We start from the raw sequence: 127,099 nt of genomic DNA, 5'->3' as shown, positions 1-127,099 counted from the left end.
CATGGGATGTGTTAGGGTAACTAAGAATAAGAATAGGTGCATGTATACTTGCACCTATTCTTATTGTACACTTGCATGTACACCAATGCTAGAAGTATAGTAAATAAATTTGATGAATTTGAAGTGTTGGTCAAGACATCAAAGGTGGATATTGTTTGGATATTAGAGATGTGGTGTCACACAGATGTTAGGAATGCAGAATTGGAATTTGGGGAATACAATGTCTACAGAAAGGATAGGAAGGGAGCAGGGGTTATGCTGTTAATTAAGAAAAACATAAAATCAAAGGAAGGGCATCCAGTTGACATAGATAGACAGTGCAATGTTGAGTCTGTTTGGTGTGACATAAGCACTGGGAAAGCAAAAATAAGAGTAGGATTGTGTTATAGGCCTAATGACTCGAATGAGTATAATGAACAATTGTACAGAGAAATAGAGTGGGCTAGTAAATCAGAATGTCTTATAATGGTGGATTTTAACTTCCCAGATATTGACTGGAACTTATGGGTTGATCACTCGCACACTAGTAAGACTTTTGTGGATTTATTGGATGATTGTTTTCTGCAGCAGCATATTCGAGACGCAACCAGAGAGGGTAATACTCTTGATCTGGTTATCAGCAGTGATGACACATGCGTTAGAAATTTGCAGACAAAGGAATCACTAGGTGACAGTGATCACAGTGTACTGATGTGGGATTTACTTAAAGATGCAACTACGATCAAGGGTAAAAGGAAGAGTTTCTATTTTCTAAAAGGTGACTACAGAGGTCTCAGACAGTTTTTAAATTCTATACAGTGGGATCAACTGATGATGTTACTAATGGTGAATTCTAAATGGGAAGTCTTCAGGAACTTAATCTTGGAGGCTACTAGGCTTTTCATACCAACTAAGAAATACTGTTCAGGGTTCAGGCCTAAATTGATGTTGGATGAATTAATGAGGCTCGTAGCAGAGAAGAAAAATGCATGGGATGCATATAAATTATCAGGCGACACAGAAGCCTACAACAGATATAAGCTAGTCTGTAATCAAGACACAAAGAAGGTTAGGCAGATTATGAGAAATCTTTGGCAAAGGACGCAAAGAAAAACAGCAAAGAGTTCTTTACTTATGTAAAATCTAGGAGAAAGGGGATGAATCAAATTGGTCCACTTAACATAGATATTTCGACTATTGATGATCCTGCTCAAATAGCTGATAAACTGAATGAGTATTTTGCATCTAAATTCACACATGAGTTGTTCAAGAAGGGGAATGCCAGAAGTTTATCAAACTAACAGGGAGCTAAGTGATTTTGTGATAACTGTGAGCAAAGTGGAGGAGAAATTGTTGAAGTTAAACATAAAAAAGACACCTGGGGCAGATGGAATCTATCCAGTTTTAATGAAGGAAGCAGCAAGGGAAGTAAGCAAACCCTTAGTCATAATTATGAGAGCATCCTTAGAGTCAGGGGAGGTCCCCATGGACTGGAGATGTGCAAATGTATCCTCAATTCACAAAAGGGGTTAAAAAGGTGACAAATAATTATAGACCTGTTAGTTTAACTTCTGTTCCCGTTTAAAATAATGGAGTCACTGGTTAAAGAGGTGATGTAGGATCACCTAGACACGACAACAGTAATAGTTCAGACATAGCATGGATTTGTTAAGGGGAAGTCTTGTCTGATCAATTTGATTGGATACTATGATGGGGCAACAAAGGAACTGGATGCTAAAAATAATTTTGATATATACTTGGATTTCAGGAAAGCTTTTGATACTGTTGCACATGGAAGACTGCTATACAAATTTTAGCGGTGCATTAAGGGCAAGTTCTGCAATGGATAAAGGGATGATTGAGTGGGAGACGGCAGAGAGTGGTAATATATGGACACTGCTCTGCATTGACTAATGTTATTAGCGGAGTCCCTCAGGGTTTGGTGCTGGGTCCATTGTTGTTTTGTGTATTTATTAATGATATCAATGAAGGTATATCAGGCTGAAAATCAAAGTTTGCAGATGATACAGAAGTTTGCAGGGTTGTTAATGACACTAAAGACAGTATGCTACTGCAACAGGATCTAGAAATGTTAGGCAGATGGGCTGAGAAGTGGCAACTAATGTTTAACATTGACAAATGCAAAGTACTGCATATGGGTAGCAGTAACCCAAGAGAAACGTACCAACTCTGTGGTACTACACTCAGGGAGGTAGAGAATGAAAAAGACCTGGGGGTAATTGTGCAGTCAGATATGAAGTTCTCTGAGCAGTGCAGACAGGCTGCCAGAGCAGGTCATGGAGTTTTGTCAATGATATATAATAATTTTGCTAGCAGAGACATGGAGGTGATTATCCTTTTGTATAAGGCAATGGTCAGGCCTTGAGTACTGTATACAGGTCAGGAGGCCTGTATAAAGTACTCAAGGTGGTCTGTATACAGTACTCATTTTAGGAAGGATGTAGAGTTGCTAGAATGAGAACAGAAGGGCAACAAGATTGTTGAGAGGAACAAAGGGGTGTGCTTATGAAGAAAGGCTTAAGTTGTGTAAGTTGCAGTATCTGGAGACTAGGCACCTGCGAGGTGATCTGATTGAGGTTTATAAGGCCTTGAATGGTTTGAGCAGGCTCAATGCTGATGGGATACTTCCGCTTGCTCAGACTAAGAACCTGAGGGGGCATAGTGATTCAAATTGAGGAAAGGCAGTTGTAGAATAGATGTGTGGAAGTTTGCCTTTAGTTTGCCAGCAAACAATGGGCAGTTGATTGCTGGAACAGACTTCCATCTGTTGTTGTGGAAGTTGATAGCTTAAATAAATTTAAGGCTGAACTAGACAGAAATTTGGAGTGACTAGATGGTTGAAATGAAAAGGGTTTTTTGTTTGTTTGTGTGTTTTTTTTTTTTTTTTTTGGCTGATGCTATGTAAGCTTGCTTTCTTGCATCATATTCCTCAACTAATGCTAAATTCATGCTGATTTGTATAAAGATGTATATGTACTGATTTGTATAGATATACATGTACTTGAAATATACTGATATTAATTCATGTCTTCTTAATACTAAGCTGCCTTTAAATTCAAAGGTAAGATTTCATATTCAGCATATAAGTCAACCTTAAAATTTTAGACTACTTTTTTTGTGCTTCAAATGTCAACTTAAACACCAGTGTGTATATATAGTATTTAGTTTTGATATGATGTTTTGTCATGAAGATGAAAAGGCTTTCTTCAACTAAGGATATTAGGAATAGAAAGCTTAATGTGGCAGCGATTGCCGTTGTACTGTTTTGGTGAGGGTAGTGAAGCTTGTGCATGTCCCACTTTAGAATTGACATTGGTTGACACCACAAGAAACCTATATTTCTGAAGCATAGAACATTAGATAAAAGATGTATAGTAACACACTTTTATATCATTGCCTTTTCAATTACATAAAAAAAAAAAAATTGCTGTTTTGCCAACTAGTACATCTCTTGGGATTTTAATAGTAGCTTTGATTTATGGCAAAGCCTTATCTGCATGTCAAAGATAAGGCCCAAGTCCACATATTTTACTGAAAACACTGTTTTCCAGATTCTGAACTGTTACAGACCTATAGGAGTGTGAATTTTAAAAATGACTATAGAGTTTTAAAAATGGTAAAAAATAATAAAATATAAGAATAAGCTGACACATATCTAGTGTGAATAAACATTTTACTAGGTATTTGTGTGCATATTCTTATTTATAATTTTACCACTAAAAACGCTATAGGTTTTTTTTTTTTTTCTTTTTTAATTCAGACACCCATAGCACTATAACTATTCAGAATCAGACACATTTGTACAACTTCTTTGATATTCTGAACCCTTGAATAAGTCCCAGAATTTTTGCACATATGTTTGAAACGCCATGTATATGGCAAATAACAATACTGATTCCTTTCATAATCCCCATGGTGAGAATGGCACCATTCCATAGATATACACTGAGTGATCACTGAATTATGACCACCTACCTAATACTTTGTAGGTCCTCCTTTTCCCTCAGTACAGCAGCTATCTGATGTGGCATTGATTTAACAAGATGTTGGAAGTGTTTGGGAGGTATGGCCAACCAAGCTGTATGCAATGCGGTCAGCAATGCAGGTTTGGAGGTGATTGGTGTATCCAGACCTGATATGCCTTTTCATAGTGTCCCACAAGTGCTCTATGGGATTGATATCAGGGGAGTTCAGAGGCCAATCAATATGCTGGAAGTCAGAACTGTGTTCTTCAAACCATTCCTACACAACAAGTGCCCAATGGCTCAGTGCATTGTCATCTTGAAAGACACCATCACCATTCAGAAAAAAAAGTGTAACATAGCGGCGTGTACACAGTCAGCAAACAGTTGACAATAGCGGAGACCACTGATACGTTGTTCCGCATGCACCAAGGGTTCAAGTTGCTGCCAGTGAAACATGCCCCACACCATACAACCGCCTCCACCAACCTGCACTTTTGATATCATGCATGATGGATCATGAGCCTCATGTTTGTTGATGCCAAATCTGTACACGACCATCCACAGTATGGAGTAAATAACATGACTCATCTGACTGAGCACACAGCCTTCCAGTATACAACTTGCATGCTCTTTGCACCACACCTGCACCAGGTGCGGTGCAAAGAGCATGGCTTTTAGGCTGATGAATCTTGGTTAGAAGAGGATGCCGTAGGGGTCATCTGCTGGTATAGCCCATATGTGTGAGCGTGCGGCGCATAGTCATGCCAGATATTGTTCCGGGTTGGCCCATGTTGTATTGGGTAGTCAACTCTTCAACAGTGCTGTGCCTGTTCGAGTCGTCAGACCCGGTGCTCACCTCTAACATCAACCTTTCACCGACCTTTGAAGTTTTGCCGCTGGGTCATTGACCATTTTGACACCAGTCCTGGTACACTTTAACTACGGTAAAAAAAAGCTCTCAACACCCCACCAGTTCAGCTGTTTGGGAAATCGAGGCACCAGCTCGTCAAGCACCCACAATCTGTCCTTTATCAATATCCAATAAATCCTTCCGTTTACTCATCACGCTCAGAATTTTACTACCTACTGAACCACTGACACCTTATCTATGCTACGTAGGTTGACTAACTCCGCACTCTCATACCTCACGTGAACAGGTCACATTCCGTTTTCATAGGGTTGATCATAATTCAGTGATCACTCAGTGTATATTATTGAGGGTTCTCTGTAATTTCCACATACCATTGTGACATAATTAGGGACATATATAGGGTATGTCAAAATTATGTTGTTAACACTTATATGGAATGAACATTTGAATTTTATTTTATTGTTGTTTATGTTGATTAATGTTGATTACAATAAATGTTTTTTCCATATAAGTGTTAACATAATTTTGACATACCCTGTATAAATCGAATTTTTTTTTCCTGACTCTACTGCCAAAAATTGTTTTGGAATTATTATGTATATGGAAAAATGCAGATATATGCCAAAGACTACTTAAAACATACTCCAGTAGGATGAACCCTTAGCATTTGCACATAATAAAATAATTTACATTATGCAAAGATCCCTGATACATTTTAGTAATATTTCCTCTCTATACATTTCAGTCTCTGTTCTTACAGCAAAAATCATTTTAAGGTCATACCTTTGATTTTAACTGAAATACAGGATAACATATCATTTCATATGGAATGTTTTAAATACAGTGAAGTTTTAGACAGCATTTGTATACCCTTTATCTGACAAAATGAACAGATTAATCCTTTAAAAATATATATTTTATCATTGACTTTAGCTTCTTTGGTCATCTTCAAAGTACTCCTTTCTGACTTTATATACACATCCAAATATCTTTGTCATGCCTATAAACATTGCTGCAAATAATTTTTAGAACATCCTTCAGTAGTGCGATTATACTGCTTTGAATCTCTTCAACTGATTAAAACCGAATGCCTCTTGAAGGTGTTAGAAGTAGTTTGATAATAACGACAAAAAAAAAAAAAAAGTGGGAAGTGCTGCCATGAGAGAAAAGAAGCCACTTATTCATCCAAAGATGTTCTTTTTTTTAATAACTTCATCGCCATAAATATTCTAAAACTTGAGGATAAGCTGCTTGATTGTTATTGAGGAACAAATTCATAATATACAGGTAACTATAATTTTTTTTTTTCCAAACCAATATAATAGTGCTAATAAAAGTATATTGTAAACTGATTCCAAGGCTGGCTTTATGCATGGGGCTCCCCCATGAGAAAGGAGCCTCTGTAGCCAGGAGCAGCAGTGCGTAGCACACACTTCTTGATTAGACTGGAGTTCGAGCCCGTGAGCCACCAAATACAGAGGATGCGGAAAGGTCAGGGAATGACCACCGCATATACCTGGAGCAATATGGCCTTAGTTGCTAATGCTCCTAAAAAAAAAAAAAAAAAAAACCAACCAACCAAACCCCCCATGAGAATCATTCTTTGTTATTAGATTTTCTTCCCCTATAAGGGGGCACCACTAAAGATTATTGAGCTGGTTACTTTATTCTTCATATCCTGTATATGTCAGGAATGTGGTCCTGCATTATTTTTGATGCATTTAGCATGAATAATTGATTCTAAGTTTTGATAGCACTTCTAAACTGTTTTCCAGCAAAACTGGATCAAAGGGTTTTGTTTTGAATGTAAAATTACAGTCTTATTATTAAGGGACATTATTTAGCTGAATTGGGGCACACAGGGGATAACTCTACATGGAAGTTTAGAAAAGGTAAGAATGAAAACATTACATTAGTAATGCAAATGAGAAGGAAAGTTACTGTAGTGTGAAATAATCATTATGTGAAAGTTGTATGTATAATAAGGCTAAGAGCAAGCAAATAAAAGAGAAAAAATTTAATTTAAAACACTTCACAGAGTGCAAGATATTTGCTCAAAAAAGCAATTATAAATATTGGCATTTCACGTTCTCCAAGCCCAGCACCTTTATGCTTTTTCTGATGTAGGGTGTTTGGCCTTTGAGTATATTGAGCTTGAAAAGCAGTAATTTTCAACATTTTTTCACATCATGTTGCTATGTTATTACTTATCCAGTTCAGAAATTCAGATACACGAGTGTAGACACCTGGATAATCTGGCTCGCCGCACCTTAATCCATAAGAGACAATTCCTACAAGATAAAATCTTTGGTTCTGTGGTAATACCAGTGGTCCTCCAGAATCGCCCTAAAATATAAAAATATACAGCTGTAGCAGTGCAATGTAATGCATATTGTATAATATATTCTAAATAGAAATTAATCCTAGAATAAGACGCTTGAAAAAAAAAAAAAATTTTTTTAATCTGCATACAGAATTTTTGGAATTGACACTGCAGTAGTCTTTATTTATTATAATATATAAACCATAGAAGCTACTAGGCTTTTCATACCAACTAAGAAATACTCTTCAAGGTATAGTCTTAAATGGATGTCAGATGAAACTCGTGGCAGGGAAGAAAAGTGCACGAGATGCATATAAATTATCAGACAACACAGAAGCCAACAGTAGATATAAACTAGTCTGTAATCAAATCACAAAGGAGGTTAGGCAAGTGAAGGCACATTACGAGAAATATTTAGCAAAGGATGCAAAAAAAAAAAACAGCAGCAACTTCTTTGGTCACATCTGTAGTACCAACTGTGTCGTACTACACTTAGAGTAGTAGAAAATGAAAAAGACTTGAGAGTAATTGGGCAGTCAGATATGAAGTTTTCTGAGCAATGCAGACAGGCTGCAAGAGCAGGTCATGGGGTTTTGTCAATGTTATACAGGAATTTTGACTAGCAGGGAAAAGGTGATTATCTCTTTGTATAAGGCGATGGCCAGGTCACGCCTTGAGTACTGTGTACAGGTCTGGAGGCCTCATTTTAGGAAGGATGTAGATTTGCTTGAGTGTGTACAGAGAAGGGCAACAAGATTGGATTGTTGAGGGGAACAGCGGGATCCTCTTACCAAGAGAGGCTTAAGTTCTGCAAATTGCAACGGCTGGAGACTAGGCACCTGCGAGGTGATCTGATTGAGGTATATAAGGCCTTGAATGGGTTGAGCACACTGAATTCTGATGGGATTCTTCCACTTGCTCAGATTACGAACCTAAGGGGGCATAAATTCAAATTGTGGAAATTTGAATTTATGTCCCCTTAAATTCAAATTGTGGAAATTTCAATTAACCACCCGCTGGCTAAAGGCAAAAATTTGCCTTTAGCCAGTGGGTGGTTAATTACTGCAACAAACTTCCATCTGTCATTGTGGAAGTTGATAGCTTAAATAAATTCAAGGAGGAACTGAACAAACATTTAGAGGGAATGGTTGTATGAATTTTTTTTTTTTTTTTTTGGTTATGCTACATAAGCTCATACGCTTGCTTTATTGCATCACGTGCCTCTATTATACTAGAAAGAAGGGGATGAATCAGATTAGTTGACTTGTTATCAACGGTTTGACTGGCTACGATCCTGCTCAGGTTACTGACAAACTGAAGTATTTTACATCTACAATCACACATGAGGATGCAAGAAGTTTATCCAACTTAACAGGAAACTAAATGATTTTGTAATAACTGAGAAGAAAGTGGAAGAGAACTTGAAGTTAGAAAGAAAAGCACCTTAAGATAACTGGAATCTATCCAGTTATCTTAAGGAAGGCAGCAAACCCTTAGCCATAATTACAACAGCATCCTTGGATTCAGGAAATCCCTGCAGGCTGGAGATTTGCAAATGTATCCCCAATTTGCAAAGGGGGACCAAAGAGTGACATGAGCAATTACAGACCTGTTAGTTTAATTTCTGTTCCAGGGAAAATAATGGAGTCATTGGTAAAAGAAGTAATGCAGGATCATCTAAAGAAGGCTGTAATTATACTTCAAACACAGCATGAGTTTGTTAAGGGGAAATCTTGTTTGACCAATCTGATTGGTTACTTCAATGTGGTCACAAAGGAAATGGATGCAAAAACAACTTTGATATCATATACTTGGATTTCAGAAAACCTGATATTGTTGAACATAAAAGACTACTGTTCAAATTGGAGCAGTGTGGCATTAAGAGCAAGTTCCTACTATAAATAAAGGGATAGTTGAGTAGGAGAAGACAGAGTGGTAATAAATGGACATGGCTCTTCATGGACTAATGTTATTAATGGAGTCCCCCAAGGACCCGTTGTGTTGGGCCCATTGTTGTTTTCTATATTTATCAATGATATTGATGAAGGCATATCAAGCTTAATGTCCAAGTTTGCAGATGATAAGGGTTGGCAGGATGCTTAATGACAGTATGCTACTGCAACGGGATCTACAAAAGTTGGGCAGTTGGTTTAAGAATGGCAATCGAAGTTTAACATTGATAAATGCAAATAAATACTGCATGTGGGTAGCAGTAATGTACCAACTGTGGTACTACACTAAGGTTGTGAAAACTGAGAAAGACCTGGGGGCAATTGTGCAGTCAGATATGAAGTTCTCTGATCAATGCAGAGGCTGCAAGGACAACTCATGGGGTTTTATCAATGATATACAGGAATTTTGCTAGCAGGGATAAGGAAGCAATGGTTAGGCCACATCTTGAGTACTGATTACAGGTCTGGAGGCCCCAATTTAGGAAAGATATGGAGCTGCTGGAACGAGTACAGAGATTGGCGAGCAGAATAAAGGGGGTGCTCTTACCAAGTAAGGTTTCAGTTCTGCTAATTGCAGCATCTGGAGAGTAGGCACCTGCAAGGTGATCTGATTGAGGTGTTTAAGGCTTTGAATGCTTTGAGCAAGCTCAATGCTGATGGGATTTTTCTTCGTGCTCAGACCACACGCAAGGAGGCACAAATTCAAATTATTACAGGACAGTTATCAAATAGATGTACTTTAGGCAACAGGTGGTTGATTGCTGGAACAAAACTTCCATCTGTTATGAAAATTGATAGTCTATAAAATGTTTAAGGGCAAAGGCCTCATGCTACGAGGTAGAATGACTAACATGTAGGTTAGTGCAAAAGCATCATTTTAACGTAGCCATCTAACCAAAACGATGCCAATTTAATTAATTAATTTAACTACTTTGGTAGATGGCGACGTTAAAATGATGCTTTTGCACTAACCTACATGTTAGTCATTCTACCTCGTAGCATGAGTGGTCTTGGCGCATTATAGCCTTAGTTGCTAATGCGCCAATAAAAATCCAAACCAAACCGTAGCATGAGGCCTTTGCCCTTAAACATTTTATAGTCTGTATCACTGCACACCATCAAGCATCTCTCATATTGTGAAGTTATACTTCATAACTGGGTTGTCACTATTGCAACACCAGGGTACCTGCCCACCCATTGAAGAGAAGCCAACAAGCTTTGAAACGGTGCCGTCTGGGTGGTGGTATCCGCTGAGAATAAATAACAGTAGACTTCTCCACTGGTGAAGTGTTATTTATTTAAGGTAGTACAATACCATGGCAACTCATTGTGAAGGCATTCACAATATGAGATATAACCAAAACAATGCCAATTTAATTAATTAATATAACTACTTTGGTAGATGGCTATGTTAAAATGATGCTTTTCCACTAACGTACATGTTAGAAAATTGATAGTTTAAATAAATTCAAGGAAGAACTAAAACTATTGGAGGGAATGAACAGGTGAAATTGGAGAAATCTATTTCTTTTGGCTGATGCTGTATAAGGTTGCTTTCTTGCATTATTTGCCACTGCTAGTGTTAAATAGTCTGAACTTTTGAGTATTCTATTTCTTAGAACACCTGCTGTACTTTGTGTTTGTAATTATGTTTCAGCATTAGCAGGAAGAATAATTATGAAGTAGGGCAAGTGAAAGGACACTTTCTGCTTTGCAGTATTAGTCTTTTTTTTTTTTGCATCTTAAGTACATGGCAGGTGGGAAGGGAAGTTATGGAGCAAAGGAAGAATTTAAATAGTTTGTGAACCCTGCGGAGAGCATGATTCAAGAAAGATGCATAAAAATAACCATCGTATAACTGAACCCCATTTATTCTTTCAGGTGTCTTTCTTCCTAAACATTATTTGTACCTGTAAAAAATTTTCCAAACAGATATTGGTTAAAACTTCATTTATTTAATATCAAAAGCTCAATGAAAAAAGTATTTAGAGGGTAGCAGAATTTCAATTGCCATAAGTAATGCTATAGTCTAAAAATAGCATAGGCATATGATAGAAGAAAGCAAGCTTATATAGCATCAGCTAAAAAAAAAAAAAAAAAAAAAAAAAAAACACACCACTTCCCATTTCACTAATCCATTCAACCCAAAAGTTTGTCTAGTTCTTCCTTATTTTATTTAATTCTTCTCTCTTCAAAATCAGTCTGAACATGTGAATCTAATGTCAACTCTAAACTCACGAAACTTTAACTTTCCTCTTCTTTATTTATCGTTCTACTAGTATTTTCTGTAATAACCTTCCTTCAAATGTATTTCCTGAAAATTGTAATCTACAGAATTTCTATTCTAATGTCATTAGACTAGAAATTCTTGTCATCTCGACCTACATCATCATATTAGCATCGTGTCGTCTCAACCTACAATTCATACATATTAGCAAGAAAGCAAGCTTATAGAGCATCAGCCAAAAAAAGAAAAAAAAACCTCCCATTTCATCCATCCATTCACTCCTAATGCCTCTCCAGCTCAGCCTTAAATTTATTTAAGCTATCAACTTCCACAACAACAGATGGAAAGTCTCTTCCAGCAATCAACTACCTGCTGGCTAAAGGCAAATTTCCACAGACTATTCTACAACTGTCTTTCCTCAATTTGAATCTATGTCCCTTCAGATTCTTAATCTGAGCAAGAGGAAGAATCCCATCAGCACTCAGCTTGCTCAACCCGTTCAAGGCTTTATACACCTCAATCAGATCACCTCACATATGCCTAGTCTCCAGGCACTGCAATTTGCAGAACTTAAGCCTTTCTTGGTAAGAGCACCTCTGTTCCCTGACCAATCTTGTTGTCCTCCTTTGTACTCTTTCTAGCAACTCTACATCCTTCTGCAAATGAGGTCTCCAGACCTGTACACAGTACTCAACGTGTGACCTGACCATTGCCTTGTATAACAGGATAATCACCTCCTTGTCCCTGCTAGCAAAATTCCTGTATATCATTGGCAAGACCCCATGATCTGCTCTGGCAGCCCCTCTGCACTGCTCAGAAAACTTCATATCTGACTGCACAATTACCCCCACATCTTTTTCATCCTCCACTACCTTGAGTGTAGCATCACACAGTTGGATGTTTCTGTGGAAAATTTCTCTAATATGCAACATGATAAAATAAACTTCTATATTCATCAAGAGTCTTCTTTATTTATCAAGATAAGGAATAATACATGAGACACTGCTAAGACAGCCTGTTTCACACATATCATAATTTTTTTATCCACAACTGGATGCTCCAATGATTTTTTCTTTTCCTCTCATATGCACAGGAGTATTTCCAGGATTTGGGGGGGGGGGGGATTGCCATTCTGGGGAATCAATAATCCTTAATCATCATGCAGCATTAAAATTCTATATTTTGACCATGGGGGGAAGTTACAGCCCTGCCTGAGACCATTCCTGTGGGAGTTACCCTGTTTATAATCTTAAAAACCAGTAAGAAATAATGAAAATTGTTTTGATGCTGCTTTTAATTTACTAAACAATTGCAAAAAATCCATTTTTTTTAATAAAAATAGATATTTTAAATGATTTTTTTTTTTAAATAAAGCACCTCTTCATTGCTTTAGACATGTTTTTTTTTTTTTTATTCTTTCTAATTTAAGTATTATCTCCATTATTATCTTTGACTGATAGCAAATGAAATACCAATAAAAAACCCACACTCTTTTAACAGTTGTACACAAGCAAGACTCTTCTGTGTCACAAAGCCAGATAGTATACTGACTGGATGTGCTATCACAAAGGGATAAGAATGTGCATTTCGATAATTGGATGCAAGAGGTGCTAATTTCAAATTCATATTTTTCAGCAATTGAGACTAGGCTTAACTTTTTCCTACAGTTTTACTTTTTATAAAAGACTTCCAGGATTTTCAATGGTAAAATCAAAGAAAACATCTTCATTGAAGGTGTAATGAGCATTTCACCACTGTGGATCCACTAGATGAAAAGAAAGAAATCACTGAAGATTACATGGTGAGTTCTTATGCTTCTCATGGATAAGAAAGTTTATATCTTAAGTATTAAGGCTATGGCATTATTTGTAGTACTTGGAATTCAGCTGGCTACTAAATACACAGATAGACAGTCCTCAGTATACTAACTTTCCCACATATAATACCATAAGCTACTGAATGCAAGTTGTAACTTGACATCCTCTAGATTTATACCAGTGTCTAGTCTGCAAGTGGAAAAGCAAAAGATTGTCATGTCAATGTTAGATTTGAACTGCCTTCACTCATAATTTTCAGAAATTATATATATAAAAGGTCGTTACAAAGAACTAAAATATAAAGGATAAGTGAAAGGTGAAAAAGGAAGTTTGGAAGAAAGAGGTGCAATCACAGATTCTAATTCAGGAGTGTCCAACAAATAACTATAATAAAAGCATACAACAAAATCTAAACATCTTTCTGATACAGAGAGGAGAGTGTATAAGCAAGCAATCATTAATTAATAACTGCCTTCTTTTAGCATTGGCACATGATGCAAGAAAGCAAGCTTATATAGCACCAGCCAAAAAAAAAAAGAAAAGAAAAAAAAGAAATCTAATTTCACCCATCCACTCACTCCAAATGTTTGCCTTGAATCTATTTTGGATAGGATTAACAAGGCTAAGGCACATTTTGGGGTACAACTCTACATTTGGGAACAGTGTTTCACAGTAGGGCAGATTTATACTGAGCAGCTGATTCAAAAGAATTGATGTCAAAAGAAAAAAGTTTTTTCAGTGCTAAGGAAGTAGTAATTGTGATGTTTAAGCAAAGAAAAGATAGAAATCAAAGATCCCTAGCACTACTAGAGGAATATAATTTCCAGTGTTACCAAAGATGAGCATAGGAACAGTACATGCTTTTATGTGAGAAATAAAACAGGACTATGTTTTAGAAGGATTGAAAGTTAACCAGTTTTTTTTTTTGGTTAAGTTTGAAGAAGAGGAAGCATATACATAGTTTCCTTGTATGAACCTGAAATTGCATCACGTGCACCACATTTAAAAAAAAAAAAAAAAAAAGATCAATCCGAGGGCTAGAATAATAAATACAGTACAGATATTAAAATATTTGGAGAGCCCTACCGTTAGGTTTAACAAGGTTTAGTCCAACTGTAAGCTTTAACAAGCACTTCTAAAATTTTGTAATAAAGGAAAGTCATGTTGCTTATAAAAGTTTTTATTGAAACAGTAGATAAGATACAATTGTTTATAATTATTATTTCATTTTAATGAGAGCTCTGCAGTTGTTCGTTTTCATTTACTAACATAGCTATGTCAATATCAATTCTTGTAGTTGACAATCGCAGTAAATGTGAAAGTGTTTTATCAGTCACTGAACATCTGTATTTGGATCTTATGAATTTCGTCTTCGAAAAAGTGCTTTTGCAAAGATATGTGCTCCTGAGCATATCTTAAGTACCTGAATTTTGGATAACGCTCTCTTGGTAATAATTTAAAAAAGCCTTCTCCTTTTTCGATTCTGCCAGTATAAAAATGGTCGGATTGCAAATTTCACAATTCCAGTTGGAGGTCAGATCTTACGTTTTCAATGCTGACAGTCAATGGTTGAATGAAAACTGAAATGTCTTCTATTTCCTTAATATTGCCGAATCAATTCTCAAAGTCCTCCATGATTGTTTCAATGCACTTTATATAAGCTGAAAATGATGTTCTCTCAAAATTCATTTCTTCATGTTTTTTACAATTAGGAAAAAAAGCAAAAATATTATTGGCCAATGTTGATTTCAAAAGCTTCAATGTACTTTTAAAACCATTCAAATGACGATATAAGTTGGCAATATTCTGTTGTTTGCCCTGCACCTTGAAGTTCAACTCATTCCAATGGTTGGTTATATCTGTTAAAAATACATCACACAGATAAAAAGGTAGGATCTTGCATTTGATTTTCAAGTTCTGTTGTGTCAGCCCTCACTTCATTTTTAAGAAAATGGGTATTTCTTTCCAAATGGTAAAAAAGCACTCCAGACATTTTTCAGCACTTAACCAGCAAATATCAGAGTGAAGGAGCAAATCACCATATGCAGCAACCATTTTGCTCAAGAAATCGCGAAACTTACGATGGGTAAGAGATCTATAACCTCTTCCTATAATATTGGTTACTTTTACAGCTACTTTCATGGCATTGACTTGACAGAGATTTTCCACAGAGTGCTTCTTGATGAATGATGCAATGAATGGTAGGGCAGTTAATATTATTTTGTTTCAATAGTCCACAAAACCCGATTCCAATCCCCGTCATAGCTTTGGCCCCATAAGTGACAATGCAAGAACATTTATCAAATCTTCCATAGTTTATAACAGAGTTTTGAACTGCTTCAAAACTCTGTTAGTAGTCCCATGCAAAGATATAAGGCTGAGCAGTTCTTTATTAATAGTAAAGTCCTCCTGAATAGTTCAAACAAAAATTAAAAGTTGACTTACATCTGCTTGATCAGTGCTTTCATCCAGACAATGAAAAGTACCCACATTTTGCCATTGAATTACACAGCTTTTTTTAAATGTATTGATCGATGTGTTTTACACATCTTGCGACGGTCTGATCAGATAATGCCAGTTTCCAGTTTCGAACTTCTCAGCTAATTTCAGCTCATTAAATTGTTTTGCCATTTCAATTGCACACGTCTTCACAATCACACCGTCACTAAAAGTGTTTTTTGTTTTCACTAACTCCAATGCTACTTTGTACGAGGTGGCAAGGCTAGAACTTTGAGCAGTGCCAAGTTTAGCAAAAAAACTCGTTTGATGCATCAATTTCTTCTTATATTCCACAATAATGGTGCTTCTTGATTCCCCAATATACATCTCAAATCTTTTACTGTGTAATGTTGTTTCACATTATACTCTTTAGGCACTGACAAAACTTGCATGCAACAAGACATTGAATTTTATTCTTGTTTGTAATCAAATAGTCTGATTCCCATTGGCTTTGATACACTCGCTTTTCTTCTTCAATTTTTCTTTTCTGGGAGACATGGTTGTTCGACAATAAGTAGTAATTTATTAAGTAGAAGTGAAGTATATTGAAAATATCACGGAAATCAATCGCAATGCGTATCTAGTAATTTGGTGAGCCTCAGTGACAAAACCTTGGTAAATGGATGGACGACAGGCGACCCACCCTGGAGCATGGACACAATGAAATGCACTTGAAGTTGTGCGTAGAAGCTAGGTTTTCACTTTCAAGTAGTGTTTTGCAACAATAGTTTTATTTTTTCGAGCATGAAAATCAAAAGGCCTTACACAGGAGGGCCGTACAAAATAGTTCCGTGGGCTGTGGTTTGGACAGCCCTGTTATACACCATTAGTTGCAAAATGCAGGACTACTGGAAACATGGTCATATATAGAGGGGCATAGTATACTGTGGTTTTTGCATGCTGATCATATCAAACTAGTGGAAATTTATTGCCAACTAGTGGATGTATCAAACACCACATCACAGAAACAGATTTGGTGCAATGCCTTTGTTAATGCCAGGATACACATTCAAAACATGCAGCAACCCAAAAACAGCCACCACAGATATAGATGGCAATGTTTGTTGCACAGACACCTTGATCAGAAAAGACAGACATTTTAAAATGAGTTACTGCCACAGAGCTTAACATCATACTGGGTAGCATTCATAACATAATTGATGACCTGGACTACAGAATTTTGTGTGCCAAAGCAACTCAAATGATCACAGAGCTCTTCAAAGAAACTCTTCCTGTCATCTGGTCCCTGAAGTTGTCCATAGACATACCTCCAGTGATTCAATGTTTATGGGATTCTTCCTCTTGTTCAGGTTCTGCACCTGAAGGAGCAAAAATTCAAATTGAGGAAAGACAGTTGTAGAATAGATGTGCAGAAATTTGCCTTTAGCCAGCAGGTGGTTGATTGCTGGAACAAACTTCCATCTGCCATTGTGGAAGTTGACAGCTTAAATAAATTCAAGGCTTAACTAGACAAACTTTTAGAATGAATGGATGGGTGAAATAGGAAGGGGTTTTTTTGGCCGCTGCTGTATAAGCTTGCTTTCTTGCATCATATGCCTCTGCTAATGCTAGCTAAGGCTGCAACTTAGGAATCTAAAACACTGATCGAGCTGATATTTAGGTCCCACTTTCAAGAAAATGTATTGAATTTTGGCAGTCCAGTCATTCTATCAAGACCAAATTCTCTGCTTACTCCTTCACACTGATGGGGCTGTTAGTAACGCTAGTTATAATCCCCATACAGGAACTCCCCGACTTACACAAATTTGACTTTACACAAGTTTTTTCCAGCCAGTGCAAACTTTAAAAAAAATCATGGAAACGTATTTTGCATCCCATAGTAAAAAATGGAGGTATCGTGAAAATATTGTAATGTGAACCCAGTAACACAGTGAGGTTTTTTTTTTTTTTTTTTTTGTAATTCGTTCCAAGTCCTTGGAAATTGAAAATTTTGCTATATTACTAAACTATTAATCTCTCTAAAAGGTCATATTTATAATGGAAATTGCACTATCCTTTTATTGTTATCATATGTTCCCATTATAAGAATCAATTTTGAATGCCTTTGTGATATTTTTCTAAAGCACATTTCTGGAGGTCACGACCATAAAACAACAAAAACAATTTGCACTCTGGTTTATTGGGCTTTTCTGTTAGTGCATCTAATTATAAATGGGTAGTAAACTATCTTATTGCATTTGCAATAATACTAATAACTGCAATTGTGTGGGTTTTTGTGCTATTATGGTGAAACGTGTTTCCCTTCACTGAAATCTTCAATCATATAAAAAACAAATTTTCAGAAACTTCTCTTCATTCCTATTTACGTATTACAATGATGAAGGGAAAGCAACCAATGAAAAGTGCAAGTGGTGGTAGTGCCAGGAAATGAAACAAAATTGATTTAGAAATGAAGATGATTAATTAAGAAGCAGGACAAAGTTTGTCATCTATTGCAAGGGAATTAGGTCTCACTGCTTCAACAGTGAATACTATTTTAAAGTTGTATTGGAAAAAAATGCACTTAAGATCAACAGTGATCACAAAACAGTGTTCAGGTGCTATATCGAAGATGGAACAGCTGGTAATAATATGGATGGAAAATCAGATTCAGAAGCGAGTGTCCCTGAGTGTAATGACTATTCAAGCAAAAGCAACAAGTATTTATAAAGATATTAAGGATAAGTACGGCAAACCCCAACCCAAGTTTGTGGCAAGCAACAGGTGGTTTAATAGGTTCAAGCATCGTGCTGGTTTCATAATGTTAAAGTATGCGGTGAAGTCGCCAGTGCTGATTCTGCAGCTGCAAAGAAATTTTGTGATGTGTTGGAAAAAATTATTGATGAAGGCAGCTATTCAACAAAGCAAATTTTTAATGTTGATGAGACTGCTCTGTATTGGAAAAAAAAATGTCGGATCAAACATACATTGCCAAAGAGGAAAATACAATGCCAGGTTTCAAAGTGTCAAAAGATAGGGCCACATTCTTGCTTGGGGCTAATGCAGCGGGAGATTACAGATTAAAACCACTGCTTGTGTACCATTCTGGAAATCCTCGTGCATTTAAGGGTATCAATAAAGCCACCTTACCCATGCATTTCCGATCAAACCAGAGAGCATGGATAACAATATCTCTTTGAGAATTGCTTTAAATACTGCTTCATTCCCGAGGTTGAAAAATATTGTAAAGACTACGTTCCTTTCAAGATTTTGCTTCTATTAGATAATGCTCCTGGACATCCTACACATCTAGATGATTTCAATTCAAAAATGAAAGTCATATTTCTACCGCCAAACACGACTTCACTCATTCAACCTATGGATTAGGGTGTTATTTCGAATTTAAAAGAATACTATTTATGCACATTTGCTCAGGAATTATCTGCAGTAGATGGTGAGAAAAATTATGTTAAGAGACATTTGGAAATCTTACAATACCATCTTAAACATTAATTTACCACATTAATTAAACATTTACCACACCATCTTAAACATTAATAAGGCCTGGGCGGAAATTACTAAAAGTTGTTTACATGGTGCATGGAAGAAAATATGCCCACGGCACATAAAAGGCTTCGAAGGATTTGAAAAAGATGAATCATATGAAGTGGTTACAGATAAGATTGTAAAGGTTGCAGAGCTACTTCAGTTGGAGGTTGATGCCAAAGACATGGAGGAGTTAATGTCAGGATCTGACAACAATAATGTCACAATCTGACAACAACAAATTTGGCACAATATTGGAAACTCTGGGCCTGTAAATCATGAATCATCCTCCTTACAGTTCAGATTTGGTCACCAGCAATTATCACTAGTTAGGGTAAATGAAGGAGCACTTAGGATGGCAAAAATTCAAGAGGAAGAAGAGAAGGAATTATCTAACAAAGAACTTAGTGACTTGCAGGCAGCGACAGTGAAAGCAAAAAAATGCTGACGAAGCTCAAGGTGAACCAAATGAGGAGCCAAGATGCTTCATCACCAGAGAGATGGCAATGCCATTTCGTGAAATTGGATTGGCAATGGCAAGGTCTCAGAAGATGGATCCTGACAGCAAACGATTCTTAGACGTTAACAGAGGGGTGAATGATATGCTTGCTTGCTACAAAGAAATCAATGATGAAAAGAAAAAAGCCACCATCCAGTCATCCATTAATATGTTCTTTCGTAAGGTTGAGCAGCCAACTCCCTTCTAAATCTCCACAGGCCTCAACCTCCGCAGTGGCATACTTATCAGCTGAAGACATCTATTCTGGCAATGATGCTTGAGAGTAAAACTTAACTGACATTATGCCTGTCTCCTCTCTTTTTTTTGTAATTTTATAATTTTTAAATTTTTTTAAAATTGCACAGTTTTGTCATTTTTCCTGTGCATGAGATAAAAAATTGAATAAATACAATAAATAATTCTATTTACATGTTCATCGAACATTTCTTTTTTGATTCAATCAATTCAGCGAGCACAGCTCCAAGTGCTGCACAAGCATGTGGGAAATTTCAAACTTACATAGTGTTCCATGGAATGCAACCCTTACATAAGCGGGGAGTTTCTGTATGTAAGTCTAAAAATACTATACTGTAGGTGACTAACAAAAGGTGTGAACAAAAATAGGCAGGACCTGAGGTGTGGCATTTCCAAAAAAGAAAAATGACCAACCCTTTGTCATATTAAGTAAAACTAGGTAGTAGATGACTGCCACCACACAATGCAATACCATTATTGTTTAATGGAGCACAACTGTTAAAAATGGTGTGAGCTTGGTGGGTCACAAAGATGATGACATTTGGGCAGAAGACATCACTGCTTACATCAAACATTTGAAACCAGTTTGAACTGCAGGTAAACATATTTTTGCAGCAAAAAATAATAAAAAAGGTCCAGTATGAAATGACATCATAAAGGCAGCTGGCAGGATCTTGATAAAAAAACTTTTAAGAGTTAATGCTTGATCTATTTTTGGTTGCCAATGCAACAATAATACTTAGCGTTACAGTAATTCACAAGGAAATGCAGAAAATGACAAAAGGAAGTATTCTGCTGCACGATAATCACATACACGGCAAATTTGGCAACAATATTGGAAACTCTGGGCTGTAAATCATGAATCATCCTCCTTACAGTTCAGATTTGGTCACCAGCAATTATCACTAGTTAGGGTAAATGAAGGAGCACCTAGGATGGCAAAAATTCAAGACCAGATGGCACACTGAAGCATGGTATTCTGAACTGACCATGCAGTCAGCATCAGTGCCTTACAATGACAGCAAATGTATGCTAGTGTAGAAGAGTAATAAGTTTGGCAATTAGCAAATATGAACTTACAAATATAGATAAGTTTAAATATAAAAGAAAGTTATCCACATTTTCAAACTATTTTCTTAAGAAATAAACAACTATAAGCTACAATAAGAGATACAACAGTATTTCTTACTATGGTAATATTTTTGGCTTTACTTACTTCAGCCAAATTATTTTCTAGATTTTTTGCACAGACCAGTATTCATACCTGACTTAAGAGAAAAATATTTTAATCAAATCATTATAATATAAGACTAAATAAATAAAAAAAATGCACATCATTAGGTGCATAATTCTCTCTCTCTTTCATATATATATATATATATATATATATATATATATATGCAATCATAATATATAATTACTTACTGTGCAAGAATCCATATCACCTTCCCCTGCACACAAATTATTATCATTAATTGATACAGATTGTCTATCATAGGCATCTTGGCACTCTTCATTATCCCAAATTCTTATCTGTGCTTCACGTAATTCTGAACTGGAAAATCCTCCTGAAAGTTTTATAAATGAGTCTTTATATTCAGTTTAGTATTATTATGGATGAATTATAATTAAATTAAGAATAATTTATAATTAATTTATCCAAAATAATAAATGTGCCAGTCAATGGAATGGATGGCCTTTTGACTTTTTTTATTATGATTATTTATTTATTTTTTATTGACATTAGTTCTTATCATTCCTTTTTACTTATTAACTCCCCACCCAACCAACTGCAAAGTCACTACATTTTTGTGAATACATATTAGCAGATCTTCCTTTCAGTATTTTTAAAGGGAAGATTTTCCAATGCTATACTAGTTAGGAGACCTGTTTGAGAGAGAACTTTGGCTGCAATAACTTTCAGCCAATTACTAAATGCACTGTTACAAAAAGTCAATGTGAGATAAAGGTATATAAAAAAAAAAAAAAAAAAAATCTATAAAAAGATTCAATTTTTGAAATACTGTAATCTTTTTTACATATGAAGATTTATTTTGATTCTTTATGTGGGTTTCCAATAGAAATTATCATTGCAGTTCCACCCACAGTCATAAAAATAAATATTGGCTCAAGTTGCATTAAGGAAATGCAAATAACCATCGATCTATCTGAATGAATAAAAGAGAATTAGGTTTTAAGATAATTTCTTGTCTACATTTTCCTCCGTGTGTGTGTGTGTGTGTGTGTGTGTTCAAAATGTTACATTACTCCATTAAAAATTGCATTACATAATGATGAGCATGCACTTATATACTATACATTATGATAGGCTGCAACTGTCTTTTACTATCTGTTCATATTATTTCCCCCTATTAGTTATTTTTCTGTGACAAGTAAAATCTATGACTAATGTTACATATATTATAATATTTACCATGCACATTTGGAATAATATAATTCATGGAAGAAAATGAGAGCTATTATTTTGGATAGTGAGGATGAAGTTTTATGTTGGTCACTGCTCAGGATTTTTCTGTGACAAATTTGCTTATTTATAAAGTCTGTGATCACAGTTAATGCCATAATATTTATTATGCACATTTGGATTAACATAATCCATGGAAGAAAATGAGAACTTTTATTTTATTTTGGGTGGGGGTACAATTTTATGTTGATCATGGCTCAATGCTTTTAGTTCTTAAGATACTTTACAAAGAAAAGCTCTTAAAATTATAAATTTTGTTAAAAGTTTTTTTTTTTTTTTTTTGTCTATACAAAGTAAATTAACTCAGTCACAGTTTAGGGGTTTCCAAACTTTCAACCACAATCAGGTACAATTAGAATTTTAACAAACTTACAGGGATCAGCTTTCTACAAGTGATTACAAATAAGAAAATCAGTTAATTAAATAATCAAAATAATACAACATAATTTTCTGTTCCTAACTGCTATTTTGCAATCTGATAGTAATTAATAATAATAATTCTTTCTTATATGTTAAAATGGAGAAAATACACATGAAAACATGCAGTAAACTAACGTTACTTTCATCCTAAACATTTTCAGTCTGTGAAGCACTGTATCATGTTTAAGTACAGTATTTCTAAAATTTTTGTAATTGAATGGAAGCATGAACCTGCACCAATCTACAGATTTAGGACCAACTGTTTGAAAAGCTAATTAGCTGTACTAAACGATACAAGGAAGCAAAACTTCTTATGCACCAATCAAAAAAAAAAAAACCCCACTCAATTTGCAATTTGTTCATTGTTAAAAAGTAACAATTAAACTCTACCCTGAATTTCATCAGACTCTACCTTAACTACCTCAGGAGCAACCCCCTAAAATGATAAATAAAACTGCAACTCCTCTCACCCATGAATAAAACTATCATTTCATTTAGGCAAGTGCTCAGTTAACATATGCAATGCATAGAAAATCATAGCATCACAAGCTACCACTTTCACAGAACTGTAGTTTTTTTCCCCCTAAAATTCTTAATAGGTAAATGTTTTAACAGGTTAATATAATGCAAAAATCATATTCATCTTACTCTAATAATAATATCTAATCTGAAATATCAAATTAAGATAGGTGTCTATCAGTATATACTGCATGCCCAAGTAACCTGTAACATTATATATTCCACAAAAATGTTGAAAAGAATATTTTTGCTTCTAAACAGGCTTCAATATAACCTAATCTATAATCTCTAATTGACAGAAGCATTTTATCTGAAATTGCTGGTCACTGGCTGTTCCAGTGACCAGCAATTTCAGATAAAATGAAATTGCTGGTCACTGGAACTTCTAATGGAAATACTTCTGATATGTAGAAAAGGCTGAAAAAATATAGGCAAACTTATTGCCATTAGAAGTACAACATATTCTGGAAGAGACAGGCAAGCATAACCATAGAAACACATAAAATTGAATATTTAAAATATAATGTATTAATTGATAGCAGAAATTATATTGCAATTCATTCTTCAATTAATTGAGTGCATAGAGCCATGCACTAACTAATAACAAAAATTGATCTGAATAATAGTTTATTAACCTCCTGTAAATACATTCCCAGTGTTGACAAATTAAAAGTGCTCAATACCTCAACTGACTCCTGAATATTCATCTGAGAACACCTGACCTTTACATCACCAGTGCTGCCCACTGATGTAGAGTGACTAGTTTGTACTGAACTGTGCCTATTAGGCTGGTCTGAAAACTTGGTCAGAGTTGTTAAATATAATATTAATTTGCTAAAACCTGTTAAAATTTTTTGGAAGGAAGGTAAAGTGAGATTCTTCCAAACTCATGAGAACTGTAACAGGATTATCTCGTGACAGCACATCACATGCTTGGCATCTTTATTTTCTCAGTCCCTGTTTTGTACAGCAAACTTTGATGAAACAGTGTCATGTGAGATAAAATATGAAACTTGTTTCCAATATTGAACTTCTTTTATATGTATAAAAAAAAGAAGATTATATATATATATTCTATATAATATGCTGTTTCTATGCTTTTCTTTCAGCTTGCTAACTAAAATTTTTATACCTCAAAATCTATTAGAGCAATTCGAGGGAAACTGAGATCTATTGCTATCCTTATTCTTACTCCTATTTGCCTTAAATTTGGCAAAAGCCCTTCCTTTTCACTACATAAATAAATTGCACTAATAAAAATTAATAGTTGGTACTCACTTTCATTATTTTTTATTCACTTTTACTATTTTTATTAATTTTTCACTGCCATCTGTCGGGCTAGAGGTTATTCTGCCAGTTTGCTGCTAAATTTAACATATATTGCATTATTATATTGGAGTATTGAAATTATATGCTTGGTATATTTGAACCTAGACAAAATGGCAAATAGAAACAGATAGCCTTAGCCAATTATTGATAGGATATATTAAGTGGAGCTAGCCCTTGTTAACATTCCATTCAATTTATCCATTAATCAGTAATTTGCTACATCATTTTATTTTTATTATAATTTGTGTTTAATTATAGGGTACAACAATGAAGTCCAACTTGGGTTACCTAAATACTTGGCCCTAGGGCCTTATTGGTATATTTTTCACCCCTAATACTTATATTCCAAATTCTTATTAAATTTCATCAGTCATATGATCACCTTGGTATTCAGTTCATTAAATAATGTATTTTAAAAACAACATTTTGGAATTCAAAAGTACATCACCAAGGGTGTCAAGACTAATACTCAAGATTTCTAAGAGGTACAAGATAAAGATTATAATGATTTATGCACCAACATCGAGCCATGATGATGAAGAGGTTGAAGAAATGTACACCGAAATTGAGAGTCTTCTAGATGAGCAGAAAACCCACTACACTATTATTATGGGGGACTTCAATGCTAAGGTTGGGAAAAGGCAACACAGCACAGAAGAGGAACTATAGGAAATTTTGGAATTGGTGAAAGAAATAAAAGAGGTGAAAGACTTGTGGAATTTGCAGAATCCCAAGGACTGTCAGTAATGAACACTTTTTCAAAGAAAAGGGTGAACAGAAAGTGGACATGGAAGAGTCCAAATGGATTAACAACTAATAAAATAGACTTCATCCTCACTAACAGAAGATATATTGTGAATGATGTTACCGTCCTGAATAAGGTAAATGTTGGAAGTGATCACAGAATGGTAAGATGGACACTTGATATAAATATAGGAAAGGAAAAAACTGACTCGAGTAAATAATACAAAGGTCTTTGAGATAACAGAGGAGGAGAAAAAGCAGTATGTACTGGAACTTAACAAGTTTGAGCTTCTGCAGACTGCTGAGGACCAAGATATCGACGAGGAATATTACAACTTTCTGAAAGTGATAAAGCCCAAGAAACCTATAGGGAAACAGAAATCCAAAGAAGAAAAAATGAGTCAAGAAACACTTGTTGTGATGAACCGAAGACGACAAATGAAAAGCAAGAAAAACACTGACAGGGAGAAAATTGAGTATACTGAGTTATGCAAAGCGATTAGAAAGAGACTCAGAGAGGACATAAGAAGATTTAACACAAGAAAAGTAGAACAAGCATTAAGAGAAAACAAAGGATTTAAATCAGCAGCCACGAGCAGTAATACAGAAAGACAAATGATACTGAAACTGAAGAATAGCGATGGTGTACTTATAAACAGCAGAGAAGGCATAATTCAAATAGCAGAAGACTACTATAGAGAATTATACAAGGAGTGAGGGAATGATACCAGCAGTGGGGAAGATGGATTGCAAAGTAGCAACACATACGACATACCCGATATTCTTCCTGATGAGGTAGAACATGCATTGAAGAAAATGAAGAATCGGAAAGCCCAGGGGGAAGATGAAGTTACTGTAGAGTTTTTAAAATTGGCAGGAAGAGACATAACACAAAAACTGACAAGGCTCTTCACAAAGTGCATTAGAAAAGGTGTGATGCCTAAGCAGTGGAATAATGCAATCATAGTTTTGCTGCATAAGAAAGGAGATAAATCAGAAATTGGAAATTATAGACCAATTAGCTTGTTATCCCACATCTACAAGTTGTTCACAAGGGTCATTACTAACAGATTAGAAAGAATACTTGATGAGAATCAACCGAAAGAGCAATCTGGCTTTAGGACAGGATTCTCAACTATGGATCACCTTCACGTAATATCACAGCTAATGGAGAAAGCAAATGAATATAAAACACCATTATGCCTGGCATTTGTGGATTATGAAAAGGCATTTGACTCCATACAGCATAGGGCAATGTTTCAGGCACTGCAAAGACAAGGCATAGATACCCCATATATTATGATTTTGAAGAAAATATATGAGAGTGCTACCTCCTTTATTAGAGTAGACAAAGACAGTAGCAAATTTAAAATCGAGAAAGGAGTTCAACAAGGAGACACAATATCTGCGAAGCTGTTTACTGCTGCCCTTGAGGAAGCTTTCAGAAGGTTAGACTGGTCGCAGAAAGGTGTCAGTGTGAACGGAGAGTACCTAAACCATTTACGATTTGCAGATGACATTGTGATCATAAGCCACGATCCCAAAGAATTAGAGGAAAATCTTAATCAGTTATGCGCAGTTAGTAAGGATTTTGGACTAAAGATGAATATGGCTAAAACAAAAGTAATGATGAACAAGTATGCCACAGAAAGGGAAATAATGATTGAAGGAGCAGTAATTTAAAAGGTGCAGTCATATACTTATCTGGGACAAGTTATTAGCTGTAATAATGATAAATGGCTGGAAGTCAAGAGAAGAATAAATTTTGGATGGATAGCATTCAGGAAATATAGTCACATACTGAAGAGCAATATCCCAGTTTGTCTGAAACGTAAAATAATGAACCAATGTATACTCCCCACCATGACTTATGGAAGTGAAACTTGGGCACTCACCAAAAGAATGGAAGAGAAGCTGAGAACTACACAGCGAAGAATGGAACGAATTATATTGGGAATCAGACTGTTAGAGAAGAAGAGAAACACATGGATTAGGCAGCAAACTCAAGTAAAGGACATTCTTATCAAAACTAAAGAACTAAAATGGTCTTGGGCAGGACACAGCTCGAAGACATGATGACAGATGGACTAAGAAAATAACAGAATGGTACCCAAGAGAAGCTAGAAGAAAACCTGGAAGACAAAGGCAGAGATGGATAGATGAAATTCATGAGTTTTTGGGTAGTAAATGGATGGCCAGTGCTCAAAACAGAAGGAACTGGAAAGTTGCTGGAGAGGCCTTCATCCTGCAGTGGATTGAAAATGGCTGACGATGATGATATATATCAATCCAAACTTTTTTTTTGCTTCTGTATATTTTTTTTAATCAGCTTTAATTCCATAAGTGAAATAGTCTTCCATTTTTATTTGTTCATAAAGTCAGTTTGTACTGATTTTTATTTTATATATTTGTAAAAATATATATTTTTCAAACAAATGGTTAAATAAACATTTTATGTTAAATTAAAAAAAAAAAAAAAAAAAACCCATTGGAACATCAGAAAATCCAAAATATTCCTTTAAATTAATATTCCCATAATAAAAATAATTTGATAAAATAAATATGCAATAATTATTCCTAATTAACAACAAAAAACATTTTTTCTAAATTGGTTAGGAAAAAATGTTAATTTTCTATTCTAAAAGTATACCCTTAATGTTGAAATGTGCAATATTCTTGATTTCAAGCAGCAGGATGATTAGAAATAAATTACATGAGCAAGCACAAAAGCAATATTTCTAAAAAAAATTGCAAATGTCAGTGAAGATTACTCTTTTACTAAAATCTAGCCATTTTTAAGTTATCTTACAGATACTTTTAATATATTTTCTTTTAGCTGAGAAAAGAATAGGTTTCCATAAAGAAAAAAGTTATTACAATTTTTAATAAAAATATATATTTATGGAACGTCAAATAGACATATACTTGATGTTCAAGGTAGGGGCAAAAAGTAAATTTTACAATTTTACTTACTGTATGCTGTTAGTCCCCAGCCAGTCACAAAACCTTTTCTATCAGCAAGGTCATCATCCTGAAATACACTGTAAGGTAGACACAGTGGCTGAATAAACCTATTGAAAGTAACCTCTCTCGTCAATACAATTATGGCAATATCATTTTGAAGTGTTCGATACTGAAAATTTTCATGCCTTGTAACACTTCTCACTGCAACATCGATGGGCTGGGCTCCGTCATTATCTGAATTCACATTATGCTCGCCAAGACGTATAGTGAAAAGGTTGGCACGAAGCCTAGGAGTAAAACATTTAAAATCAAAAACATAAAATGAAAAATATCTAAAGAGAAGTTTTTTGAAGATGCTACGTGTTTTCCTCCATTAAACATAAAAAGTTACAATGATATTTTATATAGAAAATCTGTATAAGATTTTCTATATAAAATTGTATATGTAGACATATACAATAAAAAGACATTGCTACCTGGTTACTAAAGACATTTATAGAAACTACATTAGATAATTTCAAGTATCTATCCAAAAATAAGATTAATGACTATTTACTGCAAACAATCAAAACTGGCAGATGAATAAGAAAATTGATTATATAGGTAAGAAAAATTAGCATTAGCATTAGTAGAGGCATGTGATGCAAGAAAGCAAGCTTATAGACAGCTCAAGAGAATAAATCATGATTATTTTAATATAAAAATTAAGAAAAATTATTCTGTAGAAAACAAGGCACAATCTTTTAGGTGATCTTAAGACTAATAATACTTAAGTAAAGTTTTCTGTGGTCCTTCAGTAGCACATTAATATTTTTGATTGATACAGCTAAACTGAATATCACAGAATAAAGAATGCTACTTGTAAATTTCTGTGTCTAACACTTTTACTCTAGGTTATTAGCATTTTCATAGGTTCTCATTTAGAGGTAATAGTAAGAGAAGTGCTGGAAAGGGAGATGGAGAAGGATGTAAAGACAAGAGATAAGATTTTACACATAGATTTGAAGATCAAGTGGCACTGATATTTGATACAGAAGAGGTTAAGGAAAGTTTAGTCTTATCAAAAGTTGTGATGGTGAAAAGGAAGAAGGTTCTGACCCAACTAGTTTTGAGAAAATAATGATACAAAGATATAAGTTATATAAAAAAGACCCAGATAAATACAGATATCTTGATAATCTGCTAAAAGTGATAGCAGAAACAGTTATGAAATAACTAGAATTGCAATGGGTAAGATAGCATTTGAGAAGAGGAAGCAGATATTCACAAGGAGAATGGATATCAAATTAAGGAAAAGGTTAGTTAAATGTTTTGTACAGAGTATTATGCTTTATGGAGCTCAAACATAAGCACTAAAGTAAGATATAGAGAACTAGACAGTTGGATGACTGATGAGCTGAAGATGGGGATAGATAGAAATACATTTGAGTTCTATCAATCATAGACATGCCATCCAGCAGACAACATATGTTGATATCTCCATATGTTGTCTGTCAGATAGGTATCTGCCACAGAGGTTAAAAAAAAAAAAAAAAAAAAAAAAAAAAAAAAATGCAAAATTCAAAAAATTTTTGATAAGATTAAATATGTAATTTTAAAATTATGGCTCACATCATAGTAGGTAATATACAAAAACCAAAGTACTTGTATTCAAGTAAGTAAATCACAGTATTATATAAATTGTAAAACAAATATGCAAATATACTGTAGCTGCACATTATACATTAAATTTTCATCCTTAATATTTATTTGCTTCTTATCCATTTGTTTCATCGTGTACTGGTTACCACTTATCTACTAGTGAGTAGATAAATGATAGTAGGCACCAGAGTCTGATTGTTGGAACAAACTATCATCTGGTGTTAGTTTAAATAAATTTAAGGAAGAATTGGACAATATGGAGAAATGAGGTGTAGGTGTGCGTGGAGGGGTATAAGCTTGCTTCCTTAGATCATTTGCTAGTAGTACTAATAATAATAAAGGTAGTGTACTGCATTAATTTAGTTTGAGAATTACTGGACTGCAGTATTAATTAAACAGGAAACTAAAACCAACAATATTTGGCTCTGTAATGATGAAATACATAATACTGCAAAATTGCTGACTGCCTAACATCAAAATTCGCCATTTAACCTTTATTCAAGATATCCCTTGGACCTTGATTCAAGGGAATATTTGGAAGCTCTAAAAATTAATGCAATTAGTGTTGTCTTTTTCTTTAAATTAAACATTGTAAATTTACTAGAAGCTGAAATTTTGAAAGTCCACATCCATGCGTGTCTTGCTTAGCAGATTCTGAGCATCATTTGTAGGGCTTTTGTATTGGTGATTTGCCGCAAATATCACAGCACATAGTTAGTAGTGTAGTGCTTGGTAGCAGAATTGTAGGGTTTTAATTGTGATAAATAAGTAGCTTGAAGGGTCTAATCACATAGATTGACATATTGGTTTTGTTCTTAGCCAAGAAATTTTACTTTTAGTAAGGCTATAAATATTATTCAAAACTCTACGAACATAACAGTATGGAGTAGTGCATGATGTAAATTTGATAATGTTTAAAAGTGCGTGATGTAAGTAGTGTGAGGAAATCAGGTGACAACTCAGCACTGTTATGGGCCTATATGAGAGCTTGAAGGACAGGGTGGATACCCTCGAGGGATCTAAACTGAGGGGCCCATCAAGCTCTCAGCTGCCCACATCAACGCCAGAGCTTGCACTTGATAATCATGCAACATAGTGGCAACCCCCAAGGCAGAAGGCACTGGAACTAGTAGTTGGCAGTGACTCTATTGTCACGGAAACAGGGAACATGGTAAGTAAAAAGGTTAGGTGGAACAGGACCAGAGTATGTCTGCCAGGGGCAAAGGTTAATTACATTTTAGAGCAGATATCATCTTTTAAGGGCACAAAAGGTGATATTGTTGTACACGGTGACACTAATGATATTAAGAGTGACCTGTACTTAACAAGTACAGGTCACTGTTGAAAAAAAAACAGTGAATTAGGGCTGAATTTGAACGTGTCTGCAATTCTGCATAGACACGATAGGAGGAAGTATATGATGAGAGCCTTGTCGATCAATTCGGTGCTGGAAAGATTGTGCAAGGATCAAGGGGTGGAATTTTTTTCAGCCCGGTCTGTAAACAGGAGAGACTGCTTCTACAGGGAGGGAATACACTTAAATAGAAAGGGTGCAAGAATATTTGCTGATACTACTGAGGCAGTGTTAGGTGGATCGGAAAACTGCTAGCTTGGGGGGGGGGGGATACAAGGACTAATCGATTAACAGTAGCCACTGGCAGAGGTGAAAGTGATTCTTGCACTACTTCTATTGGAATGAGCAGCAGCCTGGAAAACAAGATGCAGGGTATTTCAGAGGCTGATGGGAGTCATTGCGGTAAAAGTAAACACATGGTTTGTGTTAGGGTAGCTAAGAATAGAAACAGGTGCATGTATACTTGCGTATACACCAATGCTAGGAGTTTGGTAAATAAATTTGATAAATTTGAGGCGTCGGTCAAAAAACATCAAAGGCAGATATTGTTGGGATATCAGAGACATGGTGTCACACATGTAAGGAATGCAGAACTGGAATTTAGGGAGTACATTGTGTATAGGAACGATAGACAGGATAGGAAGGGAGGAGGAGTTATGCTATTAGTTGAGAAACACATAAAATCCAAGGAAGTGCAGCCAGTCGACATTGCTGGACAGTGCAGTGTGTCAGTTTGGTGTGACATAAGCACTGGGAGATCAAAATTGAGAGTAGGAGTGTGTTATAGGCCTAATGATTCTGATGAGTATAATAAGAAACTGTACAGGGAAATACAGTGGGCCAGTAAATCAGAGTGTCTTATAATGGGGGGGGGGATTTTAATTTCCCCAATATTGACTGGAATTTGTTGTTGGTTGGTCACTCACACACTAGCAAGGCTTTTCTGGATTTACTGGATGATTGTTTTCTACATCAGCATGTTCGGGAGGCAACTAGAGGGAGTAATACTCTTGATCTGATTATCAGTAGTGATTCTTCATGCATTAAGAATCTGCAGATAAAGGAACCACTAGGTGGCAGTGATCACAGTGTGCTCAAGTGGGATTTACTCAAAGAAGTAACTCCATTGGGGGTAAAGGGAAGGGTTTAAGCTTTCATAAAGGTGACTACAGTGGTCTGAGACAGTATTTAAATTCTATACAGTGGGACCAACTAATGATGTTACCAACAGCAAATTCAAAATGGGAGCCATTCAAAGAATTTATCTTGGAAGCTACTAGGCTTTACATACTAACTAAGAAATATTGTTCAAGTTTTAGACCTAAATGGATGTCAGATGAACTAATGAGACATGTGGCAGAGAAGAAAAATGCATGGGATACATATAAATTAATGGGTGACATGGAAGCCTATGATAGATATAAGCTGATCTGTAACCAAGTCACAAAGGAGATTAGGCAGGCTAAGGCAGATTATGAGAAATCTTTGGCAAAGGATGCAAAGAAAAACAGCAAAGAGTTCTTTACTTATGTAAACTCTAGAAGGAAAGGGATGAATCAGATTGATCCACTGGATTTTGATGGTTCAACTGTTGATGATCCTGCTCAGGTAGTTAACAAACTAAATGAGTATTTTGCATCTACATTCACACATGGAGTTATTCAGGGAGGGGAATGCCAGAGGTGAATTACACTCTGGCAGTGAGCTAGCTGATTTTGTAATAACTGTGAGGAAAGTGTTGAAGATAAACATAAGAAAGGCATCCAGGGTGGATGGGATGTATCTAGTTATATTAAAGGAGGCAGCAAAGGAAGTAAGCAAACCCTTAACATAATTATGAGAGCTTCCTTGGACTCAGGGGGGGGGGTACCCATGGACTGGAGATGTGCAAATGTGACCCCAATTCACAAAGGAGGATCAAAGGGCAACACAAGTAATTATAGACCTGTTAGTTTAATTTCTGTTCCAGGGAAATTAATAGAGGCACTGGTAAAAGAAGCACTGCAGGATCATTTAGACAAGACTTCAGTTATAGCCCGGACACAGCATGGTTTTGTTAAGGGGAAGTCTTGTCTGACCAATTTGATTGGATACTATGATGTGGTCACAAAGGAACTGGATGCAGGGAATAACTTTGATATCATATATTTGGATCTTAGAAAGGCTTTTGATACTATTGCACATGGAAGACTACTGCACAAATTGGAGCAGTATGGCACTGTAGGCAAATTGTTGCTATGAATAAAGGGATAGTTGAGTGGGAGAAGACAGAGTGGTAATGAATGGACGCTGCTCTTCGGGGATTAACGTTATTAGTGGAGTCCCTCAGGGTTCAGTGTTGGATCCATTATTGTTTTTTTTCTACAGGTGATCCCCGCTTAACGCTGATAATTCGTTCCGGAAAAACAGAGGGCTAAGTGAATCCGCGCTAGGCAAGCGCCGCATTCCCATAAGGTAACATATGTATTTGCAAGTTGCGGTCGGTGCCATAGGATATTTCCTAATCAAAAACAAATGGTAGTGAATAGATGCACAAATGTACATATAAAATATTCTGCATTACATACATATATAATTATGTGGTAACTACTTAAGTATCAAAATTAAACTTAAAATTCCAATTGAAATCATGAATTTAACTGATCTAAATTGATTTTAATTGATGAATTTAATCATGAAAAATGTGTCGATTTTCGGTTGAACTTTGGCCCTCTTCCAAATAAACTAAAGGGGGTTTTAATTTAAAATCCCCTGCAGCATTACCGCCCAACAATAAAGTGAACCGATCCTTCGCTGCTTTGAAACCTGGCATGTTTTTTTTCTTCTTTCAATATGAAACTTCTTTTAGGCATTCGTTTCCACAAAAGTCTTGCTTCATCTATGTTAAAAACTTGTTGAGAAGTATAACACAATCATCATCATCATCAGCCATTTTCAATCCACTGCAGGATGAAGGCCTCTCCAGAAACTTTCCAGTTCCTTCTGTTTTGAGCACTGGCCATCCATTTACTACCCACAAACTCATGAATTTCATCTATCCATCTCCGCCTTTGTCTTCCAGGTTTTCTTCTAGCTCCTCTTGGATACCATTCTGTTATTTTCTTAGTCCATCTGTCATCATGTCTTCGAGCTATGTGTCCTGCCCAAGACCATTTTAGTTCTTTAGTTTTAATAAGAATGTCCTTTACTTGAGTTTGCTGCCTAATCCATGTGTTTCTCTTCTTATCTAACAGTCTGATTCCCAATATAATTCATTCCATTCTTCGCTGTGTAGTTCTCAGCTTCTCTTTCATTCTTTTGGTGAGTGCCCAAGTTTCACTTCCATAAGTCATGGTGGGGAGTATACATTGGTTCATTATTTTACGTTTCAGACAAACTGGGATATTGTTCTTCAGTATGTGACTATATTTCCTGAATGCTATCCATCCAAAATTTATTCTTCTCTTGACTTCCAGCCATTTATCATTATTACAGCTAATAACTTGTCCCAGATAAGTATATGACTGCACCTTTTAAATTACTGCTCCTTCAATCATTATTTCCCTTTCTGTGGCATACTTGTTCATCATTACTTTTATTTTAGCCATATTCATCTTTAGTCCAAAATCCTTACTAACTGTGCATAACTGATTAAGATTTTCCTCTAATTCTTTGGGATCGTGGCTTATGACCACAATGTCATCTGCAAATCGTAAATGGTTTAGGTACTCTCCGTTCACACTGACACCTTTCTGCGACCAGTCTAATCTTCTGAAAGCTTCCTCAAGGGCAGCAGTAAACAGCTTCGCAGATATTGTGTCTCCTTGTCGAACTCCTTTCTCAATTTTAAATTTGCTACTGTCTTTGTCTAGTCTAATAAAGGAGGTAGCACTCTCATATATTTTCTTCAAAATCATAATATATGGGGTATCTATGCCTTGTCTTTGCAGTGCCCGAAACATTGCCTTATGCTGTATGGAGTCAAATGCCTTTTCATAATCCACAAATGCCAGGCATAATGGTGTTTTATATTCATTTGCTTTCTCCATTAGCTGTGATATTACATAAAGGTGATCCATAGTTGAGAATCCTGTCCTAAAGCCAGCTTACTCTTTTGGTTGATTCTCATCAAGTATTCTTTCTAATCTGTTAGTAACGACCCTTGTGAACAACTTGTAGATGTGGGATAACAAGCTAATTGGTCTATAATTTCCAATTTATCTCCATTCTTATGCAGCAAAACTATGATTGCATTATTCCACTGCTTAGGCATCACACCTTTTCTAATGCACTTTGTGAAGAGCCTTGCCAGATTTTATGTTATGTCTCTTCCTCCTAATTTTAACAACTCTACAGTAACTTCATCTTCCCCCGGGGCTTTCTGATTCTTCATTTTCTTCAATGCATGTTCTACCTCATCAGGAAGAATATCGGGTATGTTGTATGTGTTGCTACTTTGCAATCCATCTTCCCCACTGCTGGCATCATTCCCCTGCTCCTTGTATAATTCTCTATAGTAGTCTTCTGCTATTTGAATTATGCCTTCTCTGCTATTCATAAGTACACCATCGCTATTCTTCAGTTTCAGTATCATTTGTCTTTCTGTATTACTGCTCATGGCTGCTGATTTAAATCCTTTGTTTTCCCTTAATGCTTGTTCTACTTTTCTTGTGTTAAATCTTCTTATGTCCTCTCTGAGTCTCTTTCTAATGGCTTTGCATAACTCAGTATACTCAATTTTCTCCCTGTCAGTGTTTTTCTTGCTTTTCATTTGTCATCTTCGGTTCATCATGACAAGTGTTTCTTGACTCATTTTTTCTTCTTTGGATTTCTTTTTCCCTATAGGTTTCTTGGGCTTTATCACTTTCAGAAAGTTGTAATATTCCTCATCTATATCTTGGTCCTCAGCAGTGTGCAGAATGTCTAACTTGTTCTTAAGTTCCAGTACATACTGCTTTTTCTCCTCTTCTGTTATTTCAAAGGCCTTTGTATTATTTACTCGAGTCAGTTTTTTCCTTTCCTTTCCTACATCTATATCAAGTGTCCATCTTACCATTCTGTGATCACTTCCAATATTTACTTTATTCAGGGCGGTAACATCATTCACAATATATCTTCTGTTAGTGAGGATGATGATTTCATTAGTAGTTCATCCATTTGGACTCTTCCATGTCCACTTTCTGTTCATCCTTTTCTTGAAAAAAAGTGTTCATTACTGACAGTCCTTGAGATTCTGCAAATTCCACAAGTCTTTCACCTCTTTTATTTCTTTCACCAATTCCAAAATTTCCTATAATTCCCCTTTCTGCACTGTTTTGTCTTTTTCCAACCTTAGCATTGAAGTCCCCATAATAATAGTGTAATGGGTTTTCTGCTCATCTAGAAGACTCTCAATTTCGGTGTACATTTCTTCAACCTCTTCATCATCATGGCTCGATGTTGGTGCATAAATCATTATAATCTTTATCTTGTACCTCTTAGAAATCTTGAGTATTAGTCTTGACACCCTTCGTGATGGACTTTTGAATTCCAAAATGTTGTTTTTAAAATCTTTATGGGCCAAAATCCCAACTCAATCTTCACTCCTTTCACTGTTTCCATTGATGTATAGCAGATTTCCACTTGATACACTTATAAGTGATTAATTTCTTCTTCTTGTTTCAGCCAAACCGATGATATTCCAATTCACATTTTCTAATTCCTTTTCCAGCTCTAATATCCTGTCTTCACCGATGAGTGATCTTACGTTATAACAGGCCAAGTTCAGTTTCCGTGCATGGCAGCCTGGTCGTACCCAGAGATTCTTAGCACCCTCTGCTTCCACTCTGATCCTCTCGCTGCCGTAAGAGAGAGATTGAAATCTGCTGGGGACTGAGGGCCATTTATTTTGTCGTGCTGTCATATGCTGGAGGGTTTGGTCTTTTCCTCTTCACGTTGACCAGGCGTCTTGAAGAGAACCACTCTACACGTTCGTTGTCACCTAAGTGACATAATAGGGCTTACCATCGAGAAGGTGTGCATGAGTGGATTTTAGGGAGGCAGGCCAACCAAACTTCTCCTAAATCTTCTGTAATAGAGAGATATTGGATCCATCAGTGTTTTAGGCTGGGTGTCTGATAACACACAGGATACCTGTTCCCCTCTAAGCCCCTATAGTAGTAGTAGTGGCACATGATGCAAGAAAGCAAGTGTAGGAGCTTATGCAGCATCAGCCAAAAAAAAAAAAAAAATCACACCATTCCCTCGAAATGCCTGTCCAGTTCCTCAAATTTATTTAACCTATCAACTTATACCTATAACCTATAAAACATAATACCCCTCTTCAATAATTTTAACAAGTTCTTTTTTGAAAGTTTCGACTCCTTGATCTCCACTTGCGGCTTCTCCCTGGATTTTAAATCTATTCAACCAGTTTTAAATGGTTCCACTTTTTTTTTTTTTTTTTTAGGTGAATTTTCTTCAGATCATCATATTGGCTAATCTCTTTCTCTCTCTATTTTTTTTTTTTTTTTTATAATATTTAACTTAACTGAATTCTGCATTGGATATTATCTTCAATAAAATTAGTTAAAGTCTTTCCATTTCAATCTTAATAGCCGGCCTAGCCCTAGTTGCTAGCAGTGAAACAGCTATCTTTCCCACTGCTAAAATTAATTCTTTATTTTTTTATAATTGTTCTTACAGTTAAACTTGCAAGTCCTAAATTTACACACATCCGCTTGTCATTGACTGGAATTGATTCGCTTCAAAACGTCTAATTTAATTTTCAAATTCAGTCTTTTTCTTACATTTATAGTCTTCGTACTGCACCCAGATGTTGTTGCTTTTTCCTTCTTATCGGCCATATTAACTCTTCGAAAATGTAACTGCGTTGGTTGCATTAATGTATGATACAATGTTCAAGTAAACTGTCCGTTACGCACGATGTCTAATACCGTACTGAGTGACGACTAGTCTTTGGATAAATGCACATAACGCTAATATTACAAGCAATATACATGATCATTTTCTAAAATGTTGATCTTGGAATTACATAACAAGTCATTGTACTGCAATTAATTTAGCGTGCGAGAAAAATTCACTGAGCATGGGAAAATTTCTCAAGTCGGCATGGGAAACGTTTTAATACTGTTTTTCTATTCATCTTCAAGCTATTGACTCCATCAAATGAAACGATTTCATTAAATATGCCAAAAATGCAATCTGTAAAAGAGCGTTATAGTGATCTGTGACAGCGTTATAGTCAGATACGGGTTATAATATAAGAACAGCGTGAAACGAACCGCATTATAATGGGGCCTGCTGTATTTATAAATGATACTGATGGTATATCAGGCTTAATGTCCAAGTTTGCAGATGATACGAAGGTTGGCAATGATGTTGAGTCCCTAATGACAGTACGTTGCTGCAACAGGATCTAGAAAAGTTGAACAGATATGCTGAGAGGTGGCAAATGAAGTTTAATATTGAAAAAATTTAAAGTACTACATATAGGAAGCAATAACCCCAAAGTAACGTATCAACTCTGTGGTACTACACTAACAGTGGTAGAGAACGAAAAGGACTTGGCAGATATGAAGTTTTCTGAGCAGTGCAGATGGTCTGCAAGAGTAGCTCATTGTGTCTTGTCAATGATATACAGGAATTTTTCTAGCAGGGATAAGGAGGTGATTATCCCCTTGTGTCAGGCCACACCTTGAGTACTGTATACAGGTCTGGAGACCTCATTTTAAGAAGGATGTAGAGCTGTTGTAGAGTACAGAGAAGGGCAACAAGATTAGTGAATGGAACCAAGGGTTGCTCTTACGAAGAAAGGCTTAAGCTTTGCAGATTACAGTGTCTGGAGAATAGGCACCTGCAAGGTGATCTGATTGAGGTGTATAAAGTCTTGAATGGCTTGAGCATGCTCAATGCCGATGGGATTTTTCCTCTTTGTCAGAATAATCACCTGAGAGGGCATAAATTCAAATTGAGGAAAGACAGTTGTAGGATAGATGTGCGGAAGTTTGCCTTTAGCCAGCTGGTGGTTGATTGATGGAACACACTTCCATCTTCTGTTGTGGAAGTTGATAGCCTAAATAAATTTAAGGCTGAGGTGAACAAGTATTTGGAACAAACGGAGGGGTGAAACGGGAGTGGGTTTTTTTTTTTTTTTTTTGGCTAATGCTGTATATGCTTGCTTTCTTGCTCTACTAATGCTAACATAATATGTATTTTTGCATTTAGGTATATTAATTTAAACAGAAATCGTGCACCAGACCAGAGCAGCAAAGCAATGGACTCAAAGTAGCAGGAGTGATGTGACTTTTGGGAAAAACTGAAGGGGATAGTTCTCCAACAAATCACAGTCTAAAAAAATGTGTTATTTGTGCAATGTTCAGTGCAGAGAGTATGAAGAAATTAGGCATCAACTCAGCATTCTGATGGGTGTTTATGAGAGCTTGAAGAATAGAGTTGCATGCCCTTGAAAGAATTAAAATGGGGACACATCAAGCTCTTAGCTGCCCAACTCTAAGCCAAAGCTTACACTTGTGCATCAAGGCAACACGACAATCCCCAAAGTGGAATGCACTGGTAGGTATTTATTGCACAGGAGGTAGTTACTGTCAGTGACCTGATTGTTGGGGAAACAGGAAATATATTTTGCAAGAAAGGTATGTCTGCCAGGAGCAAGAGTAGATGATGTTGAAGAGTAGATACCATCTTTTAAGGGCACAAAAGGTGATACAGTTGTACACATTGGAATTAATGATATTAACAGTAGGAGATCAGAAGACTGACTTAACAAGAACAGAGTAACGTTGGGAAAAGGTCACGAGTTCAGATTGAATTTGAAAGTGTCTGCAATTCTGCTCAGACACAAAAGGAGGGAGTATACGTTGAGGGCCTTGTCAAGTAATCAGGCCCTGGAGAGAAATGTGCAAAGCTCGTGGAACAGAATTTTTCTCTGCATGATCTGTTCTTGTTAACAGGAATAACTGTTTTTACAGGGATGGGATACACTTAAGTAGAAGGGGTGCAGTTGACTGGACCAATCTTATTGGATACTAAGATACAGTAAAAAAGGAACTGCATGCAAAAAATAATTTTGATATCATATACTTTGATTTCAGGAAGGCTTTTTATACTGTTATACACAAAAGACTGCTGTAAAAACTGAAGCAATGTGACATTAAGGGCAAATTACTGCTATGGATAAAGGGATGGTTGAGTGGGAGAAGACAGAGTGGGAACTGCTCTTTGTATAGCAATGTTATTAGTGAAGTCCCCCAGTATTCAGTGCTGGTTGTTTTTGTCAGTGCCAGTTTTTTTTTTTTTTTTTCTTTTTTTCAATATTTATTAATAATATTGATGAAGGTAAGTCAGGCTTAATATCCAAGTTTTTGCATCATAAAACTTACAATGTTATAAGTTTTATGATACAAAGGTTGGCAGGGTGGTTAATGACAGCAATCAAGGTAAGCTACTGTAACAAGATTTAGTAAAAATAGGCCAATGCACTGAGAAATGGAAGTTTAAATTGAAGATGTATGGTACTGCATTTGGGTAGCAGTAATCTCAGATTAACATACCAACTACTGTGTGGGACTACATTCAGCATAGTGGAAAATGAAAAAGACCTGTGGGGGGTAGTTGTGCAGTCAGATATGACATTCTCGGAGCAGTGCAGGCAGGCTGCCAGGAGAGCTTGTGAGGTTTTGTCTGTGATATACATGCAACTTTGCTAGCAGGATAAAGGAGGTGATTATCTCACTGCACAATGGGTAGGCTGCATCTTGAGTACTGTATACAAGTCTGGAGATCTCATTTTAGGAAAGATGTAGGTCTGTTGGAATGGGTGCAGAGAACGGCAACATTATTGGTGAGGGGAACAAAAGGGTGCTCTTACCAAAAAAGGCTTCAGTTCTGCAAATTGCAGTATCTGGAGATTAGATATCTGCGAGGAGATCTGATTGAGGAGTTTAAGGCCTTGAATGGATTGAGTAAGCTCAATGCATTCTTCTTGCTGAGACTACATAAGGAGGCATAAATTCAAATTGAGGAAGGATGGCTGTAGGAGAGATATGTGGAAATTTGCCTTCAGCTAGCAGGTGGTTGAACGTTGGACAAACTTCCATCTGTTACTGTGGAAGTGAGTAGTTTCAATAAATTTAAGAACTAGACAAATTCTTGAAGAGGACAGATGGGTGACATGGTAGTGGGTTTTGTTTTTTGTTTTTTTTCTGCTGATGCTTCCATAAGCTTGCCTCATTTGCCACTACAAATACTATTATGTATGACAAAAGTAACTGTCAATACAAAGCATAATTTTGTAAAATTACGGATTAGCAGATGAACATCACAGAGTACCTGGTCATTGTAACGAACTGTCAAGTTGACACTCAATGCATCCAGGGCTGCAACAGGTGGGTAGGGGAGGTATGCGTCGCTTACAAGCGGCAGTTCAAGAGGGCACCGAAATGTTTTTTCAATATTGTTTTCTGATTGGTTAACGCTTACCAGTATTCAACATTTAGGGCGGCAAATTTTATTTTGCTTACTGGAGGTTAGCAAAATAAGTTATGTCAATTATGCCAATGAATTGAACATTTTCCTTTACTGGTGCTTGAACTTTCTAATCAAGTCTTAATTTCTGTAGAAGTTCTATAGAGAGTTGACAGAGAAAGCAAATTCAGATTATTTTAGACTGATTATTCAAAAACCGAAAAAGTCATGGAAATATGGAGAAACCTGAATTCATAGAAGTGTGCAAAATATTAGTGATATCATGAAACTTTGTGTGGAAATCATGGCAGTGAGATATGCCTAGCCCTGATCACAATTTTCCCTTTCCGTAAGAAACAAGTTACCAAGAATAATTATTTTTTGTAGAATCAGCACCTTCTGCTTTTTATGATCATATCATACATTTGGCTGCATGGAGCACTTGGTGACTGCCAATTTAATTCCTTTTAGAGCATTTATGCTTTTCCTCAAACAATGAATTTCATCCATCAAAATGCTAAACTGCCACTTAATTTCTTCACTTTCCTTGCATGTAACAAGTTTTGTGGTATTATTATGTCTATGCTACAGTGAACTCTGCACACATTTCACACACAAGCAATAGGGTTTCAATTCACAGGAGAATTACCATCAACAATCCCCTTGCTACCTCCAAGCTAAAACATTCCCACTGATCTAAACCATTTTCTTGGCTGACATTTTGCTTAGCTGAGGTAACATTTTGGTTAAAAGATTAAATTAAAACTGCAGCAGTACACCTCAATACTGCAGTACTACCACAACAATACTATGTAATATTGTCAATTGTTTTTTGGATGAAAACCTCAAATGTGAAATAATATTTAGTATTATGCAAATGGTTGAAGAATACTACTTATTTAAATTAGACTTGGATTTCTGTACTGTAATTTTTTTTTATGAAAACCCCAAACACGAGAGGTATTAGAACCTATAGTCTTGGTACCGTGATTGGGTTGGAGGTTCACAAAATGAAAAAAGATATTTGTTGACATATTAGACTTGAACTTCTGTAGACTGTAATTTTCAGAAAATATGTATGAAGGAAGGTTTTTCCAGAAAACAGCAAATGAATGAATAAACGAGGAAGATGAAAAGTTGGTTTTGTGAGTTTGAAGTAGACAGTAAATGGATATTGTCTGGTGGCAGCACGCGTTCGGACTGTTTTGAAAGAGAGAGCGGGAATAATAGAAGCCAATTCAAAAGAACAGTGCCCAATGAAAGTATCCCTAGAAAAGGCATGCAGCAGATACAGTACGTCTATGAGACAGTGAGTGGAGAGACTCTGTTAGAGAGGAGTCATTAATTAACCTAATTGCCCTCTTCTGAATGGAATCTAGAAGCCTGAGAGGTTTTGGGGGCACTGTCCCAGATGTGGGAACAATATTCCATGGTAGGGCGAATTTGCAATTTGTACAGAGTGAATAGCTGTTTGGAAAAAAAGTAACGCCGAGAGCAAAAGAGAAAAACAAATTTTCTCTCTCTTGTGCCAAGAGAGATTAGAAGTCAGGGTAATCCCCAAAAGAGATAAATCAACTTGCCTAGAAATCGGAGTGTCACCAAAGATAAGCATAGGAGCAGAATAATCCTTTTTGCGTGATATAAGACAAGGCTGAGTTTTAGAAGGATTGAAATCAACTAAGTTGTCTTTTCCCCACTGGATAATTACCTGGAGATCGGAATTTAAGGAATTGGTAGCAGATATTCGAGAAATGAAGCTGATTGAGCAAGGCAAGGTTTCTCAAAATGGAAAGTGGAATGCAATGTGCTATCATCGGCAAAACTATGGATAGGATTTCCAGTCAATGGAAGAAGGTCATTAATATACAAGAGGAAAAGAGTGGGGGAAAGAACTGAACCTTGGGGGACACCAGTATTAGTGGAGAAGTTAGAAGACAGAGAGCCATCTACCATCACCCTCAGTGAGCAAACAGAGAGAAAACTGAATAACCAATTACAAAAAACAGTTGGCAAACCATAAGATGGAAGCCTGTTTAGAAGACCTTTATGCCAAACACGATCGAAAGCCTTTGAGATGTCAAGAGCAACTGCTTATGTTTCACTGAACTTTTCCATTGAATTTGTCCATAAATGGGTAACATAAGCCAGAATATCACCAGTGGATCGACACGACGGAATCCATTCTGGCGATTGTTGATCAGATGAAGGGTTTCTAGGTAGTTTAAGAGTTGGCGGTTAATTGAAATTGTAAATTTTATGAAATATGTGTGAAAAGGTTGTTCCAGAAGGGGGAGGGGGGGGTTATAGAAGCCAATTCAAAAGACCAGTGTTCATGGAAGTATTTATAGAAAAGGCATGAAGCAAAAACAGAATTTCCATGGGACAGCAAGTGGAGAGACTTTGAAAGAGATGGATCATTAATTAACCTAACTGCCTTCTTTTGAATGGAGTCTAGAAGCCTGAGAGGGCACCACCCCAGATCTGGAAACAATATTCCATAGTAGAGCAGATTAGATGCAGAGGAAGCAATATTTGTGAGGTGCTTATGCCAAGCGAAAGATCAGAAGTCAAAGTAATTCCGAATACAGATATGCTATTTTGTCTAGAAATCTGAGTGTCGTTGAAAATAAGCATATCTTCGATGACTCTTTTTGTGAGATGCAAGTCAGGACTACGTTTTAGAAAGATTGAAATTAACTAAGTTATCTTTGCCCTATTTGAGATTACCTGGAGATCAGCATTTAAAGAATTGTTAGTGGATATTTGAGAAGTTGAATCTTTTTGTGCAGTGCAAGATTTCTCAAACTGGAAGGTGAAATGAAATGTGCTATCAGCAAAACTATGGATAGGATTTCCAGTCAGTGGAAGGAGGTCATTAATATATAAGAGGAAAAGAGTGGAAGAAAGAACTGAACCTTGAGAAACACCAACATTAGTGGAGAAGTTGGAAGCCACACAGCCATCTGCAATCACTTGGTCAGAGAGAAAACTACATACTCGATTATAAAAAGCACTCGGCAACCAATAAGATTGAAGCTTATTTATAATACCTTTATGCCAAACATGATTAAAAGGTTTAGAAACATCAAGAGCAACTGCTTGAGTTTCACCAACTTTTCCAATGAATTTGTCCATAGATAGGTAACATAAGCCAATAACATCACCAGTGGATTTACATCGACTGAATCCATATTGATGATCATAAATCAGATGGAAGGTTTCTAGACAGTTTAGGAGTTGGCAGTTCGTGGATTCCTCCATCAATTTATAGAAAAAAGTATAGATAACTGCAAAGGGGCAATAATTGGAAGGGGGGATTTGTCACCTTTTTTTAGAAACTAGCTGGATATAAGCAAATTCCAAGCAGAAGAAAAAACAAGTGGAATTAAAGTGTAAAAAGGTAAAACAGAATATGAGTAAGCTCAGTAGCACAGGTTTTTGAGAATAAGGAGAGAAATACCATCAGGACCTGGAGCTTTCTTAGCATAAAGACTGTCAAAATTCTTCTGACATCCTTTTGACAGAAGACCACAACTGGAATTGAGTGGAGTGTACTGGGAATGGTAGGTGGTTTACCAAGATCATCAATATAACAGTTAAAAGAAAAGTAGGATGCTACTAAGTTGGCAATAGAAACATCAGGTTTTAACAGAGGTGGGAGAACAGATGGCATAAGTTTCAGCTAATAAGTTTGGCAAGAGGCTAGAATGCTTGACTACCATTTGGACAAGAAGCAAGTTTTCTACTCTCAGCCTGTTCAATATCTAGTTTGGATTTATTAATAACTGCTCTACAATTCCTGCAAGCTTTGGTATAGTTGAAATGAACCTGGATATTTGGATGCAAGCCAATTGTGATATTACAACATTCTTATCTTGAACTTCTTTAGCACATTTATTGGAAAACCTAGGTTTAACAAAGGACAAGATTTTAAGGTGGAGTATTAAATAAAGGATTTCATTCCTCCAAGAATAATTTTGCTGACACAATCTGAGCAAGCACTGACATTAGAAGATTTAAATAGTAATCAACCCATTCAGAATTCCACAAATACATCATGAATAGTCACACTAATAGAACGAACTTATCTGTGAAAATATCTAAACATTTCCAGTATCAATGATGTCCATTTCAACTTAATCTCCCAAACCCCATTTTTTCCTGACAGAATTCCAATTATTGGTTGTCTTAATTTGCTGTATGATTCCTTTCATTTTAAAGATGGTACTTGTGCATATGTACATTCTGATTTTTTTTTTTTTTTTTTTTTTGGTAGTTGTTGGCGCATCGGCTTCTGTGGCCATAGTGCACCTCTTTGATCCAAGCCCGAGGCGGGATTTGAACCCGCGACCTTTGGGTTGCCAGGCAGGCACCTTACCCACCTGGCTAGCCCGGTCGGAGTACATTCTGATATTTCCCTATCAGTTGTAATTTGGAATCTGCTCTTTTCGTTCTTATCTGGCTTACAATCTCTCTATCCCATTTTTTAAAATTCGTCTGCTGCCTCTATTGATCTCCCAAATTCCACTAATCACACCATGAATGGTCAATTTAAACAGTAACCAACCCATTCAGTAATCAACTTATTATTATTATCAGTTAATTTCTCCATTGAGACAGCCATTGGCTAGAAGAGTGTAAGTTACATTCTAGGGTGTGAAGCGGACCCCATGGGCAAAAGGTTACAAAGTCCATGAGACTTTCACCCTGAAAGGGTGAATACAGAACTTTGAAATACATGACTAATTATGATTTTATAATAGAATATTTAAGATTTTGGCATCTTTGATATCATAGAATATTTAAAATTTTGACATCTTAGGTTGACATCTAGAATACTGAGAATATATAGTTAAAAGGGATCAAAATTAAATTCAGTTTTTGAGCCGAGTGGCTGTGCACTACAGTTGCACAAGACGATAGGAGTCCGCAAAGACTTTCAATCTGTAGGCTTTTTCGTTACAGAGCTTTTCCGGTTCAATTCTTTGTTGATTGAAGAGTTCCATTGTGTTTGCTGGAAAAAAGCGACTTAGGCTGTCCAGGTTTTTTAAGTTACTTTGAAGAGGATGTCTTGTTTCAGCATTCCTGGCGGCTTCTCGACGAGAGTGAAACAAGCCATCAATACTGGGAGCGTTTAATCTTCCTGTTAGCAGTTGGGCTAATGTGAAAATGTTTCTTGTGTTAATTGTCTGTTTCCAGGGAGGAACACTGAAATTGGAAAGTAGGATGGCTCTAGAGAAAGTAAATGGGCGATTCGACATCCTGTTCAGCCATCTCAAGAGCCAGTATTCAATACTAAGGAAAGCTTTCGGGTTGCTCGGTGGGGGCAGAGGACCAAATCTGTGAAGCATACAGTGGGATAGAAAGTATACATTTCAAGATATACTTTTTAACAAGATCTGGGTTTCTAATGCCAATTAACTCCTATTTGGCAGCCCAAAGCGCTGCATATGTTTTTGCTTTGATGTAATCAAAGTGCTCTGAGAATGTTAGTCCCTCGTCCCATTTTAGGTCAAGGTCTACGTGCGATTTAACCTTTAGAACTTCGCATCCACTTACCAGCATAGAGATATTGTTCCTGCTCTTTTTCTTTGTAATTGTCATCTGGGCAGATTTGCTTGGGTTTAAATATAGTCCAATACAGTCGAGGTAATGCTCCAGTTCTTTTATTGTGTTATTGGCTCGTTGATTTGTTTGCTTAACTTGTTGTAGATCTTTATATTTGACGAAGTATTTCAGGTCATCAACATATGTAATAAAGCTGTCTTTATGGGATGCAAAAAATGGTTCCAGAGCTGCAGCAAATAAAAGTGAGGAGAGAACGCCTCCCTGTGGCACTCCTTGCGAAATGAAGCAATAGGCAATAAAATCGTTATTACAGATTACGAGGCATCTTTTCTTCAGAATGTTACATAAAATCTTCAGGAGATTGCCTTGTATTTTGAAGTAGAAAGATAAAATTTGTTCCAGAGCCGTTATCGAGATATTGTCAAAAGTTGCAGATATGTCTAGGAAGATAATATTGAGCTGTTCCTTATTGTTGAGAGCCTTCTGCATCAAAAAAAGGGTCCCAGGGAGATTTGTGACAGTTGATCTTTCAGATAAGATGGAGTGTAGGTGGAGAGAAGGATGTGCGAAGCAGTGTTGAGTGAGTGCTGAGAGATGCGTCTTCTCAAAAATTTTCAAGATGTGCAATTTATGGCTATGGGTCTATAGCCTTGGGCATTTTTTGGTTTCTTTATTTTGGGAATGGGCCTGACTATCTAGCTGTTCCATATACAGGGGAGAGTACCTTTTTGAATGATTTCATTGAAAGTGTGATACAACACCTCAATAATGTAAGGGCTGCTGATTTTTGCCATGAAAAGAGGGAAGTTATCAGGACCAACAGTTGCTTTATTTGGAAGTTCATTTATGGCCTTCATGAGGTTTTCTTTGGTAATTGTGATGATTTTTAGAAGTGTCTTTCTGAATAAGTTTGAGATGGATTCTTCTCTTACTGCGATTTGGTGAAGGAGGTCAGTTATTCTCTTCCTGTTTTCTTCGGTTCTAATTGGTTGGGCGTGGGAGGTTGTCCAAATGTCTTCTTGGACCATTTGGTAAAGACCTCGGCAGTCATGAGACCTTTTTTTCTGTTATCACCAATGATCCTTTTTTCCCTGTTTGAGCTTTGATAATACAGTTGTGTAATGTGCTCGTCTTTTCAGCTTTATGAAGTGAGCACTCTTCTTTGTACAGAATGTAGTCATTAGGATGTCCTGTCTGCAGCCACTTCCTGTAAAATCTTTGCTTTTTACGAAAGACGTTTTAGCTGTGGATTAAACCAGTTTTTGGATTTCCTGGTTATCCTTATGACCCTTGATGCTCTTTCATAGGCAATTTTTGTGAGTTTTAGTGCCAGTAGCTGGAGTTCTTCCTCTGCCGGCTTTGTGTTTAGTCCTTGCCATTTGTATTCTTGAAGTTCTTTGAGGATGATGTTTGGCTTGATGCACTTTAAAGAAAAGACCGTTCTGTGCATGCCATTAAAATTTCCGCTGTTCCTCTGATTGGTTCCAGCAACCTTAAATGTGGTCTCTACAGCTGTGGGATTGTGGTTGGACTTAAAGCAAAACAAGTTGTCTGCTAATCTAATGCTAAGTGTATTGTAATAGACAACATCTAACTGTTGATTCCCTCTTGTTTAAAAAGTTGATTTAGTAGGGAGGAAATGTTGTATGAAGTAATGAAGTTTTTGGATATGGCATATATACAGCAAGAATATACCCAGCTCCTTGACATAGCATGGCCTCGACAATGTTTCCCACATATACACTACTCTGACTCCCTCCTGTCATCATCTAGCAGAATAGAAGCAGCAAGATTACACTAGCTGGTCTGGTGAACTATCTAGCAGCCAGCCTGCGATCACAGTTTTAAAGCTGTACCCTCAAAATGCAAGATTGGATCTTGCCATGATGTCCATAATAACCTCAAAAGACATCAAATCATACTACTTTATGGAAGTGATGGGGGTTGCTGGCACTTTGGTCTGGTGACTAAACAGGAGGTCCAGCACTTCAAGCTTCCAATAAGCAAAGTGGTGGTACTGCACCGATTGAGAGTCATCTACCACCTAGTATTGCCAGGTAAGGAGGAGTGGCATTCCTCCATGTGTTGTGGACACCACACCTCGATTCCTGCTATGTTGGTTTGCATCCAGGTGGTTACTTGCAGTACACTAGGTACCATATTTAAGGACTTGCACATGGGGTTATACCCTCAAGCAGATTAAGTTTTCACAGATTGACCAGACTTTGCTATAATTCGATCCACTTGACTTGAGTGTCACCTGCACATCAGTTCCATCAACATTTCAGTAGCACACTCAATTTGACATACCTGAGAGCATCAGGGACCAAAACCTGCTTAAACTTGCTTAATTAGAGCAATGCAGACAGTAACCTAATATACCCAGCTCCTCGACATAACATGGTCTCAACAATGTCCCACACATACACATTACTCTGATTCCCTCCAGTCAATATCTCACAGAGTAGAGGCAGTAAGATTATGCACTTCTTGATCTAGATGTCTCCTAGAAAGCCACCAATAGGTTTGATCTGGTAGAATGTCTAGCGGCCAGCCTGCTAACACTGTTTTAGAGCTGTACCCTCAAAATGTAAGGAAGGTTGGATCTCACCACAATGCACATCATACCTCAAACAATATCAATACTGCATGACAAAAGAGATGGGAAATTGCTGGACCTTTGCTCTGGAGACTAAACATGGATTCCACCACTTTGAGCCTCCAATAAACAAAGCGGTAACATTGTACTGGTTGATGAGAGTCATCTACCACCTAGAAGTCATCTAACATCCAGTACTATAATAATACTATACCATTACAGTTGCTATAGTAATATTTATCTGTATTATGTTAAATTGATTAAACAGCTTTTAATATTAATTATACACCTACAGATTAAAGAAAAGATAAATGTAAAGAATTATATTATCTAGTGCTGAGTGATATCCCAAATATGGCATCAAAATTTTCCACTTCTTGGGCAAAAACTCTTGAACTGCTTGCTCATTTAAAAAAATAAATAAATAAACCTGCTTAATCAGAACAATGCAAGCAGTAACCTGACCACAAAGTTAAAATAGAAAGATACTGGAAACCTCTAAACTTTACACAAAAAGTATCCCCTTTATATTTTTGTGCTCGGGGTATATCAACTAGAATATCTGAACAGGAATAAATATTAGAATAAAGTAAATATTACATTATATTTGAAATATTAGAGCAATACTCACAAGGTTTCTCTTCCTTCATCAACAACACAGTGCGCTGCTGTTATCACATGCTGAGAAGTCACCAAAGTTCCTCCACAACTGACACCCGAACTGCCTCTGATCATAATTGCAGCCTGTAACATGACAGATAACTGTAAACTCATTCAGTGATGTTAAGCACATATATAAATTGTTTATTCTCACCCCACTGTAAAAGTTATAAAGCTACTTAAAAGTTATAAAAATATCCACGGCTGCAAGTATTCCAGGAACCAAAAATACCTAAATAGAACGTTATTTAAAATCTATAAAAATTGCATACTACGAAGATGTTCTAAAGTCAAACATCATATCACTTTGGAAAGAACAAGAATTGCTGAAAATAATTAGTCGGGCAAAGCTTTTGTTTTTCAATGTTTAATACATTAGCAGCTCGTCATCATCATCAGCCATTTTCAATCCACTGCAGGATGAAGGCCTCTCCAGCAACTTTCCAGTTCCTTCTGTTTTGTGCAATGGCTATCCATTTACTACCCACAAACTCATGAATTTCATCTATCCATCTCCATTGTTGTCTTCCAGGTTTTCTCTTAGCTCCTCTTGGGTACCATTCTGTTATTTTCTTTGTCCATCTGTCATCATGTCTTCAAGACCATTTTAGTTCTTTAGTTTGATAAGAATGTACTTTACTTGAGTTTGCAGCCTAATCCACGTGTTTCTCTTCTTATCTAACAGTCTGATTCCCAACATAATTCATTCCATTCTTCGCTGTGTAGTTCTCAGCTTCTCTTCCATTCTTTTGGTGAGTGCCCAAGTTTCACTTCCATAAGTCATAGTGGGGAGTATACATTGGTTCATTATTTTACGTTTAAGACAAATTAGGATATTACTCCTCAGTATGTGTCTATATTTCCTGAATGCAATCCATCCAAAATTTATTCTTCTCTTGACTTCCATCCATTTATCATAATTACAGCTAATGACTTGTCTCATATAAGTATATGACTTCACCTTTTCAATCACTGCTCCTTCAATCATTATATCCCGTTCTGTGGCATACTTGTTCATTATTATTAGCCATATGGTGCAAGGAAGCCGAGGCTTATGCTGCACCAGGCAAAAAAAAAAAAAAATTTCTAAATTACCCAGAGAGAGAGAGAGAGAGAGAGAGAGAGAGAGAGAGAGAGAGAGAGAGAGAAGGGAATCATCAAGAAAAGAAGAATGATGATATCCAGCTCAGGACCCTGGGTGTGCCAAGCCCATACTCACCAGATGTGAGCCCCCGGGGTTAAATCATTACTTTTGTTTTAGCCATGTTCATCTTTAATACAAAATCCTTACTAACTCTGCATAACTGATTAAGATTTTCCTCTAATTATTTGGGATTGTGGCTTATGACCACAATGTCATCTGCAAATCGTAAATGGTTTAGGTACTCTCCATTCACATTGACTCCTTTCTGCGACCAGTCTAATCTTCTGAAAACTTCCTCAAGGGCAGCAGTAAACAACTTCGGAGATGTGTCTTGTTGAACTCCTTTCTCAATTTTAAATTTATTACTGTCTTTGTCTAGTGCGATAAAGAGGTAGCATTCTCATATATTTTCTTCAAAATCATAATACAAAGTGTACTAGGAAAGTTTTGCAATATGACGCAACAATGAATCACAGGAACCTGCTTGTTGCTGCATGTTGAGACATGTTCATACGTGCATAGTAGCCGCCGCGCCGAGTCGATGGGCTCAGTTATTCATTAGTAGTGAGAGTGTAAAGTGCTTGCGATGGCATCGTGGTCACGAAATGAGATAAGGACAGTTTTGCGGTATAATTTCGTGCGTGGTTTAACCATAGACCAGTGCTTAGAAGAAATGACTCTTGCACTAGATGATGATTGTCCACATCGTACAACGATGATTGTCCACATTGTACAACGATATTCAGGTGGTATAGAGAATTCCAAAGGGGAAATTTCACTCTGGAGGATTCTGAGAGGCCGGGAAGGCCACGAACGTCAGTTACGGAGGAAAACGTTACTGCTGTGAGGAAAATGCTTGACGAAAACAGGCGAGTGACCTACCAACGGATAGAGGATACTTTTGGCCTAAATGCACCAGCAATTCGTTCGATTCTGCAAGATCATTTGCACGTGAAGAAACTTTGTTCTCTCTGGGTGCCGCATCAACTGACTGAAGAGCAGATAACACGACGTGTGACTTGGTGCCGGGAGATGTTAAAAAAGTTTGATAAGGGACAATCTCAGTATGTGAACAACATCGTGACAGGTGACGAGACTTGGCTGTACTATTACGATCTGCCGACCAAGGCTCAAAACAAAGTTTGGGTCTTTGATGATGACGACACACCCGTAATTGTCAGAAAATCCCGATCTGTAAAGAAGAAAATGATAGCTGTATTTTTCAAATCGAGTGGAATTGTGGAACGTGTCGTTTTGGACACACAGAAGACAGTCACAGCTAAGTGGTATACTGAACAATGCCTGCCTAAAGTCATTGGATCTATGAAGAACCTGCGGCCAAAGTCAAGAATGGACACCTGGTACCTCCATCACGATAATGCTTCAGCTCACCGCGCCAAAACCTGCACCGAATATTTGACAACAGGACTGAAACTTCTCGAGCACCCTCTCTACAGTCCAGACCTTGCTCCCTGCGACTTTGCACTGTTCCCGCATGTGAAAATGAAGCTAAAAGGGAGGCGGTTTTCCAGTGATGAGGACCTTCTACGGGCTTGGGACAACGAGTGTGCTTTACTCCCTAGTGAAACTTAGCAGAACTGGTTTAAAGATTGGTTTCGGAGGATGGAGAGGTGTATTGAATGTAGAGGAAATTACTTTGAAAAAATTAAATAAACAAAGCTGTATTGCAAAACTTTCCTAGTACCCTTTGTACATGGGGTGTCTATGCCTTGTCTTTCCAGTGCCTGAAACATCACCTTATGCTGTATGGAGTCAAATGCCTTTTCATAATCCACAAATGCCAGGCATAGTGGTGTTTCATATTCATTTGCTTTCTCCATTAGCTGTGACATTACATGAAGGTGATCCATAGTTGAGAATCCTGTCCCAAAGCCAGCTTGCTCTTTCGGTTGATTCGCATCAAGTATTCTTTCTAATCTGTTAGTAATGACCCTTGTGAACAACTTGTAGATGTGAGATAACAAGCTAATTGGTCTATAATTTCCAATTTCTGATTTATCTCCTTATGCAGCAAAACTATGATTGCATTATTCCACTCCTTAGGCACCACACCTGTTCTAATGCATTTTGTGAACAGTCTTGCCAGTTTGTGTCATGTCGCTTCCTCCCAATTTTAAGAACTCAACAAAACTTCATCTTCCCCCTGGGCTTTCCGATTCTTCATTTTCTTCAATGCATGTTCTACCTCATCAGGAAGAATATCGGGTATGTCGTATGTGTTGCTACTTTGCAATCCATCTTCCCCACTGAATGGGTTGAGCACGCTGAATTCTGATGGGATCCTTCCACTTGTTCAGATTACGAACCTAAGGGGGCATAAATTCAAATTAGGAAAAGACAGATGTAGAATAGATGTGCGGAAATTTGCCTTTCGCCAGCAGGTGGTTAATTGCTGGAACAAACTTCCATCTGTCGTTGTGGAAGTTGATAGGTTGAATAAATTTAAGGAGGAACTGGACAGGCATTTGGAGGAAATGGTGTGATTCTTTTTTTTTTTTTTTTTTTTTGGCTGATGCTGCATAAGCTCATACACTTGCTTTCTTGCATCACATGCCACTACTACTACTACTGCTGGTATCATTCCCTCGCTCCTTGTATAACTCTTTATAGTAGTCTTCTGCTATTTGAATTATGCCTCTGCTATTCATAAGTACACCATCGCTATTCTTCAGTTTCAGTATCATTTGTCTTTCTGTATTACTGCTCATGACTGCTGATTTAAATCCTTTGTTTTCCCTTAATGCTCATTCTACTTTTCTTGTGTTAAATTTTCTTATGTCCTCTCTGAGTCTCTCTAATGGCTTTGCATAACTCAGTATACTCAATTTTCTCCCTGTTAGTGTTTTTCTTGCTCTTCATTTGTCATCTTCGGTTCATCATGACAAGTGTTTCTTGACTGATTTTTTCTTCTTTGGATTTCTTTTTACCTATAGGTTTCTTGGACTTGCAGAAAGTTGTAATATTCCTTGTCGATATCCTGGTCCTGAACAGTCTGCAGAAGTTCAAACTTGTTCTTAAGTTCCAGTACATACTGCTTTTTCTCCTCTTCTGTTATCTCAAAGAGTATTATTTACTCGAGTCAGCTTTTTCCTTTCTTTTCTTACATCTATATTAAGTGTGCATCTTACCATTCTGTGATCACTTCCAACATTTACCTTGTTCAGGACAGTAACATCATTCACAATATATCTTCTGTTAGTGAGGATGAAGTCAATTTAATCCATTTGGGCTCTTCCATGTCCACTTTCTGTTCACCCTTTTCTTGAAAAAAAGTGTTCATTATTGACATTCCTCTAGATTCTGCAAATTCCACAAGTCTTTCATCTCTCATTTCTTTCACCAATTCCAAAATTTCCTATAGTTCCCCTTTCTGCACTGTTTTGTCTCTTTCCAACCTTAGCATTGAAGTCCCCCATAATGATAGTGTAGTGAGTTTTCTGTTCATCTAGAAGACTCAATTTTAATGTACATTTCTTCAACCTCTTCATCATCATGGCTCAATATTGGTGCATAAGTCATTATAACCTTTAGCTTATACCTCTTAGAAATCCTGAGTAGTAGTCTTGACACCCTTGGTGATGTACTTTTGAATTGCAAAATGTTGTTTTTTATAGCTTTATGGACCAGAAAGCCAACTGCACCTTCACTCCTTTCACTGTTTCCATTGGTGTACAGCAGATTTCCACTTGATAAACTTATAAGTGATTCATTTCTTCTTCTTGTTTCAGCCAAACCGATGATATTCCAATTTACATTTTCTAATTCCTTTTCCAGCTCTAGTATCCTGTCTTCACCGATGAGCGACCTTATGTTGTAACAGGCCAAGTTCAGTTTCCGTGCATGGCAGCCTGATCGTACCCAGAGATTCTTAGCACCCTCTGCTTCCACTCTGATCCTCTCGCTGCCGTAAGAGGGGGAGGGAAAGCCACTGGGGACTGAGGGCCATTTGTTTCATTCTGGTGTCATGTGCTGGAGGGTTTGGTCTTTTCCTCTTCACACTGACCAGGCATCTCGAAGAGAACCACTCTATACGTTGTTTGCCACCTAAGTGACGTAACAGGGCTTACCATCGAGAAGATGTGCACGAGTGTATTTTAGGGAGGCAGGCTAACCAGACTTCTCCTAAATCTTCTGAAATAGAAAGATATTGGATCCATCAATGTTTCAGACTGAGTTTCTGATTACACACAGAATGTCTGTTCCCTTTTAAGCCCCTTAGCTCACCCTCCACAAAACCCAAATTATACTTTAAGAGCACAGTATAAATTCACGCAAAATAGCATAACTGTTCCATTCCATTTTACTATTCTACCACTTTATTGTAAACTCTACAATAGTAGAGTTTACAATAAATTGTCAATACAAACATTAAATCGTATTTAGTAATCACGGGCTTGATTATGAAAAAAATAAATATTTATCAATCATATAGGGGATACATTTGGCTACAAAAATAAAAGCAAATCAAATTTATAATGGAAACACCATTTTAACAAAATTTAAAGAAAGCTAATTTTTCTCACGTTGGGTAATGAAAATTGTCTAATAATTCTCTGCAGATCGAGGTCATTGCACATTTAATTTTCTAAGAATATTATTGCTATACTGTATTTGATAATTTATTCTGAGACACTGTAAATTGAAAATGTTTTTTTTCATTAATTTTAAACTTAGTAAAGAACATACTCCAGTGGCAATAGTCAAAGGACGAGTGAAAAGAATATATAAAGAAATTGCAATATTTGAAAAAGTATGAGATTTATTGTGTAAAGTTACATTAATTGATATCAATGTACTATGCACCATGTAACTGTTAAAATAACTTTTTTTTAAAGTCCTTTATTGATTTTGAAAGATGTTGTTATTTGTTGTTATTTGGTTTTTAAGAGCATTAGCAACTAGGGCCATATTGCTCCAGGGATATGCGGTGGTCATTCCCTGACCTTTCCGCATCCTCCGTATTTGGTGGTCACGGGTGCGAACCAAAGTCTAATCAAGAAGCGTGTGCTACCGCGCTGCTGCTTCTGCCCACCTGGCTATGGAGGCGCCATTTTGAAAGCCTAACAGCTTTCTTTTAATTGAACTAGTTGATATCTATTGAGGGATATCTCATTTATAAAATTATGTAATGGAGAATAATTAGCAAATAATTAAGAAAAACTTTTATATCTAAAAATTAGAATATTTACTGCTGTAATAAGCTTAGAAGTTTCAATAAAGAAGACACAACAAGAAAAAGTGCTATTCTATTAGTCATAGTTAAAAGAATTTCCCATTCTTTTTTAACTACCAATAATTAAATATTATACTTACCATCCAAGGCCAAGCAGCCACCTCAGAAATTCTTCCTGCAACAATTCGTGTTGTTGAAGAATTGGTAACTCCACATTCTAAAGAGAAAAGCAGTTTATTAATATCAATGTTTACTTTAACTGTTAGTTAACTGGTTATACTATCATTAACAGAATGGTTATATACAATGATAATAATGGTGCAACCAAAAAATGACTGACTTTATTATACAACTTTTTTTGACCTTTCAAATAGAGCTTGAAAAGACAAGCTTTCAACAAAAAAATTAATAACTAGTGATGAAAAATGGATATGTAAGTACGATCCAGGATATATATCCTCGGTGAAGACTTAAAAAAAAAAAGTCTTCAATGAAAAATTCCTCACTCGTTGAAAGTCAAAGTGTGCACTTGCTAAAATATCATAAAGTCAGGTATGAGAGAGTAATAGTATATATTAAAAAAAAAAAAAAAAAAAAAACATACCCATGTAGTCAAGAGAACAGCAATCTGTATTCGTGTACAAGCATTGTAAAGTTGTAAAACACTGCAATGACTAGGTGTATAATAAGATACAGAATGTACAAACCCAGAAAATGAGATGGGGAAAGAAATTAACTGAACAACCTGCTGAAATAGAAATATAAAACAGCCATTACCCAACAGGATAAAAGCAAATATAACTGTACAAAAATGTAAGTTGGTTAAGAATTTGATAAATACAAATTATTTTTGTATTTATTTTTAATTTTTTTTAAATTGATAATATTAAGGGCCTTATGAAAGTGATACTACAGAAGTCAAGGGAAATAAATTGTCAATAAGTTTAAGATAGAATTTTCTAATGTTAGTACAGTAATAGCAATATTGGAATCACTACAAATAGTGGAAATTGAGGCACTGAAAAATAATGATATTGAAATGAACACTTTTTTGAAGTATTAGATAACCAATGTGTAAAGTTAACCATATCGAAATTATTTTTTTTTTTTTCTCCTTTGCAAAGATTTACCACTTTTCTTGCTACTTTGTAATTATGTACTTCTTTTTCTCTTTTTCTGGATTGTTTTTATCATGAATTTAACCTCTAACTTTCATTTTTTTTTTTTTTACCACCTGAGGCCTCTATTGTATTAGTCTTTTATGTTCTGGATATTTCCATTACATCTCAAGTTTTGGTTTCATTTTGGCTTAGTCACTTAGGCAAGTTTTTGCTATTTTGTTTGTAAATTTTCCTTTTATTCCTCTGTTGAGCCAACTGTGAACTACATGCCTGCATTATGTGTTCACCCCCCCCCCCATATTTATCACATTTTGGCCTTAATCTCATAAATTTCAAAATCATTAATTTTATTAAATTCTTTCTAAATTCACCATTCTTTATTTCATGGCATGATCTTTGTGTTTGAAACAGAGACTCTATTGTTGTCTTTTCGTGCAGTTCTGGTGGTTGACTCTTGATAACACCAGAGTTGTGCATTACACAACAATATACTTGTTTATTTTTATATATTTTATGTTGTTTTATACAATAATTTTCTTTAATTTCTCTACTCTTCTCTATATTTCTTCACTCTATTACTTTATATATATATGCTATATTACTATAATAAAAATATTATAATATTTATTAAAAATATTATATATATTGTGTTCTTATAGAAGTTTATGCTATTAATATTTATTCAGGTTTACGTTATTAGGAGTTTGTCTGTTGTGCGACATTAATGCTATTGTACATTGGGCAATTAGACATTATACGTGCATCAAGTTATATTGGTCGATTTTATTAAATAAAAGTTATGGATTTGTAGGCAATTAGGTGTATATGGTTCAGGCTACCAAGTTAGTCTACACTCGCTAACTTGGTAGCCTGAACCATATACACCTAATTGCCTACAAATCCATTACTTTTATTTAATAAAAATCGACCAATATATATATATATATATATATATGAAGAAAGTGAATAAAGGAAGAAAAATAAGCTAATGCAGTCTAAAAAACAGAAATAAGAGAGATAAGAGAGTAAACGGTATAATTTACTTTTCTACCGGAATTGCAAGAAATGACAACACATTTTTGCTGTTATTTCTTGCAATTCCAGTGGTTGACACCTGATAAAGATGCCAGGGTTGTGAGTTGTACAGCATCATCCCTTTGTCATTTTTCTTTTACTCTTTATCTCTTACCCCTTCCTTTTTTTTTTTTTTTGTCTCTCTCTCTCATTTATTTTTATCTCTATATATATAATTAGAATATAAAATAAGAATGTCAGTGTTGTGTGGCAAGCCAAGAAAGTAGAAAACAGAAAGTAAACCAGTACATAACTACAACAAGGAGGGAAAAAATAAATCAAGGGTATTTATTACAGAGGAAAAGCACTCATAAAATAATTTAGAAAGAATGCCAATTAAATCAAATTTAGCGACACTCCCTTGTAGCAGCGGGTCTGAATTGCATGAAATATCACTACAAACAGAGACAAAAACCAATTACAATGCATAACCAACAGGGTGAAACAAAAACAAATAAAATAGACTGACCATTATGCCCCATCTCAGAGAACCACAAGCCCAACAGTGGTCATAGAATCATTGAAGTTTGAACATTAAACAAACCAATGCATCACTGAACTGACACATACACTAATCAGCCCGCCAGTAACATTATAGATTAAAATAATGGTGGCCCTTATGCAGTGAAAAATCATACTATAACAAATCAGAGCACTCACATGGCAATACCAAACTAATGATACAGAATGACAGTTAAATAAGAATACATCCAATGACAGTTAAATAAGAATACATCCAATGACAATTAAACTATAAGTGGCAGTATGTATGGCATTAGCATCATGATGCACTACTAACCATGTAACATAAAAATAATGAAGAAAAGAAAATCAGTATAGCAAATATCAGTGGCTGAAAACATTACCTACCGCATGTTACAGAAACATAATTAGAATTGGCATGGTATGCCAAGTAAGCAGCAAACCAGTACATAGCTACAGCAACAAAAGAAGGAGGGAGGGAAATAAAGATAAAGGGTATTGCAAAAGGAATGAGCTCCTAAAATAATTTAGAAAAAATGCCAGTTAATAAAAATAGCAAATACCGTAAATTTAAAAAATGCCAATTAATTCAAGTTTAACAGTACCCCCTCGATGGCACCAGGTCCAAAATGCTTGAAATACATCAGTGGCTTTACAGTCACTGATATCTGCTATACTGATTTTTTCTTTTTTCCTTCATTATTTTTATGTTACACAGAGTCATGTGCCACTCATACTACCATCTATAATTTACTTTTCTTTGAATGTATTCTTATTTAACTGTCATCCTATATCAGTGGTTTCGGGTTGCAATGTGCAAGTGCTCTGATCTGTTATAGTATGATTTTTCACTGATAAGGGCCACCATTATTCAAATCTATTGTTGACTGGGTAATCAATGTATGCATCACTTTGGCAAAGCATTGATTTGGTCAATATTCAAAATGCAGTCCTTCCCTGATCATTGTTGGCCTTGTAGTCCTCTGACAAGATGGGGCACAATGGTCAGTCTAATTTATTTATTTATTTTTGTTTCAACCTGTTGGTTTTTGTCTCCATTTATATTGATGTTTCACACAATTCAGATCTAGTGCCATCAACTGGACACTGGTAAATTAATTCATTAATTGACATTTTTGTAAATTTATGGTATTTACTATTTTTATTAATTGGCATTCTTTCTAAATTATTTTAGGAGAGCTTCCCTTCTGTAAACCCTTTACCTTGATTTCTTTTCCCCCCTCCCTAATTCTTTTGTTGCTGTAGTTATGTATTGGTTTACTTTCTATTCACAGTATACACAATATAACACAAAGCATACAAATTGTATGGAAAGAAAAAATAATAATTGCTGGATTTCTATTTGTCTGATTTTAATGAAATTTTGAAAGGCAAGACATTTTTAAAAGGCCCAAATACAAAATTTCATGAAGAGAAATCTCTGACAGAAAAAAGTAGCAAAGATTTTACTTTAACACTAGAAGGAAAGCACAAACTACACACACACACACACACATTGGCCTGCAAGGTATGAACAACATATCATCGATGATCCTCTTCAGATTTCAGACAAACTGAACAAATATTTCCCATTTTGTGGGTGAATATATTTATTAATATTCATTATATTTATTAACATATTCACCCACAAAAAATATTTTTGGAATTGGTAAACCAGAACTATACCAAGTTATAAATGAAAGCTAAGTGATTTTGTGATAACTGAGAAGAAAGTGGAAGAGCAATTGTTGAAGCTAAATTTAAACAAAACGCCTGTGGCTGACGGTCCTATTCAATTACATTAAAAGAAGGAGCAAGAAAGGCAAGCAGGCCTTTGGCCATAATTAGGAGAATATCTTTGGGTTTAAGAGAGGTCTCTGTAGATTGGATATATGCAAATTTCTCTTCTATTTGCAAAGGGAGATCAAAGGATGAAGTGGGCAATTACAGATCTGTAAGCTTGAACTCTGCTCTAGGGAAAATAATGAAGTCAGTTGTTTAATAAGTATTGCAGGATCATCTTGACAGGAATAGAGTTATACAAAAATCACAGCATGGGTTTGTCTGGGGTGGGATACTGTCTGACCAATCTGATTAGTTACTGTAATGGAGTAACAAAGGAACTGAATGCAAAAAATAATTTTGATATCATATTCTTAGATTTCAGAAAAGCTTTTTGATACTCTTCCACATGAAAGACTGCTGTACAAATTGAAGCAATATGGCATTAGCAGCAAGTTGCTATTTGGATGAAAGGATGGTTGAGTGGCAGAAGGCCAAGGATGATTATAAATGAGCACTGCTCTTATGTTATTAGTGAAAACCCTCAGGGTTTGGTGCTGAGCCCCTTATAATTTTTAATGTTTATTAACGATAAATTAATATCAAGTTTATTGTCTAAGTTCACAGATGGTAGAAAGATTGGTTGGGTGGTTAATCCCAGAAGTCAAGGCATGCTACTGCAACAAGACCTAGAAAAAATTTAGGAAATGGGCTGAGAAGTAGCAATTGAGGTTTAATATTGATAAATGCAAAGTACTGCATACGAGCAGCAGTAATCCCATAGTAACATGGCAATTAGGTGGTACTAAACTTAAGGTGGTTGACAATGAAAGAGATCTAGGGGTAATTGTACAGTCTGACATGAAGTTTTCTGAGCAGTGTAGACAGACTGCTAGTACAGCTCATGGTGTTTTACCAAGGATACAAGGGAATTTGCCAGCAAAGGAGAAGGAAGTGACTATCCCACTATATAAGTAAATGCAGGTGGCCCCCACTTAACACTGATAATTTGTTCTGGAAAAACAGTGCTAAGTGAGGGCTGTGTTCCAATAACATAACATATGTATTTTTTTGTTGCAATCCATGCCACGGAATATTTCCTAATCAATAATAAACAGTAGTGAAAAGATGCATAAATGTCGGTCAAAATATTTAATATTCAAAAATTTGTATACATATAAAATATCCTACTACAATACGTTTATAATAATGTGGTAAATAAGTACTTGTAAATCAAAATTAAACTTAAATATCAATTAAAATCATGAATTTATTAATCTGATGGCTCTGGTCTGTCAAGTTTTCGTATTTTTGGACTGAAAAATGTCCACTTTTGAGTTGTACTTTGGCTCTTTCTCTCTGTTTGTACAAAAATCATGTAGGGATTAATTCCTTTCTTTAAACATTTACCTTTGAATTTCATTTCATGTCAGAGTCATTCTCCCAGAAATAATCCCACATTTTTTCAAACTGTGCAAAAACTCACCAAATCCTTTTGCAGTCAGTGACTTTAATAGTTCATCTCTACGGTCTTTATCACCTTCTCCCTCAATTGCATGCTCTTGTTCTTTTGTCATTTCCATAAATTCTTCACCAGAGAAGCCATCCCTGTCATCGATCATCTTTTGTACATCATCATCGTCAATTTTGTCCAATCTTGCTTCTTTGTCAACAATTTGCGCTTTAACATTCTTAACCGAATCATCAAGTTCTTGGGATTCCTTTATGCAATCCTTCAAAACTTTTCTCCAATAATCATATAAAATATTTTTATATGATTATTCCCATCTTCTAAGCTCTCTTTGCTTGGATGTCCTGGCACATTATCCATGATTAGAATTGCTTTGTAATCGAGATTTTTCGCATCTTTCCAATATCTAACCACAATATCTTTCCAGTGGTGGAAAGAAGAATTCAACATACCAATCAATGAAAAGTGGCTTAGTTACCAAAGTTTTTTTTTTTATTAGACTTACAAATAATGCTTTAAGAAAATCCCTTGGATTTTCTAAATGGCAAACTAAAAGGGGATTTTAATTTAAAATCCCCAGCAGCATTACCACACAACAATAAACTAAACCAATCCTTCACCACTTTTAAGCCTGGCATTTTTTTTTCCCCTTTCAATATGAAAGAAAAAAAGAAAAAAAAAAAAGGCCAGGCTTCAAAGTGCTTCCTTTAGGCATTCGTTTACAAAAAAGTCTCCTGTTAAAAACTTGTTGAGCAATACAACACCCCTCTTGATAATTTTAACAAGTTTTTTTATTTATTATTTTTTTTTTAAGTTTTGGCTCCTTCTTGACTTGCAGCTTCATATGTCATTACTAATAATATTTTTAGGTTGGAAATATAAAATGGAGAAGTTTAAAACCTATAATTAATTTTTTAAATAAATCCTAAAAAGAACAAAAAGTTTATTAACAATCAGTATTATTAGATATTAGGTTTAATAAGCTTTAAGTTCTTTAATTAATTTTTATTGTTTTCTAAATTAAAAAAGGATATCATCGCTGGTCTGTAATGCATGCATTGCATTGAAAATGAAAAAAAAACTTGCAAAATAAAATTTGCTTTTTTCCCTTTTTTTTTTTTTTTTTTTTTTTTTTAATAATGGCTAACTGAACAATCATAGTAAACTATTCTCGGGTGTTTGGTTACAATGGCCATATTTGTTAAAGAAAATAAAATATTTGTTTAAAAAAATTCTGTGAATTTTTTTAAAAGTTCTAATTCCAAAATGCAATTACAAAATTTTAGTATTCTTTTTTCAAAAAGGAAAATGACAAAGAAAAACAGCATTAAAAAACAGAAACTCTACTGCACCAACCACACCATGATAGCAAGATGAAGGAGAAAACCGAGCCAAAAGTAGGATTCTTCATTGTGAATTCGGCAAGTTGGCAGCTATGCAGTCACAAAAATTGTGTCCCACACAGTAGCTAACATATGCTTACCCTTTATGAGAAAATGCATCACTATCAATAATGAATTAAATAAATTAACACCAAGGATTAAAATTTAGCTTTGTTTTTAATAAATAAGAAATAATGTAAATTAAGACAAAATGCTAAACCTGAGTTTTATGTTTGAAATATTGCTTGCAGTGTAATAACCAGTCTCTCCAGAAGAATTCTGAGAAACTGATCTACACATTTAAAATAAAATTTAGAAATAAGTTTCTGAAAATATGGTAGATGAAGTTCACCTTATTTATAAGATATCATTATGAGATGAATAATGCCAAAAAAAAAAAAGACATTGTACACAGTATTCTTTCCTACTCAAGTGATGATCAAATATTTGTGAAATATTTTTTTATACATACCAGAAGGAAATAAGTTAGAGTTTACACGATCAGATGTTGGAGGTAACCTAGATGGTGGTAGTTGTGATGGAGGTGGTGATACAACTGGCGAAACAAAGACACGAATAGCAGGCAGTTTTGTAGGTGATGGAGTTGGTATTTCTGTAGAAATTGATGGGCAACATACAAAGGGAATTTCACCTTCATAGCCACAATTTGATTCCCGCAATAGATCATAATCTTTCTTATTCAATAGCTCTTTACAATCTGTAACTGGAACACAGTCACCTGCTTTTTGATCTGGAGTTGTACATCTGTCGTCTTTTGTATCAAATTTTACTGAAATAAACTAAACACTCTTAAACACTTTTACATGAAAAAGGAAAAATTACAAGTATATTATAATTACCATATTTACTTCATATCAACAAATATTCATGTTAATATCATATCAGAGATTTTGTAAACCATTGTATGGTTTATCTCAGATACAGGAATTACTTTGAAAGTGCTTATTAAAGAAACATGTTACTTCATTATCTGGTCTTGATTACTCAAGAACTACAGAACGGTGGGTTTACCAGAGAAGGCAAGCAAGGCCAAGCCACACCTATTAAAATAAGAAGAAATAAATCCACAAGAACTTTCATTACCCAAAATCTTAAATAATTATTAAACAGCAGTTAGCCATGAAGATGTCTATTTTTGCAGCAATAATGAATCTATTATCAATAGTGGTCAAACATTAGCTGTAATATTTCACTATTATTATTTATCCTTGAGGGTAAACTAGGCTTTTTAATACCAACTAAAATATACTATTCAAAGCTTGAGCCTAAATGGATGTCAGATGAACTTAGGAGACTCGTGGCAGAGAAGAAAAATGCACAGAATGCATATAAATTATCAGGGAATACAGAAACCAAACATTATAAACTAGTCTAGTCTGCAATCAAGTCAAAGTAGATTATGCAAGTTAAGGCAGATTACACAAAGAAAAGCAGCAAAGACTTCTTTACTTATGCTAACACTAGAAGGAAGGGGATGAATCAAATCGGTCTGCTAGATATGAATGATTTAGCTGCAAATTATCCTGCTCAGGTTGCTCATAAACTGAATAAATATTTGGCATCTACATTCACACGAGGAATTAATATTTTAGAGATGAATATTCCAGAAGTGTGTCAAATCCTAACAGGTAGATAAATGATTTTATGAACACAGAGGAAAGTGGAAGAGCAATTGCTTAAACTAAATTAAAAAAAAGGCACCTAGGGTTGATGGGATCTATCCAATTATATTAACCCTGAGTCAGGTGCACACAAGTAATTCAACTATTTCAGCAAATTGTACTCTAGATCTACTCTGTCACACAGCTAAAACTCCGAATTGCTGTTTTTGAAAATTTTTTTGTTTTTTTCACTGAAAACCACAGCCATTTATTAATTACTGCATAATTAGGAAAATATTTGTGAATTAGATTTTCACACCAAGCCTAATTTTTCGAATGTAGGCATGGGGGAAAATCTAAGTAACCCTATGCAATTAAAGAAAGAACAATCCTTTTCTCCAGTGCTGACAGGTGAAAGGAGGCTGCAAGAAAGGTAAGAAAACTTTTAGTTATAATTATGAGAGTATCCATGCATTAACGGGACATCCCTATGGACTGAAGATGTGCAAATGTATCCCCAATTCACTAAGGGGATCGAAGAATGATATGAGTAATTACAGACTGTTAGCTTGATGTCTGTTCCAGGTAAAATAATGGAGTTACTGATTAAAGAAGTAATGCTGGACCATCTAGACAGAAATTCAGTTATTGTACAGTCACAGAATCGATTTCTTAATGATCTTGTCAGGCCAATCTTACTGGATTCTTTGATGTAGTAACAAAGGAACTGGGTGCATAAAATAATTTTAACATCATATATTTAGATTTCAAAAAAGCTTTTCATATTGTCCCACATAAAAACTGCTGTGAAAATTGAGGCAGTGGCATTTAGGGCCAATTTACTGCTGTGTATAAAAGTGACAGTTGACTGACAGAAGACAGATTAAGAAGATCATTACCCATTATAACCAGACTACTGTTATTAGTATTGTTCCATGTAGTTCAGTGCTGGGCTCATTGTTGCTTTCTATATTTATTGATATCGATGAAGGCATATCAAGCTTAATGTCTAAGTTTACAGATGCGAAAGCTGGCTGGGTAGTTAATCACACTAATTAGAGTATGCTACAACAACAAGAGCAAGAAAAATTATGAAATGGACTGAAAAGTGGCACCTGAAGGTTAACATAGACAAATGCAGTACCTTGTATTTGTCAATGTTAAAAACAGTAATTCCAGAATAGCACACAAACTGCAAGTACAACACTCAAATTAATGATGGAAAATAAAAAGACCACTAAATTCTGAGAACAGCAGACAGACTGTGAGAACAGCTCATTTGGATTTTGTCAATGATGTACCAGAATTTTGACAACAGGAATAAGGAGGTGATTATCCCAATAGTTATGTCATATCTTGAGTATTAGCATAAGCAAGGGCACATAATGCAAGAAAGCAAGCTTATATAGCATCAGCCAAAAAAAGAAAAAAAAAAAAAAAGACCCCTTATTTCACCCATCCCTTCACTCCAAATGTTTGTCAAGCTCTGCCTTAAATCTATTTAAGCTATCAACTTCTACTACAGATGGAAGTTTGTTCAGGCAATCAAACACCCGCTGGCTAAAGGCAAACTTCCGCACATCTATCCTACAACTGTCTTTCCTCAATTTGAATTTATGCCCTCTCAGGTTATTATTCTGAGCAAGAGAAGGAATCCCATCAGCACTGAGCATGCTCAAACCATTCAAGGCTTTATACACCTCAATCAGATCACCTTGCAGGTACCTAGTTTCCAGACATTGTAATTTGCAAAACTTAAGCCTTTCTTCGTAAGAGCAACTCTTTGTTCTGTTCACTAATCTTGTTGCTCTTCTCTGTACTCATTCCAACAGCTCTACATCCTTCTTAAAATGAGGCCTCCAGACCTGTATACAGTACTCAAGTTGTGGCCTAACCATTGCCTTATACAAGAGGATAATCACCTCCTTATCCCTGCTAGAAAAATTCCTGTATATCATTGACAAGACACCATGAACTACTCCTGCAAAACATCTGCACTGCTCAAAAAACTTCATATCTGCCTGCAAAATTACCCCAAGGTCATTTTCATTCTCTACCACTGTCAGTGTGGTACCACAGAGTTGATACGTTACTCTGGGATTATGCTTCCCATATGTAGTACTTTACATTTGTCAATGTTAAACTTTATTTGCCACCTCTCAGCCCATCTGCTCAACTTTTCTAGATCCTGTTGCAGCAGCTTACTGTCATTAGTGTCCTTAACAACCATGCCAACCTTCCTTTATATCATCTACAAACTTGGACATTAAGCCTGATATACCATCATCAATATCATTTATAAATATAGAAAACAACAATGGACCCAACACTGAACCCTGAGGGACTCCAAAAATAAAATTAGTCCACAAAGAGCAGTGTCCATTGATTACCACTGTTTTCTCCCACTCAACCATCCCTTTATCCATAGCAGCAATTTACCTCCAATGCCACACAACTCCAATTTGTGCAGCAGTCTTCCAAGTGAAACAGTATCAAAAGCCTTTCTAAGATCCAAATATATGATATCAAAGTTATTCTTTGCATCCAGTTCCTTTGTGACTACATCATAGTATCCAATCAAATTAGTCAGACAAGACTTCCCCTTAACAAACCTACGTTGTGTCCGAGCTATAACTGAAGTCTTGTCTAGATGATCCTGGAATGCTTCTTTAACCATTGCCTCCATTAATTTCTCTAGAACAGAAGTTAAATTAACAGGTCTGTAATTACCTGTGTCTCCCTTTGATCCTCCTTCATGGATTGGAGTCACATTTGCACATCTCCAGTCCATGGGTACCTCCCCTGAGTCCAGGGAAGCTCTCATAATTACGGCTAAGGGTTTGCTTATTTCCTTTGCTGCCATCTTTAATATAACTGGATAGATTCCATCAACCCGAGGTGCCTTTCTTATGTTTATCTTCAACAATTTCTCCCCCACTTTATTCTCAGTTATTACAAGATTATCTAGCTTACTGCCAGAGTTGAATACACCTCTGGCATTCCCCTCCCTGAATAACTCCTCGTGTGTGAATGTAGACGCAAAACTTTCATTTAGTCTGTTAGCTACCTGAGCAGGATCATCAACAGTAGAACCATCGATATCAAGTGGACCAATCTAATTCATCCCCTTCCTTCTAGAGTTTACATAAGTAAAGAACTCTTTGGTGTTTTTCTTTGCTTCCTTTGCCAAAGATTTCTCGTAATCTGCCTTCGCCTGCCTAACCTTCTTTGTAACTTGGTTACAGACCAGTTTGTATCTATCATAGGCTTCTGTGTCACATGTTAATTTATATGTATCCCATGCATTTTTCTTCTCTGTCACATGTCTAATTAGTTCATCTGACATCCATTTAGACCTAAACTTTGAACAATATTTCTTTGTTGGTATGTAAAGCCTAGTAGCTTCCAAGATAAATTCTTTGAATGCTTCCCATTTTGAATTTGCTGTTGATAACATCATCAGTTGGTCCCATCGTATAGAATTTAAATACTGTCTCAGACTACCGCAGTCACAATTACGAAAGCAAAAACCCTTCCCCTTACCCCTGATGGTAGTTACCTCTTTTGAGTAAATCCCACTTCAGTACACTGATCAATGCCACCTAGTGGTTCCTTTATCTGCAGGTTCTTGATGCATGAAGAATCACTACTGATAATCAGATCAAGAGTATTACTCCCTCTAGTTGCCTCCCAAACATGCTGCTGTAGAAAACAATCATGCAATAAATCCACAAAAGCCTTGCTAATGTGTGAGTGACCAACCCACAAATTCCAGTCAATCTCTGGGAAATTAAAATCCCCCATTATAAGACACTCTGATTTACTGGCCCACTATTTCTCTGCACAACTGCTTATTATACTTATCAGATTCATTTGGCCTGTAATACACACACACACACCTACTCTCATTTTTCCTTTCCCAGTGCTTATGTCACACCAGACTCAACATTGAACTGCCCACCAACATCAATTGGATCCACTTCCTTATGTTTTATGTGTTTCTTAACTAACAGCATAATGCCTCCTCCCTTTCTGTCCTGTCTATCCTTTCTGTACACATTGTACTCCCCAAATTCCAGTTCTGCACTGCTTATATCTGTGTGACACCATATCTCTGATATCCCAACAATATCTGCCTTTGATGTCTTGACTAGCACTTCAAGCTCATCGAATTTATTAACTATACTCCTAGCATTTGTGTAAATGCAATTTTTTTTTTTTTTTTTTCCTTTGATAGTTATTGGCGCATCGACTTCTGTGGCCATAATGTACCTCCCAAGGTTTTTGCAGTACTTTAATCCAAGCACGAGGCAGGATTCAAACCCATGACCTTTGGGTTGCCAGGCAGGCGCTTTACCCACCCGGCTAGCCCGGTCGGCACATGCAAGTATACATGCACCTGTATCTTAGTTATCCTAACACGGCCCATGTATTTACTTCTTTCACTATGACTCACAGCAGTCCTGGAAATCCCCATTGCCTTGCTTTCCAGGCTGCTGCTCAATTGCATTTCAACAGAAATAGTTCAAGAATCACTTTTACCTCTGCCAGCGGCTACTGTTAATCTATTAGTACGTGTATCCCCCCCCAAGCTAGCAGTTTTCCAACCCACCTAACACTGCCTCGCTAGCATCACCAAATATTCTTGCACCCTTCCTATTTACGTGTATCCCATCCCTGTAGAAGCAGTCTCTTCCATTAACAAGCACAGACCAGGCTGAGAAAAATTCTACCCCTTCAGCCTGGCACAATCTCTCCAGGGTCAAATTGATCGACAAAGCTCTCATCATATACTCCCTCCTATCATGTCTGGGCAGAATTGCAGACACTTTCAAATTCAACCCTAATTCACAGCTTTTTTTCAACAGTGACCTGTACTTGTTAAGTAATTCCGGTCTCCTACTATGGGTTACGTTTGGACAGAAAACTCTTAGTGCAGAAGCTGCTTTTATCATACACAACATGGCATCACTAAGAAATATTCTCTAAGAAATATTACAACACAAGAAATATTCTGATTAATCTCATACTTTAATCTTGTTGAGACTTTTCGAATGATAGCTGATCTTTTTATCTAATAAAAATAACGCCCGATATCGCGAACGAACATTCAGAAATGGTTTTGATAATGTATAATAGATTGTGCCTGTCTTATCCGTTAATTCAGATAAGACTGGCTAGAAAAGCCACATGTTTTGACGAGCAACGCGCCAAGCAAATAATAAACAGCGTATTTTCGGAGATCGAGCTATTACAGTCGTCTATTCTTTCCGGTCCGGTTTATGTCATCCTTCCCCATAGACAAAAGATGTTTTAAATTTGTATACCTAGCAGGATAAGAAAAGAAAACAGTACCCTAATAATTTTAAATCCAAATCTACAGTGACATTTACATTCCTAAATTTTCTTCGAATACGTAAATTAATTTGTTAATTTACGTATTCGACGTTAAGAAAATGTATTTTCATCCAGAGAAAAATCATTTAATCGCCATACTGTATTTCCTATCCGTCCTGGTTGGGCTAGACAAGGCACCTTGATATATATCACGAATGGCCTTGGTTGCTCCCTCCCCACTAAGTCGAGACAAGTTACAGACTATCCTTGTGCTGTGCCGCTTAGTCACACCTACGCTGCACAGGACGTATCTAAATACACCTCTTGTTTAGGTTAAGTTAGTACAATACAGTGTACAGTACTTAAATTATGTTCACGTCAGATTGATGTTTTTTTAATCGAATATCTTCCTATCCGTATTCCTATAATAAGAATAATTCAAAAATATTTTATCTTAAGTACTTGATTATACCGATGCATCTTTCCCCCCAATATTTTTGGTATTTTTACTTATACAGTACGTGCAAACATTGCTGAAAATAACATCCTCATATTCCAGCCTATTTTTCACAGTGGTAATAAATCTTATTTCAGTCCAAGGTTTTCTCCTGCCAAACTTTGAGAAAGTGTGATGCAAAATTAATAATAAAGAAATCCTCTTTTTTGTTAAAAAAAAAAAAATTCTTTTAAACAAGTGATTCCGCGAACGATACAACTGCTGTGGGATGGGGCATAGTTCTACCACGGCACGATGAACACAACGACTTAAGTCTATTCAACACGATGCCAAAGTGATATACCAAGCACCTTAACAAGTTGGATCAACTCTATTACAGAATTTGCGGCTTCCAAAGTAGTAAGGATGTCATCAAAATCTAAAACCTGGTAGAACTCTAGCCTATCTACATTGTTTAAACTAAAGCAAACTCTGCACAGAAAATGGAAACTGTCTAATGACACACAAGATAGAATTAACTACTCGAGGGCCAGAACAATATTTAATAGGGAAAAATCTAGAGCAATCAACCGCTACATGAAAGACACACTTGACAGGGGAAAGCTACCTCGTTGCACACATAAAAGTGACACAAATCAGGGACTTGACAAAGAAGCGTGGATGGACCACATCAGCAGATTCTCCAGCATATATCATGAGTCTCAAGTCAGGGAGTTTGAGTGGGATCAATTAGTTGACAATGAGATGGAGTCTGTTCCTATAACTAAAGAAGCACTAATACAGAGTATTAACTCCCTCAGGCCAACTAACACAGCTGGTGTTGATGGAGTCCCCCACTTCATGGTAAAGTGTCTTAGTCCTTACCTAATTGAACCACTCCAAGCAATTTATAGCTCTATCCTTGCTTGCCGAGTTTTCCCTGAGAACTGGAATAAGTACGCTGTAATTCCAATGCCGAAAATTACAAAGCCTAACCTTGTGGAGCACTATAGGCCAATATCTACTGCATCTACCCTGTTAAAAGTACTGGAGAAAGCTCTGTTGCCAAAGTTGTCGAATCAGATACTGGCTGGGCAGCCTCAACAGATTCATTATTCAATGACTGCAAGATCAACGATAACTAACCTCCTCACAGTTCAGGCCACGATACTAAATGCTTTCCAAGCCAGAAAGGAAATTGCAATAATTTATGCCGATATAAAAGCAGCCTTCGATAGTCTGGATGTACATGCCTTACTTCATCTGCTCCAACACGCCTTCCAAATAAAAGGAAATTTGCTGAAGTTCCTACAGGCCCTACTTACCTGTCGGTCCATTTATTACCGCACAGATAGTCAGATCCTCCAACGCCAACTCCATGCAGGAGTTCCACAGGGTGGAGTTTTATCAGGACTCCTCTTTACCGCCATGATGATCCCGTTCTGCAACGGTAGGGATGATGTATGCACTTATGCAGATGACATTAAGATCCTAACACCCATCCAACCGTCCATGAACATCAGGGCATTGTGTGAGCAGATTAATTATAAGCTTCTGAACTTATTCGTGTACTTGGACAAATTTGGCTTGGCCCTAAATCCGCAGAAGACTGTAATCATGGTGTACTTGCTCAAAAAATCGCCTACGCTCGTACACCCGAAACTTAATGGCAAAGCTATCCCAGTTGTTGAGACGCATAGAGATCTGGGAGTAACATTTGATACGAAACTTACGTTCAACTCTCATACTGACCTGATTGTAAAGAAAATGAACTACTTACGTTGGGCAACAAAACAGCACCTCTTGCACGTGAAACAGACTGCAATAACCGCATGGTATTTAAGAACCACAGTGTATTCAGCCATTTTGTATGGTGCTGAATTGTGGGCGTCAGCCACCCCTACCCACATTAGGAGAATATATGCGAGTGAATTCGGGCTGCTGAAGTGGGCAAACCATAAGCACCACCTCCCTCAACAGTTAAGGACCACGCAGCTCTCTGAACAGCTAAAACTGCAGCGTTTACCAGACATCATTTCCTGGAAACGATTAATAACTACAATCAAAATGATGACTGGCACGATATCATCACCATGCTTCTGGCAGCTTTGTGAGTGGCACATCCCGTCATCTGCATTGAGAGGCACAAAATTCTTGAGAATGAAGACCAACAGACTGAAGATGGCCGACAGGTTTATACCCGCCAGTGCGTTAGAATCAATTCAGTGCCTAACACATATCGGAATTGACCTACTAAGGCTCATAGAAGACCCTAAATATAGGAAACAAACCGCAGTGTGGCTCGCTGAGGCTACTGTTGCCTAGTAGTTGTGCGAATTTCTGTCAAGAACTGTGTGTACGCAATTGTATATCTCGCACAAGTTGATCAGTGGATGTGATGTTAAGATGAACTTTTGTATTACAATTGCCAGGACTCTAGACAGAAATGTAGTGAAGAGTAATGTAGTTTAAATGTAATCTTTTCGTGTATATTTAACCTTTCTTGTATATTTTAGACATTCTTTTATTCGCATTTTATGATAATCCCCTGGCATTGTTTTCCGTGAAGGGAATTTGTCACTTGCCAATGTACACCTATATTTTAAATTTGGTAGGACAAATAAAGATTTATTTATTAACACTTAAATGTTCTTGTTTATACTCCGGCAGGACCACCAGGTCAGTAGAGTTTACAACCCCGGGGGCTCACATCCGGTGAGTATGGGCTTGGCACACCCAGGGTCCTGAGCTGGATATCATCATTCTTCTCTTTCTTGGTGATTCCCTTCTACTTTTTGACTCTCTCTCTCTCTCAGGGTAACTCTGGAATTTTTATTTTTTTTAAATTTTTTGGCTGGTGCAACATAAGCCTCAGGCTTCCTTGAACTACTCAAAGAGTGTGTGCTACTGCACTCGCGCGCTCAATTCAGATTGAGCGCGAGTGCAGTAGCACTTGGAATCAATTGAGATCTTCGATAGTGAGAGTTTTGCAACATTCACTAACCATCCAGACCGACCAAAAAGTGGACACGAAACCTCTTCTAAACAAGTCCAAGGAGTTCACATCTGGTGAGTATGGGCTCGGCACACCCAAGGTCCTGAGCTGGATATCATCTCTCTCTCTCTCTCTCTCTCTCTCTCTCTCTCTCGGGCAGGCCCAGCCTTAGGCATGGGCCAGCTAGGCAGCTGCCTAGGGCCTCCAGTCACAGAGGCAAATGCACGTTCTTCGGTTAAATAATGATGACCGAGTAATAGCAGTGTTCAGATGGATGGAATTACTGTTAACTCTGCCACACTTTCTTTTTCACAAAAATCCTAACGTTTCTTTTCTCTCACGTTCCCTCGTTTGTTTTACTGCCTCCTTTCCAAATTCACAAAGGTGACCGTAGGTATAGAGAGAGAGGATCTCGGGTTGCTTTAAGGGCTCTTTAGAACCTTTCCCTTTTCGCCGCATGAAGGGAAAGAGGATAGGTCCGTTTAATAGCTTCCAGATGTCACAGATACATTGTTTCACACTTTTCAGATGTGTGAAACAATGTATCAAAAGGCTTGTGTTAAGAGTTTCTCAGAAATACATTTCTAAGAATATTTCCCAAACCCTTCTTGAAAAAGGAGATTGTTTCAGATGCAGTCTCATTTTATTGTTATTTTGGTAACATCGACAGTTCTATTTCTTGTATTTTGTATACATCAGTCTTTGGATTAACTGGTTTAAGAAGACGTAAAGAAATTCAAATTCTTCAAACTGAATTTCGAGCTTTTACCTCAACATTTTGCGTTTATTGTAAGAGATTTTCTCCAGACAAAAGGTAAGAGTTTTAAGAGTTCTTCGTCATTGATAAATTTCTCTTCCCGGCAACTTTTCTAAAAAGACCGCTTTCTACGCCACCCTATTAGTAGTATTTGGTAAGTGAATCTAATTTTTATGTTACAAAATTTTGTTTAATTTTCGTATTTTGGTAATCAGGGCCGCATTTATACTTTTGGAGTCCTTAATAAAAAATGGGGATAGAATAATTATAAACAAGACCTTCTTGCAAGTAAACATTGGTATTTGATGAAATGTTTTTATTATATAAATTTTAACAAGAGTATATTTTAATTTTATTAGATTAAAATGCTTTCTTTGCAGGATTCCTTTAATTGATTTGATTTAACACACCCTTAAATGTCTTACATCGGAGGAAGAAAGTTTGAATCAGGTGCCAGAAACGAAAGAGAAAAACGTTGCAGGAGCATTGATTTCAAGACAAAAAGGCGCTATTTTGAAGTATTTGTCCGCAACAACAGAAGATATTGGATCCGAAAAAAACACCATTGAAGCTTCACGATTTGAAAAACGCTTGAAAACAACTCCACTTACAAAACCATCAGTAATGACATTAGTTCCATCTACATCCTTAACAGAAACTCAGTTTGAAAAATCAGAATCATGTGCACTTGACTGGAGTGATATTGGTATGTGGCCAGTACCTCTGAATAATAGTCAACTAGTCTTTGTGATTGATAAAGGTCCAAATAGGGTTATTAACTTTGATTTTCCTCTGGATGAGAATAATAAGCACTTTTCTGTGTCATACTACACTCGGAAACTTTTAAATGGTGAATTAATCGACCGTCGTTGGCTGGTTTATTCTAAAAATCTTGACTCTGTTTTTTTGCTTCTGTTGCAAGTTGTTTTCTGATTCAAAAAACAAACTTTCAAGTATTGGATTTAAAGACCGGAAGAACCTTTCTACACTGATAAGAGAACATGAATTTTCAACGAAACACAGAGTCACAAAGGAAATGGATTGAGTTTGAAAATCGTTTAAACAAAAATCAAACACTTGATAAGGAATTGCAAAAATCGATCGCGAAATAAAAATTACATTGGCGCGGTGTAGCGAAGTTTGGTCCTGTTTTAGGTGAGCACATTCGGAGAATCAACAATTCTGAAATTCATGATCATTACTTAGGTAAAAGAATGCAAAATTAATTTATTCATGTAATTAACAAGAACGTCTTAGAAAAAATAACAGCTAGCATAAATAAATCAAAATATTACTCCGTGATTTTAGACTGCACTCCGGATGTTAGCCATCAAGATGACTGTAGTAATACGTTTCGTTGAAATAATTGGGAAACCGTTGAACGGTTTGTAGGATTTTTACCTGTTAATGAGACAACGGATCTGTCTTAACAGAAGTTTTCTTGGAAAAGTTGAAAAAAACTATGTTTACCAATTTCCGATTGTCGCGGTCAAGCTTATGATAATGGTTCTAATATGAAAGGTTGTAACAAAGGGGTACAAGCAAGAGTAAGAAAAATCAATCCGAGGGCATTTTATGTTTCTTGTGGATGCCACAATTTGAATTTGATTTTATGTGATATGGCTGGGTCATCAAATTCTGCGAAGTCATTATTTGGCGTTATGGCTGGGTCATCATATACAACAAATCTACGTATTATTTTCCGCATCTACACAAAGATGGAATCTCTTAAAGGTACATGTAAAACATCTTACAATCAAGGAACTATCGGAAACAAGATGGGAATGCAGGGTTGAAAGTGTCAAAGCTCTTAAATTCCAAATAGCATTAGCATTAGTAGAGGCATTTGATGCAAGAAAGCAAGCTTATGCAGCATCAGCCAAAAAAAAAAAAAAAAAAAAGTAACATAAATAAATAAAAATAACCACTTCCACTTCACCCCTCTGTTCGCTCGAAATACCTGTCCAGCTGAGCCTTAAACTTATTTAGGCTATCAACTACCACGACAAGGGATGGAAGTCTGTTCCACCCACCAACCACCCGCTGGCTAAAGGCAAATTTCCGCACATCTATCCTACATCTGTCTTTCCTCAATTTGAATTTATGCCCTCTCAGGTGATTTTTCTGAGCTAGAGGAAGAATCCCATCAGCATTGAGCATGCTCAAACCATTCAAGGCTTTGTACACCTCTATCAGATCACCCCGCTGGTGCCTAGTTTCCAGACACTGTAATTTGCAAAACTTAAGCCTTTCTTCGTAAGAGAACCCCTTTGTCCCATTCACCAATCTAGTTGCCCTTCTCTGTACTCTTTCCAGCAGCTCTACATCCTTCCTGAAATGAGGCCTCCAGGCCTGTATACAGTACTCTAGGTGTGACCATTGCCTTATACAAGGGAATAATCACCTCCTTATCCCTGCTAGAAAAATTCCTATATATCATTGACAATACACCATGAGCTACTCTTGCAGCTCGTCTGCACTGCTCAGAGAACTTCATATCTGCCTGCACCACCACCCCCAGGTCCCTTTCATTCTCTACCACTGTCAGTGTAGTACCACAGAGTTGATACGCTGCTCTGGGGTTGCTGTTTCCCATATGTAGTACTTTACATTTGTCAATGTTAAACTTCATTTGCCACCTCGAAGCCCATCTGCTCAACCTTTCCAAATCCTGTTGCAGCAGCATAGTGTCAGTAGTGTCCTTGACAACCCTGCCAACCTTCGTATCGTCTGCAAACTTGGACATTAAGCCTGATATACCATCATCAATATCATTTATAAATACAGAAAACAATAAAGGCCCCAATACTGAACCCTGAGGGGGTTCAGTATTGCCTCATTAGTTCATCTGACAACCATTTAGGCCTAAACCTTGAACAATATTTCTTAGTTGGTATGTAAAGCCTAGTAGCTTCCACGATAAGTTCTTTGAATGCTTCCCATTTTGAATTTGCTGTTGGCAATATCATCAGTTGATCCCACTGTATAGAATTTAAATACTGTCTCAGTCCATTGTAGTCGCCTTTACGAAAGCAATACCCCTTCCCTTTACCCCTAATGGTAGTTACCTCTTTGAGTAACTCCCACTTCAGCACACTGTGATCACTGCCACCAAGTGGTTCATTTATCTGCAGATTCTTAATGCATGAAGAATCACTACTGATAATCAAATCAAGAGTATTACTCCCTCTAGTTGCCTCCCGAACATGCTGATGTAGAAAACAATCATCCAATAAATCCACAAAAGCTCTGCTAGTGCGTGAGTAACCAGCCCCCAAATTCCAGTCAATATCTGGGAAATTAAAATCTCCCGTTATAAGACTCTCTGATTTACTGGCCCACTCTATTTCCTTGTACAGTTCCTTATTATACTCATCAGAGTCATTAGGCCTATAGCACACTCCTACTCTCAATTTTGATCTCCCAATGCTTATGTCACACCAAACTGACTCGACACTACACTGTCCAGCGATGTCGACTGGCTTCACTTCCTTGGATTTTATGTGTTTTTTAACTAATAGCATAACCCCTCCTCCCTTCCTATCCTTTCTGTAGACATTGTACTCCCCAAATTCCAGTTCTGCATTTCTTATATCTGTGTGACACCACGTCTCTGAAATCCCCACAATATCTGCCTTTGATGTTTTGAGCAATACCTCAAATTCATCAAATTTATTTACTAAACTCCTAGCATTGGTGTACACACAAGTATACATGCACCTGTTCTTTTTCTTAGCTACCCTAACACAACCCATGTGTTTACTTGTACCCCAATGATTCCCAGCAGTCTCTGAAATATCCTGCATCTTATTTTCCAGGCTGCGGCTCATTCCAATAGAAGCAGTGCAAGAATCACTTTCACCTCTGCCAGTGGCTACTGTTAATCTATTAGTCCTTGTATCCCCCCAATCTAGCAGTTTTCCGACCCACCTAACATTGCCTCGGTGACATTTATGACGCACTAACTGATGTTTCTGAAACAACCGTCGATTTCAAATGCCGAACAGAAGCTCTTCCCCTGGCAAGAGAACTTAAAAGTTTTAAATTTCTCGTGATGCTATGCATTTGGTATGATATTCTAATTCAGGTGAATCTTGTGGGCAAAGTTTTTCAAGGGGAGCACGTTCAATTAGACAGTGTTGGTACTTTTGTAAAGGACAAAGAAATTTTTAATATGTTATAAGGAAAATGGGTTTCAAACTTCACAGAGAATAGCCAAACAATTAGCTAATGAATTAGAAATGTCTCCCGAAGAAGCTGTTTTCCCTTCTGCCGAATAAGTCCGATGTAGACGTATCAAAAAGCAATTCTCTTTTGAGGCAGAAGATGAAATAATCTGTGATCCTATAAAACGGTTTCAGGTAGAATTCTTTAATGTACTGTTAGATCAAGCAATAATGTCAATTACTGAACGATTTCAAGAGCTGGAAAAATTTAAAGAATCATTCGGATTTTTATTTGATATTCATAGTTTAAAAGTTTTAAGCGACGAAGAACTGCTAAAGTTTTGTAATCATTTGCAACTGTTTCTATCTGATCCAGAAAACGGAGCTGAGAGTGACTTGGATGGCCAAAATCTTCTTACTGAGCTTAGGACCCCGTCAAAAATTTTACCTTCACAATTATCACCTTTAGAGGTACTGAAATACATACATAACAATAGATTGAATGAGGTATTGCCAAATACCTCTATCGCTCTACGAATTCTATTGACCATTCCTATGACAGTAGCTTCTGGTGAGCGTAGTTTTTCTAAGTTAAAATTAATAAAATCAGTTCTGAGGCCTACAATGACTCAAGAAAGATTGGTAGACCTATCAATCATTTCAATTGAAAGTGAAATTTGTCAATCTTTAGACTATAGTGAAATAATAGCAGAATTTGCAAACAAAAAAGCAAGAAAGCTGTCTATTTAAAATTAATTATATTGACATTATGGAATTGTTTTTTTATAAAACTTTTCAATCAATTTTTAATAAATTCAATCCTAACTATATTATTTATTTTATACAATAAGTGAAAATATAAAAAAAATGTTACAACGCATAGATCTCATAGAAAAATATTTTGTCTAGGGCCCAAAAATAACTTTTTCGTAGGGTCTAAAAAACTGTAAGGCCGGCCCGGCTTGGGGGTAATTGGGAATTTTTTTTTTTTTTTTTTTTGGCCGGTGCAGCATAAGCCTCAGGCTTCCTTGCACCATGCGGCTAATGCTAATAATAATAAGTCCACGGTAACAGTGGACTTATTATTATTATTATTAGCACAGTACTAATTTCACTATAATATTCTAAGGGTAGACCTCGAACAACAACTCACACAGTCGATGTTCCATTTTCATGGCTCGCTAGTTTTTTGTTTTTTTTTTTTTGTTAGTTGTTGGCGCATCGGTTTCTGTGGCCATAATGCACCTCCAAGGTTTTTGAGCTACTCTGATCCACGCCCGAGGCGGGATTCCAACCCTCGACCTTTGGGTTGCCAGGAAGTCACTTTATCCACCCGGCTAGCCCGGTCGGCTCAGACTCGCCTAGGGCGCCAGTTGCTGGCAGCTCATCTAGAGTCCCTTCCGTTTCAAACACACAATTCGTAGGAGCCTATTCCAACTTATTTGATATCTGGGTAAGAGTGGAACCCTCCAAATCGCTCACATTGCTGGTATGCTTTCAAAATATGCAAAATATTTGAGAATTAATAATATAATATGTAAAATTAACAAATATTGACGGTAACGGTGTAATATAAAATTTCAGACGTTTCCATAAAATTTCATTATATAAATCACCTAATGTGTCCTCTGCCCTGCTGAACTGCAGTAATGGTTAATCCCCTAGTACACAGCCTTTCAATAAGCAACCTTGACACTCATAAAATGATGAGCGGTAGTAGTCGTATTTGGAACGATAAATATTGCCTATTACACTCAAATCCTAGTCTGTAATCAAGTCACAAAGGAGATTAGACAAGCGAAGGCAGATTACGAAAAATCTTTGGCAAAGGATTCTAAGAAAAACAGCAAGGATTTCTTAACTTATATAAACTCTAAAAGAAAGGGGATGAATCAGATTGGTCCACTTCACACCGATGGTTCGACTGTTGATGATCCTGCTCAGATAGTAAACAAACTGAATGAGTATTTCGCATCTACATTCACACATGAGAAGATATTAAGGAAGGAAAATGCCAGAAGGTTATCAAATTGTAGCAGGGTGCTTAATGATTTTGTAATAACTGAGAGCAAAGTGGAGGAGAAATTGTTGAAGTTAAACATAAAAAAAGGCACCTGGGGTGGACGGGATCTATACAGTTACATATATTAAAGGAGGCGGCAAAGGAACTAAGCAAACCCTTAGCCATAATTATGAGAGCATCCTTGGACCCACGGGAGGTCCCCACGGACTGGAGATGTGCCAACGTATCCCCAATTCACAAACGGGGATCGAAGGGTGACACGAGTAATTACAGACCAGTTAGTTTAACTTCTGTTCCGGGTAAAATAATGGAGTCACTGGTTAAAGAAGCATTGTAGGATCATCTAGACAAGACCGCAGCAATAATTTAGACACAGCACGAGTCTGTTAAGGGAAAGTTTTGTCTGACAAATTTGATTGGATATTATGATGTGGTAATAAAGGAACTGGATGCAAAAAATAATTTTGATATCATATACTGTACTTGGATTTCAGGAAAGATTTTGACACTGTTGCGCATGGAAGACTACTGTACAAATTGGAGCAGAATAGTATTAAGGGTAAGCTGCTACAATGGATGAAAGGGTGGTTGAGTGGGAGAAGACAGAGGGTGGTAATCAATGAGCGCTGCTCTTCGTGGACTAATGTTATTAGTGCAGTTCCACAGGGTTCGGTGTTGGGCCCACTGTTGTTTTGCATATTTATCAGTGATATTGATGGTGGTATATCAGGCTTAGTGTCGAAGTTTGCAGATGATACAAAAGTTGGCAGGGTTATTAATGACTATGTGTTACTGCAACAGGATCTATAAAATTTGGGCAGTGGGCTGAGAAGTGGCAACTGAAGTTTAACATTGACAAATGCAAAGTACTGCATATGGGTAGACGTAACCCCTGAGGAACGTACTAACTGTGTGGTATTACACCTGGTAGAAAACGAAAAAGACCTGGGAGTAATAAAAGTCAGATATGAAGTTTTCTGAGCAATACAGACAGGCTGCAGGAGCAGGTCATGCAGAGGCGGATTTAACGGCGGGCGCACCGGGCCCCGACTTCTGAAGGGCCCACGTAAAACCCCAACAGATTAGTTGAACATATTAGTTCAAAACTTTGTGATTATTATTATGCTATTATTAATTTTATTGGAAATAAAACATTAATAGTACATATATTTTTTATTTATTAAAAAAAAATGATTAACATGTATTTTTATTTTCCCTGTCTCTCTCTCTCTCTCTCTCTTTTTTTTTTTTTTTTTTAAGGAAACCCAATATTTTCTTCTGCGCCCGGGGCCTCAACCGACCTTAATGCGCTCCTGAGGTCATGGGGTTTTGTCAATGATATACAGGAATTTTGATAGCAGGGAAAAGGAGGTAATTATCCCTTTGTATAAGGCAATGGTCAGGCCACGCTTTGAGTACTGCGTACAGGTCTGGAAGCCTCATTTTAGGAAGGATGTAGATTTGCTTGAGAGTGTACAGAGAAGAGCAACGAGGTCGGTGAGGGGAACGAAGGGATCCTCTTACCAAGAGGAGCTTAAGTTTTGCCAATTGCAGCGGCTGGAGACTAGGCACCTGCGAGGTGATCTGATTGAGGTGTATAAGGCCTTGAATGGGTTGAGCACGCTGAATTTTGGTAGGATTCTTCCACTTGCTCAGATTACGAACCTAAGGGGGCATAAATTCAAATTGAGGAAAAAACAGTTATAGATGTGCGGAAATTTGCTGGAACAAACTTGCATCTGTCGTTATGGATGTTGATAGCTTAAATAAATTCAAGGAAAAACTGGACAAACATTTAGAGGGAATGGTTTGTGAATTTTTTTTTTTTGCTGATGCTACATAAGCTCATACGTTTGCTTTCTTGCATCACATGACTCTATTACTATTACTACTATCTTGGCAAGTGTGCTCGCTATCCATCTATGCTGCTGACTAAAATCATTTACAATTAAGACCTTTCTTCCGTTACCCCGCCAACACCGGTTTTTCATTCCTTTCTCAGCTTGTAGTAGCGGAAGAATGCTTAGAATAGAGTATGTATTAATCTTATGGAATAACATCAATTTCTTCCCTGAAATTATTTTGACAGATTCTCGCAGGAAATATGTTCAAAAAGAGAGATACAGTACATTCTCATCACCCGCAGTTTTCAAATAACGTACGTTAATGATCGAAAACCAAGACCTGTAGTTGGTTTAATCATCTTTTCTATCAAGTTTTTCTTTTTTTCTTTTTTTTTTTTTTTCTCCCTATAGCACTCCCTAGATTGTAGGTGGTAGATGACTTTCATCAACCGGTGAAATACCACCACTTTGATTATTGGAGGCTTGAAGTGGTGAAACCCATGTTTAGTCTCTAGAGCAAAGTTTCCGGCATCCCCCTCCCCCCATACTTCTCCTTCAACCCATGCACGGTACTAAATACTATAGGTTTTGATACCTTTCGTGTTTGGGGTTTTTCATAAAAAAAAAAAAAAAAAAAAAAAAATTCGGGAGCTTTCTACAACAGTCGAGATGTTCCGGAACGTTCTAGAATGTGTGCGGGAGAAGTGTCGGGATGTTTCTGGAAGGTTTTAGAACTTTCGCTGGAGTTCTCTAGAAACATTGGAAACTTCTCTATCGGTACATATACAAGTGGATTTCGCACCAAGCAAGCGTTTTTGTATTTCAAGAGTATGTTTCAGAGGGCGAGTAGTGAACAAATGTTTTAGTGAATTAGTGTTTGTAAACAAGTGTTGTGTGCATAAGTGTCCTGTACATCTTGAACTGTGTTTTTTATTAGAAATAAAAATCTACAATTTATTAATTGTGTTCTTATGTGCGCGTACCCCAACCGTACATGAAATATGTCGAAACATGAAATAAGCCCGCTAGCTATACTTGCAGAGAAGTGGTAAAATTGCAGCGGAAACCACTGTTACAACTTGTGAGAAAAGCCAATCAATTCTATTTTGAATATAAGGTTGGAAATCAAGATATAAAGTATGGGCTCCAAAGATTTCCTGTATCTCATGTTCAAGGACATTAAAGGCTAGATTAGAGGTAGTCACAAATCGACGCCTTTTGCTGTTCCGGTGATATGGCGGAACCGTCGAGACCACAAACGATCGTTACTTTTGCATGACCCATATTTCTGGTTTTTCTGGGAAATCCAAGCATAAAGCAGAGTATCCCAACAACCTTCTGTTCTAAGGCCAGTTCCTCATGATGATACAATGCCAGTGCCAAAGTCACCAGAAACTTATGGACTTGACTCAGATTCAGGATCAAAAAAGGAATCTCCAGAAGACGCAGAACCCCGGACGAGTACAGATTCAGACTTCATTACTGCATGGATGGTGCTTTGGTTTATTGTAACAATGTCCAGGAATTACTAAAAGAGTTGTATCTGGAGTAAGTCCCCGAGAAGTGGAGACTTTTCATTGATTCATCCAAGGTCAGTTTAAAAGCAGATTTACTCCATAATGGAAATAAGTAGCCATCCATACCATTGGCCCATGCAGTTCACATGAAGGAAACATATGAGAATATACAGGTTCTTTTTCAAAAAATATGCTATCAAGAATACAAATGGAATATCTTTGCCGACCTAAAAGTGGTAACTTTGCTGAGTGGGTTGCAAGGTGGATACACTAAATACTGTTTCTTTTTATGCGAGTGGGACAGCCGAGCGAAGGATTGCCACTACAGGATACAAAAATGACTAGACCGTTCAGGAACTACACCAGGCCAGAAAAATGTAGCACATCCTCCTTTGGTGGATAAGTCAAAATCTATTAATCTCCATTGCACATCAAGCTAGGTTTGATAAAAAAAAAATAATAATAAAAATTGTGAAAGCGATGGACAAAGAAAGGAAGATTTCTTGTTGAAGGCAAAAGTTTCCCCGAATCAGTGAGGCCAAGATAAAATAGGGAATTTTTTGAGTCCTCAAATCAAACTGCTGTTCCAAGATGAGGAATTCGTCTAAAAAAATTTGATGCTACAGAAATAAGAGCCTGGAAGGCATTCGAAAACGTCTGCCGGAACTTTTTTGGCAATGAGAAATTCCAAAATTACAGTGAAATAGTGAATGAGCTAATTTTAGCATACAGAGTTGGGAGGCAACATGTCGTTAAAGCTTCATTTCCTACACTCCCATTTTAGACCATTTTCATGAAAACTTTGGAGCGATTTCACCAAGATATTTCTCAAATGGAAAAAAAGATACCAGGGAGGGAAAATGAAGTATAAATATGTCGGCAGATTACTGTTGGTATCTCGTACGGGAACACCAATTGACGATTATAAAAGGCAAAAAACGACAAAATAAGTATTTTGCTATCAGATAAACATTTCTGTAAATAGAATGAGGTTAATGGATCCCATTGTTCAATACTTAGCACTGTATGTACCATTTTCTTTATATGAAATATTTTTTACTAGAAACTTAGTTTTCGACTTGAATCCCTTCTCCCTTAAAATTGGTGAGTTTACAGCAATATGGTTGCCATATTTGAATGAATTCAGCAACGTCAAATCTACATGAATCAGGCTGGATTTTAACAGGTAGCGAAAAAAAAAAAAAAAAATATATATATATATATATATATATATATTTTTTTTTTTTTTTTTTTTTTTTTTTTTGCCGACCGTCCTGTTTAAAACTTGGCGTCTCCAGAAGGGCATATTTGCAAAGATATGAGAAGAGAAACCGATACAATATATATTCGTCCAGTTATATGGATTAAATATTAGAATAATACATAAGCTATTTAGTGTCAAAATAAAATTTAAATCAATAATAATAAAACTTCAAAACGTTCCATAATCTGGCCTACTTCGAAATACATTTAATTGCAACTACCAACATTTTTTTTTATTTAAAAAATATTAAAAAAAAAAAAAAAACACCTTTCCAATGAAAATCAGATTCGTCTGAAACAAATAGAACAGTTGACAATTTGCCAAATGACGTGTACTTGTACGATAAAAAAAAATCTACAAGGAATCCTAAAGAAAGTTGTAACCAAATATGAAATCTAGACGGGTTAACCAATGTTGATCATGTTGGGCAGTTTTTTGAACGACCTATTTTTTTTAACTGCTCATGTAATTTGCTTTTTATATGTTTGTGCATCATATTAACGTAAATGTGTTTTTATTCGCTTTTTAAAGTGCTCAACTTTCGGAACAGTGTATAACGAAGGCTTGCCTGATTACAGCCACAGGAGTGACAGAATTTCATCTCTTGAGTTGGAGACTTTCTTATTAGATTAATACAAGTAAATTAAGATCATAAGGTTATTTGCACTCTTAATGCAATAACAATGTTCAAAAAGAGGTACTGTACTGCATGTCATGCAGTTAGAGAAACAATCAAACCTGTCAATGTTTCTTTGAAAGAGGCGACAGGTATATAAAAAACGCGCAAGATGATATCAAGTTCAAAAGCATTATCACCCATGGCTTATTTAAATTGAAGCACAAAAACATTTATTGGAATTTGATTGATGTTTTACACCAATCAAATTCAGGAGGTGCCGGTCCTATGCTTTTCCGGAGAATCATTAGGTTTTAATCATAATGTAGCAGTAAAAAAAAAATCCACATTATTTTTAACGTGAAGGAGGGGCGTTATAGCTCCTACCTGGGACCGCCACTTTCGAACAACTCTATATTTAAAAGAGATAAATTTACATTTAGCCAGCTCGACAATTTAGGAATCTACAAGCCGATAATTTGGATTAGTCTATAATTGTAAAGTTCACAAACGGGAGCTAGATTTTATATTACTATAGGATTTTATTTCAAAATATTCCAAAAAATAACTATAAAACAAAGTTTCTTCTACTTACCCTGCCGATATGGTCGTCGTAAAAGTACAGATGCTTCTAGCACCGTGAACCAATATAAAACCCAAAACACTGTACAAGAAAAATTCATGATTTCTGGAGATAAATAACTAAACTGGTCAAATAAACACAAAGTCCAATATCTACAGTGATGTGAGATGTCGTCAATGTCTATTACAAATGAGGCGAATTCGGTAGGCACAGTTGCAGGTTCATTAAATAGTATTTGAAAGAAACGAGGAAGTATCTGAAAGAAACAAGGAAAACCAATATCATTAAAGTGGCCACTTAAAACTAACGTAACAAAATGTGTAGACAATTGGGGAGTTTCCATTTCCGCTGCGACAAATTAATTTCGACGAAAATTAATTATTATTAAGTAGTATTGAACTCCGGAATATTAAAATCGGAAATATTACGTAACAACCTGAATGACATAATCGTCAATACATAAATCTCTGAAACAGATATTTCAAAACAGGAGTATAATTAGTAATTCGCTGAAATAATGTCTGCACTTACGAAAGAGTTGTGGAAATAAAATCTCCGAGATAAAATACCAACTTTCCTTTTAAAGAATTTATATTCGAACATGTTACCATGATATTTCTGATATCCTGTGCTGTGATTTCCATGACACACATGAGCGTGATTAAAAAAAAAAAAAAAAAAAATTAAAGTCATAATTCTGATTAGTGTTTATTCTTTATTCTTATACAATTATTTTTTGCGCATTTAAATAGAGCGGATTTCAGAACGGAACAGCAATAAGATGATCTGGAGTATTTTTGCAGTTTTCAAAGCATGAAGTGTCCCATGAAAATTTAAAACTGTAGAGTACGTACAAAGGGTACTAGGAAAGTTTTGCAATATGACGCAACAATGAATCACAGGGAGCTGCTTGTTGCTGCATGTTGAGACATGTTCATACGTGCATAGTAGCCGCCGCGCCAAGTCGATGGGCTCAGTTATTCATTAGTAGTGAGAGTGTAAAGTGCTTGCGATGGCATCGTGGTCACGAAATGAGATAAGGATAGTTTTGCGGTATAATTTCGTGCGTGGTTTAACCATAGACCAGTGCTTAGAAGAAATGACTCTTGCACTAGATGATGATTGTCCACATCGTACAACGATATTCAGGTGGTATAGAGAATTCCAAAGGGGAAATTTCACTCTGGAGGATTCTGAGAGGCCGGGAAGGCCACGAACGTCAGTTACGGAGGAAAACGTTACTGCTGTGAGGAAAATGCTTGACGAAAACAGGCGAGTGACCTACCAACAGTAGAGGATACTTTGGGCCTAAATGCACCAGCAATTCGTTCGATTCTGCAAGATCATTTGCACGTGAAGAAACTTTGTTCTCTCTGGGTGCGCATCAACTGACTGAAGAGCAGATGACACGACGTGTGACTTTGTGCCGGGAGATGTTAAAAAAGTTTGATAAGGGACAATCTTGGTATGTGAACAACATCGTGACAGGTGACGAGACTTGGCTGTACTATTACAATCTGCCAACCAAGGCTCAAAACAAAGTTTGGGTCTTTGATGATGACGACACACCCGTAATTGTCAGAAAATCCCGATCTGTAAAGAAGAAAATGATAGCTGTATTTTTCAAGTCGAGTGGAATTGTGGAACGTGTCGTTTTGGACACGCAGAAGACAGTCACAGCTAAGTGGTATACTGAACAATGCCTGCCTAAAGTCATTGGATCTATGAAGAACCTGCGGCCAAAGTCAAGAATGGACACCTGGTACCTCCATCACGAAAATGCTCCAGCTCACCGCGCCAAAGCCTGCACCGAATATTTGACCACGACAGGACTGAAACTTCTCGAGCACCCTCCCTACAGGCCAGACTTTGCACTGTTCCCGCATGTGAAAATGAAGCTAAAAGGGAGGCGGTTCTCCAGTGATGAGGGACCTTCTACGGGCTTGGGATGGACAACGAGTGTGCTTTACTCCCTAGTGAAACTTGGCAGAACTGGTTTAAAGATTGGTTTCGGAGGATGGAGAGGTGTATTGAATGTAGAGGAAATTACTTTGAAAAAATTAAATAAACAAAGCTGTATTGCAAAACTTTCCTAGTACCCTTTGTATTTATCTTACAAAGAGGTAATGCTGCTAGTGAACGATTTTTTAACGGTAAATAAAATCTGGACTAATGAAACGACGTAATTAAAGTAGAAAATGTTAACAAGTAACTCCCTGCTTTTTTTTTTTTTTTTTTTTTTTTCCACAAGCATCTCGATAGAGGGTGTCCACTTGAAAATGTTTACAACTTGAATAAATATAATCTCCGAATGGGACAATAATAGGTTTGATTTATTGTATGATACAATAATAGGCATATGTACTTGTATTATACAGGGCACAGGGTAGTAGAAATTCTGTATTTATTAATGTTTAAAGCAAATGGTACACACATGACTATCATTTTAATCTCCTTCTAGTCTACATTTTAGCCAACGTGTGGCCATTGTATTAAAAACCATTAAATATATTAAAAAAATTGTTTATTAAATTATTATATATTTGTAAAAACATAAGTAAATTACCATATTGCACTGAAGAAATAAATATAAAGTATAAGAAGGTGAAAAAATGAGAGGAAAAAAAAAAACGTAGGACGAAAATAAAAGGACTTGAACTGAGAAGAAAAAACCACCGTCTGCAACGTTCCCATACGGCTATTACAACCCTTGTTTGTTTATTTACGTAAGTTTATATTTCGCTATTCAGCAGTCTTTCATAGCGTCTTTTTTTGTATAGAAATAAAAATTAATTACACTGATTATTAGTATCTCATACTAATAATCAGTGAATCGATATAGTATCCATCACAACTACGAAACTGTAGAAAATTCTCCAGGAACTCTTCGCAATGTTCCGGCCTGTTTCCATGTTCATACAATGATGGCTCCACTTTCTATGCGCTTTACCATGTAAAAAAAAGTTAACATTATTGCCTATGGAGAGTCCACTCTGTGATACAGGGTATATCAATGCGCCTGACGCCATTCTTGCAAATCTAGGTTTAGCGTATCGTGTCACTTATACATAGATTGAGAAAACATACTTTTTTTTCCTCTTGGCGCCGGATTATTCAAACAAAAGAAATTTTGCTTGAATTGCATTGATATACCCCGTATATCAATAAAATACAGTGTTCAGACCCTGAGAAGTCTGAATACTACTATTCTGACAGTGAGGAAGATGTTCCACATTTTTTGTAAAATTTATATCGCCTTCACAAAGAATTGTTAGGGCGTTGGACTAGGAGAGTTGGTTGGAAAAGAAGCATCCTATATCAAAAATAAAGGTAATCCCTGTTGTTTTCATAATATAATATAATATACGAAATATCGAATATAGAATATAGGAAATAGCTCTCTATTATCAAATAGAAGTATTCTTACGGCATACTTGCTTTAAGGGGTACATCAATGCGCCTGACGTCATTCTTGCAAAAATCTAGGTTTTGATTTGCAACATGCAAATCACCCAAGACCACTGCTTTACCCCCTCCCCCCACTTGCCGCTGTTTAAAACAGAGGAAAAGTGGGGGATAAACACCCTAACACTAACCATAGCAGGCTAGCATGTCAATCACTACTACTCGCAACGATCAGTCAAAGGGGGAATCAGATTGTAAAGACCTATTTTTTTTTTTTTTTTAATTTTCATAATTTTACGTTACTAGCATAATACAAATATACAACTTTTTTTTTTTTTGATAATTTTACGTTACCAAGCATAATACAATGGTTTTAAATCCAAACTATGATTCACTGCCGAAGTGTATTCTCAATCTATGTATGTATAAGTGACACGACACATTAAATAAATAAAATAAATAAATTTTCTGTTTATACTCCGGGACGATCAAACGGTCAGAGGAGTTTAAACCCAGATTTGCAAGAATGACGTCAGACGCATTGATATACCCCGTTTAATGCAAGTATGCCCAATAGATTTCTAAATATAATACAATAATATTGTAAAGCAAATGAAAAGTTTATTACAGATTCTTTTTGCTCTTCCAGGTGATTGCAGATAACTGAGCACACCCAACCTCGGAAAATGAAACTTAAAATGATAATACCCCCAAGAGAAGGCAGTGTGCATCATGGGTCACTGAATCAAATCAGACGTCCAGGTGCAGCTAGGATTTCGAACAAAATACCAAAGGACGTCACAAAGTAGACCATCGATACGCGGGTGCCATTAAAAAAAAAATCATTCAGGCGTGCAAGCGTAAGAGTGCCGAGGATGCAGAATTAATCCGAAGGTCATTTGTGTGCAGTCCTCAGAAATCCGTACGCATGAGCAGCTGAGAGATGCAGATTCTACGTTACATATTGCACAAGGTGCACAGGCGCTTGTTACCGCATGCATATAAGGATTCAACTTGTACTGGCTCTCTGATCGAATGATTAACCGCAATGATATGCATTCGTCACGGACAAGATGAAGCGGCTGGATGATGACGATGGATTTCTAAGTTGTGTGATAGTCACCGATGAGGCTACCATGCAGGGCTGGGGGAACACGGTACGTCTGATAAGCAGGGCATAGGGGCGTCAACGTCTAGGGAGGGCCAAAATTCAAAATTTGTATTATAATGATATTTAATAAAAATATCTCAGGAGCGCCAAATACATTTCTGCCTAGGTACGCCAAAAACCTTAGCTCCGCATCTGCTACCATGTCTTAGGGAGAGAGATAGTCAATCGCTACAAGTTCACATCCTGGAACTCGGAAAACCCTCTTTCTGGAAATGGAACGTGACAACCCAAAGGTAAACGTGAGTTGGAGAATCCTGCACGACCGTGTAGTGGAACCATTTTTCTTTGATGAACCTACCAAACTCAAAATTTATTTATTTATTTCGTAAATAAGTCGATCTCAGAAGCACTACAAAAAATCATCTAAATGTTTAAGGTGTAAAATCCTAAGTTTATTATTATTTTATTATTATTATTATTAGCCATACGGTGCAAGGAAGCCTGAGGCTTATGCTGCACCAGCCAAAAAAAAATTTCTGAGTTACCCTGTGTGTGTGGGAGAGTAGAAGGAAATCACCAAGAAAGAGAAGAATGATGATATCCAGCTGAGGACCCTGGGTGTGCCAAGCCCATACTCACCAGATGTGAGCCCCTGGGGTTAAGTTTTGTATTCAAGGCACACATTCAATGTTAGAAGGATATGAATGAATATAAAATTTATTACAGGCAGTTCCCGGGTTTACAAGTTTTCTTCCTCAAGTATCAACAAAATCGAAAATATGAACATTAATTGCGAAAAATGAATGTTAATCTTTCATAAATACCGCATTTCAATACAATACAGTGTACCTCCGCTTAGATATTAATCCATTCCAGAGGCACCATCGTATCGTGAAAATATCGTAATGTGAACCCAATAACATATTGTTTTTGGTAATTCGTTCTAAGATCTCGGAATTTGTAAATTTTGCCATATAACTAAACTATTTATCTCTCTAAAAGGTCATTTTTATAATGTAAATTGTATTAGTTACCAATTCAAATCATTAAAACGCACTACACTTTCATCGCTATCATACGTTCTGGTATAAGAATCAATTTTGAACGCCTTTGTGATATTTTTCTAAAGAACATTTCTGGAAGTCACGACCAAACAGTTTTCACTTCTGGTTTATTGGGATTTTCTGTTAGTGCAATCAATTATAAACGGGTAGTAAATTCGATGTTATTGCATTTGGGAAAATACCGATAGTTGGAATTGTGTGGGTTTTTACGTTAATATGGTGAAATGTGTTCCCCTTCACTGAAATCTTCAATCATATAAAAAACATAAATTTTTAGAATTTTCTCTTCATTCCTTTATTCCAAGTTTGGTTTTCGCATCACTTTGTGCCTGAAATAAAACAATATTGTGAAGATAAAAACATTCCTTTTCTGGTGATTCTGATTTTTGATAATGCACCTGGCCACCCACCATTTCTGCAACATTACCACCCTAATGTTAAAATAATTTTTTTTGTCACCAAAAACGACAAGACTTTTTCAGCCAGAGCGTTATTTAAACATTTAAAGCGCATTATCTTCGAAAGACATTCGACATGCTAATTAATGCAATGGATAAGGAGGGCGGTCCAACTGTTAAAGAAGTTTGAAAAGAATTCCATATTTTAGATGCAATTAAAATAATACAACGAACCTGGAACACAATTATACAGAAGAACTTGAAGGGTGTTTGGATTTCAAGAACCAGCAGAGATCGTACAAAATGAAACAGAAGCAAATTGCTAACCAATTGCAGCTTGACGTTTCTTCAACTGATGTCACTGATCCGTTTCAAGCACACAAATGAAGACCTCTTTGAAACAGCAAAATGTGAAGAAGCTGCAGAAGAAGATTTAACAGCTGAAACTCCTGTTCGTTCTTTCACTCTCAAGGGACTAGACGAAGCTTTTCAACACATAGGCCTCCGTAGCCAGGTGGGCAGGAGCAGCAGAGCGTAACACACGCTTCTTGATTAGACCGGGGTTCGAGCCCGTGACCACCAAATACGGAGGATGGAAAGGTCAGGGAATGACCACCGTATATCCCAGGAGCAATATGGCCTTAGTTGCTAATGCTCCTAAAAAAACAAATAAATAAATCAACACATAGAAAAAGCAATTGAGATTTTCGATCCACAAGATTCAAATTTGGAGCGTGCTAGGAAAGATACTACCGATTTTAAAAAAATGCTTATGCATGCTATCGTGAAATTTATAAAGAAAAGAGAAGACTATCTTGGAAACAAACGCCTCTTGACGCATTTCTGAAGAAGACGACTCCTTGTGCCTCCAACAAATCAAGGAGTGCCGAGACAGACCAACAATGAGTGATCAACGAGTGTGCGTTCAGTCGATAATGAAGAAGAATAAACGTTCTTTAACATTTGTAAGTCAGAAACAATTTCTTTATTATAATTTGCTTGAATTTACAAGCTATGCTATTATTTCTTTGGATAAAGCAATCATTGTTTAAGCAAAAAGTAATTAGCTAACTAATTTCATTATTGAGAACGTAATTCCTGATTTTAACATTACGTCTATGGGAAAAGAAATTTCCGCTTTACGAGCGCGCGCAAGGAACGAATTAACTCGTAAAGTCAGGAACCACTTGTACTTTCACACAAATGCAGTATACATTGTTGCTCACTTTTTTTAAAACCCAAGGATTTATTCAACTTCATCAGAAAAAAATATATATTTCATGGATTTCATCAGGAGTTATGTTTTAGGGTTTAGTTTTAGGTCTCAAAAAGTAAACTTTCGAGTTTGTCAATTTCTTATATCAAACGTTCTTACTTATTGAGGCACTGTTTACAAGAACGAACCCAATTTGCAATACACTAAGAAACAGGCAACAAATATTGACTAAGTCACTAAGCCATATAATTAAAGCATCACCAATTAAGCGTGGTCACGTAGTCAGCTATATTTTGTAGGTTTTGGTTGAATTACCTTCTAATTATTATTACAGTACTATTATTAGCCACATGGTGCAAGGAAGCCTGAAGCTTATACTGCACAAGCCAAAAAAAAAAAAAAAAAAAAAAAAAAAATCAGAATTACCCAGAGAGAGAGAGAGAGAAGTAGAAAGGAATCACCAAGAAAAAGAAGAACGATGATATCCAACTCAGGACCCTGGGTGTGCCAAGCCCATACTCACCAGATGTGAGTTCCTGGCGTTTGAGTACTTATAAGCTGTACATAATAAATTATTTCTTCTCTTTAAAAAACAAAACGAGAGAGAAGGAATAATTGAATTAAACAGTAGGAATTGGTTCTTAAGAATATTTTACTGTAAGGCATCACTACATGAGATGAGGATGAAAGTGAAAAAGGGAATCGATTCATATAGCATTGATTAAACACTACTTTTCAAAGCAAAAAACAGGTCTACTTATACGCAGAGTGAATAGCAATCCAGGGTTTTCAAAGTGGGGGGGAAGGAAATAAAGTAATGTTTCGGTGAATCATTGGGCTTCAAATCATCATGTATAACGGTAAAAATATCCACGTCATTGTTATTATAAGCGGGAAGACAGCGTCCCCATCTGCGGCCGCCACTGCGCCTAGTCAACTTACGTTGGAATATATGGTACCTACACATTTATAAAAAAAAAAAAAAAAGTTGCAGAATGGCGCTATTATTCGGTTGTCTAACCTCCATGAAGGGATTTTCCATCTAGATGATGCTCCCAACGCAGGAAAAGGAAGTTCAAGATTACCTTGATGCAAAATTTCCAGATCGCTGGATTGGTATAGTGGATCCAATCTCTTGACCTCCTGACATAACTCTACTTGGCTACTTCCTGCGGCAAATTTGTTTGTAATGCACAATACAGGAACTACAGCAAAAGATCACTTGGAGGGAGCTAGAACATCGCTTTCATATTCTTCGGAGGACAACAGAGGCCTCATATCGAAGTGAACACAACGTGTAAAAATTACCTTAATTCCCAATAAAGTGTATCTCATTAAAATATGTGTTTTCATTGCCTATTCACGTTCATTTAAGGTTGTAAAAGTTTCGTAGACACCCAGTATTTATGAATGTGGAGAGTCGTTATAAGGCAGTTGCGTTAAAACGAAGAGTTGTCGCTAGAAGAGCTGGTCACTTTACACATTTCATTTCAATATCATGTAATATACTATACAATAAATCGTGTTTTTTTTTTTTTTTTTTTTTTACATAAGGATACGCAATTTACACAAACTTAAAATAATTAATCTTCTTAAAACTACTTAAAAGTTTTTAAAACATTATATCCGCTTAAAATGGACCAAACCACTTAAAAAATTTGTCATGCAAAGTCGCCAGGACATCGCAACTAAAAAAAATAATTTATTTAAAAAAATAAATTTATCTAATGTTTTTTTTTTTAATACCACAAAATACGGTAAACATTGTTTGCCGTATTTTGTGGATTTAAACGTACGGAGTGCTGGTGAGACCACTGCATTAGGTTTCTATTTATTAAAGAATATGAAAGTAAAAAAACATCTATAAAATATCAATATGTAAATATGGATATTATTTAATTTGTAATAAATGCTATATTATTTATTTACCCTATTATTTATTTAGTTACCAATTAACGATTATAAAAAAATTCAAGATGTATAAAGACCTAAAGCAAAGCCCTAGGTAAGATGTTTACATCAGGCTCTGCAAATATTCAAGTCTGCCCTAGTCCACAGAACGCACTTTGAGAATCACTGATTTATAGTGAACAACACACAGACACATTACGAAAACAAAAGCAAGGATAATTCCACTTTTCAAGGAAGTAAACAAACTAGACTTGTTTATATTAAAGCAATTGAGGTCATAAAACGTCAGTATAGTATCTGTAAATTGTGAGTGTTCCGAAGGTCACTGTTTTGATGGATGAAAAAACCGGATTTCCCCAGTGAACAACCCTACCAACTACGCCTGAGACTGATTAACCATAGCACAGATAAAATATCCTAGAACAGAGGGTCCCAAAATTTTATACCTTGCACCTCCCTTTAAAATATTTAATAAATGCCCCCTTCCAGAAATGCAAATAAACAGATTGGACATAAAACGTACTTTTAGGCCTAACATATAGCAAGTGGTCAGGAACGAGAGTACAGTAGCGCATGCGCTTTGAATGGACTGTAGTTGAAGCTCGCACGACTGCTAAATAGTGATTGTATTCGTGATTTATTGTAAACTCCTCTGACTTGTTGGTCGTGTCGGACTTTAAGCAAGAAATTGATATATATAATACATCAATCATTCATAAATTTAATCTCAAAAAATTGAAATAAAATTAGCTTTATACCAGATCAGTAGGATGGTTTGTCCATATTTCGGACAAAAAGAGCTTCGTAAAAACACATACACCTCCCCCCCCCAAAAAAAAAACGAAATACGTCTCAGTTTGGAACCTCTGTACTAGAAAAAAATCCAACCGCTAGATCTTTTCATTCGATAGATAAGTTATTAAACATTTTGCTAAGATTTTAAGAAAAACAAAAAATTGCAAATAGAAATAATGGAGTCTACTTCCCAGCTTCTAACACCATGCTGAACAATTGAGTCCATTTCAATCTCTGTTCGATATGTAGGATAGAGATAAAAATTCTTTCATCAAAATAATAAATAAATTTTCTGTTTATACTCCGGGACGACCAAACGGTCAGAGGAGTTCACAAGACAGACAGATTACAAGAAACAGCACCGTATTCAGTAGTCACGGGCTTGAACCCCGGTCCCTCAAGGCACGTGTACTTATGCACCCGCGAGCTTGACCACTAGGCTACGGCCTCACATATTGTATAAATCACGACTTTAATTAAACGCAGCAGTTTTCTTATTGGTACAGCCTACAATTTGAGTGGCGACCACTGTGTTTCAAACCTTGCCAAACTCTTTGCCTTAGCCACTTCACTGAAACTTTCATGGAGCCTCGTGCAATGAAATTTATGCTTTATTTTGGATGAATTTTGCACATTTAATTAGCATGTTCCTTGCTATCTTTTAAGACCGCGTTACAGCAAAAGTTCAGAATACAGTACTTCATTCATCAGTTAGTAAGCAAGTAAGAATTAGTGGTCTCTTAAAAACCTTCTGGCTTGAAGAGACATATGTAATATCATAAGACTTGTACAAGTCTTATGATATCGTATATCATACACCTTTTACAAGTCTTAAGATATGTAATAAAACCTGACATGATTTTATTACACATCTGTTTACAGTTACCATATAAAACAGTATCAAGCGATAGCATGCATCTATCCCTTGCTTTTTTTTTTTTTTTTCTCTATTGTTCAATTAAGTCTATCAGCTCTCTTGTCCTCTATTTTGCATTTTTCTTTTATGGTACCTCTAAAGTGAAAGGAATGTGTTTGTGGCCAGAAGAAATAGGGTTTACACTTCCCATAATGCACTGATATCAGAGCATATAATAACTCCAAATAATAAAGCTCAAGAAATATTGAGCCCACCGTAGCGTGCCCCCCTGTAAATAAAGCTCTGATCTTTCCCTCTAAGCAACGGATATCTTTGGATATATCATTCACTTTATAACATTATCATCACTCCCCACTATTCATTCCTGAATTGGAAACTTTGATACAGCCTTGGTGAGAACTAGATCCTTGATCTAGTTCTCTCCTACGTGAGCTCCTACCTTGTACTTTCTTTATGTTTTGAAATAAATAGTAGTCTAGTTCATTCAAGAAACAACTTCCGTTATAAAAAAAATAATAAATAAATTTTCTGTTTATATTCCAGGAAGACTACACGGTCAGAGTGGTTCACAAGATAGAAAGAATACAAGGAACAGCACCATTTTTAGCAGTCACGGGCTTGAATCCCAGTCACTCAAGGCACATGTACTTATATGTACCCTCGTGCCTGACCACTCTGCTACGGCGGCCTTTGTGTGTCTGCATGTCCACGATTTCCCATCTATAAGAAGGAAATTAAAGTCGCCCACAACGATACACTCGCTCTTCCATGCTAAATTTTTCTAAAGAGATTTTTATCGTAATCTTCGGAATCGTTTACCTTGTAACACACCATCCCTATTAGTCATTTCGCAACACACAGACTCAACAGTCATTTCGCAACACACAGACTCAACAGTCATTTCGCAACACACAGACTCAACATTTTCATGGACCAGGTTATAGAAACAGTCTTCTTGCTTTCAAACAATATTTGATGAGCAGCTCCGTAGCAGAGTTGCCAGGAGCGGAAGTGCAGTAGCGCACGGCTCCTGGAGTAGACCGGGGTTCAAGCCCCTGACTACAAAATACGGTGGAACTGCCAACCCGCACTGGACCAGCGTGGCAGATTATGGTCCATTACCCTCAACATGAATTGTTGAGGAGGCTTCCATCCTGCAGTGGGTTGATAATGGCTGCAGTTTACCTTTTTTTTTATAACCACCACATCCCACCCCTTTGCTCTCTCTCACCCATACCTACTCAGTTCCCTTTTAAGAACTGAGGAGCATATGGTTATACATGTGAATTATATACATGAGGGGCATAGTAAATCATTAGTTCTTATTGTTTTAAATCATTGGTTCTCAAATGTATAACCAAACGCCCTTAATTCCCTAAGAACTGACAACCGGTTACTATTATCATTTTAATATTATCATTTTTGTCTTGGTTTTGTTCCACTGTCTCGTTTACAGAAAATATTCCCGGTTTCCAAAAATATTGAATCACATATTAATATTACCTTACTTGGAACCAAAATAATCTTCATCCGATGATCCTTTTCTAATGGAGAGCGAACTTGGCTTAGTACTGGACATGTAACTACCGATTCCACGGATTTGTTACTTTCCAGGATAACCACTCGCTGTCTCAGAGACTCAATCTGATCAATTAATAAGCCAAGTTTTGACTTAATATTATATTATTAAGATCGTCGCATTCCCTACACCTTGAGCACATAAACATATTTTAACTCTTTCCCTCCCTTTTTACCGATTTATCATAAAGGGGTCAGCATTACAAATTTCACAATATCTGACTCAAGTGTTTGCTCTTTATCTGCCAGGTTATAATATTAACGCCGAGTTCCTTTATGAACGAAATTATATATATATATATATATATATATATATATATATATATATATATATATATATATATATATATATAAAGTAATAGTACAGGCGTGTTTCTCTTTAACTGGAAACTAAAATAAATTAATATACAGCTCAGAAGGCCAATTCAAAGTTTTTCATAGAAAAGGATACACAGAAAGTACTAACTTACGATCGTTCTTCTAACGTAATTCTTACTATTTACAAATACGTATGTTCATTCTGGCATTCACTTTCAACTCTCTGGGTATAATTAACTCGCAACTCATGAATTAGCTTTCCTCAGCTGCGTAATCGCCGGATGTTGCTAACTCGCATAACACGTGTTATCGCCAGCGGCCGTGTTTTGTTTTGTTTTTTTTTTTACTTGTAATGTGCAGCGGTAACAACTTGTGCTCTTCGTCATACAAGGCGATTGAAAAACGACAAGGATATTTCCTACAAATAAAGGCATTAAAGAAATAAAGATAAGTACGATTTTCTTATATTTTTAATTTTTCGTTAATGGATTAAACAATCGCTAGTGTGGCATTAGGGAAAAGTTCAATGAAAAATGAAACCTAAACTTAGAAACCTGAACACTTCTTCCTCTGTGCAACATTGTCTGTTAAATGTCAACGAGATCTGTAATAGTAATGAAATACAGACTCCAAGATTTGTTAAAAGCATCTCAAATATGTACAATTCTAATGAAAGCTTGCCAATTAGATGTGCTTTTCTACCCTGCTGATTATTGATTAACTTTAAAATAAACGTACCAAATCTGTACCCCTCTTAGCGAAACAGGGGTTAAAACTGAAGAAATAAAAAAAAAAAAAATAGTTACTGTTATGGATAAAGAGGCAGAAGACAGTGGTTAATGGATCTCTCTCTCTCTCTCTCTCTCTCTCTCTCTCTCTCTCTCTCTCTCTCTCTCTCTCAGGGTTCAGCGCAGGATCCCTTATTGTTTTCAATATTTATTAATTACTGATGATGGTATAGCAAGTTTAATATCTAAGACTGCTAATGATAGAAAGATTGGCAAGATAATTAACGAGAGGAATCAGAGTATGCTACAGCAAAGGACCGGGCTAGTCGGGTGGGTAAAGCGCCTGCCTGGCAACCCAAAGGTCGCGGGTTCGAATCCCGCCTCGGGCTTGGATCAAAGTACTGCAAAAACCTTGGGAGGTGCATTATGGCCACAGAAGCTGATGCGCCAACAACTACCAAAATAAAGCTACAGCAAATCAGCCCTAGAGAAATTAAGCAGATGGGCTGAGAAGTGGAAACTGAGGTTTAACATTTATAAATGCAATGTACTTATTTATGCAGCAGTAATACCAGAATAGCTTAGTAATTGTCTGTTTACTAGATGAAAAACCGAGTTTCCGGGAGAAAAACCAAACAATCCTAGCCCCTGAGAGCGGCTAACCTTAGCCACGTTTATAAAAAACGTCCATGAAAATTCCTAGCGTCATTGACGTGACTCGAACTTAGGCCTTTTCCACCCACTGTTGTTATTAGGTATTAATACCTAGTACTAACTAATTAAAGTAATACCTAGGAGTAATACAAAATAAACAGAGGTACAGTATTAAGTTTATAAACTTAGGGGTGGTACAAAAAATTAAGAATTAAGTACCAAGGATAAATTAAGAATTAAGTACCAAAGGATTAATTAATAATTATGTACCAAATTAAAGATCTAGAAATAATTGTAGTCTGGCATGAAGTTCTGAGGGTATAAACGCTGCTAGGAATTCTATCTATAATATACAATGATTTTTCCAGCAGGAACAAGGAAATGATTATCCCATTATATAAGGCAACAGTTAGGCCGCACCTTGAGTATACAGGTCTAGAAACTTAGTTTTAGGAAGCGTGCGGATCTGTTGGAACGGATGCAGAGAAGAGTAATAAGGTTATTCAGTAACAAAAAGATTCTTTTACCTTCTGTTCATGAATTATCCAAATTCATCAAAAGAAACACCCTATAAATTTAAAAACCATAGATCTGCTATTTTAAATAAAAACTATAAACCACCAATCCGTGGAGTCAGCTTGTTCATCTGCAATTCTCATACCAAAAGTTTAAAATAAAAACAGTCCAAAAAATTTGTTGTCTATCTCAAGTTCCGTGACCTTATTACTCAGTACATTAAAAATCACTGTGCAATTCTTTTCATCTTACTTTCAAACACCAGAAGTTATCGCTGACATCACTTTTCTTTCCACAGTAATCGCTGTAATAGTAGTAGTAGTAGTGGCGTGTGATGCAAGAAAGCAAGTGTATGAGCTTATGCAGCATCAGCCAAAAAAAAAAAAAAAAAATCACACACCATTCCCTCCAAATGCCTGTCCAGTTCCTCCTTAAATTTATTGAACCTATCAACTTCCACAACGACAGATGGAAGTTTGTTCCAGCAATTAACCACACGCTGGCTAAAGGCAAATTTCCGCACATCTATTCTACATCTGTCCTTTCTTAATTTGAATTTATGCCCCCTTAGGTTCGTAATTTGAACAAGTGATTCTTCGTAATGTACGAAGCGAATTACATCCTAAGCAAATCAACTTCCATATTCATCCAAAAAAGTCAGTCTCCTCTGACTATGCGAACAGTGATAACAGTGGAAATTTCTGATGAATTTTATCCACCACAAAGTATACAACTTCTTTCTTGGACTACTGCAGAATTCATTAACCTATGTGAACAGAACTCATACGAATAGGACGCGAATTGGGTTCATCTGGTGATTTTTTTTTTTTTTTTTTTCCTTTTTATTTTTCCTACTTGAAAAAAAAAAATTAAATTGCCGTAATATTTAACTAAGGCAATTGATTATATATTATTCTCACTGAAAATATTACATAAATATTTAACGAAGCGGTAATAAATAACACTAATTTTACTAGAGGTTAAATCACAATAAGAAGTTTTTATCAGAAGTTTAATCAACTTAAAAAAAAAATATATTAACTTCAAAAGCATAAATATTTGCACAAATGCCTACCTGAAATTGGATGAAATTCAATTATTTATCAGTTTTTATTGTATATACTGTATATACTTAATTATCAGTTTTTATTGTATATACTGTGTTTACCGTTCCGCTCTCACACATACTGCTTATCGGTTATCTGTAATGCATGTAGTTATCAATAAAATAAAATAAAAATTTCCAGCTGGGTTAGCAAAATCTTTCGCCAAGAGGAGGAAAGCCAGTTTACACAACACGAGTGTGTCATTTACCCCTAAGGCAAGTTGCCGTGCTATTGCGCAAAGGTGACAGCTCGTACTTTCACTTTGATGGTCATACAACTCACGGAGAGGACGGGAGATTTCAATCTTCTGTTATCTGAAATCTTCAAAATTTGAACGCTATAGCCTTCAAATTTTGAATTTTCTTGGTTTTGAAAATTAAAAACAGAAAAAAAGAAAAAAAAAGGAGGTTTTCATCCAACTACTCTATCAACATCACATTATCATCCATGGTAAAATGAATTTCGTTTTCCTTTACTCGTTTAGAACTGTATGGGTTAAAATCCCATCAAAGATCAGACGAATTTCTTAAAACGGCTTTTTCACTTGAGACTCTTAAGTCAGCAGAGAAGTAAGGTTCTTCCAAATAAGTCTTCCGGCTTTTTTGATCTAACAAAAATACAAATCAGTTCGCAAAACACGTTTCTGCAGGGTCGGTGCTAGCACAATCGACACTTTCTTTAGTGGAATAAGTACGGATGGGCACCCCTAAATAGCCCCTAACCAACTAGTGTACCAAGCAAGCAATTTCTCGGTTCGCTCTTCCTTTGCCCTCGTGAGTAGCACAGTTGGTAGGATCGCTGTTCTCCCCCCCCCCACCACCGGGTGGAAAAGACCTCATCGAGGGATTCGAACTCAGTTCGAATCCGTCGATGATGGGAGGAATTTTTATAGGCCTTTTTCACGACGTGGCTGAGTTAATCAGTCTCAGGCAAGAGGAGCATGGATTTTTTCTCCCGGAAGCCCGGGTGTTATGTCCAGCAAACAGAAAATTGACCTCAGAACACACGCAATTTACAGACAATATACACGGAGCAATATGTATGACCTTAGTCGCAGACGTGACAAATTGGGGCCAATTCGAAGCAATAATCACCACATGCTTCAAATGGAGTTGGTTCTGTGATACACACGGCCTTGTAATAGGACATATAGCATTCTGAAGATGAAATAATAAATATAGAAATGAAACAAGTGAAATTATTATGTTATAACATCTTACAATTAATTAACCAAAAAAAACTACACTTCCAAAGAAAAAACTGCAAACTTTCCAGAGGAGATTTTCCAATTTTCTTTCATTTGTTATGTGAATGACCAATTCAACCAAAGCGATAAGAGTAAATTAGCGTAAAATCAGGCAAACTGACGGCAGACTACTCGAACGTACAGATACGATACTGACACCTCACGGTCTTAGATGTCTTGGCGATAGCTTCAAAACACTGCCAATTTATTATGGAAATTTTATACTTTACATGTTTATTTATTTACTCTTATTGTACTTTAAGCACAAGAAATTGCGACTATTTTTGAAAAAGTCTACCAAAAGGCCTCCGCAGCAGAGTGGCCAAGCGCTAGAGCAGTGTTTCTCAATCTTTTTACTCTCGTGGCACATTTTCCAAAGAAGAAAAATTTCGCGGCACACCTACGTAGTCATAGAAGAAGAAATTTCTAAATTTCGCAGCACACTTGGAAAATTTTGCGGCACACTAATGTGACGCGGCACACCCTTTGAGAAACACTGCGCTAGAGTACAAAAGTTCACGTGATTTGAGTGACCATAATTAAAGCACGCGTGACTGCTAAATACAGTTCTGGTGAAAATTTATTGGTTTTATTTTATTTCATAAGTTGCAAATAAAAAGGATGGTCAACATCAAATTTATCTGAATGGATTAACGGTTCTCTATTTAATGTACACACTTCACTTCCACCCTTCCATTTTCTTTAGTATAGGATCACATTTACATGGAAAATAATTGAGATTGTTAATAACTTTGGTTAGTAAAGGGCTGAGAACACGAAAACTGGTAATAATACATAGTGTTGCTTTTAAAAACATTCAATGCATAGATTTTATTGCAATAGGCGTTTAAATTGGTCACAGTCATTATGGATATATGACGTGGCATGCTGAAAGATACTGGTTGTAAGGCTTTAAATTGGCTGAGAAAAAATAAAAGCTGAAAATGTTGTGAAACTGTTTTGTTTCAGTACATCCAGTGTACGTGGACTGATATCGTAGGCATTGTCCTTGACATAGTCCCATAGGAGGTCTAAAGGCAGTAGATCTAGTGAACGTGAGAGGGAGGGGAAGAAACCACCCCTTTGATAATCATTTACTCCTCAAATAAGAGAGGACAGCTTAACCAGACATCAACCAACATGTGACTACCATTCTTTAACAATTGCCTTTTCAGTCAGGTATGTTTCCAAAAAAAATTTATAAATTTGTGGTCCATAAACAAAAATATCCATACAAGGGGCCCCCACAGAGTGGTAACCCTGGGAAAAATTTTCAAATAATAACATATTAATGTTTTATTTCCAATTTTATTGGAAATAAAACATTAATAGTACATTATATTTTTTATTTATTTAAAAAAAATGGTTAACATGTATTTTTTATTTTCCCTGTCTCTCTCTTTTTTTTAAGGGGCCCAATACTTTCTTCTGCGCCCGGGGCCTCAACCGATCTTAATCCGCTACTGTGTACAATGTGTTGTATTCTAAAATAACTGCTCAGGCCTGCCCAATTTTAAAGGATAATAAAATCAATACAGATCCTCTATCGATGTTTCGCAAGACGTGCTGAATTACGATCCCTAGGTCTCGTAACTCGACGCACCAGCGGTGTAGCACTGACATTAAAAAAAAAAAAAGAAAAAAAAAAAAAAAAGACCTAGGAGTAATTGTACTGTACGACATAAAGTTCTTTTAGCAGTGCAGACAGACTTCCATCAACGATATACAAGAATTTTTCCAGCAAGGATAAAGAGGTGATTATTCTGTTGTATAAGGGCAATAGTTAGGCCGCATCTGGAGTACTGCATATAGGTTTGGATGTCGCATTAAAAAAAAAAAAAAAAAGTGGAATGGCTCTGAAGAAGAGCAACAAGATCAGTGAGGGACACAATGAGTACTCTTGACAGGAAAAAGACGATTTCTGTAAATTGCTGCGTCTGAAAACTAGACGCCCGCGAGGAGATCTTATTTAAATGTTTAAGGCAAAATAAAAGCTGACTGATGACATTCTTATTCTTTCTAAGACAATACACACAAAAACAGACATAAATTTAAATTGGAAAAGGATGGTTGTAAGACAACAGTTTGCTTTCAAGTCAGAGAGTATTATTGTTAAAACAAACTAGTGTTCTTGAAGTACGAAGTCTGTTCACATTTAAAGGACTGGGCGAATTATTAAAAAGGAACTGGCAAACGAAGTTTTATTTTATTTTATTTTTTTGGCTGATGATGCTTCCTTGCTTCAATTTGTCTAACTTGCCTAGGAATAAATTCCACCTTGGGTCTTTAAGTGTTAAATGCTATAATATAAATCCATGTTCTTTTTATAAGCGATATGATTATCTATCGCGCAATATTTGGCCGATATTTTTGGTGTGAAAGTTGCCTTAATGCCACCGGTACACTGCTACCATCCGGGTAAAAACAGGTTCACCAATGTTGTTCATTTTTTAATGACATACACGTGGCTGACAAATAACTGGAAAAGTAGCGTCCTTGCCCTGTCCTCGCCCTTTATATTTCAATATTTGACTTCGCAGAATATATCGCTCCTGCTCTTCCAAAAGTTCGCGCTCTTCCTGAACACAACCGTTTTATGATTCGTAGTATCGCTCATAACTGATTACGAAAGCACCAATTCAGCTGTAAGACTTTAATTTGAATTATTCTCGGATTTATTTTAGGCGCTTCAACAGCTTAGACTATTGCACCGCTGTGATTGTCTGTACGTGTATGTTCAAGGGCCGATTTGCATTTTGCACGGGCTGAAAAATTTGGAGTAATACGGATAAAATGTTACCCACAGCCTCGATTGAAGAGAACTTTACAAATTCCTCTGGTCATCTACTAGAATCGAACCCAGACGTCACCAAACCAGTGATAAGTGATGAAACTACCCTTTGCGGCAGCCTGGTCGGCAACGATACATCGCTGTCTGTCACCCGTTTGGAGAGATTCGAATCTCGTGGACGACTGAAGGAATTTCTACAGTCCCCTTCATTCGAAGCTGTAGTTAGATCTCAGGCGGATGGTGTAGGGTCTTCCTCGTGAATTATTCCGAACAATCACCTCGTTTTATCATCCTTAAGTCCTACTACAGATATATATGCAATAAACAGTTCTTCTTATATGAGGAGCGAAATATTCACAGTCATTCGCGTTTAACCATTCATTTGCAGATCCTTGCATCTGTAGTCGAGTGGTTAAACGCGAGGATATCACGTTTGAGCTTACCATAGTTCTAGCCCGGCTGACACGAATATCATCGTATTTATGCGGTGATGTTCTTGCATTCCGTAAACTTCTCTGACACTATACGGCCGTCTCTCGGATACGGTTAATGTTTACAAGCGAGTACACCCTTCCGATTGATCGTTGCGAGTAGCAGTGATTGACATGCATAGCCCGTTATGGTTAGTCTTAGTTAGGGTGTTTATCCCCCTCATTGCAGTTGCTTTAAAATCGGAAAATGAGTTCCCGATTTTAAAACAGATGGCATTTGAAGACTAACCATAGCGGGCTACTCGAACCGATCAATCGGAAGGGGGGGGGGAGGTACCCGCTTGTAAACATTAACCAGTCAAAGTACACACTTTACAGAAGTGGAAAATATGAAGTTAGTGGATTCAGTGTTAAATAAATTGTTGCATAAAAAAAAACATTTTCAGCATATTTCTCAATAAATCGGAATGGTCTGAAGAATGCAGTTCCTGTTTGTCATACGCATCGGTAATGTAAAGTACACATTTCAAGTACACATAACGAGTGGTTCAGATTCGCAAAAGTTTCCATTTCGACCCCGTTTTAATGCCACAATTATTCTTAGAGTGGATAGGTTATTCAGGAATTCGTCTTATAAATATAACGAAGTAATGCTGGAGTTGGAGTAAATTGCCGTAATATTTAACTAAGGCAATTGATTATATATTATTCTCACTGAAAATATTACATAAATATTTAACGAAGCGGTAATAAATAACACTAATTTTACTAGAGGTTAAACTACAATAAGAAGTTTTTATCAGAAGTTTAATCAACTTAAAAATTAAAATGTTAACTTCAAAAGCATAAATATTTGCACAAATGCCTACCTGAAATTGGATGTAATTCCAATTGAAATTAGATGCAATCAGTCACCTTTAGTTTTATTATCTCTGTTCCCGAGCTAATATGCCAATACAATAAAGTTGTCTTGCATCGTAACGAGCATTTCAAGAACTGGGTGTCCCATGAAATGATTAACAGTCATATATAAGAAAATGTGATTTTTAAGCTCGAATATATGAATGAATGAAAAACCCACACACTATTTTCGTGATACGAAGGTCACTCGCAAAAGGGAAATTTCGTGAAATCGTCACGACATCTGGCAAGATTCTTGGAACGACTGTGTGACTAATTCATGGGAGCAGTATAGAGTAAACTGGCTAGTTTGCGAAGGCAAAAGCAGTTTGACAACCCACTTGATGACTGGGGGAAAGTCTCATTAATATTCTGCACGACATGTACGACATTCCATATGTTTTCCAAATTAAGTTCCGTTTCTAGTAAAAACAAGGAAACGGGTAAAAAAAAAGAAAATAATAATTATGCGATTTTAGTTTCTAAGATATTATTTCGCCAATCATTCTCAATATTAGGGTGTTGAGCTGTACAATCATAGTGCAATCGCAATAATTGCATTTTAGAACAGCAATATATATTTTGTAATAATTATATATATATATATATATTTTTTTGCAAACAAGTTCTTATAATTTAACAGCCCTTTACTGCATAATGTGGGAACTAAGTATAATTAGAAAAAAATAATAATAATAGCGGAAGTTGTATTGTTTTTACGTTAACGCAACTAATTATGCGTTGAATTTTTTCATCTGATTTTCTGGTTTCTAGTCTTTAAGAAGGAAAAATGTGCACTCCTCGCACGAGACCGGTTAACCCGGCCATGGTACGGACACAAGCCCATTAAAATTCCTCTTGCTGTAATGGGATTTGAACCCGGTTGAGTGCTAGTTATGCCTTGTCACTTGCACCGAAAAGAATACTCTTTTCAAATGTACCTGATTAAGATTATTACTAAATATAATACCACTCATATCACGGTGAAATTAATAATACAGTTTATTAAGCTATTCGACTAAACTACTATACATCAAGGTAACGTTTCACGTATCTTACTGATACCTATCATCCTTCCCTAACTATATTAAATGTACCTGAATTATTTCCCAAACTGAGGGTGGTTCAATAAAGAATCGCCCTCACCTACTTCTACATATCGCAGAGTCATGATATTTTGTTTTTAGCATCATACATATCTCTGTACTAAAGGTGTAAAATTTCAGCTCTGTGTCTTAATTTGTTTTTCTCTTACAGAGCTGAACGTGTGAACATGTAGCATCATGGATAAAGTTGAAGCCAGAGCTGTAATCCGGTATCTGTTCTTGAAGTGGAAATTTCCTAAAGAAATCCACGAGGAGGTGACTGCTGTATATAAGGATGAAGCCCCGTCCTATGGCATTGTGAAGCACTGGCATAGACAGTTTAGGTGTGGTTGGACATCGGTAGACAAACTAAAAAAACAAACTATTATTTTTAGGCCAATTTTGTGAGTAAGTTGGCATGACAGCATGATCAGAAAAGTGGAGTCTTTAATCATGGAAGATCGCCGGATATCTGTGCGCGAATTGTCCCAGGAGGTGAAGATTAGTGTGGGCTCTGTTCAAACAGTCCTTCATGACCAACTCCATTTACGGAAATTGAGTGCAAGATGGAATCCCCGATTATTGACTGGTTTCCAGAAAGCTGATCGACAACAGAAATCACAAGAATTGTTAGCCCTCTGCCAAAAAAATGAGGAAGACTTTTTCTCCCGTTTAATCACTCAGGACGAAAGTTGGATACACCATTTCGACCCTGAAAGTAAAAAGCAGTCCATGGAATGGCGACATCATGGTTCCCCCCCCCCAGAAGGGGGAACCATGATGTCGACATCATGGCGACATCATGGGGGAACCATGATGTCGCCATGATGTCGGCAAGACCTTTCCAAGCGTCAGCAGGAAAGGTCTTGCCGACAGTGTTTTGGGATGAGAAAGGCGTTAATGACTGATTACCTGCCGAAAGGTAGAATAATTACAGGTGCCTATTATGCCAACTTACTCACAAAATTACCGGAGAAAATCAAAACATGTAGGCGTGACATGCTGTCCAAAAGTGTGAGAATGCTTTAAGACAATGCCCCAGTTCACACTTCTGAAATTTCAACAACACAAGCGGCCACTTGTGGATATGAAATATTGCCCCATCCAGCCTACTCAGCCGATCTTGCACCATCGGACTTCTTGTTTCCTTCCCTCAAATTATTTCTTCGGGGGACCCACTTCCCTGACGACGAGACACTCATTTCTGTACCAGAGTCATGGTCCAAAGACCAACCTCACTTCTACAAAAACGGTATCCATAGCCTCATCCATCGATGGGGAAAATGTGTAAATCTGCACGGTGGCTATGTAGAGGAGGACTAAAACCTGTGCTAAGAATCAACAGGCTAGCACCTCTGCAGCTAGGTCAGAGCGATTCTTTATTGAACCACCCTTGTATTTCCAAAGGCCCTGCAGGTCACCAAATATTAGATGACTAAACACCACTTTCTCCCGACTCCCTCGTGGGTAGTACAGTTGATATAATCACCGTCTTCTCTACACCTGGTGGAAAAGATCTAAGTTCGAATCCCATCAATGACGCTGGGAATTTTTATGGGTATTTTTCACAACGTGGCTTAGTTAGTCGGTCTCAGGCGAGGGCAGCATGGCTGTTTTCTTCCCGAAACTGGGTGTTTTTCGTCCAATAAACAGAAAATTGACCACATAATTTACAGACATATTATATGCAGTACAATATTTGCCTAAGTTGCTGATGCGCTTACAACCTTACAAAACAAAAAAAAAAACTTTTTCCCGACTTCGAATCGCAGCTGAATTCCCGAATTAATAATTCTATTTGATTTTCTTTTGCAATATATAAAACTAGCTACAAAAATATCAGTTCTAATTATATTATTTCTAACAGTGTGTGTGTTTTAATCTTTTTCTCACTTTCAGTTTATGGAACTACTTATGTGCAAAAGCAGCTGATTATTTTTCTTAATTTTATAGCTTTTAAACTTGTCTGAGAGTGCAGCGATATCATTTTAAGACATTATCATCATAAAAAAAATTTTATGATGAATATTGTTACTCTGATCTTGGAAAGGTGGATCGACACTAATCTATTTGGCTTCGATTTCCATCATTCAATGTTATTTGTTTGATATCGAAGACGAAAAAATCGACATACGAATAGAAATTTTATCATTCTGAATAGTCTTAACAAAACCATCACTGAGTTCAACGATTTTCTCACGTTCAAGGCAGTCTTCCAGAATAGTCATCAGTTCTGTTTGGCATTTACTTCTGGACATAAATGAGCTCAGTGGTGCAACCAGAAATTTGATTTGAGGGAGGGAAGGGGAGGCTTTCTAGTTCCATATTAGCAGTTTTTACAAACGCTAACACGTGATAGTACAATTATACAATATGAAACAAAATCTTTTTGGGGAAACTTCTTATAACAGCTTTCTGTTTTTTTAGGAAGCACTCGATAGTAGTGCAAGAGCATCCTATATCCAGCGGGTGGTTGATTGCTGTAACAAACTTCCATCTGTTGTTGTAGAAGGTGATAGCTTAAATAGATTCAAGACAGAACTAGACAAACATTTGGAGCGAGTGGATGGGTGAAATGAGAAGGTTTTTTTTTTTTTTTTTTTTTTTTTGGCTGATGCTGTATAAGCTTGCTTTCTTGTATCATATGCCTTTACTAATGCTAATCCACGTAGATCATATACAACTGAATGAACTGCTTGGGCACCTGCTAAAAGTGGCATCTAGAAACACTATATTGTATCCCTTTGCTTGCAATACCTGTTGTCGTTGTTATTATTGTTTTTCAGGCACATCAAATCCGTCTCTATACAGAAATCAAGTATCTGGGCCTGTATCTAGACGCCAACTTATCCTTCCACCCCCACTTAAAATACCTGTCAGCTAAAAATCCGAAAATAAGCTGCAATGATAAGGCGGATTGGGGCCTAAAGAATAAAGCTCTATCATTAATATATAAAGCAGTATATGTCCCGATTGTGTGCTATGGGGCTTCCGTCTGGTGTGAAAAGGCAATCCTGGAAAGGAACAAGCGCAAGCTTGATTCCATTCAAAGATTTATGTTACTATAGGTTACCAGGGCGTGCTGTACTGTCAGCACCCCTGCATTACAAGTCATTGCAGGTTACTTACCTCTCTATCTGGAAGTTGTCAAGAGGGGGTCTCTTCCAGCGCCTGAAGAAGGGAATCCCAACGCAATTATTAAATCTGCAGTTGAACCATGCAAATGACCCTAAGAAGGAAAGAAGAAAAATTGCAGACCACCTACAAAACCTCTGGCAAGAAACATGGGACACAACGCCGAAAGGAGCAATCACGAAAAGGTTTATTCCCTCAATAAGTAGGACTTCCCCAAAGCCTCCTCCCTGGTACTCGCCTGGATTGCAAGTCACCTTCCTGCTTACAGGCCATGGACCGTTCCAGCAAAAATTAACAGCCATGGGAATAGAAAATAACCCATATTGCCATTGTGGTGAAGAGGAGTCCTGGGAACACGTTATGTACGAGTGTCTCACTTACGACAACGCCAGACTTCAATTTCTCACAGAGATTCAAGGAAACCGCCGCAATCAGGAGTCAACTTTACTTCAAGAAGAGGCCACATACCTAGCCTTAACACGCTACGCCCAGGCTGTTTTCAATTCTAGAAGAGCAAGACTTGTGGAACTCAGGGCAAAACAGAATAACGTGCCACCCCTGCGATCCCCGACTGGGGTAGGATAATGCAATTCACCCTGGATGCAGGATACACAGGAGCACCTGCTCCTGTGATTTTCAACTCCCTTCTCCATCTTCTACCTTAGAGTGGACTGCCTTCCCTTTTGGTCCACTCCAACTACTGTTCCCCACATTTTGACCTCTTCTTCTTCTCTCACTCCCCCATTTGCTCTCTTCAGAAAGGAAAAAAAAAAAAAAAAAAACCGCCTCAACCTTTTTTTTTCCCTCTCTCTTTTCATTTTTTTTAAAAATTTTATTGCATTTTCATTTTTTATGAAATTTTCATTTTTTATGAAATTTATAAATGAAATTTATAAATTTTTAATAAATTTTCATTTTTTTTTCTCTCTTTTCATTTTTTTTCTCTCTTTTCATTTTTTCCCCCTCTCTTTTCATTTTTTTTTCTCTCTTTCTTTTTTTTTTTTTTTTTTATGGCTTCTGTCAGGAAGCTCAGGCAACCCTGGCAGAGGCAGCCAGAGTATAATGGGCAGCCTGGCTCACCTTCCAGTGGTTGTGCGGGCAACGTAGGGTCCGGGTAGGGGCCCCGCGGCCAAGCAGCCAGACACAACAACAGAACAAAGCACAATACTACATTAACCAGACATTACACTTTTTTTCTGGCTGTGCAGTAGTTCTGCATTTCATCACAGAGTACATATGGCGCAGATGTGGGAAACCACCGGTGGCGCTTGAACCTAAATACTATGCCACTATGCCACACGCGCAGACTACGCCAAACTGCAAGAAAACATGGAAAATAATACCTACAAGACTAACAGCTCCTCTACAGATATAATTCCACATATCGACGCCTCCTACAGACCAACGCCAGGCCATTTGAACCTGTCCGCATCGGATGCAACTATCGGCGCATTTTTAGCAACTCTTTAGGCATCTTATATTACGCAAAGATCTGAAAGCAGTCAAAGCGCATCTGCGCAGGGAACCGAAAGACGTCAAACCAAACCAACCATTATTATTATTATTATTATTATCATTAGCCATATGGTGCAAGGAAGCCTGAGGCTTATACTGCACCAGCCAAAAAAAAAAAAAAAAAAATTCTGAATTACTCCGAGAGAGAGAGAGAGAGAGAGAAATAGAAGGGAATCACCAAGAAAGAGAAGAATGATGATATCCGGCTGAGGATCCTGGGTGAGCCCCTGGGGTTAACTACCATTCAACACCTAAAGTCATCCCTAAACAAATCATTAACAGCAAAATCAACGAAATGGTTGAGAATCTCATAAAAAAAAAAATATAACAACTCACCAAATCAACGCCAGCCTGCAAGTCAACTCTCACACCTGAAAGCATGGAAAGCACTATGTGCAGATCTGCTAACCCAACAGCATCGCCCCAACATGGCTGCACAGCCCTAACAAACACGTATTATTGTCGATTTGTATAGTTCCCCCCCCCCCAGGATAAGCCACACGCGGAAATTCTGGCTACCAAGGTGAGCAATAGAGGCAAAAACACCATTAAGTCACGTTGTAACATGCACCGCGATTGAATCGCAGTTCTTTCCCTATTTCAACCCCTGGTAGTGACCCAAATCCATCGCTGACTTCCCATCGCAGTCTAGAAAATATTCCCGACAACTTCGTGAGGCCACGTCAATGCCCAAGCGAGCTCAGTCGACACAATCAATCCTAAGACGAATGATGAGCACAATAGTAGCACTGCGTAATCTGAAGCAGCTTCACTAAGCGGTGATACTAGACAAGAAACACGCACTCAGAGAAAAGCTGCAAAGTACGGCATAGCAATAAACTCCAAGCTGCGAGCTTTCACCACTCAAGACACCAACAAGAAAGAGAACAACCAGGCTTTTCGTATCTCGACTGGCACCAGTGGCATATCCAGGTATCATCGTAAGGAGGCATGCGACCAGGCTTTGAGTTTTTTTTTAGAAAGCCTTCTGCGTTCTTTTTCTTTAATTTAAAATTTTTGGTTAAGCAGCATATTCCCCCTCGTCCCACCCCTGAACACGCTCCTGACTAGTCACAAAACCCCTGAACTAGTCGAACAAGCCTTATACGAAGAGCTGAATCTACAGCCGACTGTACACAAACTACAAACTAGGAGTCAACAATGTGCTGCATTTAAAATTGACTGTAGCCCACATAGAGTAGATCTGGTAGGAAGCGCTCCCGTTTGGTCTATCCGAACGAGGATCAGGCCGTTTATTTACTACCAGTCAACCTTGAAACCTAAAATGATTGCTGAGACCCAACAGAACTTCCACTGCAGTCACAGTTGACTTGGCGACTGTACATGCTTTCCAGAAAGGATGCCAGCACCAGAACCTTCCCACACTAACATACTAAGGAAAACTCCTTAGCATCCATACCAAGGTTGCTAATACTGCCCTGTCCTGATCTCTCTAGGTCGAGAGCCTCCACTTGTGCGCAAATGAGAAGCAAGCCCCCCCCCCCCCTTCAGAATATCAGGTCCTTAAGAAATAAACTTAACACACTGGATTCTACTATCAAACTTCTTAGGCGTGTTGAGCCTTGTTGAAACGTGGCTGGAATGTTACCAGACAGATATAAGCCGCTCCATTTCTGCAGGTTTCCTTGCACTGGCTGCCTCTTGCGATAACCGCAGAGGGGGTGGATTTGCTATAATTTTCAATATGGCAAAGTTCTACATCGTACACTCTGTCTCAAGCAACTCTCAAGACGTCGACGCCTTAATGGTAACTCTGAAACATCAAGATACCACTCTAGACATCGCATCTCTGTACCTACCTCCAACACCAACTATGATGGCTATCGACGAAGCCACTAACTGGTTAATGAATAGTATGCATCCAGCAGCCACTCATATCTTATGGGGAGACTTCAATCTTTCGCTTTCTACCCAACACCTCAAATGTCGGCTCACGGAATCTCTCCAATCACTCCAAATCTTCCAAGTGAACTACCAGCCAATGAGAGATCAAAACCTGCTGGTCATAGTCTATTCTTCGGTGACATGTCAACTAGAGAAACTACAGGCGACATGTTTCAATCGGACCACCAACCAATCATATTTATAGCTCTACTACCTGTAAAATACTTCAATATCTCCTAAACCAAATCTGTATGAAAGGTCATCACCCCACAATTTCTGAATCCAATGAGCTGCATTGAAACTGCATCTATTATTGTCCCATGGCACATCGTAGACTAATGCGAACTGAGCCATGTAATTGAACTAGTGACCAAATGGATCAATACTCTCGCCCTTCACACCACTACCAAGACTATCGCCATCACCCTGAGCTCCAGAGCATGGTGAACTCCCGAACTCAACAAAAGTTTCCACTCCAATCACTGCACAAATGGAAAGCTTCTGGCAGCTTCTAAAATTGCATTGCATTCTCCAGAGCTAGGGCCGAATTCAACAGAAACAAATTAGCGACAATTAAGGAGCACTTCGAAAGAACCCTAAAAAAAAGGAACCATTTTTCCAAAACAAAGGCTATTTCTCCCAGTAACATCGACCCGGTTGAGTGGGTCAACTATGTTTTCAGATTTTCTAAGCAGCCTCCAAATCTACCTAACCTGCCAGTGTTCAGTCACGCTCATCCCACTGATGATCTCGCTACAATCCGAATTTCCAAGCAACAACTGATAAATGTCAATAACGCTCTCCCTCTCACAGCAACCACTGGTGACGATGGCATCCCTCAGTTCATCATCAAATGCTTAAGTGTCTTCATCATCCATCCGCTCCTGAACCTATATAACAGATGTCTTGAAAATCATTACTTTCCACCACAGTGGATCAGGCACTCCATATGGCGCCTTCCTAAGCACCAATAATCAACTCTCCCAAGTCAACACAGGTCCATCGCTTGTGCCTCTGCATTGCTGAAAATTCTGGAGAAAGCAGGTACCAGTGTTTTCTTCAGAATTCTCCATCGATCACCCAACAAATTCTCCGTGACAGTCCTCAGTAAATACACTATTGGATCTCAGAAAGGTCAACTGTAACTAATCTTGCAACAATGACTCTGTACACCATAAAAGCCTTATAACAAAGACAGGAGCTGTCAGTTATACTGTATATCTTGACGTCCATTCTGCATTTGATGTCATATATGAATTCCTACATCTCTTAGAAAGCTATTTCAATTTCTGCAGTGATGTTCTCTGGTTTCTAGAATCACTCCTATTCAAGAGGACCCTTGTGCTGAAGATCGGAACGAAAACCTTCATGCGTCATATAACTTTTGGTGTGCCTCAAGGCGGGGTCCTATCCGGCGTTTTCTTCACGGCAATCATGGTGCCGTTTGTGGCCAACAAATGCAATTGGATTACATATGCCGATGATGTCAAGCTCCTTACTAGAATATCGGGATCAGACTTGGCAGGCAAAACCACTTAGCAAATCAACAGGAAATTGCAGAACATAGCTGACTACCTTCTAACTTCTGAGTCAGCTAGTCTTCTACTGCCTGTAAAATACTTCAATATCCCCAAAACCAAATTTGTACGAAAGGTCACCACCCCACAATTTCTGAATCCAATGAGCTGCATTGAAACTGCATCTACTGTCCCATTAACATCGTAGACTACATTCGATCTGAACGCATTCGAATTATTTGAATTATTTATGCATCCGTACGCATACATGTGTGGATGTATATTATCTGACACATATGTGTATCTTTTGTGTGTATGGATGTGGATGTAAATATGTATTGTAAACCCACGACGTGTATGTATTGTAAACCCATGCCGTGACTGGATTAATTGTATGTAGCCCATACTGCAATTAAACATTCAAGATTCTAAAGTATTTATAATAACTATAATGGTAATAATAATTATAAAAAATTATAATGAATGTTAAAAATGTGCACCTTCTCGAATACGGTTCACATACGATTTTTTACAAAAGTATCGCTCGCCTATACGTTCAGAGATGTAATAATACATGATGGCTTCGTCAGAATAAACCGGTATGGTTTGTGTAAGTGTGACGCAACAACTTACTGTTCTGCATGCGGGGGGTGTACAGTGTTGTAAGAAGAAGAATTGCGTGTGATTACTAAAATAAATGAAATTAGCTCTGTCATTTTCAGTTGCGCGAATTTTGAATCACCTTGTAGTTAGGGGCTCACATCTGGTGAGTATGGGCTTGGCACACCTAGGGTCCTCAGCTGGATATCATCATTCCTCTCTCTCTCTCTCTCTCTCTCTCTCTCTCTCTCTCTCTTGTCTGGTGAAGCAAAAGCCTCAGGCTTCCTTGCACCTAATAATTATTAATGGGAAATTGTGGAAGCAAAGTTTAAAAATATGTAATTAATGATATTGAAATTTCGCAAGATTATTTAATGAAAAAACTTTCGAGCCTACAGGCCAGTAAGGCTCCTGGAGTTGATGGAATATACCCTATAATCTTAAGGGAGGCGGCAAGTGAGTGCATTGAACCAGTGAGAGGCTAATCATGCGAGCATCACTAGACTCTGGGGAGATTCCCTTGGATTGAAAAAGTGCCAATGTATCTCCCATACATAAGGGTGGTTCTAAGAGTGAAGTTGGAAATTATCGACCTGTCAGTCTGACTTCAGTGGTAGGGAAAATCATGGAGGCAATGATAAGGGTGGAATTCAGGATCATTTGGATAGAATTGAAATTCTCAAGGATACTCAGCATAGTTTTGTAAAATCAAAATCATGTTTAACAAATCTGGTTCGCTATTTTGAAAGGGTCACTCACGAGCTGGATTTAGGGAACAATTTCGACATTGTTTATTTAGATTTCAGCAAAGCTTTTGACTCAGTCCCACATGAGCGGTTGCTTTATAAGCTGGAACAGGTTGGAATCACTAGGAAAATCCTTAGATATCAGGACATAAGAGATATCAGGATGGCTTCAGGGCAGGAGGCAGAGGGTTGTGATAAATGGCTATCCTCAGATTGAAAACAACAGTGGACCTAATGCTGATCCCCAAGGATCAGCATTAGGTCCACTGTTGTTTTTAATTTTCATAAACGACATTGATGAAGGGATAGAGGGCGTGATGTCTAAATTTGCAGATGATTTTAAAATTGGTAAAGTAGTTAATGATCACTGTCAAGCTGAGCTTCTTCAGAGAGACCTAGAGAGACTTCAGTAATGGTCAGAAAAATGGCAGCTATGCTTTAATCCAACAAAGTTTAAGGTATTACACCTGGGAAACAGTAATCCCAAAATAACTTATTCTTTTGGTGGAGTTCAACTAAACCCAGTACTGGAGGAAAGGGACTTGGGTGTTACGATACGGTCAGACATGAAATTCTCTGAGCATTGTAAACAGGTTGCAAAGAAGGCCCATGGTGTCATATCGATGATCTATCGAACTTTTTCAAGTAGAGATAGGGACGTGATAATCCCATTATATAAGGCTTTTGTTAGACCACACTTGGAATACTGTGTTCAAGTATGGAGACCGCACCTAAAGAAAGACATCGAGCTTCTTGAAAGGTTGCAAAGACAGGTAACTCGCCTGGTGAGATCGGCAAAAGGGCGTTCTTATGAAGAAAGACTTTGAATATGTGGGTTGCAGAGTTTGAAAACTAGACACCTTAGAGGAGATTTGATTGAGGTGTTTAAGGCTCTGAGAGGCATCAGTAAAATGAATGAGGACGAAATTTTTAAGATTATAAATGATGCTAGAACTAGGGGACATAAATTCAAGTTACGGGGGAAGATGTTTAGATTGGACTGCAGGAAGTTTTATTTTAGCCAGGGAGTTATAAATTATTGGAATAAGTTGCATACATGGGTGGTAGAGGATGACAGTTTGGGGAAATTCAAAGGTCATCTGGATAGTACCTTTGGGTGAGGGAAACACATAGGATGATAGGTTTAAATTCCTTTCCAAAAGTCGCGGGTTCGAATCCCGCCTCGGGCTTGGATCAAAGTACTGCAAAAACCTTGGGAGGTGCATTATGGCCACAGAAGCCGATTGGCCAACACCTACAAAAAAAAAAAAAAAAAAAAAAAATTAATTATTATTATTTTTTTTTATTCGGTTTTCTTGCACCATGCGGCCATTACTAATACTAAATACTACATAATAATTATTTATAATTATTATATTAATAATAATTTGCCCAGTTTTAATTTGCTAATAATAATAATAATAATAATAATTTACCTAGACTACTTCTACACGCTGCCCGTTTTTTGTATTCGACACTTGATGTGAAAAACGTTCGCCCCACCACACCAGCCAAGTAAAAAAGTGGGAGGCAGCCCTGTTCCCTTTTATTTGCAGTCCACACCACTGGTTTCAAACTGTTCCATGAAATTTTTTAATAAGATGGTTGATTTCACGGCCTTTGGTATGTTTGTTTTTGTTTTTTGTTTTTTTAATGAAAGAAGGGGCACATAATGTAAACAAAAGTCTGCCCTGAGAGCTTTTGAGATATATTAAAAATATTTTAATACTAATTAAGAAATACAAACAATTCAGAACTATCTGGAACACTGGTTTTTCAAATGTAATTCGCAAAGCAGTGAGGTTCTACAGAATGAGCCCAGAGGTCCTGCAAATATTCCGTTAATTTTCTGTCATGATTTTTAAAATTTAATTTCTATTACTTTTTTAAATTTATTGCTGGGGTGGTTCATCAGCCGAAAGTAAGTTTAGAAACCACTGATCTACACCACTGCTCGAGGTAAATATAAATTATACCTGTACCCGGTCTGATTATATTCACGAGATTTCTTAAATTTATGGCCAGGTATTTAATGATAAACGATTTACTGCATGCCAGTCCTTCACAAAAAAAAAAAAAAAAAAAAAAAGTTTTAGTATTAAGTAGTAAAAAAATTACTGAAGTTTGATTGAAGTAACAAAATTAATTGTACGAATATACTGAAAAAAAAAAAAAAAAAAAAAAAAATATATATATATATATATATAAACGGCGACCTCTGGAAACCAGGCGAAAGCCAGCTGTAATCAGCCTTTCTGCAATAAGCAGGGCTCTGCTGTAGTCAACTTTCTCTTCTCGAGCATCTCGTGAGATGCATGATGACTCTTCCTATGATTAAAGCCGGCCCCTTTCAAAATCGGCCATGTGGTAGGCAATGGCATACCACCACATCTGATGCCACAGAGACCGCAACAAAAACAACTCCAAAAACTGCTGTTAACCAGTTCCCGCATGCCACTGTGTGCTCTGCAAAATTAAATTTAAGAAAGAAGAGGGTAAACGTGCCCACATGGAATGTAAAAAGTTTAAAAGAAGGCAAGATGGATATGGTCATCAGTGAAATGGATAGGTATAAAACTGACATTTTAGGAGCAACCGAAGTCATGTGGACAGGACAAGTTCATTTCAAAACTGGAAATGGGTTTTTGGTTGTTTTTTCTGGAAGTGACCAAGTAAAAGAACATGCTGTCGCTTTCATTCTGAATAAGGAAAGTTCAAGGTCTCTTCTTGGATATAATCCTATTAATAGTAGAATGATGACGGTTAGACAGAGCCAGCCAGTAAATCTCAGTTTTGGTTGCATATGCACAGACATCAACATTCACAGATGAAGATATGGACGTTTATTATGAAAATCTCCAGTCAGCTCTTGATCTGGTCCCAAAAAAGGATGTTTTGATACTCATGGGTGATTTTAATGCAAAAGTAGGCAAGACAGTTTCTTCTAGCCTGGAATGTGGTAGATTTGGTCTTGGCACTAGAAATGAGCGGATTAAAAGTTTAATTGAATTTTGTCATTTGAACAGTCTTGTCATATGTAACATCTGCTTTCAGTGGCACCCGAGAAGGCTCTACACATGGAAATCTCCTGATCATAAAACAAGGAATCAGATTGATTATATCCTTATGCAGCAGAAGTGGTGTTCCAGTGTAATCACAGGAAAAACACTTCCTGGAGCAGATTGTGGCAATAATCATCGACTACTCCATATCGTTCTCAAGCTGAAACTGAAAAAGATCAAGAATAAGATTTTCCCTAGACTATTGGATGTAGAAAATATTCCAAACGATTATATGCTTGCAACAGACAATCGTTTTCAAGCTCTATTAGAACTAGATGACGATATGCCGCCTGAGGAAATGTGGGAAAATACAAAAAGCATCATTAAGGATTCAGCAAATAGACACATTAGAGAAAGGTCAAAGATCAGGAAGTCTTGGATTAGATAAGCCACTTTTAAACTTATTGTACAAAGAAGAACTGCAAAAGTCCAGGGTGTACAAGGAAAAGAAGAGTACCAGGAACTAAGCAAAGTTATCAAGCGCTCTTTAGGCCAGGACAAACAGGATTATATCAATCGAAAGTGTAAAGAAATCGAATACCACAACAAACGAAACACCACTAAAAAGATGTATGATGTAATTAAGTCCTTAAGACAAAAGTTCCGACCAAAACTTAATGTAATTAAGGACTCCAAAGGAGAAATTTTAATAAAGGAGAAAGTTGTCTTTATGGGATGCAAAAAATGGTTCCAGAGCTGCAGCAAATAACTGAGAGGAGAGAACATCTCCCTGTGGCACTCCTTGCGAAATGGAGTAATGGGCAACATAGGCCCATTTCCAAAATAAATAAACCAAAAAACGCCAAAGACTATAGACCCATAGCCATAAGTTGCACCATCTTGAAAATTTTTGAGAAGACCCTTCTCTTAGCCCTCACCCAACACTGCTTCGGGCATCGTCCTCTGCACCTACACTCCGTCTTATCTGGAAGATCAACCGTCACAAATCTCCTTGAGACCCTTTTCCGGATCCAGAAAGCTCTCAACAATAAGGAACAGCTCAATATTATCTTCCTAGACATATCCGCAGCTTTTGACAATATCTCGATAACGGCTCTGGAACAAATTTTATCTTTCTACTTCAAAATACAAGGCAATCTCCTGAAGATTTTATGTAACATTCTGAAGAAAAGATGCCTCGTAATCTGTAATAACGATTTTATTGCCTATTGCTTCATTTCGCAAGGAGTGCCACAGGGAGGCGTTCTCTCCTCACTTTTATTTGCTGCAGCTCTGGAACCATTTTTTTCATCCCATAAAGACAGTTTTATTACATATGTTGATGACCTGAAATACTTCGTCAAATATAAAGATCTACAAGTTAAGCAAACAAATCAACAAGCCAATAACACAATAAAAGAACTGGAGCATTATCTTGAATGTATTGGACTACATTTAAACCCAAGCAAATCTGCCCAGATGACAATTACAAAGAAAAAGAGCAGGAACAATATCTCTATGCTAGTAAGCGGATGCGAAGTTCCAAAGGTTAAATCGCGCGTAGACCTTGGCCTAAAATGGGATGAGGGACTAACATTCTCCAAGCACTTTGATTACATCAAAGCTAAAACATATGCAGCGCTCTGGGCTGCCAAACAGGAGTTAATTGGCATTAGAAATCCAGATCTTGTTAAAAAGTATATCTTGAAATGTATACTTCCCATCCCACTGTATGCGTCACAGATTTGGTCCTCTGCCCCACCGAGCAACCTGAAAGCGTTCCTTAGTATTGAATACTGGCTCTTGAGATGGCTGAACAGGATCTCGAACCACCCATTTACTATCTCTAGAGCCATCCTACTTTCCAATCTCAGCATTCCTCCCTGAAAACAGACAATCAACACAAGAAACATTTTCACGTTAGCCCAACTGCTAACAGGAAGATTAGACGCTCCCAGTATTGACAGCATGTTTCACTCTCGTCGAGAAGCCACCAGAATTGCTGAAACAAGACATCCTCTTCAAAGCAACTTAAAAAACCTGGACAGCCTAAGTCGCTTTTTGCCAGCAAACTCTTCAATCAACTAAGAGTTGAACTGGAAAAGCTCTGTAACGAAAAAACCTACAGATTGCAAGTCTTTGCCGACTCCTATCGTCTCTTGTAACTAATGCACAACCACTCGGCTCCAAAGACTATATATTCTCGGTACTCTAGAAGCCAACCTAAGATGATATCAAAATTTTAAATATTCTATGATGTTCAAAGATACCAAAAATGTAGATATTCTGTGATGTTCAAAGATGCCAAAAATGCAAATATTCTATTATAAAATCATAATTACTAATGTATTCCAAAATTCTGTATTCAACCTTTCAGGGTGAACGTCCCATGAACTTTGTAACCTTTTGCTCATGTGTCCACTTCACACCTTAGAATGTAACTCTCACCCTTCTAGCCAATGGCTGTCCCAGGGGTGTCTCTTCAACAGAGAAATAAATTGATAATAATAATCAAAGGAAGATGGAAAGAATACTGTGAGCAGCTCTTCTGCGCACCTACTGGCATTAATGAACTGCCGCCCCCTTTTCAAGAGTGTGATCATGAACCAGTTCCACTGAAGGAAGAAGTCGAAAAAGCCATCAGAGAACTAACGTGTGGCAAGTCATCCGGAAATGATGAAATCCCAGCGGAATTGATTAAAGCTACAGGTGTGAAGGGCGCCGAGTTTTTTCATAAAATGATTGTAAAAATTTGGGAAACGGGACGGTGGCCATCAGATTGGAAGAAATCAATTTTATCTCCTTACCAAGCGGCTAAACGACCAGATGAACAACGGTACACGACATAACGCAAACTCAATACTCACACACTTTTAAATCTCTGGCTTTCCCAGCAAACTGGCACACTCACAATGTAAGCAACGCGGAGATGGGGGAACCCCTGGTGCCGCTAGACATCAACGCACTTTACACTTTATCAAAAAAAAAAAGGATGGTTAAACAAGCATTAAATTACAGGTATTTTAAAAACAATAATTGGACAGGCGGGATTGACAGCTTGGTGTCAGTTTTGTTTGTTTAATAAGTCACTCCTCCCTGGTGTGAATGAGAATGATGGATGAATGAAAAAAAAAAAAAAAAGACTATAAAAAAGTTGTAAAATGTAAAAACTATAAAATGTTGCCTTGAAATGTAGGGGAAAAAAACTTATAAAATGTAAAGAAAAGAGAAAAAAAAAGAAAAAAAATTTTTGTGTGTGAGCGAATGATATAAATTGCATGTTCTATTTCAGACCATCAGATGGACCACAAGGTCATCCATGCTGTTGGCTGTTGGAACTCAGCATGCCGGCTGGGAACTCAGTTGTGAGTTCCTAGCCGGCATGCTGTCCCAGGTGGAACACAACCACCAGCACAGTCAGCTGCTGTCATTAGGCGTTCCTAGCCACGTCCCTTGCGTGGTCCTTTGCCTCCACTCCCCGAGCAGGAGGGGGAGGTCACCTCTGGTCTTTCCCCCCCCTCGCCGCACTTCTTTCCGCTCTGGTGGGGCATGGGCCTGCTCCACTGATTTGGGGGTTATCTTCTCTATGGACCCCATATCTCTGTCTTTTCCCCCCAGCCTTCAGTCTCCCTGCCCCTTTAAACTTACAACTACTAGCGTTCGAATCATTGTTAAATTACTTGAGCCCTACACCCAAAAACTTAATGACATCAAATCACATAACTAGTACTCCTTTTAGTCGACCCCTATCTATAGCGGTTTTTTTTTTTTTTTAAGGTCCTTGCCACTGAAATCTCAGGAAATTAAGTGGCAGGACCTACAAGAGTAAATAACTATAATACTGGTGTAGTACCTGGTCTGCCTCCAGGGGCGGAGTGTGGGCAACGGTGGGTCCCATTAGGGGCCCAGCGGCCAAATGACCAGAGGAACAACGGTACACGACACTACACATATACAAGATCCATACACCTTTAAACTTCTGCATTGACAGTGTTCTGTTTCACACCCACAATGTATACTACGCGGAGATGGCGGAAACCCCTGGTGCCGTTTGACACTAAGCACACTACACTCTATTCTACCAAAAAAAGGAGATCTGAAAATTTGCTCAAATTACAGGACTATTAGCCCAATTTCTCATGCTAGCAAGATCCTTCTTAAAGTCATATTAAACAGAATCTCAAGAAAACTTGAAGAAGAAATGCCAGAAGAGCACACAGGTTTCAGAAGGGGTAGAGGAACCAGAGATCTTAAGTCTACGACTGATTATTGAAAAATGCAAAGAATTCAATGTTTCAGTCGTTTTGTGTTTTATAGATTATTTTATAGAACACAATCAAATTCAACATGAGAAACTATGGGGAAACGATGACTATTACTGGTTTCCCAATCCACGTAATTCAGCTGATTAATCTACTGTACCAGGAACAGGAAGGAACTGTGAGAAGGAACACGGGAAACACGGACATTTTCACAATAGGTAGCGGTGTCAGGCAGGGCTGTATTTTGTCACCTCACCTTTTTAATCTTTATGCCGAAGATATCATGCGTCAAGCTTTGGAAGATTTAGAGACTGGCATCAAAATTGGAGGATTAAAGATAAACAACCTTCGTTATGCAGATGATACTGCGCTAATTTGTAATTCATCTTAAAGAAACTCTGAGGAGAGTATGTGAAGCAAGTAAGAAAAAAGGATTGTTTTTGAATGTGTGTAAAACTAAAATTATGGTGATTGGTGATAATCTCGATTCCAGTAAATTAAAGATTAATGGGTAAGATATCGAAGAAGTTGATAAATTTCATTACTTAGGTCAAGAATAAATAAAAATAGTGACTGCTCAAACGATGTAAAGAGACGACAGGCAATTGCTAAAACGTTGGTCGCTGATCTGATAAAATTATGGAGAGATCATAATCTGCCCCTAAAGACGAAACTGAGAATCATTGATTCGTTAATTTTTCCAGTTGCCACTTATGGATGTGAAGGATGGAATCTGAAAAGAGTTGACAGGAAGAATATTGAGGCATTTGAAATGTGGTGTTAGAGGAGAATACTGTGTATTGCTTACTTGGATCGAAGAACAAATGAGTGAGTA

At 37.0% G+C, this 127,099-nt stretch overlaps 1 protein-coding gene across 3 annotated transcripts; it reads right to left on the bottom strand.

The window, feature by feature from the left end:
* Positions 1-6,838: 6,838 nt before the first annotated feature.
* Positions 6,839-108,591, bottom strand: LOC150075196 (proclotting enzyme-like). 3 transcript variants are annotated; one of them, XM_090388233.1, is made up of 8 exons: positions 108,467-108,591; positions 87,465-87,708; positions 64,765-65,082; positions 57,120-57,196; positions 50,613-50,725; positions 28,365-28,642; positions 21,320-21,462; positions 6,839-7,182 (listed from the first exon to the last, which is right to left on the bottom strand). In XM_090388233.1, exons 2-8 carry the CDS (start codon positions 87,550-87,552, stop codon positions 7,024-7,026), a joined length of 1,176 nt encoding a protein of 391 aa, XP_090244359.1. In that variant the 5' UTR covers positions 87,553-87,708; positions 108,467-108,591; the 3' UTR covers positions 6,839-7,023. The 3 variants fall into 3 exon arrangements, with proteins under 3 accessions (XP_090244359.1, XP_090244360.1, XP_090244361.1); XM_090388234.1 differs by lacking the exon at positions 108,467-108,591 and adding an exon at positions 100,278-100,346; XM_090388235.1 differs by lacking the exon at positions 108,467-108,591 and adding an exon at positions 100,274-100,331.
* Positions 108,592-127,099: the final 18,508 nt, after the last annotated feature.

Source organism: Mastigoproctus giganteus, chromosome 14 (assembly GCF_048544385.1).
Source record: "Mastigoproctus giganteus isolate SK-2022 chromosome 14, ASM4854438v1, whole genome shotgun sequence".
NCBI lineage: Eukaryota > Metazoa > Arthropoda > Arachnida > Uropygi > Thelyphonidae > Mastigoproctus > Mastigoproctus giganteus.
This window is presented reverse-complemented; position numbering and strand designations above follow the sequence as displayed.

Coding starts and splice junctions, on each gene's coding strand:
- LOC150075196 (XM_090388233.1), bottom strand. CDS start 87,552: ATGAATTTTTCTTGTACAGTGTTTTGGGTTTTATATTGGTTCACGGTG. Junction 65,083..87,464: donor ACGACGACCATATCGGCAGG/GTAAGTAGAAGA, acceptor AGTTTATTTCAG/TAAAATTTGATACAAAAGAC. Junction 7,183..21,319: donor GTGATATGGATTCTTGCACA/GTAAGTAATTAT, acceptor TTTATATTTTAG/GGCGATTCTGGAGGACCACT.